The 144179-nt window shown below is 38.0% G+C and overlaps 1 protein-coding gene across 1 annotated transcript; it reads left to right on the top strand.

Moving 5' to 3' along the window:
• Positions 1 to 53923: 53923 nt before the first annotated feature.
• Positions 53924 to 116269, top strand: PRR32 (proline rich 32; the record flags this gene model as incomplete). The annotated part of the gene is made up of 4 exons (XM_084870834.1): positions 53924 to 54172; positions 56126 to 56159; positions 105034 to 105163; positions 115390 to 116269. The coding sequence occupies 4 exons, from the start codon at positions 53924 to 53926 to the stop codon at positions 116267 to 116269; spliced, it is 1293 nt and encodes a 430-aa protein (XP_084726960.1).
• Between the last annotated feature and the right edge of the window lie 27910 nt (positions 116270 to 144179).

Raw genomic sequence — 144179 nt, 5'->3', positions numbered from 1 at the left:
GAAGAAATCAGTGGACTGACGATAAGACAATAAAGATTATCCAATATGAAGAATAGAAAAAGAGATAAAAAGATAAACAGAGCCTCAGAGACTTGGGAAACACAAATCATACCATCATATGAATAACTAGGGGCCCAGTGCACAAATTTGTGCACTTGAAAGGATATGTGGCTGTGATGCTGCAGTGGGCATAGGGGCGGATCTTGGTCCATCCTCTATGCCCCTGCCCAAGAAGCCCTGAGAGGTGATCAAGGCCTTATACCCGCACCTACTGATGGTGTTGAACAATCAGAGCTGGAACAAGGTGCTGGCAGCTGGCATAAGTGGCGGCTCTGGCATCGGCAGCAGGTATGAGTGGGGTGGGATGGTGGGACATGGGAACAAAGAATTTTCAGTAACTACCAGAGGCTCGCCTTGATGACAGTGACTGACACCCCAACTTAGTCTGGTGCCCCTGCTTACCAGCTCCATCATTCTGCCACAGCCAACACCTACCATGTTCTACGCTCTGACACCTGCTACTAACACCCACCATGTTCCATGAGCACCCCATATGTCAGTGCATGTCATAGCGAGCAGTTGTTCAGTTGTTCCACCATTTGGTCTAGTTGCATATTAGGGTTTTATATATATATAAATATAGATGGTATTCTTAGGATAAGAAGAATGACATGGAGGGGCAGAAAGAGTATTTGAAGGAATAATGAGCAAAACATTTCCAAATTTGAAGAAAAATACTAATTTATACATCCAAGAAACTCAATTGAATAAAATAGGAGAAATATAAATAGACCCATGCTTAGAGACATGTAGACAAGGAGCTGAAAGAGAAAGATGCCTGGAGATATATAGACAAGGGGTTGAAATAAAAAGACACAGAGAAACAAGCCAGCAAGAGAATATCAACTTATCAAATATGATTGAACCAAAATAAGATTAACAGCTTACTTATAATCAAGAACAATAGAGTTCAGGAGGCAGTAGACTGGCATTCTTGATGTGTGGGAAGAAGAAAAAAGCCTTCTAAATATTCTATATCCAACAAAATTTTCTTTCAAAAATGATGATGCAAAAAACATTTCTATGTATAAAAAGATTGAAACAATTTGTACCTATTAGATCTGCCTCGCAAAAAATACTGAAAGTCCTGTAGGATAAAAAGAAACATCACACACACACACACACACACACACACACACACACACACACACAATACAGAGCATTGGTAAAGGTAAATATGTACATATAATATAGTACAAATGCATTACTTTTCCTTCATAATTATTTTTAAAACCAATGGCATGATGCAATAATTATATAACGGTATTATTACTTTAATAATATATAAAGGTATATAAGAAAGTAATAACACAAAAGAATGGGCTGAGACTAGAACTATATTGTATCAAATTATATATACTTTTTGAAATTACATTAGCAGATTGTAATAAGTAAAAATGAATATGTAAGTTGCTATGTCCTAAATTGTGCACTTCAAAATTCATATGTTGAAGACTTAACCCCCAATTTTACTATATTTGGTGTTTAAGCCTTTAGAAAGTAATTGAGGTTAAATGAGATAATAAGAGTAGTGTCCTAAACTGATAGAATTGGTGATCTTTAAAAAAGTGGAAAGCCTGGGCTGGCATAGCTCAGTGGTTGAGTATTGACCTATAAACCAGGAGGTCATGCTGCTCCCCCTGCCTCAGTGCCAGGCCAGGGGATCTCAGGTCACAACCCCACCAGGCGGGGCTTGACAAGGGACCTCAGACCATGCTCCCCACCCAGTGGGGCTTAAGGGGGGACCTCAAGGTGCACCCCCAGTACTGGGTTGGAGAAACTCAGGCCATGCCCCCTACCCAGTGGGACTTGATGGAGGACCTGAGGCTTCTCCACCCTCCCAGTGCTGGGCTGGGGGACCTGAAGTTGCACCCCCCCCACCTGGTGGGGCTTGACGGGGGACCTCAGGCCATGTCCCCCACCCAGCAGGGCTTAACAGGAGATCTCAGACAGTGTCCCCCACTTGGCGGGGCTTGATGGAGAATTTCAAGGCGTGCCCTCCCCCCATCCCCTCGGTCTGGTCTGAGGACCTCAGGCCAAGCCCCTAGTCCTTGTGCTGGGCAAGGGACCTGAGGCTATGCCCCTGCCCAGCAGGGCTTGACAAGGGTGGGACTGACCAGATCTGGGTCTCACCGAATTTGAGGTGCATGTGGGTGGGTGGGGACTTCACTCTGGATCCCATGGTGTGCCCCAGACTCTGACAGGAGGGAGGTTTTCATATAAATTTTACTATTTTTCTTTCATCTCTGACACTTCTATTATAGAGAAAGGGAAAATAGCAATACTAAATTATTTCCTCTAATTAATCCCCTTTTAATGTGCACGAATGTTAAAAGAGGAAAGGAAAGATCTCTCTATCTCCATGGTGTACACAGTGAATAAAGGCCATGGATATACACTGAGAAAGTGGCTCTGCAAGCCAGGAAGAGAGCTCTCACCAGAACCCAAGCACACAGGCATTCTGATTTCAGACTTTCAGCCTCCAGAACTATGAGAAAATAAAGTTTTGTTGTTTAAGCCCACCAGTGTATGATATTTTATTATAACAACCTAAGCCAACTAAGACCTACACCCTATAGTAATCATTAAGAAAATAACTGAAAAACCAGGAAAAGCAAAATGTAACAAATTAAATTGAATTTAAAGTGGCACAGCAAAAATATCTATGCAACAAAAAATAAGTTGGTGATAAAAGTATATAGGATTGAAAATTTTGAGATATATAGAAAAAAAGGAAGATACAAACACAAGTTCTCAATAAAGTTCTATCAAGCTGAATCCACAGAACTTTAAAAATGTATTAGATAGAATAAGCAGTTATCCCCAAAATGTGAGGTTATTTTAACCTAAAAAAATCAGTTAATATAATACAAAGTGACATAATTATTTCAGGAAAGTGAAAAAAATCATTTTACTAAATCTTACACTAATTTGTAATAAAAACCTTCAAATAACCACTAAAAAGGAAAATTCGATCATCCCAATAAATGGCATCTATCAAAAACTTACAACCAACATCATGCTTAATGGTGAAAGACATTGTACACTATCTAAGATTGGAAAGAAAACAAAGATGTCTGCTTTTGCAACTTCTATTCAGCATTATAATTGTGATATCTGGCCGTGCAGTAAGGAAAAGAGAGAAAGGAAGTAATAAAAGGCACACAAATTGGAAATAAAAAGCAAAAAAGTGTTGGATGTAATTTGGGAAACTGGACCCCTTGCTTATTGCTGGTGGGAATGTAAAATACAACTGTTCTATAATATACTTTGGCAGTTTATTTAAAAGAGAAACAAAATTTTGGTATGACTCAGAAATTCTACTATGAGAAATCTACGGAAGAGATATTAAATATATTCCCACACAAAGACTTATATGTATAATAATGTTTATGAAAGCATATTTTATCAGAGCCAAACAGTGGAAACCATCCACATGTCCTATATTTATTTATCACCAACTTATTTTTTGTTGTTGTTGTATAGATATTTCTGCTATTCCACTTTAATTTCAATTTCATTTGCTAATTTTTGCCTTTACCATTTTTCTCAGTTATCTTCTTAATGTTTAGTATAGAGTGTAGGTCTTAGTTGGCTCAGGCTGATGACAAGATAAATAAAATGTAGTTGTAGTGGGTTAAATTGTGTCCTACAGAAACTATTTTTAAGTCTTAATCTCTGGTATCTGTAAATGTGAACTTATTTGAAAAATAAAATCCTTGCAAAGGTAATAAAGTTGAAATGAATCATACTAGATTAGGGAGAGTCCTAAATCTAATCAGAAAAGGAAAGAACACAGACACAAAGAAGGCTATGTGAAGACAGAGGTAAAGATTGGAGTTATGCTGCCATGAGCCACGGATTGCCTGAAGCCACCAGAAGCTGGAAGAGGTGGGGGAAGTGTCTTCGCTGGAGCCTCAGAGGGAGCATTATCCATCACCTTAATTTTGAACTTCTACTAGTCTCCATAACTGTGAAAGAACAAATTTCTGTCATTTTAAGCAAAGTCTGTAGTAATTTGTTATGGTGGCCTTCGAAAACTAATCCAATTATACTATTTATCCATATAATTTCCTGAACACTTTTCAAGAATGAACTGCTTTCTATAACATGGATGAACCTTAAAAACAGTAAACTATGTTTAAGAAGCCAGATCTAAAGACTAGATATGCAGAATCTATTTAAATGTAATATCTGAAAAAAATAAAATCTATAGAGATGAAAAATTGATTAATGATTGTCTAGGAATGGGCACCAGGATTGGCAGCAATGGGTTTGACTGATCTTGTGTGTGCTGATGAAAATGTTCTAAACTAGATTGTTTTCACATTTTTGTAAAGTTACTAAAATTCATTGAATTGTACACTTAAAATGGGTGAATTTTTAGTATATAAATTATGCCTCAACAATTATGTTTAAAAAATATTATTCCTAGCCACTGCCAGTTTATTTGTATTCCTCTGATGAACCTTTCTGATCTATATAACAGGCATACTTTTAACTATCTCATACCGACACACAGTTTTTGTAAGGACACATAAACATGTCAAAACTGTAATAGCATCAAGTGCTATGCATCAATATTATTATTGATTTTTAAAAAAGATTTAAAAAAAATTCATCCCAGAAACATGTGACATGTTAATGTGATCTCCCCATAGGGATTAATACTGTAAATAATTTCTAAAAGGAGATATAAGTGGGAAGATGAAATCAAACCCAAACAACAAACATGTGACTATTTGTTAACCCAGGAAAAGATATAAGCAAAAACTCAATATAATGGAGTAATTCAGATGAGGGGATGTCTGTTAAAGCAAAAAGTCTGTTATATAATAAAGTAAGTTTTCTGAATGCATATGTTAAAAAAATTGACAAATTAGTTAGCATGTTTTTAGTTATGTAGTCATAATTGTGTAATTAAAATTATGTATGTATGAAAAGTTTAATTTTACAGAAAAGTTTTCTAGATATATCACTGTAATTTTAGTTATACTGAATAGGTCTAGGAGATACATGCATTTACCAGTCACTGTGAGTAAACAAATGCACAGGGCTTGGGGGTGGCTTAGCACAGTCAAAACATTAGGGCTTATGTTAAAACTGCTGCAGAAAGTCATGTGCCAACAGAACCAATTACCACCTTTGATTCAGTGTGATCATGTGCTAATCATTCACTGAACATTGTATACAAGCAATGACTCTTGGATTTAAATATATAGACAATGGTTGTAAATATGTAATATTTATTTATTTTCTGCAAAATTATTATAGTGCTTTCCCCAACATAAGCCTATTCGCTAAATTAAAAAGAAAGTGAATTAATAACAAAAATAACTGTTAATTTAATTATAAGCAAATTTTGGTTAAAAGCATTTAAAAATTAACAGGGTATTAATATTCACATGTGACATACAGACAGGAAGTTTTGTCCATTATATCTGAAGTCCATTAAATTGAAGACCGAAAAGTCTAGGGTTTACTGTACTGTGCTACCAATTCAGAGAACTCACTATATGATCATAATTATACTCAAGGCATGAGGGAATTGATAGTTCTCATTAAAATAGAAGTTCAGGCAGTGGTATTACAGAGACTAATGAATAGTAAAACCACAATGGCAACATCAGTAGCTAATGAATGTTAAAACACTACAATATCTCTTGGATATATATAGTAATAGATTGAAATACTCAAAAACTCTGTGGCCGGAAAAAAATCAAAAAAGGAAAGAAGCAAAAAAGTAGCATTTATTGAGCACTTATTATGTACCAGACTCTTTCATAGACATTTACTCCTTGCATTTCCCTTGCAAGCTTGGTATTATTACCCCTATTTGAGAGCTGAAGAAACTAGGTTTGCAGATGGAGGAACTTGCCAAGATAAAATAGATACTAGGATTTGAACTCAGTTTACTTTTAATGTGTAACATGTTTTTCTCTATTGATTAAGGTATTTACATATGTGTCCTTCCCAGTGCCCCCTACCCACCCAATCATGCCCTCACCCTCACCCCCTGTTGTCTGTGAACCCAGAACCCAGTTTTGTCTGAATCCACCCACTATACTCTTGACATGTTTGTTTGAAAAACTAAATTTATTGAGGCAGGAGAATGAGATAAAAATTCCGATGCCCAATTTGCATCAGGATTTTCTGATTCCAACACGCAACAGGGTTGAAAATTAGACTACCAGAAGAGAGATGGAATTATCCAGGGGGAATATTGTAAGCCTGGGAATCAGGACACTATGCTTCAGTTTGCTTTCACTGCACCTAATTTTCCCTGTGTCATCTGGCAAGTCACCCAGTCATGTTGCCATGGAGATTACTAATTAAGGGGTGAGGCAGGAAATAAAAATTAAATATGTAACTGTTAGAGTATGCTAGAAGGCTTTAAGTGCATGGGGGAAATAGAGCAGGGTTAAGGGATTCAAAGTGCCGAATTACAATATGGCAGGATGAGAGGAATACAGCTCACAGAGATCTCATTGAGAAGGTGAATGTGTATAAAAGTGTTGGGAAAGTATAAAGCATAACATATGAATGTAGGATGGTGTTATAGGATGGTTCTAGATTCTTGATTCAAAAGGGACAATGAAAGCTATGTGCTTATGTCTGTATAAGTGAATAAGTATTTTCACTGACACCTACAGGGTGGGCAAAAAAAATTTTACATTTGTGAATACACAAAACACAGAGTTTAATCTTGTATTATATTTATTTACTATTTATTATTTTCCATATGAATAACTGTAAACCTACTTTTGCCCAACTCTGTATCAGCTTTTATGGAAGATGTTATTTAAATTATAACTTCACAATGTCAAACAATCAATTTTACTTTTTTTTTCTGGTATCATGTCTTTTTAAAAAAAATATTTTATTGATTTTTTACAAAGAGGAAGAGAGAGGGATAGACAGTTAGAAACATCGATGAGAGAGAAACATCGATGAGCTGCCTCTTGCACACCCCCTACTGAGGATGTGCCCACAACCAAGGTACATGCCCCTGACCGGAATCGAACCCAGGACCTTTCAGTCCGCAGGCCGATGCTCTATCCATTGAGCCAAACCAGTTTCGGCCAATTTTACTTTTTAAAAGCACTCTGTTGACCAATTTTTGCCAGTTGTTTGAACCAGACATGATTAATGCTATTATAATGCCATACAATGCCTCCATAGTCCAAACTATTAATCAATTTGGTCTATCAGTCTCAAGTTAAGTGAAGGCAAAAATTGGATAAAGCAGTAATCTGATTATATTTTAAAATGGGCAAATTCAGTATCTCTATATAGCTATGACCATATATATTCTGCTAAAACTTATAATACACTCAGCACTATTTTCTGGCCTTAAAGACTCTGAACATGTCCATAAGCCATTGCACTCAAATAACACTGTGCTATAATACCAATGTGCCAGCTAGCAATGTTGTCGATGGATTTTTTCTATTCAATAGTCTCCTTTGTGTGCTACTCCAACTTTCTGTATTTTAATAGAATCCATCCATTTCTGTATACCTTCTGTATAATTATGATCATATTGTGAGTTTTCTGAATGGATATCACACAGCATTTGTTGTCATGTGCTTAAAAGCAAAAAAGTGCCTTTTTTTTTTTTTTTTTTAAATTGCCTTGTTCAGTTTTCAGAATGCTAGCTTTTATCCATTTGTCTCCTTCATGTAAACCTTATGTTACTTACATTAGCCATCTGGGTTCCCTGGTGTTCCCAGTCTACTCAGTGACCTTCAGAGAGATCAAAAAGCCATGTTTATACAGTTGAAACTGGACACAGGTTTAGCTACATATGGATATTCAGAGTGGCATTTAAGGATGGCTGTCTGACTTCACAAAGGAAGTAATCCTGACGCTGGAGAGCCATCTGTTACTCCTAAGCTCTAAGCTTTTTTTTTTTTTTTCCATATTGTTTTTCTTATCTGAAATTTCTTGCCACTTGCTAAGCTCTAGCCACTTGCTCTTCCTCAAACACATCAAATGTGCACCAGGCTCAAATTTTTACATTTACTGTTCCCCATGCCTAGGACACTTTCTCCCAAGCTCCCCACATGGCAGACTCTCTCCCTTCAGTTAATTTTAACCTCGTCAAAGAGACACTCATGCACATCTTATGGAAAATATTTCTATCCCCACGCTTTATCTCTATTCCTTATTCTACCTGGCCATATTCTACCAAAGCTGAAATACTGAGAATTATATGCTAAATTATCTAATAGGCAGCTATACTAAGGGCATCAGCAAAGCAGACTCACCAAAACATCTTTTTAAAAAGAATTTGATATCATCAATTTAGTTATCATGGGACTTATTTTAAATTCCATATTGGGAGTGGGAATAGGGGACAATTTTATCTTTAGTGTGTTGAAAATCTAAAGGTCTTACTCCTACCCTAGAACTATGTTACCATTTTTGACAAACTATATTCTATGCTACATCTTATTTAGTCATTTCAAAAATGAGCATATGCTGAGTTCTTTACCTTATAAAAGGAGGGTCATCGAAGTAAAAAAGAAAATATACTCCCTCACACTTCCTTATTTTATTTTTTAATAAATGGCACCCTATTTTTATTGATTTCAGAGAAGAAAGAAGAGGGAGAGATAGAAATATCAATGATGAGGAAGAATCATCTATCAGCTGCCTCCTGCATGCCCCCCACTAGGGAAAGAGCCCACAACCCAGGGCAAGTGCCCTGACCAGGAATTGAACCATGACCTCCTGGTTTACAGGTTGATGCTTAACCAGTGAGCTACACCGGCTGGACTCACTTCCTGATGTTAAAGGCAACATATTCAGGATCTTATTTTATATTTTAAAATTATGGTGGTAACCACAGATGGTTATTATGTTTTAGCTAGCCTTATTCTAGATTAGTTTTGAAGGTGACTCCCCTAATAGAGCATAAGATGGAAGTTTAGTTAAAAAACCTTTATCACTGTCTCTGTTAAAGGCACTTGTGTGCCCTATGATTCCAGAGGTGGCTCTTTTTTTTTTTTTTTTTTAGTTTTATTTATTTATTTATTTATTTATTTATTAATATATTTTATTGATTTTTTTTGCCCCCCTCTCTCCCTCCCACACATCCCCTCCCTCCCCAGAGTTTTGTGTCCATTGGTTGTACTTATATGCATGTATAAAAGTCCTTCCGTTGATCTATTATCTCCCCCAGATCTTCCTCCCCTCCCCGCTGAAATTTGACAGTCTACTTGTTGATATACTGTCTCTATATCTATCTTTTGGTTCAGCAGTTTATAATGTTCTTTATTATCCACAAATGAGTGAGGTCATGTGGTGTTTCTCTTTCATTGATTGGCTTATTTCACTCAGCATGATGTTCTCCAATTCCATCCAGGTTGCTGCAAATGATGCGAATTCCTTCTTTTTTATGGCAGCATAGTATTCCATTGTGTAGATGTACCATAGTTTTTGGATCCTATCATCTGCTGACGGGCACCTGGGCTGTTTCCAAATTCTGGCTATTGTAGATTGTGCTGCTATGAACATAAGGGTGCATATATCCTTTCTGATTGGTGTTTCTAGTTTCTTGGGATATATTCCTAGAAGTGGGATTACTGGGTCAAATGGGAGTTCCATTTTCAGTTTTTTGAGGAAACTCCACACTGTTCTCCACAGTGGTTGCACCAGTCTGCACTCCCACCAGCAGTGCACGAGGGTTCCTTTTTCTCCGCAACCTCGCCAACACTTGTTGTTTGTTGATTTGTTGATGTTGGCCATTCTGACAGGTGTGAGATGTTGTTTTGATTTGCATCTCTCGGATAATTAGTGACTTTGAGCATGTTTTCATGTGCCCTTTGGCCTTCCTTCTGTCTTCTTTTGAAAATGTTCTATTTAGGTCCATTGCCCATTTTTTAATTGGATTATTCATCTTCCTTTTATTTAGTTGTATAAGCTGTTTGTAGATGATGGAGATTAAACCTTTATCAGTGGTATCATTTGCAAATACGTTCTCCCACACAGTGGGCTTTCTTGCTGTTTTGTTGATGGTTTTTTTTTTTTTTGCTGTAAAAAAGCTTTTTATTTTGATATAGTCCCATTTGTTTATTTTCTCTTTAGCTTCCATTGCCCTAGGAGTAGTATCAGCGAAGAAGTTCTTTTGGCATACTTCTGAGATTTTGCTGCCTGTGGATGCTTCTAGTATTTTTATGGTTTCCCGTCTGATGTTTAAGTCCTGTATCCATTTTGAGTTTATTTTTGTGAATGGTGTAAGTTGGTGATCTAGTTTCATTCTTTTGCATGTGTCTGTCCAATTTTCCCAACACCATTTATTGAAGAGACTGTCTTGACTCCATTTTATATTTGTGCCTCCTTTGTCAAATATTAATTGAGCATAGTGATTTGGGTTGATATCTGGGTTCTCAATTCAATTCCATTGATCTATATGTCTGTTTTTGTGCCAGTACCAGGCTGTTTTGAGAACAGTGGCTTTGTAATATAGTTTGAAGTCTGGTATTGAGATCCCTCCTACTTTACTCTTCTTTCTCAGGATTGCTGTGGCTATTCGGGGTCTTTTATTGTTCCAAATGAACTTTTGGGGAATTCTTTCTAGGTCGGTGAAATATGTCGTTGGTATTTTAATGGGGAGTGCATTGAACCTATAGATTGCTTTAGGAAGTATGGACATTTTGATGATGTTGATTCTACCAATCCATGAACATGGTATGTTCTTCCATCTCCTTACATCTTCCTCTATCTCTTTTTTCAGTGTAGTGTAGTTTTCCGCATATAGGTCCTTTACTTCCTTAGTTAAATTTATTCCTAGGTATCTTAATTTTTTTGGTGCGGTGGTAAATGGAATTGCTTTTTTAGTCTCTGTTTCTGCAGTTTCACTGTTGGTGTATAGAAATGCCATGGATTTCTTGGCATTAATTTTGTATCCTGCTACATTGCCAAATTCATTTATTAAGTCAATTAGTTTTTTAATGGAGTCTTTTGGGTTTTTTATGTACAATATCATGTCATCTGCAAATAAGGATAACTTTACTTCTTCTTTTCCAATTTGGATGCCTTTTATTTCCTCCTCTTGTCTAATTGCAATGGCTAGTACTTCCAGTACTATGTCAAACAGGAGTGGTGAGAGTGGGCATCCCTGTCTTGTTCCTGTTCTTAGAGGGAATGGTTTTAGTTTTTGCCCATTGAGTATAATGTTGGCTGTGGGTTTATCATATATCGCTTTCATTATGTTGAGGTATGATCCTTGTACTCCCACCTTGTTAAGAGTTTTTATCAGAAAAGGGTGTTGGATTTTATCGAATGCTTTTTCTGCATCAATTGATATGACTATATGATTTTTATCTTTCAATTTGTTTATGTGATGTATCACGTTTATTGATTTGCGGATATTGTACCAACCTTGCATTCCTGGAATAAATCCTACTTGGTCATGGTGTATGATCTTTGTGATGATCTTCTGGAGTCGATTTGCTAGAATTTTGTTGAGGATTTTGGCATCTATGTTCATGAGGGATATTGGCCTGTAATTCTCTTTCATTGAGTTGTCTTTATCTGGTTTTGGTATTAGGGTGATGCTGGCTTCATAGAAGGAGTTTGGAAGTGTTCCTTCCTCTTGGATTTTTTGGAATAGTCTGAGGAGGATAGTTTTTAGTTCTTCCTTGAATGTTTGGTAAAACTCTCCTGTGAAGCCATCTGGCCCTGGGCTTTTGTTTGCTGGAAGCTTTTTGATGACTGTTTCAATTTCTTCCCGAGTCACTGGTTTATTGAGATTTTTAGATTCTTCCTGATTGAGTTTTGGAAGTTTGTATTTTTCTAGGAATATGTCCATTTCCTCTAGGTTGTTCAGTTTGTTGGAGTAGAGTTGTTCATAGTATTTTGTAACAATCCGTTGTATTTCGGTGGGGTCTGTTGTTATTTCACCTATTTCATTTCTGATTTTGTTTATTTGGGTCCTCTCTCTTTGTTTCTTGGTTAGTCTGGCTAGAGGTCCATCTATCTTGTTTATCCTTTCAAAGAACCAGCTCTTGGTTTTGTTTATCTTATGTATTGTTTCTTTGGTCTCTATGTCGTTTATCTGTGCTCTGATTTTTGTTATTTCCTTCCTTCTGCTTACACTGGGCTTTCCTTGTTGCTCTTTTTCTAACTCTTTGAGTTGTAGAATTAGATCATTTGTTACCCTTTTTTCTAGTTTTTTGCAATAAGCTTGTAAAGATATGAACTTCCCTCTCAAAACTACTTTTGCTGTGTCCCATAGATTTTGGATTGTTGTGTTTTCATTGTCATTTGTTTCCAGGATGTTTTTAATTTCTTCCTTGATTTCTCTGGTAACCCAGTCCTTGTTTAATAGCATGCTGTTTAGTCTCCATGTGTTTGATTTCTTTGGATTATTTTTATTGTAGTTAATTTCCAGTTTTATGCCATTATGGTCTGAGAAGATACTTGATATGATTTCTATCTTCTTGAATTTGAAGAGACTTTGCCTATGTCCCAAAATGTGGTCTATCTTTGAGAATGTCCCATGTGCATTTGAGAAGAATGTATATTCTGTGGCTTTGGGGTGGAATGTTCTAAAGATGTCAATTAATTCCATCTGGTCTAGTGAGTCATTTAGGATTGATATTTCTTTGCTGAGTTTTTGTTTAGATGATTTGTCAAAGGGTGACAGTGGGGTATTAAAATCTCCTACTATGATTGTATTGCTATTAATCTCTCCCTTAATGTCCTCCAGCAGTTTTTTTTTTTTTTTTATGTATTTGGGTGCTCCCGTATTGGGTGCATATATTAGGTCTAGTAATAATTAATGTCGTTTTCTAATATTTTTTTTTAAAAAAAATCGAATTTATTTAAACAATACAACAAAATTTAATCAACAATATAGTTGCCGTTGTTTTCTACTACTTGTGCCCAACGCTCAGGAAGCATTTTAATCCCTCTGTTGTAAAATTCTTGTGATTTTGATGCAAAAAATTCGGTCAATGCATTTTTGAGGCATTCTTCATTATTAAATTTTTTTCCAAGAAGAAACTTTTGCAAAGAACGAAACAAATGGTAATCGGAAGGGGCAATATCAGGAGAATATGCAGGTTGAACTTCCCATTCCAACTGGCATAGTTTTTCAGCAGTGATTCTTGCAGTATGCGGTCGGGCATTATCGTGGTGAAGAATTACGCCCTTCCGATTAATCAGCGCGGGTTCTTTTTCTCTTAAAGCTTGGGCTAACCTTTCCAATTGGGCACTATACACTGCACTTGTAATGGTTTGGTTAGATGGTAAAAGTTCATAATGAAGAATTCCTTTAAAATTCCACCAAACACACAACATCACTTTTTTCGCATGCAAGTCAGGTTTTGGCTTGGGCTGCGGAGCCTCATTTTTATCCAACCATTGAGGCCGCCTTTTCAAATTAACATACAGCACCCATTGTTCATCTCCGGTAACAATTTGCTCTAAAAACGGCAAACGGTTTTGATGAGAGAGGAGCGAACTGCAAATTGTGACTCTTTGATTACGGTTGTTGTCGGTCAACTCATGAGGAACCCATTTTCCAAACTTTTGGACTTTGCCAAGTGCACGCAATTGATTGGAAATTGTTTTTTGTGAACAATTTAAAGTAGTCGCAAGCTCTTGTTGGGTAATTTGAGGATTTTGCACCAAAAGAGCTTGAAGAGCTTCTTGATCAAAATTGGACACACAGCCTCGACCACTCTTGTCATCTAACGAAAAATTTCCCTCGCGAAATTTCTCAAACCAACGCTGGCATTTTCTGGCGCTAACTGCATCTTGACAAAGAGCACTACAGATGTTTTTTTGCAGACTCACTTGCTTTTCTTCCTAATTGGAACTCGTAAAGCATGCAGTGCCGAATATGCTCTTCATCTGCCATCTTCTTAGCCCTAGTTCTGCAACAAAAACCAAACCAAACACAAACTTTTTCAAGCAAAACTTGTTAATTGCACTTCACACGTTCTGTAGATACCACGCTTTTGAAGGTATGTCAATATAAGTCAACGCCAGGCAAGATTTGAAACGAATGTTTAAAAACGACATTAATTATTACTAGACCCGATATATTTACCAGGGTTATTTCTTCTTGTTTGATTGCTCCCTTTAGTATTATGAAGTGGCCTTCATTATCTCTTGTTATGTCCTTCACTCTGAGATCTAATTTGTCAGATATAAGTATTGCTACCCCAGCTTTCTTTTCATTTCCATTTGCCTGGAAAACCTTTTTCCATCCCTTCACCCTCAGTCTGTGTGCATCTTTTTTTCTGAGGTGGGTTTCTTGTAGACAACAGATGTATGGGTCTTGTTTTCTTATCCAATCTGTCACCCTATGTCTTTTGATTGGAGCATTTAAACCATTTACATTTAATGTTATTAATGATAGGTACGCATTTGATGCCATTTTTATTCTATACCCCTGTGTTCCTTCTTTGCTTCCTATTTCTTTATTTTTACAGTAGACCCTTTAGCATTTCTTGCATTGCTGGTTTGGTGGTGATAAATTCCTTTAGTCTTTTTTTGTCTGTGAAGCTCCTGATTTCCCCTACAATTTTGATTGATAGTCTTGCTGGGTACAGTATTCTTGGATTCAGACCATTTCTTTGCATGACTTTGTATATTTCATCCCATTCCCTACTGGCCTGATAAGTTTCTGTTGAGAAATCAGTTGTTCGTCTGATGGGTGTTCCCTTATATGTAACTTTCTGTCTCTCTGTGGCTGCTTTTAAGATTCTTACTTTGTCATTGGTGTTTGCCAATTTAATTATAATATGTCTTGGCGTCGGTCTTCTGGGATCCATTTTGCTTGGGACTCTGTGAGCATCTTGGTTTTGTGTGTTTTTTCTTCTCTATCTCAGGAAAGTTTTCTGTCATTATTTCTTGAAATACGTTTTCTATGTCTACCTCGGTTTTCTTTCCTTCCGGAACCCCTATTATTCGAATATTGTTTTGTTTTGCATTGTCCCAAAGCTCCTGTAGGCTCTCCTCTTGCTTTTTAATTTTTTTTTCTAGAAGCTGCTCTAATTGGGTATTTTTTTCCATCTTGTCTTCTAGCTCACTGATGCGATCCTCTGCTTCTTCTAGTCTGCTCTTGATGCTTTCTATTGAGTTCTTCATAGTAGCGATGTCATTTTTCATTTCATCTTGAGTCATCTTCATTTCCTCTTGTTTTTTTTCATTTCCTCTTGGGTCTTACTCATATTGTCAAATTTGTCTTCCATTCTGTTTAGCCATCTTAAGATCGTTACCCTGAATTCTTGCTCTGGTAGATTGCTTGCCTCTAATTCGTTTACTTCCTTTTCTGGTGATGCCTGCTTTTCTTTCATTTGTTTGCTGTTTCTTTGTCTCCCCATGGTCTCTCTTCAGGATGTCTCTCTCCTGTGTTGATTTATCTCTCCTGTATGAAACCCACTCTGGAGGAGATCCAGCTCACATTGGGACAGTGCTGCCTATTTGACTGCTTGGTCCTGTAGTAACTTGAAACCTGCCTTCAAAAACTCATGCCCAGTTTTGCTCTTTGCTCATTCTCCCACTTATATCATTCAAATATTTAAAGAAGGTTCTGTTCACTCCTTCATTCCTCCCAGGCAAATTCCCCCAGTTCTCTCCAGAGGTGGCTCTTTAATGGAGAAAAGAAGAGGAACTGTGCAATTTACTGCTGAATGGCCAATATGCTCAGAGCAGACACATACTTGTAGACGTTGTGAGATGCCTGATGCTTCTGTTATTTTTTTCCCAATTCTAAGCCACTGGTGCCCCCAATAATTCAGTCTCCTTTCATCATGAGCATACTAATGCTCTTCATCACCATTCTTGGGAAGTGTGTCACATATCACATTCTCCATACTTTGAAACATATGGTCTGGAACTATTCAATAGCTGCAATATGATGATTCTGGGCTGCTGAGCACAACTGATTGGCACATTAAACTGCTAGGAGACTCTTATCTGGAGTAGACAGAATTCTTTCCAATGTAGTCCTAAGGGATCCTCCAGTAATGAAAAATAGTAATTTGAAGTCCTTCCTACCTGACTATTGCCAGGCCACTCTAAATAGAATCCCAATAGTTTTTCTTTTCCCATAACCCATATTAAAGCAAATCAAGTTTAAGCCAGTAGAAGCTGGAGAGTTTGACTAGAGACCCTGCTGTTATTGATTTAAGTTGTATTTCGAAGACTATGCATCTTCAGGTATAACACTATAAAGCAATTTGATGTATGCAAGAAAGTTACTGCTCTCAGTAGCCTAGTTCATCACACTAATCCATACACATTCACATATACACTGAGTGGTCAAATTATTATGATATCTAATATATATATATTAGAGGCCCAGTGCATGAATTAGTGCATGGGTGGGGTCTGGTCAGCCTGGCCAGGGGCAGGGGACATGGGTGGTTGGCTGGCCTGCCTGCTAGTCGAACTCCTGGTAGAGGGGACAATTTGCATATTAGCCTTTTATTATATAGGATATACACTGAGTGGTCAAGATTATTATGCGTTCAGAGATCATAATAATCTGGCCACTCAGTGTATGTATAGTGATTTTTAAAGCAACTTGAAGAAAATGTAAGCTTTTGTAAACCTGAAATATGTTCTTAAAGAAACCTTTCATGTTTCCTCACCCACCCTATATACAGTTTAATGTAAATACATTTTAGAGATGAGGAAGCTCTAGTTAGTTAAAATAAAATGGCACTTGATTCAAGATTCTGAATATGGAGACATATTTCTTGAAATAAATTTTGAAAAAATTAAATTTGAAAACTTAAATATTGTCCTTCAACCATTTTAAATGATGTGATCTTTAAAACTGATGAGGTTTTAGAATTAATAAATGTGCAGTTGAGTGTCATTTCAAAGATAAAATTCCCAAGATGAAAATGATGCAGGATTGGCTTGTGTGCAACAATTTTATCTTAGTGTGCTCTAATTGCCTGTGATGTGCTTTTATTGCTTCTGACTTATTGTGATATAGAGTTGCTTTTTACTTGTAAAATACTCTTAAATTTATCACTACTCTAACTAGTGCTTAATGTATTTGTTGTAAAACACCCCAAAATTATAAGGCATTATTATCTGGAAATACCTATAAGATATAGTACAGTTAATTAAAAAAATGTGTAATTATTTCACTAACTCAGATTTATTTTCCTCAATTTCTACTGCACCATTATAGTTTAACCAATAATAATTTCCTGCATTAAAACAAAGTAGCTCTTCAGAGATGATTGTGCTGTTTTCAAAGTTCTTTAATGGAGGACAAAAACCGAGATTGTTTTTTTTTTTAATCAGTATTCCTTTACTTTACATATGCCCTATGCCCTTATCCACTATTATTATGACAAATAATTGTTTTGTTAAAATTTAAAGTAACTTCTTTAGTTTTGCAAAAAATGCAATAAAGATATAATTATGACTCAGTATACCACTACTTTCCTTTTTGCAAGCTCACCACAAGAATTACAAATCAATGGGTTGTCTTTAAACTTTGCACAGACTCACATCCATAAGTCTGAAATTGATTAAGCAGCAACCTCTAATCTTTTTATTAGCAGTATAGGAGCAACCATCCAAAATGGACAATCTGAACAGCAAGATAACAAAAGTATAAATAGAATAATAAAATAAGTTGTTACATTTCAAAATAAAATTCAATGTTAATTTTGTTTTCTGTTATCAGCTTTTCATTTAAATGCAACATTCAATACTGAGGGCAATAAAAATCTTTAAAAATGTATAGCAGATTGCATTTTCTGGGATTTGGCAATTAACTTTGTTTCCAAACTGCATCTGGGAAAAAGGCAATCATTTTAAATCTTCCAACAGTTGCATCTAGTTCATAAATATTAGGTTTATTTCACAACTAACAGCATTATGGCAATGGCAATAATATATTTAATAAAATTATTTAACTCATTACTTTAAAATGGCATACTATTCATAGGCCAACATTACTGGCACATACTGAGCACTGTAGTGTAAGTTCCTTTATATTCTTAACTGGGTTCTAATAAGTATACTTAGATTTTAATTTGTGCATGACAAAAATGACTGGGATTTTAAAGTATTCTCATGTTTCATTTAGAAGCCTAATAAAACTATTTCAAACTTGAAGGAATCAATGGTAATGGATAAGTAATAAAAGTAGAGTGTGATATATTTTAATATTTCTTTGTTTATTTATCTATTCTTTCTCTCTCTCTCTCTCTCTCTCTCTCTCTCTCTCTCTCTCTCTGTCTGTCTGAAGGGGGTAGCTGAGGACAGAATGCAAGTGATGTTATAATCATATCAATAAGAAAAAATTGTTTAAGACCACACAGCCATTAAGTGATAGAACTGAGACTGAAGACCATGCTGGTTTACTTCCAAAGCCCATACTCTTTTTACTGCATAACCTTGGATAACCTTGGTTTGCCTTAAGCTATGTACTAACAGTCTAGATACAATGTGCTTAAATACAGCTCCATAAAAAGAATGTTTAAGCCTACATAACAAGTGTTAGTTTCATCCTCCAACAGTAGCATTAGTATTTGACATCTGTATAGTTAGTTAAAACTATGGTAAAGTCTTAAACATATCTCCCAGGTATTTATAATTTTCCCTTAGAAGGCTTGGAGCCAAGCAAAATCCCATTGAATATTAGGTCAATAAAAGCTGAATCAATAAAATGAATTGGAAGAGCGTTCATAAGAGAAAGACAGATCCAATTCAATCCTTGCACTGTTCAGAAGATCCTTAGAAAAGCTCTAAGTATAGCTATTAGTATAGAGTGATGAACTTGAGAGAACTATGGACAATGTCACATTAAAGGTAAAAGTTGAAATTCTTGTCCTGGAAAGAAACATTTGTTGATTAGACCACAACTGCAATCTATAGAGATATCCTTGTTCTCTGCTATGATAGGGAAAGTGCTCTAGTTTGGCACAGTCAAGGTAAAACATTTTATATTCTCAGTCTCGGCTTCCTTAATTCTTGCAGTATATTTAAGTACCAGGGCTATTGCCAAAACAATCCAACTATATAACAATCAGTATTTACAAAGAATGGAAAGAACTTCAAACTGAAGATGGTGAATTAGAAGACATTACCTGGAATCCCAAATATAACTCTAATATCCTTGAAAAGAAAATTATAGCAAATAAATTACAGCACCTAAATATACAACATAGTTAAAATGATTTATTTGGTTCACTTGGACTGATCTTCTCAGTAATCCATATGAACCTTAATTACCATATATTATTCTGTACTAATTGTTAAAGCCACAGAGGCAAATTAGTATGGACAGAAGTGTGGGAAGCTTACTTTTTATGAGCAACTTAGACTATTTTGAGGGGTACATGTAGACAGAAAGCTAAAGTTCATTGTAAATAAAGCCACACTAAAGTTCAAGTCTGCTCTTCCGACTGGATCAATCTTCTTAGCTCCGTCTCCATTGATTTTCTCATCACATATCAACACAGTTCAAAAGATAGCACAGATTCTATTAAAAGTGTGCCCACAATCCGTTGCAAGTCAAATACTGTGCCAGTTCAAGACCTTCTAAAATATTAGACATAGCCATGTGCTTTTGAAAAATTTTCTCTAGACTCTAGATGCCATGTGAGAAGGTCTGGTGAATCTGCTATTGTGATCCTTTTTTCCACAGCATATTTACATTAGTCACAACTTGATTATCTTAATATCTAGTGACCATTAAACAGTGTTTTATGTAACCCAAACTCTCTATTGAGGAGACTTATAGCTGCATTGAATATAAGAGGTGGTAAAGAGAGGGATCTGAGTTCCATATTCCTCCATTATTTCCTCTTCAACCAAGAACTTAGATTTTTTTGTTGTGCTAAATACTGGAGTTAGAGTAATCATTTGTGATTTTCTATTTCTTTTCTTTTTTTTCAGTTCTTTGATTAACCTCTTCCCACCCTCCCTAAAACTCTCCCTTCCTTAGAGATTAACCAAAGAATTTATATGCATATATGTATAGCCCATGGACACAGACAATAGTGAGGTGAAGACCTGGGGTGGGGTGGGAGCCTGGTGTAGGGGCTAGGAGGGGAAAAAAGATGGGGCAGCCATAATACTCTCAAAAATAAAGATAACATTTAAAAAACAAACCAACAATGAAGGGGTTGAAACTTAAAAAAAAAAAAAAAGTTCTGCTGCAAAAAAGTATTTGATAACAGCTACTTTAGATTATGTGGACCACACCCATTGTTAGTATCCATCACAACCCCTGCTTCCTGGTCTTAAATTTGTGGGTCAGAGAGACTTAAGCAGGTAATTTCCATAATTTACTAGATGTTAAGAAATTATGTAACTATGCACAGGCTCATATCTAACCAATTATGTAACAGCTTTTTCTAACCAACAAATGTGTTATCATAGTAGATTTTCACACTATTCTCAGTGAATAAACTTATCTGGATTTCACAGAACCACTAGTTCATTTTAATATATTAGAATTACAAAATTGTTTTAAGAAAGATCCAAGATTTGACTGAGCTAATAAGCAGATAAGTACATCATCAATAAAAAAATCACCATTTGTAGTATATATATATATATATATATATATATATATATATATATATATATATATATATTTGATTTTTTACAGAGAGGAAGGGAGAGGGATAGAGAGTTAGAAACATCGATTAGAGAGAAACATCGATCAGCTGCCTCATGCCCTTGACCGGAATCAAACCTGGGACCTTTGAATCCACAGGCTGATGCTCTATCCACTGAGCCAAACCGGTTAGGGCTCCATTTGTAATATTTCAAAAGCTCCTTGTTGGGAATAGCAGCAACGTTTAATTTTATTCAACTTGACTGAGCTCAGATATTTGATCAAGTCTTATTCTGAGTGTAATGAAATTTTTGGATGAGATTAATATTTGAGTTGGTAGACAGATGGGAAAAGACTTTCTGTCCTTACATTCTGAGTAAGAGGGAATTACTGCCTGACTGACAGCTGGACCATGAATTTTTCTTGTTTTTGGATCAGAACTGAAACATCAGCTCTTCAGGTCTCAAGCTTGTTGGCTTTCAGACTGGAACTTACACGTATCAGCTCCTGGGTTCTCAGGCTTTCTGAACCATTGGAACTAAACCATCAGCTGTCCTTGTTTTCAAACCTTGACTCAGACTGGAGCTATACCATTGGCTTTCCTTAGACTCCAGTGGCCAACTGCTCTGGACAATCTTGCTTAATACAGTTCCATTTTCATAATTAAATTCTAGCTAAACATCATCTAAGTAAGTAGGTGAATACAATAAGCTTGAAGCTCCCAAAGAAAATCACTGTCACTTCATTATCCACCTCACTTTTTCCTATAGGGGTTTATTTATTTCCACAGGTCATGAATATAAATCAAATAGAATTTTTAAAGATCAGAAATTTAGCAGAATCTTTAGAGTTGAGGAAAAGATATTCAGTAAATCATGTTTACTTACAGAAAAACTGCTTCAAATGTTATTATACTATGTGTGTTTTCCCTACTTTTAAGTTAAATTTTGGTTATCCACTTGGAAATTTTATGACAAAGCTAAATCATCCCATTTGTTCATTGATCCAATATGTATTTATTGAGCACTTTCTATATTCCCAACATTGTACTATATTTTTATTAACATGGTTAATAAAAAAAGACACAATCTCTGCTTTCATGGACTAACTTACAAGGTGGTGGTGAAAGGCAATAAGCAAGTAAACAAAGAATCTTTACTAACTGTGAAGTGAAGAGAGTAAATCCATATTTAAGAATTCTGGAGAGATATTCTGCTTATACTCATCCTTATTCTTCATATAAAAACACACTTAGCTCAAAGGCATGAACATAAAGAAGAAAACAAAATATTTTCTAATCATCTTATTTCCAAAATTAATGCTGGTCCCTGAAAAAATAAATTATTGGCTTTAGTGACTTTTCTTTTCTGTCACACACAATTTACCCAAAACTTTCTCTGGCAACATTTATTTTTATTCACCTTAATTATGCATGGAAATATATTTTTGCCACCATGCTATTTTATCTGATGTCAACTCTACCTATCTTCTTTGACAACTATGCCAGCAGAAGTCAGATTACTCAGATTATATAGTGAATAAACTGTAAAGAGAAAGGCAGACCTAAGGAAATCTACTCTAAAGGATAGCACAAATATTTGTGAAGTATTCTGCTGTTTATACCATAGGGATTAACAAGATAAACCAGAAAGGGGCATTGCTCTCAAATGACCCCTATAATATAGCAGGGATGATTTTTTTAAAAAGCTATATGAACATATTGTGCATAATATAAGAGGTACATTCCAGATGAGAATTTTCTATCTGCTGTTTTAGATGTAGAAATCAGGTAAAAGTGAACACATTGTTGCCCTCCCAACACCTTTCCTTTTAATACACACACACACACACACACACACACACACACACACACACATTATATATATATATATATATATATATATATATATATATATATATATATATATATATATATATATATATATATATATACTAGAGGCCTAGTGCACTGGTGGGGTCCCTGGCCTGCTCCCTCTCACAATCCAGGATCCCTTGGAGGATGTCAGACTGACAGTTTCAGCCCACTCCCCCTTGTCTTTGCCTTCTTCCTAGCAATGAATCTTGTGGCCAACTTTTTTGGCTTCATTTAATTACTTTCCTACTACTGCACTTATTTTGGCCACTGCTTCCATTGTGCTATTTTAAATGTTCATAAAAATTAACAATGATTTTTAGGTCCTTAAATTCAATTGAAACTTTCTATTCTTATTTTACTCTAACTCCAGCATTATTGAGGATAATAAATCACTCTCTCATTCTGGGATCATTGATTGATTGATCATTCATTCATTCATTCATTCATCATAACAATGTGCTCTTTCAGTTTCCTTTCTATCGCCTCTCCAGGTATGACAACCCTGTCTGCTTTATAGGCTCATCTAATTTCTTTTCTTCTATTAACAGCTGTGTTTTCAATTCTGAACCATCTTTTCTTGTATTCTATATGTTTTACTTGGTGAATCTCATTTAGGCTTCCATTATCCACCGCATACAGATGAGTTACAGATTTGTATTTCTAGCACTGAGGACCTGATTTCTATATCCAACTGCCAACTTGGTGTCTTCACTTTGACATATCAAAAGCACTTCACTGTTAACATGTGTAAAACTACACTCAGAATCTTCCACTCTCACCTTAAGCTGATTTCCATATGGTATCTCCTAGAAATCTCCAATTGGCTAAACCAGAAAAACTGGAATCAATTTTCATACTTATTTTCCCCAGTGCCTGATATCTAAATTACACTTCCCAAATACAGCTTGAATTCATGCATTTCATTTCAGTCTCTACCAACACCATAATAGATGTCTAAAAGCTCTTTGTTAACTGGCTGAAGAAATGAATATTGAATAAGTTAATAATAAGAACAATAAGATATGAAAGTGCAGAGTGACTTTGGGGGAGATTAAGGAGTAGTATCCCAAATTGTCTAGTTTGTTTCACTGAGATACTGTGGAAAAAGGAAAACTGGGGAAAAAAGATGGTATCAAATCATGTTGAAATTGGAGTGCTGTATTTCAGAATTTGGGTTTTATTTTATAGGTATTAAGAGGACTTGAGTGCTTTTATAAATTATGCTTTTTTTCAAAGGTTGTATTGTACTTTAGAAAAATTACTAGAGAAACCTAGAGAAACAGTTGTGTAACATGGATGGAAAGGAGAGAGAATATTAGATTGAAGATTAGATACTATTGAAAAATTATAAGCAAAAGCTAGTGAGGGCCAGAACTAAGGGCTGCAATGCAAATGGAAATGGAAAATAGATACAAGAGATACTACAGTGGTAGTTTTTTTTTCTTGTCTATTAAATTTACCTTTATTATTGCAAGTATTACAGATATCCTCTTTGTTTGTTTGTTTTCCCATTGACCCCTTTACCCAACACCCATCTCTTCTAGGCCTTCACCACTCTATTGTATGTGTCCATGGGCTATGCCCAGGTTAATCACTATCCATCCCCCACCCCCATTTTCCTTCTGAAAGTAGTCAGTCTGTTCCATGTTTCTATGTCTCTAGATCTATTTTGTTCATCAGTTTATTTTGTTCATTAGATTTCACATATGAGTGAGATCATATGATACTTATATTTCTCTGACTGACTTATTTTGCTTAGCATAATATTCTCTAGGTAACTCCATGCTTTTTAGTATTCCATGGTATAAATGCACCACAGCTTTTTATATACTCATCTACTGATGGGCACTTGGGTTGTTTCCAGATCTTAGCTATTGTAAATTGCACTGCTATGAACACAAGGGTGCACACACTCTTTCTGATTGGTGTTTTGGATTTTGTAGAATATATTCCTAGAAGTTGGTTACTCAGGTTGATTGTTCTATATTTTAGTTGTAATTCTATTTTAGTCCTGAGAAGAGATGAGTGTAACTTCCATCTATTTCATCACCATCTTGGATGCCAACGAACTCGTGATTGGAACTGACCTGACACTCAACTAAAGTCTCCTGATTCACCAAACTAGAACAAATTATAAAATTTCTAAGGAGCCACAAAATGCCCAAAATAGCCAAAGCAATCTTGAGGGGAAAAAACAACCTGGAAGTATCACACTTTCTGGTCTCAAACTGTATGATATGTACATTATTAATCAAAGAAAGCAGGATATGCATTTGGGAAAATACAGTCTCTTCAATACATGTTGAGAAACTCCTAGAAGAAAACAGGCCATAAATTCTTTGACATCAGTCTTAACAACATGTTGGTTTTTTAAAAATATTTTTCCTTAGGCAAAGGCAACAAATTTCCAAAGAAGCAAATGGGACTATATCAAACTAAAAATATTTTGCACAGTAAGGGAAATGGTCAACAACAAAAGAATTCATACAATTTAATATCAATAAAAAATTCTACTTAAAAATGTCAGAAGACTTGAATAGACATTTTTCTAAACAAGACATGCAGATGACCAACGGACACATGAAAAAATGTTGAACATTACTAATCATCAGATAAATGCAAATCAAAACCACTATGCGATATTGCCTCACATCTCTGTCAGAATGGCTATTATCAAAAAGATAACAAGTGTCGGTGAGAGTGTGAAGAAAAGGGAATCCTCATTCACTGCTGATGGGATTGTAACTTGGTGCAGCCACTATAAGAAAGAGTATGGAGGTGCCTTAAAAAATAAAAATTGCATTATAATCCAACAATTCTACTTCTTAGTGTTTATCTGAAGAAATTATTGAAAACACTAATTTGAAAAGATATGTGCACCCCTATGTTCATTGCAGCATTTATAATAATCAAGATATGGAAACAACTTAAATTTCCATAGAAGATGAATGGTTGAAGCATGATACACACACACACATCTTCTTTATGTAAAATGGAATGTTACTCAGCCATAAAAAATAATGAAATCTTGCCATCTGTGACAACACGATGGGTTTAGAAGTTATTTTGTCAGGTGAAATAAGTCAGACAAAAACAAATGTTGAATTATTTTACTTATAGATGAAATCTAAAAAAAACCCCACACAAAATAAATAAATAAACAAAACAAAATAAAAACAGACTCATAGACACAGAAAAAAGATTATTAGTTGCTGGAGGGGAGGGGGTTGGGAGATGGGTAAAGGGAATTAATAGCTACAATTTCCAGTTAGAAAATAATTAAGTCATGAGATGTAATGTATAGCTTTGGGAATATAGTTGATAATATTGTAACAACTTTGTATGGTGACAGATAATAAATGTATGTAAATGCCAAATAATTATGTTGTAAAACTAAAATAAATATAATTGTATTGCAACTGTACTTTAAAAAATAAAGCCTCATGAGATCTCTTGAACAAGGATTATTTCCCAACCCTAAACTAATAACCTGTAATACTAAACCCTAAGGGAAACCTTTCAAAGTTCTTCAGAGGCTTCCATTTCACAGACTCATAATATATATAAAGTAAAATGAAGTTTCCTTGTTAAAAACTTTTATAGATTTATCATTAGGTACATACATTTAAATCAGTTATTTATTGATAACACTTTCCTTCTTCAACCTTATTCAGACTTGATAGACACAATCTGTGAAATCTTCTTTTATTATGAGTAAACACTAAAGTTCTTCTGGTGGTTCTGTGTGATTTATGTATAGCTATAATAATAAGTCATGTAAGACAATAAAGTCTATACTACTTAAAGAATGATTCATAAGCTGTCATACTGTATGTGACATTTATCAAGAGAATACCACTATTTTGTCACCATGTTTCTAAATCCATAAATGAACTTCAGATAACACTTATCAGAAATGAAAACTAATAGGCTAATGGTAGTTGAGGCTACCACTTTATAGTTGAGCACAAGGAATGAGAAAACCTCAACAAAAAGTGTATCATAACAGTGGGGGCATTTTTATCAAAGCAGATAATTAGATTAGGATAAAAAAAGATAAATTTACTACTGTCTTGATTTCTGGAGTAAAAAACCAAAAATATAACCCACACATTTTCCATACATATAAAGAGCCAGGGTCATAATATCCAAAACGAATTAAGGCTCAACCGAACACCAGGCTGTGCACTCAGCAGGTGAGCAGGCTAAACTGCTGACTTCTCAGAGAGAGAAAGAGAGGTGGGGATGATTAGCAGTGGCAGTGACTGCTGATGAAGCCAGGAGAGAGAAGCAGGTTGATCAGACCCTGCTTTTCTCTCCAGGCCTCACCAGGAGTGAAGCCTCTCTCTCTCTCTCTCTCTCTCTCTCTCTCTCTCTCTCTCTCTCTCTCTCTCTCTCTCTCTCTCTCTCTCTCTCTCTCTCTCTCTCCCAGAAGTCAGCAGTTCAGCCCACTCCCCAGCAGCCTGGGGCAGCTACTGATCAGCCCCACCTCTCTGATCAGGCTCAGAGATAGGCCCAGAGATGCTGACTGGCATAGAAACCGACCATCAGAAACAAATATGGGTGAATTGCAAGGGGCCAATAGGTGCCTAAGAGGTGGAGCTTTTGACACTGGCATAGAAACTGACCAATCAGAACTAAATTGGGGAGATCAATTGGGGAGGAGATCAGGCCAGCAGGGGAGGGTAGTTGGGGGCAAGATCAGGCTGGCATGGGAGGGCAGTTAGGGCTAATCAGGCAGGCAGGCAGGCATGCAGAGGCAGTTGGTGGAAACCAGGTAGGCAGGCAGAGAGGTTAGGGGCAATCAGGTAGGAAAGCAGATGCAGTTTGGGATGATCAGGCAGGAAGGCAGGTGAGCAGTTAGGAGCCAGCTGTCCCAGATTGTGAAAGGGATGTCCTATTGGAGAGGATGCAGGCTGGGCTGAGGCAAGCCCCCACGGTGCATGAATTTTGTGCACTGGACCACTAGTCTATATATATAAAAAGCCAGTGTCCATGATGACCAAAATGACCAGAGACCAGAAAATCATGGCCCCTCGCCCAGGCCGCCCCACCCTCCAGGGAGTAGCTAGTAGTGCCCATAGGCAACATGATAGGGTGCGAGTTTGATGGGGGAAAGTCAAAGAAATAGTGGGGAGGTCTTAAGGGTCTGCATGGTTGAGGTGGTTGGCCCAGGGTAGGTTTGAAGTATTCTGGGGAAGGAAGAGGAAGATCTGATTGGAAAATGGCTTAGCACAGTACCTTTCTCATTGTGAACCAGGACGTCACCAGCAGTGGACTGAATGGGCTGTTGTTTCATGAGTGTACTTGGGACCGACATGTTCATGGTCGTGGCAGTACTCACAAAACTTCACTGATTCCAATAATCCCAACTTCAAAGAACAGAAAAATCCTCTCCAACTAGAGGCCCTGGATGTTGCAATGTGATTGAAGGAAACACCACTTAAGGAGGAGCTAGAAAAACCAGAAGTAGGTGACCAAAGGATTGTGGGATTTTGGAGGATGCCTTTGTGCCTAGGGCTAGAACACGAGCCTGTTACTGTACATGTATATAGCCCTATAGTCCTCAGTCTCGCAGTATTTAGACATGACTTCTGGCAGGAAATGGTTTGTTACCCTGGTTTGAAGCGGAGAACAAGAGCCGCGAGTGCAACCAACTGTACCAGGAGTACACACACACCTCCCAGGAACTGCAGATGAAGCGCACTGCTATTGAAGCCTTCAATGAAACCATCAAGATCTTCAAAGAGCAGGGCCATACTCAAGAGAAGTGCAGCAAGGAGTATCTGAAGTGTTTGTGGCATGAGGGCAATGAAAGAGATGCAGAGGATCCTGCTGAACTCAGAACGGGTCAAGTCTTGCATCACTGAGATCCACTAGAGCTGCACAAAGGTGGAGCAGGAGCTGCAGGCACAGGCCTTGGACAACTGAAATAAGTGCATGAATAGCCTGAAGACAGACCTCATATACCTGCACAAAATCCGAGATCAGCCGAAACCGGTTTGGTTCAGTGGATAGAGCGTCGAACTGCGGACTGAAAGGTCCCAGGTTTGATTCTGGTCAAGGGCATGTACCTTGGTTGCGGGCACATCCCCAGCCTGTGCCCTGATTTTTAAGCCATAGACCTGGAGTCAGGACAGGAAAAAACTTCGCTGGGCCACTTCTAAGAACCTCAGCTGTGATATTTGGGGCCAGGCGGGTCCCGCCTCACAGATCCAACCCCACAGACCAACTTTCCCTCCAAACCCTGAAGTGAAAACCACACTGGTTACCCCCACATGGAGCTGCTGCCTAGAAGCCCTCCTCCCCCAAAAGCAAAATTATTGAAAATAACCTCAAGAGCTGGACCTTATCTGACTCCAGGCTTCCCAGGAAACCGAGGCTGCTGCAGGTACTGCTGGGTCAGCAGAGATGCATTACTGCCCACAACCCTCCACCCCTTGATGCAGTTTCAAGGCTTCTCCCTGATCATGTTGGGTTCTGATTTTGTTTCCTTGACTGTAAACCAATTTTTTCCTCTTTTCGAACAAGAACACTGGTTTTCTATGCTGCCATGGACCCCCCTCCTGCCTGCCCAGCTAGGCTGGCAGGAGGGTTTTGTATGATACGTTCATACTGACGTGAATATTAAACATTGAACTCAAAAAATAAAAATAAAAAAGGAAAATGGGATAGTGATGAATAGGAAACTTAAGGGACAGTGAAGGGCAGTTTGTCCAGACTGTTGAGAGCTCAGAATTAGTGTTTAATTGGGATAGAAATATTGCTAATAGCACCTGATTCCTGAAATCTGAGCACTCTACTTTTAGGTTTTCCAGTTCAAGTTTTTGGAGACTGCCTATTAAAACATTCCTGGTTGGAAAGTGTTTGCATAGAAACCCATAAGTATTAAGTATTTGCTGTGTTTACCATGCTTAGCTCTCTGTAAGGAATATGGAATAATGTTAAATGCCTCATGTTCTCAAGAAGCTTGACTTTTAAAATAAAAAAAAGAAGAAATATAAACATTAAAAATAAAAAAGAAGTTTGAGTTTTAGGGGCGATCAGGCAGGCAAGCAGTTAGGAGCCAGCGGTCTCAGATTTTGAGAGGGACATCCCCTGGATTGCAAGGGTGCAGGCCAGTCAGATGGAGCCTCCCCTCCCCATACACAAATTTCGTACACTAGGCCTCTAGTTATTAAATATTGTAATATGATCAAGTGTTAGTGTCTGGCTGGATTTGGAGGTGGGAAATATATTAAAAACTTAAATGCCTTCTCTAAGAACACATATTCTTTCTGTAATATAATGATATACTGTCTCATTTTTGTCCCTAAAATGTAAAATCCTCTATGCTAGATGGAGATAGGCTTAAAACTAAATTTAATATCACGAAAACAAGAAATCTAAGATCTGACAATATTTAGGGCTTTGTGTGGGGAAAGTGGCTGAGAAAAATAAACAGATAATTCTATCTTTACTTAAGTTTGGTGAACCAAAATCTTCCTTTTGAGTTTCCAATTATTATTTGATTCTGTGAAAAGTCCTCTTTATTTACTCTTAAAATGAATTCTGACTTGAGAATATTTTAAGATCTTCATAACACACCTTGACCCTGTAGACATTTTTATACATTGCAAAAAACAGTTTTAGGAATCCCTACATTATTCACTGACCCCCTCAGCAGGAATATCTTTGAACTTTTAGACATAGTAGCTAGCATTTCTCCAAATATGGGGACAAGGGAATTATACAGTTAATTTTCCTGAGAATGTTCATTCTCTAGGGCTAGTGTGTAGGACCTTCCAGAACCCCATTTGTCATACTGGCAGCAAACATATTTCTTTTGAGCTGATAGGGGCACCTATAATAGATTTCACTAGCCACTCCCTTTCCATTTCCTTATAACTATATCAGAATTGAGCATTAACCAGTCAGAAGTTTGCCATCAAGAGAAATGAGATGCAACATGGGGTTTTCATACTTGTTCTCAGTGAGGCAATTGTCAGTGTCAGATATGGGGTACAGAGAGGTAAGGGCCTACAGTCACCGAAAAATCACTATGAGAGATCAGGGAAGAAGAAAGACATATATATATATATATATATATATATATATATATATATATATATATATATATAATTGATTTTTTACAGAGAGGAAGAGAGAGGGAGAGAGAGTTAGAAACATCGATACATCGATGAGAGAGAATCATCCATCAGCTGCCTCTTGCACACCCCCTACTGGGGATGTGCCCGCAACTAAGATAAATGCCCTTGACCTGAATTGAACCTGGGACCTTTCAGTCTGCAGGCTGACACTCTATCCACTGAGCCAAACCAGTTCAGCAAGAAAGACATTTTCTATCAGGGTTCAGGCTTTGGGAAAGATGAGGCAGTGAACACTGCAGAGAACAGCCCTGTGAGCCTACAATGAGGAGGAAAACATTTCCTATTATCTCTTCTAAGAAGAGGAATTTAATTACAGACACATTTTGTAATGAAATCACACTTATTTGGGAGAAGAAAAAAAGAAATAGAAGATAATCTATTTCTCATGTCCTAGCTGAATTCTCTGACTGGGAAAAATCACATTAAATATAAAATATATTTTGAAACAATATTAGGGATGTCAAACTGCCATAAGCAAAAACTACATAGTTAAAATAAAAACTGTAGGCACTTTTAAACATATAATAAGCTGAACTTTCTTCTTGTGATACAATGTCATTAAGAGAATTATGAATTCAGCCGAAACTGGTTTGGCTCAGTGTATAGAGCACATGTGTCAAACACAAGGCCCGCGGGCCAAATCCAGCCCTCCAGGCCTTGCAATGTGGCCCGCACCGCGCTGTCATCACTGCACTCCGCTGTCAGTTTATGACATTGTCAGTTTATGCCTGTTCAGTAAACCATTCGGCCCGCGATTTAGGCTGGATTTTAGATTTTGGCCCCTTCTCTGATTGAGTTCGACACCCCTAGTATAGAGTGTCAGCCTGCAGACTGAAGGGTCCGGGGTTCGATTCCGGTCAAGGGCATGTACCTTGGTTGCGGGCATATCCCCAGTAGCGGGTGTGCAAGAGGCAGCTGATCAATGAATCTCTCTCATCGATGTTTCTAACTCTCTATCTCTCTCCCTTCCTCTCTGTAAGAAATCAATAAAATATATTTTTAAAAAAATTAAAAAAAGAGAATTATGAATTCAAATCTCTCTCTCTCTCTCTCTCTCTCTCTCTCTCTCTCTCTCTCTCTCTCGTTCTCTCTCTTTCTCTGGATCCCCAATCTTCACCTCTTGAGGAATTATATATTATATTGTAAAATAAAACTTCAGCAGCAGCCATACAGGTGAAAGGCTAGACAATTCACACTGACATTTCAAATTAAAAATAAATACAAATATCCCATCCCAGAGATAATTGGACATCTCATTTTTGGAGGTTTTATAGGGTGAGAGGGAGTGAATAGCTGCACATTCACTTTCAATTCATTCTAAATACAACCTCAATAGTTCTAATATCAGAAAAAAATTAAAAATTGACATATTGATGAATTTTCACTAGAGGCAATCAGGAAGGTGGCAACATTTACAATGATGATGTCAATGCCTAAGACACAATATTCAAAATAAAGAAGCACCCTGGGCTCTTGATTGTGTAGGTAGACTCTGGGCTGACCCCTCTCACAGGAATACATTAAATATACATCTATATTTGGAGCAAATCCTCTTGAGAGACAGCTGTGAGTCAGTCGAACAGCCTCTGCACAAACAAGCAAGTGCTGCATAGAGGAAGTTGGGGAGTCATGACAGCTCTCCTGAAGCTGAGGGAACAACTCAGGACCAGAGAAATGGGTAAGTACCATGGATTACTTTTCTCTGAGCCTGGATAGTGGCTTGAGCTCCATTCATGTTCTCTGGCTAACCTGCAGCACCTTCCCAGCCACTCCTACTGCAGAAAGACCCAGCAGGAACAGTCTCCTTCACCCAGAGATTGCATTAAAAATAAAATAAAATACCTGGGAATAACCTTAACCAAGGAGGTGAAAGACTTCTGCTCATGGGTAGCAACCAGTCTATGTGTCTCTCTCACATCTATGTTTATCTCTTTCTCTCTCGCTTTCTCTCTCTCTCTCCCCCTCTTTTACTCCCTTCCACTCTACCTGAATAGGAATGGAAAAAATATATCATCTGGTGAGGATTAAAAATTAAAAAAAATAATGGGATAGTCACATTATATGGTAAAAAGGGTCGAATCACTTTATTGTACATCTGAAACTAATAAAATCAATATAAAATTGTAGACCAACTACACTTTGGTAAATTAAAAACAAATCAATTGCCTGGCCAGCATGGCTCAGTGGTTGAGCATAAACTTATGAACCAGGGGGTCACAGTTAGGTTTCTGGTCAGGGTACATGCCCCGGTTGCAGGGTTACAGGCTTGATCCGGGGGTAAGGAGGATGGGGGGTCAGGGCGCATTTACAAGAGGTAGCCTATCCATGATTCTTTCTTATCATTGATGTTTCTATCTCTATATCCTTCTCCTTTCTTATCTGAAATGAATAAAAATGTATTTTAAAAAATAAAAATAAATCAACAACATAACAGAACCATACGATCTTGGTGATTCCCTGACAACAGCTTCACTTTTGGAACAAATCAAGGCAGAAATATGAAACTTTAATAGAAACAGGTAGCATTTTAAAAAGGCCCTAAATTTGCCGAAACAGGCTTTGCTCAGTGGATAGTACATCGGCCTGCGGACTGAAGAGTCCCAGGTTCGATTCCAGTCAAGGGCATGTACCTTGGTTACGGGCACATCCCCAGTAGGGGGTGTGCAAGAGGCAGCTTATCGATGTTTCTCTCTCATCGATGTTTCTAGCTTTCTATCCCTCTCTCTTCCCCTCTGTAAAAACTCAATAAAATATATTTAAAAAATAAAATAAATAAAAGGCCCTAAATTTGACATAAAGCTAGGAACAAATAACCGTATAGTCTTCTGTGTGACTGGCCCTTTAAACATCAGTGGAATAGCACAGATAGCTGGATTAAGGGCGTACCAAACCCCACCACTACAATCTTGCTCACCTGAGCTATAAATGTAAGGCCCATCTATCTGTGTGAGGATGGGCTGGGAAATCTCACCATTGGAGACTATAATTAATCATCAACCTTAGTATGAATATGTTTTATGCTATTCACTGCCAGTCAATTGCAAAACGGGAATAAATTTATAATCTCTAAACGTTCTTCCTAGATTACCATCTTCAATTCCAAAATTGCCAATGATTTTTCAAATGTTTGACTCAAGCTCTAACATTGCTCCCAAGATCCCAGTTTATATGTAAAATTGTTTTTTTATTTTTTTAATGACAACTCTATTTGGATCTTAAATGTAACATGTCCATCATCTACCCAGTTACTCAGGCTAAATAATTTAAGAAACATCCTCGATTCCTCTATACTTCTAATCTTCATTCCTTCTAGTTCATCATAAAATGCTGTTGGCTCTACTTCAAAATATATCTCAAATCTACCTACCGTGTTTTTCCATGTATAAGATGCCCCCACTTTTCCAACCCAAAATTAAGAAATCAATATTTTAAACATTTTGCTGGTTTTCCTCTTAAGACTTTCTTCTTTTTTGGCATCTTAAGGAGTTGTTCTTCCAGGTTTCTCCACTGTCTGATCATACACTCAGTTGGAGGAGGTCCAAATTATCTCTCTGCAGCTCTATTTCCATGCTCTTTTGTAGAGCTGATTACATTCAGTTTAAATTTTACAGAGTAAGACAATCACTTACTGGTATTTATCTTTTTATTTTTTGACCTCTTTATGGGCTCGGATGCTTCGGTCCCTGTTGCATCTGTGCGCTCTCCAACTCCACCTCCACCTCCAATTATGGCATCAGCTGACATCAGTAACAATAAGGCTTGTGATTGGAGGAAGCCTGTTTGACAAGGTATTGGTAGCTATGCACCATGTTGCTCCTTCCTCAGCTGACTTCCATGTATAAGATGCCCCTCAATTTTCAGTCTAATGATTTTAGAAAAAAAAAAAATAGCCACTGTCGTATTTAACCTCTATCATTGCAATAGGTTCCTAATATATATCCATGCTCCCACTGTTGCCCTTCTACAGTACATTTTTACTCAACAGCAAGAATTATTTTTTTAAGTAAAATAGATTATTTCACTACTATGATTAAAAATCTTCAAATGCCAGCCCATTATGCCAAGAATAAACTCCAAACTCAAAACGATGGCCAGCAGTAACCTTGTTTGACCAACCCATACTTTCCTTATTTTTATTCTTTAAATATGCAAATATCATTTCCAGCTCAAGACCTATACACCTGGTATTATCTCTACCTGTAGCATCTAGATTTTTGCAAGGATAGTTCCTGTTCTGCAAGGTTGCAAGTGACTCATAATCAGAGAGTCCTTTCTTGGCCACTAAATTAAATAGTCTCCTAGTCACTCTTTATCATATTCCCACTCTTGATAGCATGTATTACTAACTTATTTTTTATTTATTCATTGTTTTTTATTTTTTAAATATATTTTATTGATTTTTTACAGAGAGGAAGGGAGAGAGCTAGAAACATCGATGAGAGAGAAACACCGACCAGCTGCCTCCTGCACACCCCCCACTGGGGATGTGCCCACAACCAATGTACATGCCCTTGACCAGAATCGAACCTGAGACCTTTCAGTTCGTAGGCTGATGCTCTATCCACTGAGCCAAACCGGTTTTGGCTATTCATTGTTTTATTTGTTTTAATTCATGCCCCAAGATGAAAAGATAAGTTTCATGAAAGCAAAGATCTTATTTGCCTCATTCACTACTGTAATCTCCAGAACCTAGAACAGTGCCTTTCAAAATGTAGACACCTAATCATTGAGTGAAATATGATAATATATACCCTCTTTTACCTCCTAATTTAATATTATGGCCTTCAGATCATTCACTATCCTGCTAACACCTTACTTCATAGTATTTATCATTGGCTGGAAATATCACAATGATTTCTTTTTTGTTGAATTGTTTATCTCCCACAACTAAAATGTACAGACCATGAAAACATGATTTTATTTATCATTGAAAATTCAGTACCTATACTTAGATCAGTGAGTGACATATGCTAAGAATGCAGAAAATAACTCATGGTTAAATAAATGAATTTTGCTAGAAAAGTTGCAGAAACAAATGGTGTCCACTTTGGTTCACACTCTCCAAAAGCTGTATCCTTGCAATTAAGCTCTGGTAAGGTGTTTGGATAGTATAGCAATAATAACAATTATAATTATGGAGAGCATAATTATAGCAAACATCGTTATAAGTAGTTTACATGAATTAACTCAATGTCACAATAACCTTATCAGGGAGGTATTACTAATAAACTCCATTCTAAAGTTTAGGAAAGGATAACCCTGGCTGGTATGGCTCAGTTGGTTGAGCATCTTCCCATGCACCAAGAGGTCACTGGTTCAATTCCCAGTCAGGGCACATGTCCGAGATGCAGGCTCAATCTCCAGTAGGCGATGTGAAGGAGGCAGCAGGTTGATGTTTCTCTCATTGATGTTTCTCTCTCACCAAAGTTTCTCTCTAAAAACCAATAAAACATATATATTTTTTAAAAGATAGAATAAAATGTTCAAGGTGGTTTTGTTTTTGTTATTATTATTGGAGTTATTACAATTAAGCTCTTTCCTCCATCTTATAAGTCTAGGATTTGAACCTAGACTGTTTTGAGAGCTCACTGTCTTAAGTAACATACTGCAATGTTTTTAAGATGGGATTTTAAAGATGTAAGTGTTGGTTTTTTTTTAATAATTAATTTTTAATGTTTTCATTACATTTTATTTTCAATATTATTATGTATTGGTTTCAGGTGTACAGAATAGTGATTATAAAATTATATACTTCACAAAGTATCCCCTCTGATATTTCCAGTACCCACTCAGCACCATACATAGTTATACCACTATTATTGACTATATTCCCTATGCCGTATTTTATATCCCTACTAGAGGCCCGGTCCATGAAATTCATGAATGGGGGGAAGGTGTCCCTCAGCCCAGCCTACACCCTCTCCAATCTGGAACCCCTCCGGGGATGCCCACCTGCTGGCAGTTGGACATCCCTCTTGCAATCCAGGACCACTGGTTCCTAACTGCTCGCCTGCCTGCCTGCCTGATTAGCCCTAACCACCTCTGCCTGCTGGCCTGATGCCCCTATCTTCTCCCCTGATTGCCCCCTAACTGTTCCCCTGCTGGCCTGATGGTCACCTAACGGCTCCCCTGCTGGCCTGATTGCCCCTAACTGCCCTCCCCTGCTGGCCTGATCTCCCCTAACTGCCCTCCCCTGCCAGCCTGATTGCCCCAAACCACCTCTGCCTTGGCCCCCACCATCGTGGCTTTGTCCGGAAAGATGTCTGGAAGATGTCCAGTCTAATTAGCATATTACCCCTTTATTAGTATAGATGAGTACTCTGCAATTACTAATTTTTAATTTAAAAAATATATACTTGAGATTATTATCAATACATATGTCTCCTTTTTCCTCCATTGAGCTCTTCCAGCCCATTCCCACCACCCAGCATAAGCCCTCATTCCCCTTCTGTCTGTGTCTATTGGTTGTGCTTATATGCATACATACAAGTTCTTTGGTTGATCTCTTACCCCAAACCACCCCCCACCACCATTCCCTGCCCTCCCTCTGAGGTTTAACAGTCTGTTTGATGCTTCTATGTCTCTGGATATATTTTAATCCCTTTGCTTCTTTCACCGAGTCCCCCAACCTCCCTCCCCTTTGGCAATTAACAGTCAAGTTTTTGTGTCTATGAATCTGTTTCAGATTTGTTTGTTCATTTTGTTCTTTAGATTCCACATATAAGTAAATTCATATGGTATTTGTCTTTTTTTGACTGACTTACTACACTGAGCATAATACCCTCTAGGCCCACAGGAAAGTTTTTGATAAAGGTTTTTGAACAATGCATGGATTCATTCCTATGAGCTGCCTTGGTATAGCTTAGCTCCAGACCCTTGATGGAGGAAGATGATCTCCATCATCTCTAGGTCACTTTTAGACTTAAGGGCTCCAAAATTATTTTTTTCTGAATATATTTATTTCAGCCTAGACCCTTAGGATGCCTTTGATTCTGACCACCAATGAAAATAAATTTGAGATACTATCAGTGAAAACGGATGTCATTGTTTCTCCATATTCTGATAAATTGTCAATGTGTTCTCTATCATATATATATATATATATATATATATATATATATATATGTATATATATATATATCCTCTTTCTCCTAGCACCACCAATTTCAACTTCATTTCTGTATGAATTTAGAAGAAATTCTTTCTGGAGGCAAGCAATCTCTGTATCATTAGTATAAAGTAATCCTTAGTATAATGGGCTTTAATTGCCTTTAATTATTTTATATCTGAAATACTGTACATTATAAGACATCTAGAACCATAATAATAAAATAATCTTATTATAGTGGTTTATTGAAGTACTACACTCAGCTTTAATTTCTGAGAATCACTCTGAGAGCTAATAGTCCTTGTAATCATTCTAATCTTATGGCAGAGGTTGAAGGTGCAATGGGCCTCTGAATAGGAAACCAAATATATAAACTTTTAAAATTAATTCCTATTAAGGTCTGGGGTTTTCTCTCTACTCTCATATGCTTGAGTTATAAAATTTAAATAGTCAATTAATTCAATAGTCACATGGTAAACTACCTTTAAAATTAATATTTTTATATTTCCACATTAAAATAATTATATATTCTATGCTAAGGTATCTCAGAAGCTAGTGAAAGCGAAGAAATATTAGCTCCATTATTATTAATCCTCCAGTGTAGGTGGACTATTGATTTGAATGCTACAGATTTTAGACAGATTTTAGAGGAGGATTGATTTTTTTTTTAATCCAAGGCTAAAATCTATCTCCCTATAGCCTATTAGTCTATGTCTCAGCAAAATGTTCATTAAGCAATGAGGATTGTCAAGTACAGTGAGGGTGGTGAGAAAAGAATGTGGGATATATTACTTAGGCAGGAGGGATAGGTTTTAGTCACATTCCAGTATTTCCAACAATTTGACTGTATTGAATGCCATAATGTTTTGTTTATGCAGACCCATTCAGTACATACAATAACCTCATTGAAAGGGGAAGCAGCAGTCCATGCAGATAAACAAACTGGCTTCAGCAGATGGGAAATTCAGAATACCAACTTCCTTTGGAGCTTGGTTCCTCAGTGTGTTACAGTTGGTTATAATCTTTCAGAAAGCTGCTCTTGGGCTCTCACTGCCCTGATGGCTAAAATATCCCTTGAAGGAAGTAGTATCTACGTCAATCCAAGTTTGATCCAACACCACAGGAAAGCTGCTATAGTCTGATATCTCCTTTTAAAATATCTTAAACAGAGAAGCATTGAGACTGAACCTAAAAAACCTCATGTCAGGCAACTAATGTTTTTAAATAGAAAGGAGCTGTAAAAGAGGCAATGAATAAAATGTGAACTGAATTTTGCAACACTACCTCACAAGTGTTAGACTCTGATTTCATTTTATTTCTCTCTCAGTGTGGTATTTTTAAGGACCCTGAGCCTCTGTCTTGAACCAATTTATCACTAGGCCACACTTTTGTTACACCTTACCTTTGGTCCATCCAATCCATGTAATTCATGTCTTTAAGGTCAGTGCAATGTCAGCTCAATAACGAGCTAATGCACTTTACAGATAATAGCAAGGATACAACATTCAGACACTTGAGATTTCCAATGCTTTACACTCTCTTTGACACCTCCCCAAAGCTAACTCGATCTTTACTATATTCGCTTAAAAACCAATTGCAGATTTACTGTTTTATCCCTTTCTATTTTGTTATTATTAGAGTTAAAGTATATTAATTATGCCACACTTAGCAAGTAAAACTGACCTTAAAGCTCTCAGATAATGACTTGAGGATCCTCAGTTGGAGTAAGCTCAGAGAAATGAACATGGAGTGATGGAAAGTAGTGATTATATTGTGAGTACCCATTATACATCGATCACTCTATTACAAATATTTTATATATTTTCCCATTTAATGAACATAAAATGGTTATCATTTGGCTATTATAACCCTTCTTGTTTAAAAAAAGAGGAAACATGCTCAGAAATAGAATAATTGTCCCAAATCACATAGCTAAGAAATATATCAGCCAAAATTTGAGCAAAAATCTGAGTGAAAACACATAATGCTTTCCCTTTTATCACCTAGCTTCTCTCACCACATGCCTCAAACTAGCTTCTCTAATACCTCTAGCAATCACTAACCACTAACAGATCAAAATCCCACAAACCCCCCCCCACACACAAATTTATATCAGATGTGAAAAATAGTTTTTAATCATGTATTTCTGGTAACCATCTGTCCAAATAAAAATAATTTTCATTTTAAACAGTAGTACTATTGTATTTGTCACAAAATTGTAATATTTCAACAAACTATTTACCTTCCATATCATCTGTTAACCTAGTAATATTATAGAAAGCTAAAATCATGTCTGATGAGTTTTATTAACTCAGAAAGTAATGTAAGTCCTCCTGTACTCCTTATTCCACCTTAAAAACAAACAAACAAAAGGACAATAGGGGGTGGGGGCATGATTGGGGGGATTGGAATGGGGAGTTGAGGACAAATATGTGATACCTTAATCAATAAAGAAATTAATTAAAAAGTAAAAAAAGAATTCTTATAGTTCTATAACTGATATCCCTTTTCACATGTACGTATACTAATGGCTATCCAATAGAAATGGTGCATAATTTACAAATTTTAAATATATAAAAGTATGTGATCACACACAAAAAATCATAGGATTCATTTATAAAAGTGAGGAAAACAGTGTGCATCAGGAAACATCTTGTTAGGATTAAAATTTTATTCTGTATGATGTTTGCTTTTTTAAAATTAAATAGCATTTTTGTTGTAGTTGGACTAGGGCATAGCTAAAGAGAAAATATCAGTAAGTAGTATTTGAGGCACTTATATTTTTTGTTCTGTTAGAACTATTGCGATAGAATTTAATTTGGGATAATACTGAGTTAGTATCCATTAGAACATTTGTTAAATTGTTAAATAAGGTTACTGTTCTAAACTCGCTTTTACATTTTCATTTTGAAGTCACAAATCCTTAGCACACAATACTGCGCCCCCCCACCCCCACCCCGCCCCATGAGAAATTATTTCTCTTGCCAGTAAGGATATTCATTCATCCAACTTGTCTCTTAGGGATTTTTGCTTATTGAGTGGTATAATGTTCCACATTTGATAATGAGGCCTAAGATTCTGTGACTGGGGAGTAATTTTACTGGAGAATCCTTGTTTTAATGCAATATTCTTGGGATAATTAATACATGAACCCATTTCTTATATGAATACACTTTACACAATTTATAGGAATAATTTCTAATAGACTAATTCCTAGATCTTATGCCTTATTGTAGGTGGGAAAAGAAGAGGAAGGTTCACAGGATTATAAGATTTTGGTCGGAGATTACAACAGGCGAAGATTTTCAACCTGGGGAAAATGTTTAATTGAGAAGTTCAGGATTGAGGGTAGGGGTAGGTGAGAGGATGGATACTGAAAAATAAAGTTGGATGTCAAAAATAGCCCATCTATGTGTCAATTGTCAAAGTATGACCTTGGGAATAGTCATCACAAAATCCAACTGTGCCTGAGAAGGAAGAAGAACTAACTGCATTTGCAGCTGGAAATGACTCCATCTAAGTTGCTTCTGTAACTCCAGGAAATGAAAATACATAATAGTAAGTCTGAGTAAAACTGTATGCCTAAAAATGAAGATGGAAAACAGCTGTGCTCTCTTTCACAACAATCATTAGACTTCACAGACAGATGGGAATAGAGATGGAATGATGGACAATCAAATGTGCTATTAGCTCTGGCAGATTCCAAATATTGGCTGACTTTCGAAGCTTGCATGAAAATCAACCTCATAGAAATACTACACACATTTTATGAATGTTAACACATATTTGGCAAAAGTATTTAACTTTATTCTTTTCAAACTTTTCCTTATTTTTCTTAGATGTCTTCCAGTAAGTCTGTCTTCTTTATGCCATGAAAAATGAATCGTTTAAAAGGGGAAAGACATAAAAATATAGTTTTTGAGTAAAAAAATCTTTTTTCTTTAACCAGCTACCAGTGGGAAAGTTCAAATTTAATGCTGATAGAAAATTAATCTGTTACTTCATTTTAATGATTAGCTGGACTGCATTTTATTCATTTGCTTTGAAAAAGATAAATATCAGTGGTATCCAAGAAGAATGCAAGTGTTCTACCTATGTTGTGTAATTAGTTTAAGTGGCTTTCTTTTGTAAACTTGTCTGAAAAAGGGTCATTCAGACTGCATCCCAACACCACCATCTCCAATCTACCACCTATTACTGCAACACGTGTTTTCCTGTCACGTTGTGATAGCTTTGAAATGCTTGAAAATACCTTCTGTGTCTAGCTGCTAATAAGTGTGAACCAGATTCGGGAAAGCACTGTGTTACTGAAGATTAGGATCACCAAATGTAAGGCTCAGCCAGTCAAAACTTGAAATGCATGAATAAAGCAGTTGCACCATAATGATATATTTTAAGTCAGAGAGAATTATTTGTCTTCAATCATGCTTATGAATAATTTTGATTTGTTGTTTATGCATTATAGAAAAGGGGACCTTCTTAGTTCATGTCCTGTGGCATGGTGACATATAACACTGAAGGTACATTTTCTAGAAGCTGTTTTATTAAGTACAGAGGCGTAAGAAGGAAAAGGGATTACTCTGTGTCATAAATTAAATATGCACTATTTGAATGTACAGGATGGTGCTTTTGAAACATGGTGATACCTTTTCACTCTACTTGCCATGTGAATCTAAATTCAGAAATGTACAGCAATTTGTAAGCAATGTGCTTCCTTTGGCCAATCAAGTACCCCTTATTTGTGTAGGCTTGTTAAAACCAGGTTCCTGCCAATGAAATGTTCCAAATCCATCTCAGTCACCTCTTTTGCTGTGCTGAATCAGCACTCTCTGGGCACAGAGTTTTCTTTAAAGTTTCCTCAAAATATTACACACTGGAGGGAATACTTTCACAAAGGCTGATTCAGCAAGTGAGCAAGAGAGGAAGTGAGAGATTTATAGGGTTCTTTTAACGCTGGAAGGAGAGCCCTACTGATGAATAAGAGGATGATTATGCAATTTAGCCTATGTGGGCTGAGATTTCAGAGAATGAATCTCAGCCTGTTCATTTTTTTTAATATTAACGAATACTCTGCTACTCAAAACACACTTCATTCTTCAAAATCATTTTACATTTGTTTCATTTTTTCCTCCTTTATATAATGGTTAGGTATGCAAGTCAGGTATAATTAACCAAATTTGACAAAGTAAATAAGACAGAAGAAAATTAAATAACTTGTCTATGACAACATAGTAAATTATTGGCAGAGTTGAGACTAAAAGACTATAAGCTAGGTTGCTTTACTTCCATTCTATGAACTTTTCAAAGTAAATACTGGCTACATATTTGGATATATATAAACTCCACATAGAGATAGAGGTAGACATTGAGATAGAGAAATGGATGGATAGATAGGCAGCTTGATCAATAGATGGATAGCGGACATTTATTATAAAGCAAAGATTGTGCAAGGTACTTTAGTTACTTTGATGAATAAATCAGTCTCTGCCCTGGAGGCAGAGTAAAAAAAGACAGTTTAAACTCAAACAACAGTTTTTAAGTCTCATGCCTTCTGTTGACTAACATATGAGGAAAACACTGACTCTGATTTGAATATTTGAATGTAGGCATTAATTGCAACTATGATGCCAATTTATTTCTAGAGCTACTGAAAATGTTTCATTATCCATTCTAATTCCCAGGAGTGCTTTTTTTGGTTTGCTTGTTTTTTCAAAACACTGACAGAAAATTACTAAAAGTAGAGAGCTATGTTTCTAGAGCTACTGAGCAATTGGCTTTATGATATCGGACACTTATTTGACACTTCTCTCTTATAGTACAGACTGCAGTGGTAAGTTACATGGGAATCTGATGAACTCTTCTTTGCTATCAACAAGTAAACAATTCTCCATTCCACACTTTTCCTTAATTTCACAAGTGAAATTTTTCAATCTGTCTAAATTGAGTTTTCTTGAAACATATCATAGCCTGCAGCTTACTAAGAAAGCTAGTGTGTTAGTAACACAATATAATTAGGAAAAACTGAAATCCATTCATTCATTCACCAAATGATTTTTGAGTACCAGCTATGAGTCAGGAACTATGTTATGTGCTCAGGTCCCTGTCCTCATGGAATTAATAAGTTTATGTTTCACAAACATTGTAACTGTCCCTAATGCTGTGAAAAAAGTTATATGTGTTATTTGAGTTTATAATAGGTGTATTTTACATAGTTGTGGTAGTCAGGAAAGATTTCGCTGAGACTATATCTATTAGGCCAAGAGCTGAGGATTAAAGAGTTAAATAGGCAAAGAGTTTAGGATAGACACACCAGGTACAAAGAAAAGCATGTATAATGATAACACAGAAGGGCCCTTAGACTGGGTTGAGAAACTGACGGAATAGCAAATTCAGTAAGTAAAAACTAGACTTTTGTTTGAGTAAAGATCTGAGGATTTTATGTAGATGCTCCCAATCTTCTTTTGAACAGGTTCACCCTATAACAACCTCCTTTCCTGGAGGGATATACTTGTGATTACCCATTTTAATCATTTATCCTATTGGCCCAAGAATCATCTTTAATTCAACTTCATACATGGAAATAGAAAATGGGGGTTGCCCTGGGCCGGTTTTGCTCAGTGGATAGAGCATCGGTTTGCGAACCTAAAGGTCCCAGGTTCGATTCCAGTCAAGGGCACATGCCTGGGTGGTGGGCCCCAATCACCAGTGGGGGAATTGAAGGAAGAAGCCGATCCATAATTCTCTCTCATCATGGATGTTTCTATCTCTCTCCCTTTTCCTTCCACTCTGAAATCAATAAGAAAATACTTTTTTAAAAAAAGAAAGAAAATGTGGGTTTTTATCTATGTTAACTTAATCTATTCAGCCACTGGGCATTGTCTTTGTCTGCTGGTGGGCTGGTGGGTGAGATTTTTTTTTGTTGTTGTTGTTGTTTTTTTGTTTTGTTTTGTTTTTCTTCTAATCAAAACAGAAGTCAAAAGGGGGAGTTAGATTCTTTGAAACTGGTGAAATGTTTCATTGTGTTCTAGAAAAACTGTGCAGTCCATTCTAGGCAACAAGAGGTAGTCGTCATACAACAAAACTAGATCTACACTAAACACAGGCTTATAAGTCATCATGTCAATTTAAAAATGAGTTTGATGTTTGACAGAGTCACTATATATCGCTATGTTTTGTGATGACAGGCTGAGGTAGCAGTTTATTCAGCTTTAAGCCTATGTAGCTGTCTTAGAAGATGAGTAAAATCAAATGGAAAAATGATAATAGACTGACAATGAAAGCTTCACTGAAGATCTGAAAATAAGTGTGTAACAGTCTCTATTGAATGCATAAAGATGTAGTGAAAAGACCAATGAGATAAAACCTTGTTTGTCCCTATCAGTCCAACTAGTCTTTCCAGATGGCCTTGACTGCTTCCTTTAATTCAAATGCTACAGCCTTCACAGATCATTTACACTTCACTTATTAAGCATTACTTATTATTTATTACTCCAGTTTCTTCTTTCCCCAAGGAGACTGTAAAGTCCTTGAAGACAGAAGCTATGCATTCCTTCTACTCTCTTTGTTGTCTCGGGTATTTTTCCTAATTCTATTTGTACACAATAAAGGTAGCAAATACTGTGTGTGCTAGTTGAAGAAATGTATATTGTATTGGAGCCCACCCGACTGAATTGGCCAAGGTTAAATGGCTAGTAAATGGTGAAGCCTATATTTGTATCATGGTCTGCCTGACTTGTTAGTGCTGAAGTCAGACAAACACATATTAGAATCCCTGGCTCCATTATATATTTAGTTGTATAAATGTGGGCAAAACATAAACTCATTAATTCAATACACACTGTAAGCAAAGCACTATGCTAAATACCTATTCTCATTCTTATTCTCATTCATGTTGGTCTTTTCACTACATCTTTATGGCATTCAGTAGAAATGTTACCCATTTATTTTCAAATCCTCAGTGTGGCTTTCATTGTTAGTCTTTTATTTATTCATTCAATTTTACTTATATAACTTCTTTTTACTATTCTATCATAGCTGTGAACTCTTTTGCTTGCAATGTTTCCTGTGGATCTAAGGTAACTTAGAAAAGTGATAATATAATTCCCTATTACAAAAGAGCATATCAAGACACAGAAAAGTGAAGTAATCTGTCCCAGGTCATGCTGTTAATAAACAGCAGAACTGAGATATAAAGACAGTGGGTTTAATTCTAAGCTGAGTGTAGCCGAGTGTAATTGATTACAACATTAAATAAACACATATCATATCAGATACTCCTGTCCCCTAAAATTGAATAGAAAGTTTTACTCTCTGCATATGCCCATTTCCCCCTGAAGTTTTCTTTCATCAGATTTTAAAAGTTGTTCATGACTCCAAAACAAAATAAAAGAACACTTATTAGACTGGTGTGGAGGAGGATGGGGATATTTAGTCCTACCACATGCTTTCCTTCATTCCAAAAGCTCATGATTCACTTGAAAAGCTAAAATAGGCAGCGAGGTAAATATGCATAAGATATTAGGCAAAATATGTTCACTCCTAAACAAGTGGCTTAGAGGAAGGAGAGATAATTCTGGCTGAGGCAATAAGTATAGACATCACAGCCCTGGCTGGTTTGACTCAGTGGATAGAGCGTCAGCCTGTGGACTGAAGGGTCCCAGGTTCAAGTCTCATCAAGGTCACATGCCCTGGTTGCAGGCTTGATCTTCAGTGTGTGTGTGTGTGTGTGTGTGGGGGGGGGGGTGGGGATGGCTGGCAGGAGGCAGTCGATGATTCTCCCTCATCAGTGATGTTTCTATCTTTCTCTCCCTCTCCCTTCCTCTCTGAAATCAATAAAAATATATGAAAAGAAAAGACATCACAGAAAAAAAGTGGATTTGAGTCGTGTCTTAAAATGTGGGAAAGATTTTGAGAGGTAAAAAAGTAAAACATGCCTTGCCGGCTCCAGAGGTGGAGGAAGCTGTATGAGCAAAGAAAATGTCACCCTTCGATGTTGATACAGTATGTGAAACATCCATAATTTCTCCTTGCTATTCTGGCATAGCTGTGAATTCTCTTGCTTACACTGCTTTCCTATTGATGTCCTGGTGACTTAGGAAGGCTTGGCAGAAAGTTTTGCAGAGCATCTGTTTTAAGCTAGTGGTTTTCACAACCTTGCATTCAAGCATCCCAAAGCCAAAGTGAAATTAAATTAATTTGACCCTTAAAAATTACATTTGTAATAAGGAGAACTAAAGACCATAACATGAAGATGGCACAACAAAACAGAAATCAAATTAAGAGGCTGTCCCGAAGACCCCTAAGGTGAGGAGGACCTTTCATGCATTGAATGCTGTTAAATCATTCAGTTCATTTCAGTGACTTGCTTTTGACACAGTGTTGGATAAAATGTACTTCATTGTTCCTGTGCATAATTAATACCATTCTGTAGTCTTCATCAGATAGGTCATCTCTGAGTATAAAACAATCGTATTTTTTTTCTGAATTCTCTCTTGAAATTGTTCCTCAAATCATACATGAGGAGCCATAGAAGAGTGTCTGAAGAATTACTGTAAAGGCTGTTCTTTAATGAACTTAATGTTCTGCGTATCATTCATTCATTTATGTATACATGCATTCATTTCTTCTTCCATCTATTATAACAATAACTCTTTTTATCTGTGTGTTTTTTTTTTTCAGTTGCCTGAATGCTTATTACCATTAGGCACTGTGTTAGGCTCTGGCTATATGAAGATGAATAAGACGTTTTATTTTTTTCATTTTTTAAAATATATTTTTATTAAATTCAGAGAGGAAGGGAGAGGGAGAGAGAGATAGAAACATCAATGATGAGAATCATCAATATGCTGCCTCCCTCCCCCCACTGGGGATGAAACTCACAACCTTAGCATGTGCCCTGACAGAGAATCAAACAATGACCTCCTGTCCTGGTTCATAGGTTGATGCTCATCCTCTGAGCCACACAGGCTGGGCAATAAGACGGGTTTTATCCTTAAATTGCTCACAGTCAAGTGGGAAAAGCTGGCATATAAGTAGATAAACTAGAGTGCAATAGATAGGCTTAAAAAGTAGGGTTTCATTTTTAAAGGGTACATTTTAAAAAGCTTTGTATTAAAAAACAACAACACTGCATTAAAATCCAGGCATGACAAAAGGAAATAAAACTTAAAAATGATACTACCACTCCAAACATTCATTTCCCCTACACAAAGCCAAACACTATTCAGTTTCTTATATTTCTTTCTTGGATTTTTTTACATATATGCATATGCAGACACATTATGTCTATTCATCTGCACCCTGCTTTTTTCACTTATAATATCTTTGAGACTTTTCCATATCAGTCCCACTCCTCACTCATTTTAATAACTAAGTGGCTTTCATTGTGTGAATATAAACCACATTTACTCAACAAGTCTCTTCCCAAGCACATTTTGTTGGTTTTCATGTGGTCGCTATTATAAAAGAAACCAACAAACAAAGAGCAGTCTAATAAAGAGCTTTGTGTTTATAATTGTATTGAGAAGGCTAACCCCTATTTTGTAAAACTACTGTTTGGAATTATCTGCTATTTTTTTAGACAGCCTCTTATTCTGAAAAAATAACTTTGCTTTCCAGCCTGCCTTAGCCTGCTTAAATAATAAGGAAGATAAACTTAGCTGTCTAACCTTGTAGGCCAGAGACTAGATATGCCCATACTCTCAATGCCATACCAGGTGTATTTTTTAATTGGCTAGAACTGTGTTGTTTTCAAGGTCAACAGCGAGATAACCATTAAGCACACATAGGGCTGGCTCTTTAATAAAAAGGGAATTTCTGCTTGTAGCCTTGCTTAGAATTTGAATTCATTTTCTCTAAGCCCACAGGTGAATAAAAACAAAACAAAACAAAACAAAACACAAACAAAAAAACAAACAAAAACAATGCTTAAAGCTTAAGCATTGTTTGATTTTTTTCCCCAGTTTTCTGCAACAGTATGATACATTCCTAGTGGTGGAAGTGTTGTATCACAGACTATGTGCCTATTTAGAAACATATTTCCCAATTGCCTTTCAAAAATATGGTTTGAACAAAATTAAATAGAAACAGAGAGATGGATACATGGAACAGGCTGACAGCTGTCAGAGTAGGGGGGCTTTGGGGGACTGGATGAAAGAAGGTGAAGAAAATAAGCAATATATATATATATATGTGTGTGTGTGTGTGTGTGTGTGTGTAGCAATCATGCTTTTTAATATATTTTTATTGACTTCAGAGAGGAAGGGAAAAGGGTACAGAGATAGAAACATCAATGATTAGAGAGAATCATTGATCAGCTGCCTCCTGCATAATCAGGGATCAAGCTCGAAACTTGGGCAAGTGCCCTGACCAGAAATTGAACCATGACCTCCTGGTTCATAGGTCGATAGTCAATCACAGAGCCAAAAGGGCCAGGCAATCATGCTTTATGTAAAGTACATAAAGACAACAATGTGGTGATAGCCAGAGGGAAAGGAGATGAGGGCTGGATGGAAGTGGGCAAAAGGAGGGAAATAGGAATGGACAGTGGACAGAGACTTTGCTTGGAGCAATGGGCATACGATGCAGTGTATGGATGATGTTTTATTGAGTTATACATTTAAAACCTGTTCCCCCCAAAATTCAATAAATAAAAAAGATATATATGGTTTGTTTCCATTTTACTGTAGTACTAGGAAAGCCTAGAAGTGGGAGCAACTAATTCTGCCTTGAAGACTAAGGCAGGTTTTTCAGAAGGGAATTTGAGTAGGGTATTATGAAATGAGTTCACCAGGTGGAGAATATGCACATGAGTACTCTATGTACAGGGAATAAAATTGACATTTGAAAGGACATAATATATATGCTATGTTCCCTGTAGAGTTTCACTTTCCTAAAATTCCCTGAACTCCATATATTATTCCTTCCTTCTCTTCCCCTAAAGCCCTGATAACCACTGCTCTTTTTACTATTTCTACAATTTTGCCTTGTCTAGAAGATCATATAGTAAGTCCTTGGAATCATATGATACATAGCCTTTTCAAATCAGCTTCTTTCACTTAGCAATTGGCATTTAAGTTTCCTCTATGTCTTTTTTTGGCTTGGTAGCTCATTTCTTATTAGTGTTGAATAGTATTCCATTGTACAGATATACTGCAGATTATTTATTCATTCACCTACTAAAAGAAATCTTGGTTGTTTCTAAGTTTTGGCTGGTATGAATAAAATTGCCTGGATTTAGTGTTGTTGTTGTTTTTTTTTTGTGTGTGTGTGTATTAAGACCTTACATATTGATTCCATTAACAATTGTATAAGACAAATAAGATGTTTCATTTTTTGCATCAATTTCAGTAATTTTATTTCTTGTACTTACACACCATGTTTTTAAAATTATTAGCATAATGTTGTTCATGATATTTTCTATTTATCTTTCAATATCTGCTGCATTCATATTTACACCTTTTCTAATTTTCTAATGATATAAACCTACTCCAGCAATTCTGGTTTCCAGCATGTGTCCAGGCAAAACTATATCCTGGACTACAGGTACGTTTAAAATTGAGGAAGAAATGTGTCACAGGGAGGTCTAATACGACCTCACTCTATTCTAATTTTAAAAGTAAATCATGAATGTGTAAAAATAAGTGATATGGAGATATATGATTTGAAAAGTTACAGTCTCATATTTTCTTTCCCCCAGGTGTAATCACTATTAAAACTTTGAAATACATTCTTCCCATATATTACTTTATTTCTATAGAAATTAGAGCATAATAAATTTATCCTTTCAAAACATTGACTTTTTTAATTTAATACTAGTGGCCCAGTGCACAAAATTCATGCACAGGAGGGGGGGATGTTCCTCAGCCCAGCCTGTACCCTGTCCTGTCTGGGACACCTTTGGGGATGTCCGACTGCCAGTTTAGGGGAACAGTGGTTAGGGGTGATCAGGCAGGCAGGCAGTTGAGCAGTTAGGGATCAGGCCTAAACTGGCAGTCAGACATCCCTCTCGAAATCCAGGACCACTGACTCCTAACTGCTCAACTGCCTGCCTACCTGATTGCCCCTAACCACTATTCCTGCTGGCCTGATTGCCCCCAACTGTCCCCAACTACTAGCCTGATCACCTCTAACTGTGCCCCTGTCAGCCTTCTTGTCCCCAACTACCTCCCACCTTGCTGGCCTAACCCTCAGCCAGCCTGATCACCCCCACATGACCCCCTGCTTGCCCCCAATTGTCACCCCTGCCAGGCAGCTTGCTCCCAACTGCCCCCTGGTCTCCCTGCTGACCAGCTCGCCCCCAACTCCCCTCCCGCCAGCCTGATTGCCCTTAACCACCTCTGCCTCAGCCCCACCACTATGGCTTTGTCAGGAAGGACATCTGGAAGGTCTCCAGGTCTAATTAGAATATTACCTTTTTATTAGTATAGATTAGTATAGATCACATCCCGCATGGTTCAGGGTTCCTGTTCAGGGTTTGGGTTCTGAAGAAAGCCTCACTCAAATGAAAAGAGACTAGAAAAGAATTAATTTGGGAAATAGGGAGCCAGGCAGGAGTCCACCTTTAGGGGGAGAACTACCCCAGCTCTGGCTTTGCTATCCCTTTTATTAAGGTTATGAGATACACCCATTTCCTTTAGGCAGGGAATTCCAATAATAGACAATCAGCAAGAATTTACATATGATTAATAGGTGGAGGTTGCTTTAACTACCAATGTTTTAACTAAACGATGAGTGATTAGCTTGACCATTCAGAGCAATTAAGGCTTTCCAGACTTCCAGATTCCCTTTACACATTTCTCTATTAGTGACGATGATTGGTTTCTGGCAGATTAGAGGCCCAGTGAGTAGCTCACTTTCACTTGCCTCTGCAGGCCACCCCACCTTCCACCACTTGTAGCTCACTGCTGCTACCCTGTTTTTCCCAAAATAAGACAGTGTCTTATATTAATTTTTTCTCCCAAAGTTGCGCTAGGTCTTATTTTCAGGGGATGTCTTATCTTTCCATGCGCTAGGTCTTATTTTCGGAGGATGTCTTATTTTCGGGGAAGCACGGGTAGTAGCTCTCTGTTGTGAGCAGCTTGTGCCCCTCCCTGCCCCACCCACAGCAAGTGAGCCATTGCTCATTGGTAGTGATTCAGTCACAACCACAAGCCTTTTATTATATAGATATCTTGGAAATATTATCATGTTCTATATCCTGAAAATTAACAGTACTTGTGACAGGTTATTTATTAGAAGGTCAATCTATTTTTATTTTCACCATGACTCTTCTGTCTTAAGTATTCCAGATTGCAGTAACCTCTTTATCCGTAGATTTCCTTTAATATTTGTGTTATAATTTAATCCTCCCAAAATTTAGCACTCGATTGTATAATATATCATCTTTTATTTTTTAGTTAAAACATTGCTCTCTTATTGTTTCATATTAACCAGTCTCATTTATTTAATAAGACTAAGTTGTTGCTGTTTTTTTCTTGTATCCCACCATCATAATAAGAACACAGTAGATACTCACCTGCTTGTTATCTGTTAAATCTGGGATTCTTGAATTCAGCAAGCAAAGGCATACAAATGAAGAAAGAAACCATGTTGTGCTCGCATTCTGCACATCTGCCAGCACATTGCCCAATCTCAATAAATGTTAAACAAGCAAAGCTGAGATATATTAAACAGTACCCTGCAGTTCATTACATCTGCAGATGTCGATATTTATTTCAACCAAAGCTTTCCCTGGCCTACAGATGATTTTTATAAAGGCATACATCTGTTCATCTGTCCCCTAATTTTAGGCCAAATGTGTTCACAGGCCAGGGTGGAGCCAGGGGCAGAAATAGTTCAATATTCCAAATCACTTTATTTGTTCAAACAGAAGTGTTCATTAACAAATAGAAGTATTCTTACACCAAATTTTTACAAAAGTTGGTGAAATTTCACCATATATTCTCATTCATTTGTGCTACTCAACTTTAAGATTATATAGTATATTGCTAGTGGCCTCGTGCACAAAATTCATGCACAGGGCAGGGGTTCCTTCAGCCCAGCCTGCACCCTTTCCAATCGAGGTCCCCTATGGCATCAAGCCTAAACCAACAGTCAGACAACCTGCTGCAATCTGGGACTACTGGCTCCTAACCACTCAACTGAATGCCTGCCTGATCACCCCTAACTGCCTCTGTCTGCCTGCCTGATTGCTCCTAATCTCTCTGCCTACCCGCTTGATTGACCCTAACTGCCTCTGTCTGCCTGATCACTTCTAACTGCCCTCCCCTGCCGGCCTGATCTCTCCTCCAATTGTCCTCCCCTGCCATTCTGGTCGCTCCCAACTGCCCTCTCATGCCAGCCTGATCTCACTACTAACTGCTTTACCCTGCTGGCCTGATTGCCCCTCACCACCTCTGTCTCAGCCCCCATCACCGTGGATTTGTCTGGAAGGATGTCCAGAAGGATGTTCAAAAGATGTCTAGTCTAATTAGCCTATTCCCTTTTATTAATATAAATGCCACAGAGTACTCTACAGGCTTGTAATCCTGTGGGAATGAACACCGAGAGATTCCTTTAGCTGGGGCTGAGGAAGACCCAGGTTAATGGTCCTCAATAGTCATGGGGAGTGCGTTTTGGCCTGTTTTCTTCAGAAGAGCCTACTCTTCCTCCACCCCTCCTACATTCACTACCCCTTCACTCCCCTCTCAACCTCCCTCATCCAGCCCCTCACTCCCATGCTGGTGCAGCCACACCCAGATTGTCTCAGCCTCTAAATCACTCTCTGCTGTCAGAAGCTTTGAGAGCACGGTTCCAACCTAGTTCCTCCCATACACAGTGCCATGTATTCAGTAGGTGCTCAATAAATGCTCACTGAGGAGAATTAGGGGGAAAGGCTACCAAATCACCTCCCAAACTTTAGAAAGGTCTCAAAGCCTGTGAACACAGGGGAAGTAGTCCTCACCTGGCCTGCTGCCCCTACCACCCCAGCCCTCACCCCACCTGCTGTACCCCCCATCCCCGGTGCTTTATCCAGTTTTGAGGAATTTGCAGGCTCCAGGACCATAAACTTGCAGATGTGCAGCTGCTCACAGAACAATGTGCAGGTGGGTTTGAGGTGCTGGTGGCCATGACACAGGCTTAGAGCAGAGACAGCCAGCGCCACCTGCTCAGGGACTACCCACTAGGGGATGGCGGCCGTGAAGCCCGTGTTCACCCATGTCACCACCATGAAGCTGAGGGACTCCTGCCGCAGCCACTCCAGCGCATTCATACCCATGCCATTCCGGAAGCAGTGCCACAGCTCCTCCAGCTCCAAGGTGCCCGAGGATGCTCACAGCCCCTGGGTCACCTGGGCAAGCGTGGCAGCCTGGGCCATGGCTGAGGCAATGGGGGCGCAGTGCCCTTCGGGCCTCTGGCTGGCAGAGCGGAAATCAGAAGTGAAAGCTGCCCTAGCTTGCGGAGTGGGGGGTGGGGAGGGAGGGAGAGAAGCAGAACCACTGTGGCTTCACCACACCCCCGGGCCCGCAGCTGAGTGGGGCTCCACACCTTCCCTCCGTGCCCCCAGTGGAGGCAGCTGGCCAGCCCGACCAGGCCCGGCGCTCTAGCAGGGCCCAGACAGCTCAGGGCCCCTGAGGGCAGCTCTAGGAGTGCAGGAATGAAAGCGTCTCTCCGGGCCCTTCACCTGCAGGATGGAGGGCTATGCTGCATGTGCGCTTTCCTCCCGGGGCCCAGGGTGTGAGAAAGGATCCACTGGGCAGATATTTTTTTGCCCCGCACTTCCATCAGGTGGGATGCAAAGGTCCCTGAGAGGGTGTGGCAGCCTTGGGAGACTGCGCCATCCTGGTTCACAATAAAAAAAGTACTGTGCTGAGCTGTTTCCCAATCGGACCTTCCTCTCCCTTCCCCAGCACACTTCAAACCTACTCCGGGCAACCACCCAACCTCACAGACCCTTAACACCTTCCCCCCTATTTTGTTGACTTTCCCCCATTAAATGCACACCCTATTGTGTCCCTACATGCGGGGAGCCAATGCTGCGCTGCTACAGAGGAGGAACTGGAGGGGGGAATGCCATCATGAGGCATCACTGTCAAGGTGTCTCTTGCTCAGAGCCCATACCACCCATATCCCAGACTGATTGGCAGCGAGGTGCGTTCGTTTGCCCAGAGCCTGGGACTGAGCACTGAGGTGGGACTCGAAGCCTTTGCAGGCAGTTTGCAGGAGCCCGGCCGTGGGTCCTGCTTGAGCTTGGCTCAGTGTTGCATGTTGTCACTGTGTGTGCATTGGGTGGGGGAGTATTCAGCAGAGCTCAGCCCACCCAGCTGCAAGGGAACCCTAGGTGTCTGGGCAAGTGAAGGGGGTGGGGACTTGCTTGGGTAATTCCGATGTTACCCCACTTGGTTTTAAACACAACCTCCCCCCCCCACCCCAACAGTGGTGCAGAGAGGCACTGAAGGTCTTTTTTCCTTCTGTATGCTCACATTCAAGTGCCTAGAGCTATGTAAGTGAACATAGTGCGTCTAGTGTTTCTTCATCCCTTTGGTTGCTTGGTCATTGGTTTTTATTTTTTTACTACCTTCCTTCCGTGCGCAGTGATCACACTTCATCTGAAGCAGGGCCCGCTGGAGTGACCTGGAGGAAGCACAGGGAGAGCAGTCAGGCATGGATGGTTACCCCTGGCACTGCTGGAGGTTATCTTTTCTTCCTTGAGGAACGTCTAGGGAGGGGAAGTGGCCACAGTGCCCTATCCGTGTCCCAAGAGGCCAGCAACACTGTTGGGATTGTGCTGGCAGTGCTGGTCCATTGGTGCCTGGCCTGTCCTCTTCAGATTCAACCTGCAGGACTACTAAGGGAGCCAGTCCAAGGGAGGGGAAGTGGCCTCAGTGCCCAAGGCCAAGTTCCAGGAGGCTGACAGCGCTGTCGGGATCCTGTCCACAGCACTGGTCAGTTGGTGCCTGGCTGCCTCTTGAGATTGGCCCTGCAGGACTACTAAGGAAGGTCCCCAGTTCCTCCCCACCTCCACCATGTATTGATTGGAGCCTGAAGGCCAGGAGGAGGGACCAAGGGGTCTGCCTTCCAGCTGCTCACCAGTCATTGCTGCCACTGATTGATCATCTCCTGCTCCTTTGGATACCTAGCCTGGCAGCGGGTTAAGCCTATGGTTGTTTTGAATGTTACAGACCCTAGGTTTTTACATATTAGGATTGGTAACTATCACTTGCATCTTTTGACATCTTCTGGAAGCATTTTCCATTCTATACCTAAGAGAATGGCCTCAGGCATAAAGTATCCTGTTCTGAAAAATCCCTCTTCATTGCTTCCTTGCTTATGCTACACTAAATTCTATGTGTTTTATTAATACCCTTGTGCTTTCCTTATCTTTTAAATAGCTGCATAATATAAGCTCTCTGCTACTGGTGAAAGGTAAGTATTTTTTGCCTCAAGAATTAGATGCATATCCTGTTCTACATGACACCTGCTTCTTACAGGTTCTAGAACCACATAAGACAAGCCAGTAACACCTTCTGTGGTAGTCTTATTGTTGAAAAACATGAAGAGAAATTGCACCCATTGCTGACATCAGAAGGATATAGATCCTCTTAGTTTAGACAAATCATAAAGAACAGTAAAAGTCTGGCATATGAAAAGATGTTCAACATCACTAATCATCAGGGAAATGCAAATTAAAGCCACAATGAAATATCTTCTCACACCTGTAAGAATCACTATTATCAATAAATCAACAAACAACAAGTGGAGAAGGATGTGGAGGAAAGGGAACCCTAGTGCACTATTGATGGGACTTCAGATTGGTGCAGCCTTTGTGGAAAACAGTATGGAGTTACCTTTAAAAAAATGTAACTGCCTTATGATTCAGCAATTCCATTTCTGGGAATTTATTCAAAGAAATCTAAACACTAATTTGAAGAGACATATGCAGCCTTATTTTCATTGCAGTGTTATTTACAATATCCAATCTATGGAAGTACTCAAGTGTCCATTAATAGGCAAGTGAATATAAAAGTGGTAACATATATATTATATATTGGATGGACCTAGAGGGTATTATGTTAAGTAAAACAAGTCAGAAAGAGTAAGATAAATACCATATGATTTCACTTACATGTGGAATCTAAAGAATAAAATAAACAAACAAAAAAGAAACAGACTCATAGATACATAGAACAGACTGATGCTTGACAAAAGGGAGAGGGTTGGGTGAAAAAGGTGAAGGAATTGAGAAGTATAGATTGATATTTATAAAATAGTCATGGGTTTGCAAATCACAGCTTAGGGAATATAGTTAATAATATTGTAATAACTATGTACAATACCAATTGGTTATCGAAACTTAGGTGAACAGTCTGTAAGTATATGATTGTCTAACCACTATGCAGTATACCTGAAACTAATATAAACTAATAATGTCAACTGTAATTGAGAAATTGAAAAAATAAGAATAAAAAATGTGTAATCTATACTGTAAAAAAAATCTTGAAGTAATTAATTCATTCCAATATTTTTTAAGTTTTCTAAGATTTACATTTATTTTAAAAAAGAATGTAAAGTAAGGGACAATATTTGCTCTTCCAAATGGGATAATAAAGTTAATGTTGACTTTTGGTTAAGCATGACAGATTAACTCTATTAAAGGGATGAAAAGGAAATAAAAGTAAGAAAATTGAAGAAAATGGAAGAGGAAAAAATAGAGGAGAGATGAAAATACCATGGGAGAGTAGTAAAAGATAGAACTTAGGACACTGAAAGGAATGTCTGAGAGGAGTGAAGGAACAGGATGGAGGAAAGCAATGAAATGAGTACATTTTTGTCTTCAGAACCTAGGAAGGGTCAGAAATTTCAACTATCTTGAAGCTCTAAAAATCTGGATCTGGGCAGGGTTAAAAAACAAAACACCAAAATAATACACAAAAAGAAAAAACAAGAGCAGTGTTTAATATTTTGTGTAAAGAGTACTTAGTCTCCAGATCCACTCCATCTTCTGACATAAATTGGTAGAGATGTTGGACCTGTAGATCACTATAACAGCTAATAATGAGAATACCACAACTGAAACCGGGATATTATCTGGGGATCTACATCCTTAGTTTTGGGATGAACTCAGCCCTTTCTTGCTCTCAACTTCTTGAGTACTGACAGTCAATATTACAATTCCAGGAAAGAGATTAGTGGATGGATTTCTGCCTGGGCTGGTTGGCTGACTCAGGGAAGATAATGCAAATGCAGAGATAGCAACCAGCTTTCCAGGAACTCACTTGTAAATATGGAAAACTCTTAAAGTGAAAATTTATAAAATGAAAAACAGATCAAAGTAAACAATCAGAGAAACAGAGACAGTAGAGGGGGAAAAACAGGATGTCATTATCATCACCATCATGATGCACAAAACAAAAAAATAATAGAATCATTAGAAGAAAAAGTTGATGAAACTGCATAGAAGGTAGATAAAATATCAGACTTTGAAAACAACAGAAAGGATAACATTTAAACCTGTAGATAATTTTTTTGTGAGTTTTTTTTTACCCAAACTGATGACAACTGCTGGGAAGCAAAATCTCAAAGAATTGAGAAAATGTCCCAAAGAACAATAGTTTTGCACCTTATTTTATACATTATTAGTGGCCCAGTGCACAAAATTCGTGCATGGGGGTGTGTGTTCCGCAGCCTGGCTTGCACCCTCTCCAATCTGGGACCCCTGGAAGGATGTCCTGCTGCTGGTTTACAGGGATCGGGCCTAAACCGGCAGTCGAATATCCCTCCCATAATCCGGGACTGCTGGCTCCTACCTGCTCACCTGCCTGCCCGCCTGATTGCCCCTAACCACTCTGCCTGCCAACCTGCTTGTGCCCACCTGACCCAGACGGCTGGCCTGTTTGCACCCAAATGCCCCCCTGGCAGCCTGATCATCCCCAACTACCCCCCATGCCAGCATGCTTGCTCCCAACTGCACCCCTGTGGCCTGATCACTCCCAATGCCTCCCCCCACCGGCCTGATCACCCACAACTGCCATCCCTTCTTGGCCTCTAACTGCCTCTACCTTGGCCCTGCCATCATGGCTTTGTCCAGAAGAATCTTCAGAAGGTCTCCTGGATGGCCTCCCAGTCTAATTAGCACATTACCCTTTTATGAGTATAGATAGAGGCCTGGTACATAGGTGGGAGCTGGCTGGTTTTCCCTGAAAAGTGTCCTGGATCAGACTGTGGCTTCCCTTGGGGCGTGGGGCAGCCTGGATGAGGGGTCTGTGGTGGTTTGCAGGCTGGCAATGACCCTATTGGGTGAGGGTCCCTGCTGGGGGGCGTGGCCAGCCTGGATGAGGGGATGAGGGCTGTTTTCAAGCTGGCCACACCCTCTTCAGGGTGGGGGAACCCACTGGGGTGCCTGGCCAGCCTGGTTGAGGGGCTGATGGCTGTTTGCAGGCTGGCCATGTCCCCCATTGGGGATCCTCACTCCATGGGGGTGTTGCCAGCCTGGGTGAAGGGTTGAGGGCCATTTTCAGGCTAGCCACGGTCCCCAGCAACCCAGGTTCCCAGCCCCTCCTTCAGCAGAGGCCAGGGTGAGCTGTAAGCCTGGGTCCCAGCCTCTCCTTCAGCAGTGGCCAGAGAAGGTTGGAAGCTTGGCTTTCACCATCTCTGGGGGAAACCCAAGCCAACTGCTCACTCCAGCTCCATGGCTGCCACCATCTTTGTTGGGTTAATTTGCATACTCACTCCTGATTGGCTGGTGGGCGTAGCAGAGTGATGGTCAATTTGCATGTTTCTCTTTTATTATTGTAGATAATTAAAAGAGGAAGCATGCATTGCATTAAATCTACTGATGATAGATTAGGGAGGCAGGAGAAAGCAGAGGTAAGGGAGACCTCTGAGACTGGATAAAAAAATAAAACAATAGACACTTCTTTTAGGTAGGTATGTATAGGATAGTTAACAATGAACAATTAACCTGACAATTTGTGTTTTGGCTCTGGCAGGTGGTTGTGCTTTGAGGGGTTCAGAATAAAGGAAATTACTTTGATATGCCAAAGATATGTTATCAGCACTATTTTCTTAGATAAAAAAAGAGAACAGAGCCTGGACAGTGTGGCTCAGTGATTGTCAACCCATGCACCAACAGGTCACTGGTTTGATTCCTGGTCAGGGTATATGCCCTGGTTTTGGGCTCACTCCCCATTATGGGGCATGCAGGAGGCAGCTGATCCATGAGTCTCTCTCATTATTAAAGTTTCTCTCTCTCTCTCCCTCTCCCTTTCTCTCTGAAACCAATAAAAATATATTAAAACACACACACACACTCACACACACACACACACACACACACACACACAATAGACAGGCTCAGTTAAGGTAAAGATTGACATTTATTAGGGAAAAATATGGACCTATGGAATGACTATCTGCCAAGAACTACTTTTAGTTAAAAAGTGTTAATTTGAGACCATTCTATGTAGTAACTCTAGGTCTCTGAGTTTGCAAAGCTGACATATAGGCTTCCCCTGAGTTTGTCAGATTTAGTTTGTAGTACTTTTTTGTCCACAATAGGAAAACACATCAGCTTAGGAGGTCCTACTCCATCACAATAGAATTTCCATAAATGCCTGAAAAATTATCACAAGAGTGGCAATTATCAATCCTATCCAATAAAAGAGTAATATGCAAAGTAACCATCACTCCACCTTACAAGCCACACCCATAAGCCACGCCCACCAGCCAATCAGAGTGTGTATGCAAATTAACCCCAACCAAGATGGCTACAGCCACAGAGGCTTGGATTTCTCTAGCAATTGAAGAAGCCAAGCTTTCCATCTGCCCTAGCAGGCCTAAGCCTCCACTCCAGGCTACAAATTTCAATTGTAGAAAGTAAATATGTCCCAGATACCAGGGCCTCCACTTGGGTCTCTGGGGGTGTGGCTGGCCTGCAAACCACCACAGGCCCCTCACTCAGGCCACCCCATGCCTCAAGGAAACCCCCACCCTGATCCCGGACACCCTTTAAGGCAAACCAGCTGGCCCCCACCCATGCACCAGGCTTCTATCCTATCAAAAATAATAATATGCAGATTGACCATTACTCCAACATACAATATGGCTGCCCCCATGTGGTCAAAGATCCTGCTCCATGTGGACACAAGATGACCACCACAAAATGGCCAGCAGGGGAGGGAAATTTGGAAAGACCAGGCCTGGAAGGGAGGGTAGTTGTGGGTGATGAGGCAAGTAGGGGAGGGCAGTTGGGAGGCACCAGGCCTGCAAGGGAGGGCAGTTGAGATGGACCAGGCCTGCAAGAGAGGGCAGTTGGAGGCGATTAATCCTGAAGGGGAGGGAAGTTAGGGGTGACCAGGCTGCCAGAGGAGGGAAGTTGAGGGCACACGTGATGGCAGGGGAGCAGTTAGACATCAATCAGGCTGGCATGGAGTGGTTAGGGGGTGATCAGGCTGGCAGGCAGAAGCAGTTAGGGGCAATCAGGAAGGCATGCAGGTGAACAGTTGGGAGCCAGAAGTCCTAGATTATGAAAGGGATGTCCGATTGACTAAACAGGCAGTTGGACATCCCTTGAGGAGTCCAAGATTGGAGAGGGTGCAGGCTGGGCTGAGGGACAACCCCCCTTCCCCCCGTGCATGAATTTTGTGCACCAGGCCTCTAGTAAAATAATAAAATACAGTTTCCCACCAGTGAAGGACATGAATTTTCTTAATGAACGTGCCAACCAAATATAATGAATGGAGGAAACTTATACCAAGGCACATTATTGTGAAATTTCAGAAATTTCAGTGAGTAAATCCTAAAAGCTTCCCTGAGGAAACAAAACAAGCAAACAGAAAAACTAATAAAATAAAAAAAGAGACAAAGGATTTGAAACAAGAATACATTTTCTCAACAGGAACACTGGATGGTAGATAAAATTGGAGAAATATTTTCAAAATTCAAAAGGAAAATCATTTCCAACCTAAAAATTATATCCAGTTAAAGCATCACACAAGTGGAAAAGTGATGTTTAAAATGATGATTAATAGTATTACTCATATGCCAAACTAAAAAGTCAGGAGATAATATCTAAAAATGAAGAAATGCATGTTATAAGCATGCTATTTAGAAATAGTAAGATAAATATCAAAAACAACATCTACAAGAGTTGAAAGCTCTTAGCCTGGGGAATGGTACTTGAGGTTAGAGATGATTTGGGAAGGTGGGCTGCTGTTTTTCTTTCTTTGACTTTTAAAGACATGGTCATGTATTATTTATAAAAAATAAAAACTGCATAAAAATAAATATGATGACTACTAAGCGGATTTATTTTTGATCCTTAACATCAATACATCCTAGTCTTAAGGTAACTATATGATTGATATTAATAACTTAGCCACCTTTTATTTATATAATTCTTTACAGAATAATACAGCAGGTTTTTTAATACCTTACTTACCAAAGTGAGATTTTTATGCTAGTTGAATACCAGTAATATAGAAAGCTCCTAAATAATTCTGAGTTGAAAAAGTAAGCACTGCACTTTTAGCTTCAGAAATGTCCCTTTGAGGAATCTTCTTATTGTGCTTCCCATAAAATACTCTGCTTTTAGTTGGTCCAAGTAGATGGGTGACACCTCTATCACCCAAAATTTCTTATTATTGTTCCTAAGAAAGACTATTTAAACACACACACACACACACACACAAAAAAAAAAAAAAAAAAAAAAAAATTATAAACTGGCTTTGATTAAAACCTTACACATACAGAGGAGTTGGGATCTTTTATGTGTGATAATTTGGGTACTCTTCCTGTATGGCCCATGGGAATAAATGGTATAATAAAATAGCCTGGTGCTAGAAAACTCTGCCATCCTTCTGAGGCAAATGTAGCACTCCCATATCCATTGTAATAATACTGCTTTTGTAGAGTTTCAGCAGCAAATGTAGTGGGACAAGACAGGCTTTGGCATCATACTGGACCCTGGTTTGAATCCCAGTTTAGTCCCTAAAAAAACAAACAAACAAAAACAAAACTATGTTCTTGGATAATTTAACACAAGCTTCAGTTTCATCTGTTTAATGGAGGGTGGAATAGTGTCTACATTACAGACTTACTGTAAGGATTAAATGAGATAATATAGGTAAGGTACTCAATATATTACATGACATATTAGAGTTCACTCAATGTTGTTTCTTAGTTCCTTCTTAAAATCACTCCAACTTGAAACTTATTCCTATCTACTATGATTTATTAAGCATCTAATCAGGACAAGGATGCTATTTCCTAAATCCTTAGTTCTCCCATTTAAAAGTTTAGGAAAATGCTGCTGATACCATTTTACATTTAAATATCCCTTTATCAATACAGTGATTAAAATTATCAAGTTTTTAACATTACCAAAGACATTATAGAATACTTATCCTATCTAATAAAGAGGGAATATGCTAATTGACTGTTCCACCCACAAAGATGGCAGCACCCAGAGCCAATAAAGAGGTAATATGCTAATTGACTACCCCACCCTCAAAATGGCAGCACCTACAGCTAATAAGTGGGAATATGCTAATTGACTGTTCCACCTTCAAAGATGGAGGCACCCAAAGCCACAAGATGGCAGTGCCCAGTCCCCTCAGCCCTGCTGGGGGCAGCAGGCATGTGGCAAGGCTGGGCTTACCCCTAGGTGGGCCCGGCCTTGCCCTGTGCCTGCCTTCAGAGTCCCCCAAGTCCCTCAGCTCCCCAGCCACCCAGGACCAGCCGGAGGCACAAGCAAGGCTCTGGTGGCAGCTGCCTAGCTGCCCAGGGCTGCCTAAGGCCCAGGTAACCCGTGCCAGCCGAGGCTTGCACGTTGGCAGTGGCTCCAGCAGAGGTGTGATGGGGCGTCACCTTCCCCTGATCACCAGGTTGCCTCCTACACCTGAGGGTTCCAGACTGTAAGAGGAGGCAGGCTGGGCTGAAGGACCCCCTCATCCAGTGCATGAATTTTCATGCACCGGGCCTCTAGTAAAAATATATAGCAACAGATGTTCAGCACATCTTGACATATCTATTATTGATAGGAACCCAACATATAATTTTTAGGAAATATTTCCTTGGGCTGCAGCTCTTAGATCTAAGTTTGGTTTAGATTGTAAAGTGGGTCTTAGTATCTGAAATCCTCTAAGTGTTAGTTCCTTCATCAAGTCCCTCCAATCTCACTCTTCAACTAAAAAGTATTTTAAAACCATTGTGTCTAGAGTTGCTATGCCTTTAAATATTTTTGAAGAAAAGTGTAGATGTAATGTAATGCCCAGGAATTTGTAAAATATTCCCTTTGTTACTGTAAAGGGGACCTGGCCCTTGGCCAGTCTGCCTAGGGCCAGCTGGTAGTGTGTGGGTTCTTGACTACATGCAGGAAAAATTAAGAGTCCAGATGATCATGAGGAAACATTTATTAAAGCTGGGGATGTAAAACAAGAAAGAGCGTAGCATAGAAGAAACAAAAGGAGAACCTAGGCTGGGCTTCCCTAATTCTCTGGGACGTCAGAACAAAGGGTTCCTTGGGAACTAGTTCAGGGGATCAGCCTGTAATGAGCTGCCATTGGCCATTGCTCCCAAGGTTGCAGTAATGTGGAGTCCCATAAAGAAGAGGAGATACACACCTGTGGGGAAGAAATGTGGGAAGAGGGTAAAGGGAATGGTGGGGGCTGCTGCCCAGAGGGAGAACATGGGCTGGGTCTTTTGTCTTGAGACTTTTATTTCTCTCTTCCAGACAGGAAACTTAGGAGAGGCTTCAGTGGAGAGTTGTAGCAGAATATTCATCAGTTTTCTAGGTGTACTCCTTCAGGACCATGGTCTTCAATGATTTCTCAGTGTCAGGGCAGGGGATCATCAATTATCAAAGCTGGTCCTGGTGTCACCTACCTGGTTTTGTTGTTTCTCTGGGTCTGGAGCTGAAATACAACTGAGGTGTAGATGTCATTTCTAGGGAGGTGATCTTCTGTATCTGTTGTAAATTGCTCTGTTAGTTTGATCAGCTATCCGTTCTGTTTCAGTTTCCTTATTCCACTTGTCCTGGCTTACTGACTTGTCTCAGTTTCATCCACCTATGATATTATATAAATACTAGAGGCATGGTGCATGAAATTCATGCACTCTGGGTGTCCCTCAGCCCAGCTTGTGCCCTCTTTCAGTCCAGGAGCCCTTAGGGGATGTCCAACTGCTACGGAGACAGGAGAGGCTCCCGCCACCACCACTGTGCTCTCCAGCTGTGAGTCCTGTGGGAGTTTACTGAACACTAAGGGGCAGATATGCATTGAGCATCTGCCACCTGGTGGTCAGTGCACATCATAGCAACTGGTTGTTCTGCCATTTGGTCATTTGCATATTAGCCTTTTATAATACAGGATGCTTTCTTACTTCTACTTCATGATCTTCTCTGATGCTTTTAATCTTTTCCCTTCTCTTGTGAGAATTTCCGTTGGCAAGGTTTCTGATAATCCAATTCATTATATATTTATTGGTTATGTACTTGGTCTGGACCTGTTGACACTGCAATGGCACTAGATGTTATACTAGAGGAGTCAGACCAGACCTTGCTTCAGCAACCTTGGTATTTGAGTTCTGGATCAGAAAGCATTCAAAGGCAAGACTCAAACAATAAGATAAATTTTATTTGAAAAATCACAAAGTTAGAAAAAATGGGCTCAAAAGACAAAACAACTTACAGAGGCAAAAGAAGAGTCCTTAGAGCTTGGGAGAAGGAAAGAGGCAAGGAAAGTGCTTTTTGGGGAAGAGGATTGGAGAAGGGGATGGGGAAAGACATAGGCATATTCCATAAAGAGTTGCACTGGGTCCTTCATCTTGAGGGTATTTATCTGGAGGTCTCAGGGGAAGATTTTATAGAATATTCATCAGGTTTCTAGGTGTGTCTTTTCAGGGTTGTGGTCTCTACTGATTAGACAGCACCAGAGCAAGTTGTTCTTATTCAATGCAGCTGATCTTGAAGTCAGCTATGGGATTGTTTGTCTGATTTTGCTGCTTTTCTGGGCCTTGAGCTGAAACACAACTGAGGCCTTGGTGTATTTGATGCAGGTCAGAACCTCATTGCTCTAGGAACTTAATGCTTAATGGGTTATTATCCAGCTCCCTTGTTTGTTCCACCTCTAAGAGGGTCTACTGCATGACTATCAAAATGCCAGGGGAGGAAAGGTCAAGGGAAGGTCCAAACCTCATGACCAGTAATATGAATGGTGAGAAGGTCTAAACTGCATTACCAGCAATATGCTAGGGGAGAAAAGTTTATCCTGGGGACAAGATACTTGTTTTCCCAGTTTTGCTCATTGTTAGGCACCTAGGGCCTTCCACCCTGATGACCTTCTATGCCTGGCCCATCATCCTTGCTCTAATCATGGTTGTCTAACTGCCTACCACAGACCCATATTAGATGACAAAGAAAAGAGTTGTCCTTAAAGGACCTACACAAACACAGATGGCTTAGATACACTATTAATTGAATCCTAGAAAAAGTTTGTTCATAAATATGTATATCCTATATAATAAAAGCCTAATATGCTAAGTGTCCAGTTGGCCAGTCAACCGTTTAACTAATCAAAGCATAATATGCTAATGATATGCTTAGGCCACTCAACCTCTCGTTTTGACATGCACTGACCACCAGGGGGCAGACGCTCAGACCAGTAGGTTAGCTTGAAGCTGGATTTTGGCCGATCTGGACTGAGCAAGATGGGCCAGACATGCCCTGAACCCCTCCTATGGTCCCTCTCTGGCTGGCCAACCTCCTGCATCTCGCCCAGGCCATGATCATGCACCGATGAGGACCCTCAGCTTGACCTTTACCCTCTTGCAATATGGGACCCCTTGAGTGATACTGGAGAGCAGGTTTCAGCCTGATCCTACAAGGGGAGCATTGCTCAGCCAGAAGCTGGGCTCACAGCTGGCAAGCACAGAGGTGGTGGTGGGAGCCTCTCTCGCCTCCATGGCAGCACTAAGGATGTTAGATTGCTGGCTTAGGTCTACTCCCCCCAGGGAACAAGCCTAAGCTATCATTCAGACATTCCCCAAGGGCTCCCAGACTGTGAGAGGGCACAGGCCAGGCTGAGGGACCCCTCTCAGTGCACGAATTTCTTACACTAGGCCTCTAGTAAATATATAAGAAATACTGGGGAGAAAAAAATTATAGCTCAGTTCCTAGCTTATAGTATGTTCTCAATAAATTTCAACTGTTATTCCCTTCTGGTATTACTTGCATATTATCCACTCTAATATTGTTATCTATTGTTTAGGTATTTTCCCTTCTCATTTGGATTACCTTTTTTTTTCATCACCTTTTAAGTTTGTTAAGATCACAAACCTCCAAAAGAATTCATTTCAGTGAAACTCTGCAGATTTACATATAGTAAATTTCCCATGTTAAGTTTTCATGCAATGATGCTGTGTTATTGTGAAGGAATTCTTAAATCTCTCTCTCTGCCTATGGTATATTTATATCTGGTTCTCTTCCTTTGTTATTTTTTTCCATCGGAATGTTGCCAGAGATAGAAAAGTAAGTGACCATGTATGTGGAACACCTGAGGGTTTCAGAAAGGTGTTTGTCTCTCATATATTACTAGAGGCGCAGTGCACCCTCTCCAATCTGGGACCCCTTGAGGGATGTCCGACTGCCCATTTAGGCCTGATGTCAGTGGGATCTGGCCTAAACGGGCAGTCAGACATCCCTCTCACAATCCAGGATTGCTAGCTCCCAACTGCTTGCCTGCCTGTCTTCCTGATGGTCCCCAACAGCTTCTGCCTGCCAGCCTGATCATCCCCTAACCACTCCCCTGCCAGCCTGACTGATGCCTAACTGCTCCCCTGCCAGCCTATTTGCCCCTAATTACTCTCCCTTTCAGTCCTGGGTCCCCCCTAACTTCCCTTTCCTACAGGCCCAGTTGTCCCCAACTTCTCTCCTCTGCTGGCCTGGTCACCTCTAACTGCCCTCCGCTGCTGGCCTGATTGCCTACAACTGCCCTCCCTTGCAGGCCTGGTCCCTTCCAACTGCCCTCTCCAGCTGGCCATCTTGTGGTAGCCATCTTCTGTCCACATGGGGGCAGGATCTTTGACCACATGGGGGCAGCCATCTTTTGTGTTGGAGTGATGGTCAATCTGCATATTACTCTTTTATTAGATAGGATAGAGGCCTGGTGCATGGGTGGGAGCTGGCTGATTTTCCCTGAATGGTGTCCCAGATCAGGGTAGGGGTTCCTTTGGGGTGTTGGGCAGCCTGGGTGAGGGGCCTGTGGTGGGTTGCAGGCTGGGCACCCCCCCCCGCCCCCTCCCCAGGTGACCCAAGTACAGGCCTTGGTATCTGGGATTTATTTATCTTCTATAATTGAAACTTTGTAGCCTGGAGTGGAGCCAAGTCTTCTGCTTGCTCTGTGGCAGCAGCCATTTCAGTTGGAATTTATCTTCTATAATTGAAACTTTGTAGCCTTAAGCAGAGGCCTGAGCCCTCTAGGGTGTGCAGAAAGCTTGGCTTCCTCCATCGCAGGGGAAACCCAAGTCTCCCTCCTGCTCTTTCAGTGGCCACAGCCATCTTGGTTGGGGTTAATTTGCACACTCGCTCCTGATTGACTATGACTTGTGGGCGTGGCTTCTAGGTATGATGGTTTGGTGGTTAATTTGCATACTACTCTTTTATTAGATAGGATTCCTCATATTTTTCCTAGCATTTTTTAGTTCATATAGCAACATGACTCCCATTATTTAAATTGATGACCACAAAACAGATTATCCTTTGACAATAAGCAAACTGACATTCAGAAACAGAAATGGGTTATTCAAGACTTTTCAATAAGTAAATGTTGAAGCTGGGCTTAAATCTCCAAACCCCACCCATATTTCTTGATCTGAGTATATTGTAATTTTAAATATATATATATACTACTTAGTATACTGTAATTTTAAATATGTATATATACTTCTTAAAAGAAGAGATGGTCTATTTCCTCCATTTCCTTCTGAAATGAAAAAAAAAATTAGTTATGGTAACTGCATATAAGGCCTATATAGCAGGTCATCAAATAAAGTTTTGTTCAACATTGTTTTGCTATAACATTGATGAGATGCCATAGGAACTTAACTCTTGTTTATATCAAGTAGCCTATGGTAAAATAAGTTTCACTTAAAGTTGCAGAACCTAATGACAACATTAAAAAGGGACTTACTCTACACCAAAACAGCTATGTTTCTGTGTTGTTGTTTTTTGTAAAATTTCCAGCCATCTTAGGATGCTGCATCCTTCATTCATGTTACCGATATTAAATATGAGCCAGGAGCTTGAGCATAAATGTGTTATGAGTTCATACATTAAGGTATAGCACCCTTGTCTTACTGCACTTTTTCTGATATTAATGTCAATGTTAAGACTAGGACAGTGAGATTGCTATTACATTGAGCCCTCCTCCTTGGTGGCTGAGATGAGCTTTTCCTTTGCTGTAATTTAATTCTGGATATGATGTCATTTTCTACCACTCCTTCCCAATTCCTTTCTTTCTTTCATTTCCCAGGCTAACTTTGTTTTGTCTAGTGCAATAAATTTCTAATTTTTTCCTCCAAAGGTAAAAAAAAAGTCAAAAAGGGGTACAGAAAGGAGGGAAATGACTATGACTAGATCTCAAGGATTGAAATTTTTATACTCCATTTTCTCTTTCAAACCCAGAAAGAGCAAATAGAAAAACCTTAGCTTGGTTTTTCTATTAAGAATGCAACACAACAAAAAGACAGCCCCCCAAAATATCTAATTTAGGTCAAATTCACACCAAGCTAATTTGAGTCTAGGGAAAGTCAGAAGATTTCATTTCTTCTGCAGGCCTCTAGTTTTCTTTTAGACACAAGAGTATTTCATATTAATGATTACAGTTTAATTCTTTAAACATGCACAACAGGAAGAAATATTGTCCAGCCACATATTCTATAGAAATGTGTGAAAATTGATCAGCAGTCTTCTTGCTTGGCCCTACACAGCCACTGAGGCATTTTCCCCTTTTATAGAGTTTAAAAGCAACTAGGGCTTTGAAAATTACCAAATCAAACACTTCATAGTAGCTTTTCCCTGAGAGCAGGATATGAGTAAAGACAGCAAGGTGACAGTCTCTTGTACAATGCGTATTAGTACATACCAAAGTATTTAAAGAAGAGATTATATGTGGAATGAAGTTCTTTTAGCAGGTAATATACAATTTGAAAGTGCTAGGAGTGAGGAGAGATGGGTAAAATAGATGGTAATGGGAGAAAATAATTTGTACTGTTCTGATGCTTAAGTGGTGGGCTTTATTTTATCACAGCATATCTAAGAATGCCTTTATGATGATAATAGGACCTAAAAATATCTCATTTAAAAAGTGTACCTTTGCTTTGAAGCACCTATTTTAATTAAAGTGATTCAAAGATTAGCCATAACTTATTAGGACTTCTGTTGGTAGGGGAGACAAGTCCTGAACTTGCATTTGAAAATAGTTCATTGAACAGATTTCTAAGAATCCCACTGCACACCTAGAGCTGTATAATATTAGTAGCAGTTTATAGGAAAATGAAAGACACAGTGGAAATTAGAATTTGTAACATCTAGGGTAGCAATTAGCTGAAAAGGTAAAATTGTTCTTTGCACCACAGAATTATAGATCTAAGTACATCCCAATTTCTATGGTATGCAACTAAAAGGGACAAAAAGAAAAAGAAAATCTACATGCCATGTAACTTATAGTTATATTCTTATTAAGATCTTGACTTATGTTTTCTAGTACCTTGCCAAAATGCTGTCCGATCCATTCTCCCACCATTTTGTCTACTCATAGAGGTTCTGTAACTCAGATTTGAGTGTCTTTATTTACTGTGTTCAAGAAGCTAAGATTTGTTTATCCTATATAATAAAAGTCTAATATGCTAAGTGTCTGGTTGGCCATTCAACCAATTAAAGCATAATATGCTAATGATATGATAAGGCCACTCAACCAGTTGCTATGACGTGCACTGCCCACCAGGGAGCAGATGCTCCAACCAACAGGTTAGCTTGCTGCTGGGGTCCAGCTGATCAGGACTGAGCAAGACAGGCCAATCACACCCTGGAGGCCTCCTTCAGTCCCTCCCCAGCTGGTCAAGCTCCTGCATCACTCCCTGGCCTCGATAGTGCACAAGTGGGGTCCCTTGGCCTGGCCTGCACCCTCTCACAATCTGGGACCCCTCCCTAGGAAGATGTTGGAAAGCCAGTTTCAACCCAAGAACAGAACTATTAGTCGCTCTGATAGTTGTACTGACCACCAAGGGCCAGACACTCAATGCAGGAGCTGCCCTCTGGTGGTCAGTGTGCATCCATAGGGGGAGCACTGCTCAGCCAGGAGCCAGGCTCACAGCTGGCAAGTGTAGCAGTGGTAGCGGGAGCCTCTCCTGCCTCTGTGGAAGCATTAAGCTGTCAGTTGGACACCCTCTAAAGGCTCCCAGAATGCAAGAGGGCACAGGCCAGGTTGAGGGATCACTGCCCTCTGAGTGCACAAATTTGGTGCATCAGACCTCTAGTCATTAATAAATCTCATTCATGATAGAAGCCATCATGTGAAGGGTCATATCTATACTAATAAAAGCCTTGGGGGTGATTAAGCCAGTAGGGGAGGGTAGTTGGGGGCAATCAGGTCTGCAGAGGAGCAGTTAGGGGGCAATCAGGAAGGCAAGTGAGCAGTTAGAAGCCAGCTGTCCTGGATTGTGAGAAGGATCGGGCCTAAATCTGCAGTTGGACATCCCCCAAGGGGTCCCAGATTGGAGAGGGTGCAGGTTGGGCTGAGGGACACCCTCCCCAGTGCATGAATTTCATGCACCAGGCCTCTAGTTAAAAAATAAATAGCAAAGGTCAGGCTACTGTACAAGCAACAGCCAGAAAAAGTAACAAATCTTCAAAGTCAAACAAACAACAAAACATGTGCATTGTTAAGGAATAAAATGAATAAAAAGAAATAGAATATATAATCCTGAACTATTGCTGTTACATGCACTAAGAGGAACTTCATATTGCTATATTGTGGTCAGTTGATAACTGGTAATCATAATTAATGGGAAGAGATTCATCAGTTCAATGAAGCAAGATGAGGATTCGAAGGTCATACACACAAACAGAATAAGATGTACTTAAATAGAAGAAACAGTTGGCTATGTAAGGGTTTCTGCCATACTAAATCTCTGTGTTTGCTGAGCTTGGCACTATGGTCCTGAACAAAAAAGACTTTTATGGTGACCATTTAAAAAAATGTATACTCATTGCATGCACTGATGGGCTGACCAGGCAGGTATCTTATTGAATCAAGTAGAGCTTAAACAGAGAAATATAGAAAAAAACCAAGGCCTTTTCCTTTGTTTTTACATCATTGTACATATTACTTAGTTTTAGTGTTTAGCTGTAAAACAACTGAGTCATATAGCATCTGAAACCAGAAGGGGATTGCATATGAATTCTGTGATGAAAAAAGCCTGGTCTGCATATTGATTGCTATTAAGTTGGGCAGTTTTTCTTTCCTGGGTTCTTGTCCAGATGGATTCCAAGAATGAATCCATGGACAAAAGATGGTAGATGAAAAGGGTAGACATTTATTGGAAGCAAATATAGACTCCTATGTTGAGAGGGGGTAACCCACTAAGCCCTTTTTTCTAAGGTTTATAAAGGCAGCAGTTCTTTATTTTTTCATACTCTCTTCCTATTAATTGCTCCTTTGCAACATATCAGCTTCAAGGTTCAAACCCTACATGGTGTCCTTCTTTTTCTCTCCCCTTTCAGTGGTAGATTTCTCTATCTCCTATGAAAATCTGTTTTCTTCTTTCTCCCATTTGTTGGCATTTCTCTGTCCTCTGTAAAAGTTTGTTTCCTCTTTCTTGCCATACCCTGTGGCTTTTCCTTATCTTCTGTGAGAGGATGTCTTCTTCTCCCCTTATCCTATGGCACCCCTTCCCCATTTTTTATATCTGTCAATTTATGTCTTTTGGCAGCTCTAAGCCTTCACCCATGCCTTCTCCCCAACTCCCATGGACCATCTTTATTCCTAAATCTCCTTAAACCTGCCTATTTTATTCCTAAAATTCCTTTCATCATGATCTAAGTTTTAGACCACAAGTTCTTTTGAGTCTAGAGGCCATATCTTATTTGTCTTTGTATCACTCCACAATATCTTGCAGAGTATCTAACATAGTCCATTAAACTATAGACACTAAAGCTGTCATGTTAATCAAGAATTGCTTGTATTTTCAGGACACAGAACAACTAAAATTTTGGCTATTACATATTATGCTGAGTTTTAGTGAATATATTAGAACTGTTTGTAATTAATGTTAGGTGTTCAAAAGCACATTTGAACCTTTGGAAAGTTTCTTGGCTGTTTTAAATATACTTAAATAGATCCAGCTTATAGAGTTAATTTACTTAGAAAATATTTGTTCTACACAGGTATTTAAAAAGTTAATCTATATAACTTATGTGTGAGTTATTAATAACTTATATCAGAGGTGTTTGAATTTGTGAAATTCTATAAATATCTGATACAAATCTTCTATGTTGAGGGAAGGTTTATCATGGTTCATAAAGGCAATCTCATGTGTATAGTCTTTCAACCCTCATTTTGCCACATAAGAATGGGCCTTGGACCTGGAACATGTCGTCAGAGATAAAGAGAGCCCACGCAGAATCTGCTGGACTTATCACTTTGAATGAGAATACCCTTCTCTGATTAAAACAATGATTATTCTTCTATCTTGCTTAAGCAAGTGCTTCAAAGGCTTTCAGGCACATTTCTACCTTTCAGTGTTTCAGGCTCCATGGGTAGAGAGAGGGGTCTTTCACCTGAGGCTTGAGAGTGGTCATAGGCCAATTGCTTTGCTTTGGCTTCCCTGGGCCATGGGCTAGCCATGAGAAACTGATAACCACCATTGGTGCTAATCTTGCTCTGTCCCTTCTCTATATGAGTAAAAAAGCTCTTTCCTTCCTGCCCCGTTGGTGTCACTCAGTGGTTGAGTGTTGACCTGTGAACCAGGAGGTCACAGTACAATTCCTGTTCCAGGCACATGCCTGGATTGTGGGCTTGATCTCCAGTGTGGGATATGCAAGAGGCAGCTGATCAATGATTCTCTCTCATTATCGATGTTTCTCCCTCTCCCTGCCTCTCTGAAATCAATAAATATCCTATATAATAAAAGCCTAGGTGGCACCGTGAGACATTATCACAAGATCGCTGTTGTGACACCATCACAAGATGGCTATAGCAACATCATCATAAGATGGCCACTGTGACGGCATCACAAGATGGCTGCCCCCATGTTGTCATCATAAGATGGCTGCCATAAGATGGCTGCCCCCATGTTGTCATCATAAGATGGCTGCCATAAGATGGCTGCCCCCATGTTGTCACAAGATGGTTACCAAAGATGGCCTACAGGGGAGGGCAGTTGAGGGCTACTAAGCCTGCAGGGTAGGGCAGCTGGGGGCAACCAGGCCAGCAGGGGAGGGCAGTTGGGTGTGACCAGGACAGCAGGGCAGGGCAGTTGGGGGCCATCAGGCTGGCAGCGGAGGGCAGTTGGGGGTGACCAGACCAGTAGGGGAGGGAAGATGGGGGCCTTCAGGCCTGCAGGGCAGGGCAGTTGGGAGTAATTGGGCCAGCAGGGGAGCAGTTAGGTGTCAATCAGGCTGGCAGGAAAGTGGCTAGGGGTGGGGAATCAGGCAGATAGGCAGGCAAGCAGTTAGGAGCCAGCAGTCCTGGATTGTGAAAGGGATGTTCGACTGCTGGTTTAGGGCCGATCCTACAGGGGTCCCAGATTGGAGAGGGTGCAGGCCAGGCTGAGGGACACCTTCCCCTGCCCTCCCCCATGTATGAATTTTGTACACTGGGCCTCTAGTATAATATAAATTTTAAAGCTTTTTTCTTCTAGTGCTTGACTGTATTGTGTTTCCTTTGTCAACTGCTGTACCAAGATGCAGTGGGAAGAAGTGTTTAGACTTCTATACCTGGTGGCTGGTATTGTGATGATATTTGCTAAACCTTCAAGTAGTTGAAGTCCTTCCCTACAATTGGTTATCAGTGCATAGGTTCTTATAGACAATTATAGATAGTAATGATGAGATAACACTGATGCAAAGTATAATAGTAATCATATGAATTTGAAGTCAAACACCACTGTCTGCATATAAAATTACTCTCAAAGAAATATCAATTTCTTAAGGATACATGCAAATGTGATCTTAAAAAAACGTTTAGTTAAAAGTTTTAGTTAAAATGTATAATAATTGATTTTAAAAACTGAGAATAACAAGTTGAAAATATCCATACTTTCACGTTATTCACAGCACAGAAAGGAACTATAAAATTAATTGTCTTACTTAATGCTTGAAAATTTAAACTTAGGGAGCCAGCCATAAGACATAATTTTTATTTCCCTTCCTGTATGTTGGAAAATTCCTCTCTATATTAAATTGGATGTCTTGCATATCTCCTTAAGGTTCAATATTAATGCTCTCAGAAGCCCCACAGTTTGGAAGAACCCAAGCAGCCGCTAGATTAGATCCAATCTGCCCTTGCCAAACCCAAGCACCTAATTACAATTTATGAACTTGAATTAAATATTTTAATCTCTAAAAATTACCATGAGAACTTGTTATTTTAAGATACAATTATATAGCATGTTCATAATCTATCTCTCATTTCTCATTTTACAGGTACATTAAAAAGGTATTGGTTAAGCCTATTTAGACTTCTATGCAATGTTCTCCTTATCCCATTATTTTCCCATTGAAATATGCATCCTTTTGAATCCTAAATCAATAAAACTCTCAATAATGAATGTAATAAATTTAACTTTTGGTGAAAACTGACATGAGAATGCTTATTTGTGGCATTAAATGAATAAAAATTAAGTGTTTGCAATAATAGCTTAGTTACTTAGGACTTGGTGTAAGATGAAAAAGAATGGATTTTTTTAGCGAGCTTTAATATCATTTAAGCAACTCCAGAAATACTTTTCAAATATCTTCCATGGCCATTCACACATTTGAATAAATGACATTTAATTTCATTCTTCTCTATACTAAGTATTGATGGGAGTTGGTAAGACCAGAAGAGAATCTAGAGACCATTAGCTTTATAGGCAGAAGGCATTCTATCTTGTTTATAGTAAATATATTGGTATGATACACATTTTAAAAATCACACATTTTGCCAAGAATCTCATAGACAACCTGCATTTGGAAAAGCTGATGTCTAAACCACTACTGCACATTTAGGGTGACTATACTGAAGCTAGGCATGCATGCAGCCAGGTAAACAATCTCAACATGAGTTAATGAGGGGACAATAAAATATCTCCTAGGCAAATACTCATTTCAAACTACCTGCCAGCACACTTTGTCTCACAGATATGAAGCCATATTTCCAATGAACACAATAAACGAAGTTCTGAAATGCATTAGAAAGTGCTTGTGAAACATTCAGGCCTTGAGGGTTTGCCTTTGTGTGTGTGTGTGTGTGTGTGTGTGTGTGTGTGTGTGTTTATTTTTAAATCTTTATTGTTGAAAGTATTACATATGTTTCTCCCCTGACCCCCATTGATCCTTTCTAGTCTGCTCCTCCACCCACCACCTGCCCCAGGCCTTCACCACCCTCTTGTCTATGTCCATGGGTTATGCATATATGAATACAAGTTCTTTGGTTGCTCTTTTCCCACTTCTGTCTTCCCTCTGAGATTCAACAGTCTGTTCCATGCTTCTATGGATCTGCATCTATTTTGTTCGTCTGTTTATTTTATTCATTAGATTCCACATATAAGTGAGATCATATGATACTTGTCTTTCTCTGACTGGCTTACTTCGCTTAGCATAATATTCTCCTAGATATCTCAAAGGGTAAAAGACCCTTTTATTTTTTACTGTTGCACAGTATTCTGTGATGTACATGTACCACAACTTTTTATCCACTCACCTGCTGAGAGCTTGGTTTAGATTATTTGAAAGGCAAAGGAAGAATGTAAAACAATTTTCACCTGAATAGGGTGTTTGTTTTCTCTGCTCATTTGAAATCAAATCCAACGGTAATACATGGTTGATTCTAGAATGCTTTCTATCTAGACGAGACAAGTCTTTGAACAAATATATTTTTTGCTTGAGACATATAATTTTAATAATAAATTCCATATTTTTTTACTTTTCTATGATTCATACAATCATCTTATCTATAGTTTTCATCATTAACTTTGTAAAATATACAAATAGGTTATTCTATAGAAGGGCTATGATGCATGGACTTTTTATTGCCAGGTTGAAAACCCTTTATATTTTAGTCTCAAACTTCTCCTTAGGCTAGAGCTAACAAGAAGCCACACCAAACCGTGGCAGTTAAGGCACTAACTTAAAACAAAAATTTGAATAAAACTGAGTTTAACTGTAATTCAAACATATAGAAGAATAAGTGAAACTCTCCAATCATTTAACCACTCCTATATATTTTAGTTTACCTTGGAAAATAAAATCTCATATTTCTGCTAAAAAATTAATTTTCATGTTTCTATTTAAAAGTCACATCTTATCTTAGCATATGATAGACTCGGTTGCTAACTGGTTGCAATATGAAAATAAATTTGGATGCCAGACACAAAGGGTACTCATAGAAGCTTAGCTGACCGTACCTCAAATATATATTCCCAAAGTGTATTATCAATGTAGTTATGAATAGGGTTTCTACAATGAGACATTCATGTTTACATGATGTTTACTGACTGAAAATCGATATCCTGTCCAAAATCCATCCATACACACTTGTCATAGAGATGGTTCTAGTTGTGCTACCAGGTCATTAAATATATAAATTCTCCTCTTCTAGATAGAAGGATTTTTGGTAGGGAAAAAACAAAAGACAAAACAAAAAAACACTTGAGAAGATCTGTATCAGCAGTGGATACACTCAAAATGCAAGGTGTGGGAAAGTAGGAAGTATTTTTATTAATTGTCACTTTTTTGTTTGTTTTTTCTAATGTATTTTTATTGATTTCAGAGAGGAAGGGAGAGGGAGAAAGAGAGAGAAACAACAATGATGAGAGAGTATCATGGATCAGCTGCCTCCTGCACACCCCCCACTGGGAATCAAGCCCACAACCCAAGCATAGGTCCTTGATAGGAGTCAAACCCAGGACCTTCCAGTTCACAGTCCAATGCTCTATCCACTGTGCCAAACCAGCTAGGGCTAAATATCACTTTTTAAGCTGTCTCTATATTGGAGTACTAAATTGGTAATTTTTTACTAAATTATAAATTTAAGTGACACTTATTCTCCCAACTATTTTTACAAATGTTTTAATTAAAAATTGGGAGAAGGGAGAGGTAAGAAACTGAACTGGTCATTTCAATACATTCAAATAATCTGTGTAGATGTTTTGAATGTTAAGATAATATAGCATTAATAATCTGTGTAGATGTTTTGAATGTTAAGATAATATAGCATTAAACAATTATTGACATAAAACTACACTGAGTGGCCAGATTATTATGATCTCTGAACGCATAATAATCTGGCCACTCAGTGCATGAATTTGTGCATGGATGGAGTCTGGCCAACCTGGCCAGGTGAAGGGGACATGAGCAGTTGGCCTGCCTGCCTGCTGGTCAAACTCCTGGTTGAGGGTACAATTTGCATATGAGTCTTCTATTATATAGGATATACACCGAGTGGCCATATTATTATGCATTCAGAGATAATAATATGGCCACTCAGTATAATTAAAATTCTTGGATGCTATAATTAGCTCTATTTTTGGCAATGTCATGCAATTCCTAATACATAGAACTAGAGGCACTGGTAGGCTAAGAGATTCACAACGTTTCACTTCTATTACCTTTTTAATCTAGATGATAACAGAATAAGTCATGCCAACTCAGAGTTAAAAATCAGACCTATTCTAAGACTACAGTATTTTGTTTTACTAGCAAAATGATTTTGCCTGATTTGCCTAATCCTATTTTAAATATTCTAACTTAAATAGCTCACAGGGTACCCCTTGTAGCTCTTACTTTGATATAACTAATTTCATTCTTAATTAAATTTTATGACAGATCAGATCTGAAAGGCAATCTATTGTTTCTGTGTCAGAAAAGACTGATATGTCCAAGTGTATACTTCTTGGTCCATACAAAATTGATGGCTGTGTCTACAGGAAACCAATACACTGGATGACTTATCCTAATCCATAAATTCAGAAACATTTAAAGAAAATGATCAGATTTAAGAAGTTAGGGCCAGAATAGTCAAAAATTAGTTTTTTTGAAATGAGTTTCATAAGATGTTTTGTAGATGTATCATTCACTAAAGCAGAATATTATTACCTTTATTACACATTTTTTTCAATCAGCATAACATTCACCTTTTTGTAAAGATACATTTTTAGAGCAGTTTTAGGTTTACAACAAAGTTGAGTGGAAGGTAAAGAAATTTCATATATATTCCCTATCACCATTCATGCATAGTTTCCTTTATTATCAACATTACTAACTGAAATAATATGTTTTACTAAGGATGACAGATCCTAATCATTCAAAATCCATAGTTTACCTTAGAGTTCACTCCTGGCAGTTTATATTCTATATACTGAGTTTGGACAAAAGTATAATGGCATGTATCCATCATTATATTATTACTAGAGGCCCAGTGTACCAATTCGTGCACCTTGAAAGGAACTGTGGATTGCAAGGCTGAGGTGGCATAGGGGCAGGTCTCAGCCTATCCTCTGCTCTGCCACCCAGTCCCTCCAACCACAGTCCCCAGTCCCCAGTCTGCTGGCAGGCCTTCTCCCACAGCCGCCGTTCCCACACAGTCACAGTGCAGAGAGATTGGGGCCAGTGCCAGCAGCATGTGAGAATGGGGTCAGCACCATCAGGAGCAGGGGGAGGTGGAGAAGCACTGAGGGGTGATTGGGGCTGGCAGCCATGGCTCACACCTGCTGATGGTGCTGAGCAATTGGGGCTGACTCCAGCCACGACTCCAGCACTAGCAGCAGATGCAAGTGAGGCCGGCACTGGTACCAGCAGCAGGTGCGAGCACCCAGCAGGACTGCGGTGCATAGGAGCAAATAATTTTCAGTAACCACCAGAGGCTCCCCCTGATGTCAGCAATTGGCACCCTGCCTTGGTCTGGCGCCCCCACTCACCTGCTCCACCATCCCGCCATGGCCAATAACTGCCATGTTCTGCACTCTGCCACCTGCTGCCAACACCCGCCATGTTCTGTGCACTGGTGGTCAGTGCACATCATAGTGACTGGTTGTTCAATTGTTTGGTTGTTTTGCCATTTGGTCTATTTGCATATTAGGATTTTTTATATATAGATACAGAGTATTTCACTGCCCTAAAACTCCTCTATGCTCTGCCTATCCTTCCCATACCTCCAACTCTTGGCAACCATTGATCTTTTTATTATCTCCATTGTTTTTTCTTTTAAATATGTCTTTTAAATAAGAATATCATATTGTTGAAATCATAAAGTTTATAGCCTTTTCATATTGGCTTCTTTTATCATTTAGTAATAATTCAATTTAAGGTTTCTCCATGTCTTTTTATAACTCATTTCTTTTTAATGCTGAATAATATTCCATTGTTTAGATGTACCACAGTTTATTTATCCATTCACTTACTGAAGGACATCCTGATTGTTTCCAAACTTTGGAAAGTATAAATAAATCTACTATAAACATTTGTGTGCAGGTTTTTGTATGAACATAAGTTTTCAACTCCTTTGGGTAAATACTAAGGAGCATAATTGCTGGATCATATAGTAAAAGTGTGTTTAGTTTTATAAGAAACCACCAAACTGCTCCATCTCACTCACCCACAGTCCCTCCTGGTTTTCACAGTCAGAAGGTATGGGGACGTCTCTTCTTGGCACTGGAACCCTGGGATAGGGGACCTGGTGCAGGGCTGGGTCCCTCACTCTCAGGGGGACCTCTGCAGCCAAGATATCTCTCTCTATCTCAGTTTGCATTTCAACCCCTCCTACATATCTCAATGTGGCTTTTCTTTTATATTCTTAGTTATAGGAGTTATTTTCAGCTAGATTTCAGGCTGATATGAATGATGGTTGTTCTGTAGTTTAGCTGTCATTTTTTTTTATTGTTTAAAGTATTACAGTTAGTATTACATATGTCTCCTTTTCCCCAAAATTGTCATTTTGATGTAATTGTGGGAGGATGAAGGTACCACATTTACCTACACTGCCATCTTGACTGGAAGCTTGATAGACTTTCTTTCCAGTGGGTGCTTTATTTAATTTCTAGTTGCTTTATCTCATTTAATCAAAGAAATAACCCTAGAAGTCAGGTATTGGTGTGTTAAAATGAGCAATCTGAACTATGTTGTATACCTGAAACTAATATTGTATGCTAATTATACTTAAACAGAATCTATACTAATAAAAGGATAATATGCTATTTAGACAAGGAGACATTCTGGATGTCCTTCCGGACAAAGCCATGGTGGCAGGGCCAAGGCAGAGGCGGTTAGGGGCAATCAGGCCAGAAGGAGAGGGCAGTTGGGGGTGATCAGGCCAGCGGGGGGAGGGCAGTTTGGGGCAAGCAGGCAGGCAGTGGGGACCAGTTGGAGGCAAGAAGGCTAGCGGGGGGGGGGGGGGCGGGGGGGAGGGAGCAGTTGGGGGCACGCAGGTTGGCCAGGTGGCAGTTGGGGGCAATTAGGCTGGTGGGAGGGCAAATGGGGGTGAGCAGGCTGGTGGGGAAGCAGTGGGGGTGATCAGGCCAGCAGGAGTGGGGGCAGTTGGGGCAAGCAGCTTGGCAGGCAGAGTGGTTAGGGGCAATTAGGCAGGCAGGCATGTGTGCAGTTAGGAGCCAGCATTCCCTATTGTGAGAGGGATGTCTGATCCCTGTGGGATCTGGCCTAAATCGGCAGTCAGACATCCCTTGAGGGGTCCCAGATTGGAGAGGGTGCAGGTCAGGCTGAGGGACATCCCCACCCCATGCAAATTTTGTGCACCAGGCCACTAATAAATAAATAAATAAATAAATAAATAATGAAATAAAATGAAAAACCTAAGGATTAAGACTTTATCTAAAATCATGCAGCCAGTAAATAGAAAATCCAGTATGCAAATTAAGATGTACTTGGCTTTCATATTATCTCTTAAAGTAGTTGTAGAATGAGATTTGCCATCTGTATATCCTTTTAGTGAGGTGTCAAAGTTTTTGGACCATTTTTTAATCAAGTGTTTGTTTTCTTATTGTTAAGTTTTAAGATTTTTAAAAATATATTTTGGAAAACAGTCCTTTATCAGATGTGTCTTTCAAATATTTTCTCCCAGTCTTTGACTTGTCTTCTAAGTCTTTTGTCTTTCACAGAACAGAAATTTTTAATTGTAATGAAGTTAAGCTTACCAATTATTTCTTTGATGGATTGTTTCTTTGACATTATATTAAAAAGCCATCACCATAAGAAAGGTCATCTACTAGGTTTTCTCCTATGTAATCTTCACAATTTGTGTTTTACATTCAGGTCTATGATCCATTTTAAGTTAATTTTTGTGAAAGTTATAAGTTCTGTATCTGGATTCTTTTATTTATTTTTTCTTTCTTTTTTTGCATGTGGATATCCAGTTGTTTAAGCACTGTTTGTTGGAGACTATTTTTGCTCCATGGTAATATTTGCCTTTTTTGGTAATTTAGATTTTGGTTCATTGATGGCAACATAAATTGGTACTCTATTTTATAATAGTAGATAATAACTGCATTCCTGTCTTCTATTTATTAAAAATAAGTAATGCAATTAACATAACAAGACCCCTAGAACTATTTACAAAGTTATTGCTTTTATAAGAAAAGAATTGCCACATAAGACATAAAACAGTTTGAAACAAAATCATAAAACAATTTCCAGACAACCACTCTTCGGGAAAACAAAATAATATACCTTTAATTCAACCTGTTTTCTTTAATAGTTTGTAACAACAAAAGATGGACTAGCGCCAACCAAATCAAGGAACTTTCTCTTTTTACTGAAGGAACCAATACAAGCCAGTTTGGGTTCCCAAAAGAAAATGTACTTTTAGTTATGTTGATACTGTTTTAGACTTTTATTTTATTTTATTTTATTAATTCATTTATTTTGTTAGTTTATGGAAAAACAACTTCAGTACATAAATAAGAATCTAAAAAGTCTGACAATGCATATATACTTCTTATTATTTTAGTCAATTAACACTTATAATCAACTTATTATCATATATATTTAATGGAATTCATTGATTCCTGGTGGTAGGCATAAATTGCAAATAGCATATATAATGCTAATTGATTGGCATTGTCTATACATAGATACAAACTACTATCTTACTTATCTCATCTTGCCCTGTTCTCTCATCCTCTTTTCTCTTTTCCCTAACTCTCCTCTCCTCCCTCTCCTTCTCTTTGTCTCTCATTCACACACAAACACAAAAACACATACATTTCTTGTCACACTTTTAGAACTCCCATCTCCCATTTTTCAAGCAATTGTATCAGCATTGTAAAGGCAGTGAGGGGCAGGGATTCACATGAAGACAAATCACATAGTTAAGTAACTGTAAGAGATGCAAGCTTTAAGGATCAGAATGAGGTATATTAAGGTGGATAGTTAATATTGAAAAGACTTGACACATAGGTAGACAATGAAATATGACAGCCAGAGAGGGGTTCCAAATCTGAGTTTATAACCAAGTCCATAATTAATGCCTGGTATTAACTAGAGGGAGATAGGGCAACAGGGGTAGTCTCAAGTCTGGAGAGGGTCTATGTTTTTAGGTCAGAAAGGGACTCTGATTGCAAAGATTAAGGGGCTTCATCTCCAGATAATATTGGGATCACTACTTCAGAAGTAATAGTTGAAGACTCAACAGAACTTATGCCTCATACTGAAAAAGAAGACAGAGTAACTCTTCTAAATGTAAATCAGGGCATTTCTTGCTCCACACTTCCAGTGGTTTGAAAGCTAAACTTTCTTCCATGGCTTTCAAGGTTTTCCAACCTTATCTTGACTTATTTTACCCCTACCTTATATTTTAAAAAAAAATTCTTTTTTTTTCCTTTTTTCTTCATTGATTATGGTGTTACATATATGTCCTTATTCCCCTATTGCCTCCCAACCCCCACTCATGCCCTCACCCCCCTGTTGTCTGTGTCCGTTGATTAGGCTTATATGCATGCATTCAAGTCCTTTGGTTGATCTGTCCCCTTATCCCCACCCTCCCCTACCTTCCCTCTGAAGTTTGATGGTTTGATCAATGCTTCTGTCTCTGGATCTATATTTGTTCATCAGTTTATGTCGTTCATTATATTCCATAAGTGAGCGAGATCATGTGATATTTATCTTTCTCTGACTGGCTTATTTCATTTAGCATAATGCTCTCCATTCCCCATTTTTTTTATAATCCTTGTACATGTCAAACTCACTCTCACCTCTGGATTTTTGTACTTTCTGTACTCTTGGTCTACACCCATGGCTTATTTCCTTAGTTTATTAAAGCCTCTGCTCAAATGTCACCTTCTCAAAGCTTTTCTCTCTGAGAACCCTATCTCAAACAGGAATCCATCACTCTCAAATCCTTTAACATTTTTTAAAAATTTTTTCTTTGTATAAAACATTGTTAAATATATTTATTTTTTGTTTTATACCTCCCCCATTGTAATATTAGTTGCATAAAAGCAGAAATTTCTGTCTATTGCATTACTGTTATATCACTAGCACCAGAATTGGAATTACTGCTACAAAGCTAGTGAAACTTAAACTTTAGGGTCTCTCATTTGCATAAGTCCAATTCAAAGCCTTGCATTTAATTTTGTAATTATAACTTTGTAGTCTTCTTTGCAAAGTGGGCCTATCAACATTGAATAAGCTTTGTTTCCCTGACTAAACCCCTGTTTAGCCTCTAGCACTTCATAAGCTCTCAATAAAAAATATTTGAAAGACAAATGTTACAAATAAATGAATACCTGAAATACCTTAAAATAAAAAGATTTATCAGTACTTTCTTTATAACACATTTTAATAAGAGTTGAGCTTTGTTCAAGGGTATAAAGAAGTTGGGTGCTCATTGAGAATATGGTAGCAGAGCTGTTCTGAAGGATAAAAAAGAGATATTAGAAGAGGACAGTATAAGCCCCAAAGATACACTTTGCTGACTTCATAATTTTTCCTAGTGTTAGGATACAAAGTTAGGTGAAATATATATATATATATATATTTTTTTTTTACCACCTTACTAAATGGTATTTCAATTATAATTCTCTTGTGACACAGTTTTATTTCTCTTATATTTTCTAAGATATGAGCTACCCTTTCTATTATAGTATATCTAGAGAGTATCCACACTTGAAGGAAATCACTGAGGTATGATGTCCTCTCATTACTACACTGAATTATTTCTTCCTTTTCCTTATACTATTGCACAGTCCTCAAGGCCTTTAAGAAAGTTTATGAATTCAATGAGGATTGTGCCATAAAGTGGCACTTGTCCAGTGGAAAAATAGATGTACACTGTATGCACACTTGATAAATACCATTAAATATATATGGGTATATATGCACAAATATAAAACATATTATGTATAACACGTGTGTGAGAGAAAGATTTAGCAAGCAAACCTTAAGGTTTATTTTTACTTGGTAATAGTAGGTTTTCCATAGAATAATCAAGCTCCTCCTAAGTCATTAATAACAAGTTCATAAAAATGAGCCATTAGTAAAAAAAAAAAAAAGCTTAGTTAAATAATATATTGCACTTTAAATAATGGTCAAAATTAGTTACAATGGAAACTATCTATGAATCGATCACTCTCAATTTATAGAAGCCCATCTGCCTTGGCTTTTAATCTACTCAAATTGTTTTTTGGCCAGTAGCACTGCCTGAGGCAAATTTATATCAACCTGACAAAAAAGCAATAGAAAGTCTTGTTTCAGAGGTTCTCATTGCTTAAAGCTACAATACTTCTTTAAAAGCTCCAAGGTGTTAGAATTAAAATATATATCAATTATTTAACTTGTCAACTAAAGGCAGTTAGTGTAAAACATTATTTCCACTCAAATAGCTATACTCCCATTGCTCATGTGTGATTACATTTATAGAAAAAATATAATTAAAGTATAAATTTACCTTCTGGGAAGAAAAGCTCATCAAAGCATCTCCAAATTAGAGAGAGTGGAAGGGAAGGAGGGGAGAGAGAGAAAGAGAAAGAGAGAGGGAGGGAGGGAGGGAGGGAGAGAGAGAGAGAGAGAGAGAGAGAGAGAGAGAGAGAGAGAGAGAGAGAGAGAGAGAGAGAAACATCAATGTGAGAGTGACACATTGGTTACCTCTCACATACTAGTATGCCCTTGGGGCTGGGGAATGAATCTGCATCCCAGGTTCATGCCCTTGACCAGAATCAAACCTGAGACCCTTCATTGCATGGGCCAATGCTCTAACCACTTAATGACACTGGAAAGGGCAGATTTTTTATGGTGACTTGAGAGAAGGGGTGAAAAGACTCTCCAGAACTGTTAATTTGGCTTTAGTAACAGAATGGCAATTGAAATTGTATTTAAAGATATATTTTAGTGAATTCTTCCTTATTTTATGCTTCCCTTACCCCTTCTTTTTCCTCTAGAATGCAACTAGTAGCATAAAGATTAAAGAAATAATTAGGCAATGTAAGGTCATATTATAATAATTTAGGACAATTTCAAGCTTCTACTCCATGTCAAATTAAGAAATTCTCTGTTTACAAAAAGTTTGTGAAGCAAAATTATGCTATCTTTCCCCGATTTCAACACACACACACGCACGCGCGCGCGCACACACACAAACACACACACACACACCGCGTCTATAGCAAAGGGAATGTTCTTTTATCTTGTATAAAAAATGAATAAAACAATCACTTCTCCATAATCTAAAATTCAAAAATCAGTTCTACTCTGTTGTATTTGTGCAAAGAAGTAGGTTTTCATAGAAAGGTTTTATTTTAATGAAATAACAGATGAACCCACTGCAAATAATTGTGTTGTTAATCTCACTATATTACTTTGAACTGGAAGTGAGGAAAAACTGGTCAATGTTAATCAATTGCCTTGGAGAAACAAAAGAGCTCTTTTGACAGAGTTGCATAATGGATGAAGCACAAAATGAGATAATTGGGAGATGTTTGTCCTGGAGGGTGCTAAGTTTGTAATTACAATTAAAAAGTTCTCTTACATCCTAATATTATCCTTTGTGAAGACACATACACTGTCTTTACCTGACTGCATCAATATATGTTTTTACAAACTGATAATGTTCTGTTCGTCTATGACTGGCCTGAAGTTAGAAAACTAACTAGAGGATGTAAATAATGTCATGCCAGCAACTCATAATTTTTCTTAATGTGAGTGGTATTGTATGGCCATTCAAAGATAACTCCATAAGTAGAGAAGGGAAGTCTTTCTTGAATGCATGACCCCAGAGTGGCTCTGGAAAAAATAATTGGAATATTTTATTCCAAAATTTAAATCTGCCTTGTTTTAGAATTATGTTTCAATTTTTAAAAATACATTTTTATTGATTTCACAGAGGAAGAGAAAGAGGGAGAAAAACATCAATGATGAGAATCATTGATTGGCTGCATCCTGCAAGCACCACACTGGGGTTCAAGGCCACAACTGGGCATGTGCCCTGACCTGGAATTGAACCATGACTTCCTGGTTCATAGGTCAGTGCTCAATCACTGAACTACGCCAGCCAGGCTGGGATTATGTTTGATAAAATCCAAAATCTCCAAGTAAATGCCTGTATATTAGAATGTTAGAAAATTCAAGGGCAGATAAAGAATTTTTCACAGATGCTTTATATGAAGTGGTGATGAGACTTCCACAATGTTTTTCCCTCAAGAAAATCAAGGCATTTTGTTGGTACTCTTTGTGCCCTGTCATATAATCAAGGTATAATGTCACATAACAATAAGGGAGCTACTAATATATTGTATTATGATATTTATTTATAGTTTATAAAAATACTTTTATTTTTTCTTTACAACAATATTGGGAAGTAGGTAAGGCTGATTTTTTTCACTGCCACTGCCAAAGTATAGTTGAGAAAATTGGCACTTAATCAGAAGGTAACAGAAAGAGAATTTGAATTCATGTGATCTGACTCTAGGAATAATGTTTTTGTTTTTTTTTATACAATAGGAAATAATAATATAAATAATTAAAGAAGAAGGTAAAGAGGGATTAAAATCACAATATTGGTGGTCATTCTGTTTTGCAGGTCAGTCATGGGTGTACTTAATTAGCGTTATTTCTTTCACAAGTTTTGCGGTACTAATGATGCATGTCATAATGTCCAGCTGAGTGACTGGTCTGTTCAAAAGTCCATTTTAACCCTAACTGGTTTGGCTCAATGGTTAGAGCATAGGCCTGCAGACTGAAGGATCTCAGGTTCAATTCCAGTCAAGGTATGGGCACATCCCCAGTAGGGGGTTTGCAGGAGGCAGCTGATCAATGTTTCAATGTTTCTCTCTCATCAATGTTTCTAACACTCTATCCCTCTCCATTCCTCTCTGTAAACAAATAAACAAACAAACAAATAAAAAATACCAATAAGATATATATATATAATTTTAAGTCCATTTTAATGTAAATATTCATAATTTGCATCTAGCTTCTAAGACATATCCTCTTATTTGTCAATAAGACTTTAACAATACTTTTTTTAAAATTAAATTGAAGAATATGTCATTTGACGTTTTTAAAATATATTTTTTATTGATTTCAGAGAGGAAGGGAGAGGGAGAGATAGAAACATCAATGATGAGAGAGCATTATTGATCAGCTGCCTCCTGTATACCACCTAACCCAGCATGCCTGTGCCCTGACCAGGAATTGAACTGTGCCCTCCTGGTTCATAGGTCAATGCTCAACCACTGAGCCATGACAGTCCATCAAGGATATTAATTTTAAAGGATGTTTTGAGAGAGAGAGAGAGAGAGAGAGAGAGAGAGAGAGAGAGAGAGAGAGAAAAGGAGATGGAGAGAAAGAGAGAAGAGAGAGATATCAATGTGAGGGAGAGACATGGATCAGTGCCCCCCATACTTGCCCCAACTGGGGTTGGAACTAACAAACCAAGTATGTGTCCTTATCAGGAATCAAACCTGAACCCTTTTGGTATATGGGATGATACTTTAACCAACTGAGCCACCTGGCCAGGATGCCCTTAATTTTTTTCCGGATGGTTTTTATGATGGCCAAACATGTAGTTGTGGAAAAAAGTATAATATTCTAAGAATCAATGTTCAAACAAGAATAGCAACCCTCAGAAATTTCATAAGATATCAACACTGAAAGCATCATTTGTTTCAAAGCCTAAATGCCATTTAAACCTTAGTATTTTTAAGGCAAGTATGTGGAATTAATTTAAAAAAATTAATGGATCCAGGCAGAGTTTCAAGATTGCTTATTTACAGATAAAGAAGATGTCAAGAGGAGCTGTGACTTGCCCACGTTCTCAGAGATAGCAGTACAGTTGGTAATAAAATTCTACTTTCTTGTGTGCCAGTTAAATCTCTTTCCATTAGACATCGTAAAATTTTCCTTACTTCACTGAAAAATGTAGGTTTAAGTTGGTCTAACTGTTGTGGGCTGTTGTTAAGCTGAAAAATGTAGGTTTAAATAAAATATACATTAATTTTTAATATTGGAGTAACAATAGTTGCATAAGAATCAATACCCAAATAAAATGATTTTTTAAATCTTATGTTTAATAATACGAAATCTCAATGTTTTTCTCCAATGAAAATAACATTATTGCTATCACCAATTACATTATTATGTTTTCTAATTCTCTGGTTAATGTTTTTAATATCAAAGCCTCGGGTTTTCATTTAATGTTTTTGTGATTATCAGAACACATTCAGTATAAGCTGTTTCTCAATAATTATATGAAAAAAAAACATGTGTGTGTATGACCTATAAGCTTAATATTTAAGACTATTACTGTTGCCCTAGCCAATTTGGATAGAGCATCAGCCTGTGGACCGAAAGGTTTCCGGTTCTGTTCTGATCAAGAGCGCATACCTCACTTGCAGGCTCATCCCTGGCCCAGGGCTGTGGTAGGAGCACATTCAGGAAGCAACCAATCCATGTGTTTTTCTCACGTTGATAATTTCTCTCTGTTTTTCCCTCTCTTTTCCATTCTCTCTAAAAATCAATGGTAAAACATCCTCGGGTGAGGATTAAAAAAAAGAAAAAGAAAAAAGACGATTATTGTTTTCTAGATGAGATGTTCAGCTCTAAATGAGGACCCCCACCTTCTGATTGTGTAGAACACTTTTATGTTTTCTTAGAGCAGTCCAACTGTATGCTATGAATCAAACATAATTTAACTTACTATACATCTCATAAAAGCATTTTACGTGGTAGAACACAACATAATGGAAATAACAAAATAAAATGATGCTTTTACTTTGCATTTGTTCATAAGCTACAAAACACAGACATTGGGGCTTCAGATGCTTACCATGAGATATGATGTCTAGATAATATCACAAATGTTCTCCAACTTCTTGTTCCTATCCCCATTTTATGTATTTTTCTCATTTTAATTGCAAGATATTTTGTGACCAGTCTCACTGCCTCTCATTTCTATCCTAATTCTAAATTCAGCTGTCAAATTCATCTATCTAAAGCCCAGTTTTCAAGATATTACTTTTAATTGCTTTTCTTTACCTGAAATCAAATGTCTCCACAATCTGCCCCCACATATCCTGCCCCAGCTTTTCTCCTGCTTGAGCATCAGAAAGCGTAGTGCATTTCCAGAACTGTCCAGGGGAGGGTGCCCTTATCCACAATTAAGGAACATTGGCTTCTGGCTATCCCTGAGGCAGGGATGGGACCTAAGGCCATCTCAGGTGGCTTATAGGAATCATTAAAGGTATTGGAAGGATAAGGTTGAGAATGTATTCACAGTATAGCAACAAAGAGGCATTCCACTGAGCTTCAACTACATAGGATTGTAAGGGCAGAAACTTTTTCTCCTTCAGCGTGTGTATAGAGCTAAGCAACTTTAATTGTTGTAATGATGCCTTCTCTTTAGAATATCTCCCAAATTCTAAGATAATGTTATTCATGTAATAAATGCATATTGAATGCCTGCTCTCTCCCAGACAGTATATAAAAGAGGACCTCAAAATTTATTGCTTATACAATGAATGAGTATATTTAGATGGGGTCATAATAAGAAGTTGATGCTGAACATAAAAACAAAAACAAACAAACAATCCCCTCCCCCCCCAAAAAAAAAAAACCACAAAACACACACACACACACAACAAAATCAAACAAAAATAAAACCACCAAAAACTGTTTTCCCCCAAATTCTTCTAGCTGGGCTAATAATCATCAAATTAACAGAGACAGACTAGCAGGAGAAAATAAAATTCTAATACATGCCGAAAGGAAATTCACATAAGCATGAAAATTCTAAAGACAGAGGTAAAATTACATATATGTCATTTTGAACAAAGGATAAAAGGTAGGGGTAGGGATCAGTGATGGGATTACAAAGGAAGTAGGCAATTTACAGGTAGTTGAGGAAGAGCAGCACACACTTGGCAGCTACATTTCTGCTAGGCAGCAAAGAATCAATGAGACCTAGGAGGTAATCTAATTAACACTCTCCTTCCTGATGCCTTCCTATCTACCATGCTTAATTCCAATCAGACTAAGGGTTAACATCCTAAATTTTCTTCTTCTTCTTTTTTTTCCCCTAAATTTTCTTTAAGGAAGTAAACCTTTCCATTTTAATCTCTTAGGCCCATGGTCGGCAAACTGTGGCTCTTGAGCCACATGTAGCTCTTTGGCCTCTTGAGTGTGACTCTTCCACAAAATACCACGGCCTGGGCGAGTGTATTTTGAAGAAGTGGAGTTAAAAGTTTAAGTTTAAAAAATTTGGCTTTCAAAAGAAATTTCAATTGTTATACTGTTGATATTTGGCTCTGTTGATAATGAGTTTGCCTACCACTGTCTTAGGCAATAAAGGGGTCAAGAGTTCTTTCTGAGTCTTTTGTTTCTTAATAACCAGCTTAAAATCAATATGAGTACCACTGGTGTTGCTCAGTGGTTGAGCATTCAATTCCTGGTCAGGGCTTGATCCCTAGTAGGGGGCGAGCAGTAGGCAGCAGATCAACAATCCTCTCTCATCATTGATTTTTCTATCTCTCCTTTCCTCTCTGAAATGAAGAAGAATATATTTTTTTAAAAATCAATATAAAAAAAGGCAGCTTTAGAATTTTGGTCCCCTTCACTGTGATGCACCTTCTGGAAGCTACTTTTCAACTGACTTGGATTATATAAAACTGCCTCTCAACATGTAGTTTTTTAGGCTTCAGTGAATCTGTGTTTTTCACCTAATTCTCCTTGTTTCCTAACTTCTGCTAAAATGGAAAGCACCATAAACAGTTTACTCTTCCTTCATTTTTTTCTCATTACAAGTGTTACATAGATATTTGTGCTTTCTTTGTGTTTAATGAGGGTGTTTTCAAAATCATCAGGTTATATGTTCTCTCTTACAGATTATATACCTATTATTAAAATATTTCAATTATTTTCTAAAGGAAATCTCAGGATGCCATGATTTCTGTTACACACCTCATGTAGTTGGCAGTAACAGCAATGGGGTTGGGATTTGGGAACAAAGTTTTTATCCCTATGACTCATTAAATTTCAGAGCTGGAGAAAAAAAAGTACTTAGAAGGTCTGTACTGTCAAATCACTGGTAATAACTGAAGTGCACCTTACTTAGAAAGAAAATATCTCCTGCCCTTTTAGGGAAGGAAAGTGTTTTTTACCTAGTTTTAATTTAACAACTTATCTGTTACAGCTATTGAATTTTCAATAAGAAATTTTGCCCTTCAGTTTTCACATTGGATAAAGGGATTTGGCACTTAGGATACTTGTAACTCAACCAAATTTTAGTGATACATATTTGTTATTTCAGACAACATACTTAGGGAGCTCATGGGTGTTTCAAATAAACCGTGCAATTTTTCATTCGTGTATGCATTTTATGACCGATTGCAAACTGAAACTTCTCTTTTTCCTTTTCTTTCCTGTCCTTTCCCCTCATTCTGGCAGCCTTTTAGTGAAGGTGCACATCTGCTGCCATAAACACACAAATTAGCACATCAATGTTTCTGATGGAAAAAAAAAAGTCAGTGCAATAAGAGAATGTTTTGAAAGCAAGCCAGTTTGTCAGTAAATTATAAGCTTCATTACCATAAAACTCTAACAAATAGAACCCACATCTCATTAACTGAAAGCACAATATGACTGCAGCAATATTCATCTCCCCAAAGAGTGCTTATCCATAGGAAAAAAAGATAAAAGTTTTGCTTAGAGCTGCCACTAATGACAGCATTAACTTTATTTATTGAAGAATGTCTAAGCATTTTGCAAAATGTACACTTCACCCTCTGCCCCCTCTTTTTTTTCTGATTAAGCACAGTGGCAGGTTATACAGTGTAAGAGTTATATGATGGCTAACTTCATTCCACTTTAGCATCATTCTAATTATGCTCTACTAAAGATGGAGAACATATTTCAAGGCACTCCTTCTAACTGTTTATGGCTGGTAAAATTCTTCCATATTACATTTAAGGCCAAAATTCTATATATCATTTAGTTCCCTAATGAGTTCATTTCTATAAAGGTAAAAGGAAAGGAATTCACCTCACCATTTTTTGCAAAACAGAAACTTACTTTCAGACCTAGAGAGTTCAATAGGTTTTTGCAAGTGCTTGGGTAGCACCCCAAGCCAACTTCTATTTAACTCACCTTGTCATCATTTGGGGAAAAAAAATATTTAATAACTGTGCTATTCTATGTGTTTTTATATGTTTAAGAATATTTTTTTAAATCCTAAGAAAACAAAACTATTTGTAGTAAGTTTTTGCTAAAGAGAGAACCAGTTTCAGAAAGGACACCTAATCCCAAATTATTAACTAATTAGGCTGACAGAACACAGAGTAATTATGATACCATTGTAATTGAACCTAGTTATAAAAAAAAGGAAAGGAGCTAAGTGAAGGACAAATTGCATGGGCATGCCATTTGTGCAGCTTTGCCAGGAAGTTGCAGTTTAGATGCATGCCCAAGTAAAGTCTGAGTGAAATAGAGAAGTTATGTGATTGTCAATCACATCTGGGAACAGGTCATTGGCCAGAGTAGGTATAGACACTGCAAGCCGCAGGAAGATTTGAGATATTTAATTTCCTAAACAAAGAAATTCACATTCTTTTGGTTCATGCTCTTGCCTACTGTGCTCTTGGCTCCTGGCTTTCAGGGTTCTCATGCTACTGTATTGGTCCATAGACTCCATAACACTGGACTAATGAATTGCAACTAGCCTAATGCTAAACTGGACACAATTTCATCATGGAATGGAGACCATGGACACTGGTTTTGCTTCTAACTCTACTAAATTCCCAGCTGCACATCTTCCCAAGACTGGATTAAAGGAAATGAGACTTTGCAAATCCACGAATATAATTTCATGCAAATAAAGCTTTCTATCACATCTCATCCTCCAGTGGGGACTTATAGAAATCATTATTCCAGCAGTACCTCATGAACCCCTTTCCCACTAGCAATGGAAAAAGACCATCCACACATTTCTCCAATAACAATTAGTTGTAAAGATATTGTTAGTATAAGATGAGTAAGAATGATTGTTTAGTAGTCAACTATGTAACTGTAGATCAAGTTTGTGAAAATAATAGGATGATAACTTAAGTGGCATGATATCTTGGACTTTATTGAATATACTATAGGAAAAAATGTAGGGGGATAAATAGATGAAACAAGATAGAGAAAATGTTGCTAATTCTTGATGATGGGTAATGAGTACATGGGAGTTCTCTATACTATTCTCTTTACCTCCTGAAATTTTTCATAATTTACATTTTAAACAAGAAAAATGTAATTTTTTTGTTAATCCTCACCTGAGGATGTTTTTTCTATTGATTTTTAGAAAGAGTGGAAGGGAGGGAGGGAGGGGGAGAGAGAGAGAGAGATCCATGTGAGAGAAATACATTGATTGGTTACTTCCTGCACACACACCCAGGGCAGGGGAATCAACCTGCAACCCAGATACATGCCCTTGCCTGGGAATCAAACCTTCTACTCTTCAGTGTATAGTCTGGTGCTCTAACCACTAAGCAATGTCAGCCAGGGTGAGAGGAAAGTATTTTAAAACATACTGAGTAAGGAGAATGAAATTTCCTTTATCTGTTTTCTATTATGTAAGGAAAACAGGAAAGGCCGAAGGAGAAACAGCATTGTGGAGGGAAAGGCCTATTGGGCTTCATGTCACAGAAGGACTTGAATCCTGAATGTGCCAGACATTAGCTTTATGGCCTTGTGCAAAATTTCTGAACTTATTTATTCATTTATAAAATGGAAATGATTATTCATACATCGCAAACTTGTTATGAGGATTAAGTAAAATAAAATTTGTGGAAGTGGAACAAGTATATAAGGGCTACATAAATGATGTCTTCCCTTACCTATAAGTAAGATTGCTAGAGCTATCAAAAATAAAAATTAACATCCAATGTAATTAGAATTTTAGGCAAAAGAATCATTTTAATATAAGCATGTCCTCTGAAATATTAGGGGCAGAATGCAGCCAGTTTACTTGAAAATCACACATAACTGGGTGTTCTGAATTTGAACTTGCAACCATACCTAAAAGAGATACTTTAGTAAGTAACATATATTACAGAACTTTGCCATAACAAGCATAATATACTTCCATATAAGAGAAGCTGTACTATTAGGGTTAGCACCTAATTAAAGATTTGACATTGAAAGAACAAGAGGAGTGCAATGAAAGAGATTTTCAGCACAGTGATAACAAATCCAGAAGTATGAACAATTCCACACCCCCAAGGACTAAGTATTGCTTGGGGTTATCCATGAATAAAGGGAAGAAGAAAAAGGAAGACACATTTAAAAACCTGGGTTCCTGAGAAGTTACAACACAAGAGGTTTTTGACATCAGGAGAAAGGAGACCAATTTACATTAAATTTATTTACATTAAATTTATTCTCTCTGTCTATGTTACTGTCTCTCAGAAACACACACATTTTTTAAAAATTTATCTTTTTTTTGAAAGTATTACATATATGTGTCCCTCTTCCCCTCATTGATGAAAAAAATAAACTTATGAACAGAATATACCCCCACACCTGGTTTTAACTTCTCTGCTCCTTCTATTGTTCAAGTTTACATCATTTCTTTAATATTATATTGGATTTTCTAAATCCATTCTATTAGAAGTATGTCTACTACTATTCTTTTTTAAAAATACGTATTTCATTGATTTTCAGAGAGAGGAAGGGAGAGGGAGAGAGAGAAACATCAATGATGACAGAGAATCATTGATTGATTGCCTCTGCACTGCCCCTATTGGGGATCAAGCCTGAAATCCAGCCATGTGCCATGACCAGAATCAAACCATGACCTGGTAGATGGGTCAATGTTCAACCTCTGAGCCACACCAGCCAAGCTGTTACTATTTTTAAAAAAATTTCTTTATTGATTATGGTATGACATAATTGTCCTCATCTGCCCATTCCCATCCCAAACCCCTCCCCAAGTACTCCCCCAACCCCCTGTTGTCCATGACTACAGGTTAGGCATATATGCATGCATACAAGTCTTTTGGTTGATCTCTCCTCCTTTCCTCCACCCTCCCCTACCTTCCCTCTGAGGTTTGACAGTCTGATCAATGCTTCCCTGTCTAAGGGTCTGTTTTTGTTCATCATTTTATGTTGTTCATTATTTCCCCTAGATGAGTGAGATCATGTGATACAAGAAATACACTTATAAGAACTGAAAATGAGACAAGCCATAATGGTTATTCTGAGAGGCAAATGAATCAATCTGTAGTGAGTTTCTTTCAGGGTCAATAGTTCTTTTGAGTGCTAATTTCAATGTCAAACAGTTCCTTATGTGTACATGTCAGCAATGATATTTCAGTTCTGGATGGTGGACAAATGGTGGTGATGCAGCTCTGACCATCTCTGGTTTGGTCCTGGCATCTTTCAGCAATGCACAGCTGCTGACTGCTAGTATGGCAAGGCATTGTCAGCGTCTTCCATCTCTGGACTGTTTCTCTTCTGTTTTCATGGCTGGAGCAGTCCTATCAATTCCTCTCTGTTGCAGGAACCCACATGGTCTTGGAGTTGTTTTCTGAAAATATACAAACATATTCTCGACCAAAAGTTAATAAAGGAATATTTTCTATAAAATTGGGATCCTTTTTCATTTTTTGCCCAAATGATTTTCCTCTGGCTTGTTTTGACACCTTGTGTGTTTTTCATGAGTGTCTTGCTGTTAGCATTACAAATGAAAGTTAATTTTCTAAAGTAAACATTTTCTAGATGTAATTTACTTACAGAATATTTTTCCTTACATGATATTCTTCTACTACCCATCCCCCTTTTTAATTTAATTATTAGGAGGCTTTTGGAAATTTAATGTAGTCTTGGTAGCTTTTAATTTTTTTTTGCGCTAAAATATCTCTGCTTTAGGTACATTACATGTTATGCAATTTAACCATGAGATTTTGAAATTTTAACAATGATTTTAATTTTTTTCATTATGTTTTTAATTACAGCTGACATTTAATATTATTTTAGTTTCAGTTGTATACTATAGTGGTTAGAGATTCACATAACTTTGGGAAAGTAATTCCCTGATAAGTCTAGTATCCACCTGACACCATAGATAGTTTTTATAATATTATTGACTATATTCCATATGGTATACTTAATATCCCTATGACTATTTCATAAATGTCAATTTTTACTTATTTTCTCCTCCACATTTTTCACCCAGACCTCCAAAATGCTTGACCTTAGAGCTAAATATAAAATTGAGAGACTGAAATCCTTGTTAAGCAATGTCCAAATAAGACACAGATTCAAGTTTTTGCCTACCAAATAAAGAATTATCATCTCAAGTAACATTAATACAAGTGTTTCTTCATTATGTAATACTACTGTTTCTCATGGGGGCATAGTTAAACGATTCATTCCTTATATACAGCAAATCAAATCTATATATGTACTCATTTTAAGTTGGAATTTTAAAAAGAGCAAATAAACCCACAGCTGTCTTAAATCAAGAAATTCACTTGAAGTTCTACATACATTCATGAGCTGATGGAGAAATAAAATACACAATTATAAGCTGATAAATTTAAAATGCCCATTTACTCAGTGAATATCTATAATTAAGTACTGCTGTGTATAATTTTAGCTTGCCCTATCCAGACATAAATTTGCTATTGTTCTCTTTTTGTTTCATGCTATAATAGATGTTTCTTCTTACATGGTATCTTTGTGTTTGAGTGGGGGGGGGGGCGAAAAACATATATATGAATTGTATGTTCCTTCTTTTATTAAACTTCAGAAGTACCTTGTGGATTTTTCAATAAAAAATGCACAAAGAGTGACCAAAAACTGACCTAGAAATATCAAATAATGTTATATTTCTTCTCTTAAGCAGTCAGATAACATGTAGCACATAAAGTCCCATTCTTTAAACCCAGACTCAGACTAGAGTGAGGAAAATGAGGTGTGTAGGGTGCACATTCAAGGAGACACTCCTTTTTTTATATTTTATTGATTTTTTACAGAGAAGGAGAGGGACAGAGAGCTAGAAACATCGATGAGAGAGAAACTTCGACCAGCTGCCTCCTGCACACCCCCCACTGGGGATGTACCCGCAACCAATGTACATGCCCTTAACTGGAATCGAACCTGGGAACTCTCAGTCCACAGGCCGACGCTCCATCCACTGAGCCAAACCGGTTTTGGCGAGACACTCATTCTTAATGAAGACTTGGCATTTTTGTGACCCTGAGAGCAAACACCTCCTTACATTTTGCATGCAGGTTGCCTAACATCACCCTCATCTAGGCTTTATCTTTGAAAGTGCCAGCGTGTCTATAATAGAACTTATATGCTTAAAACTACAATTTTGAAAACGAGAAAACTTGATTTCTTATGAAAACTTTAAGTAGAGTGCCTCAAAGAACGTTGATTGTATAAGGCAGAGTTTTTCTTCAGTAGGTATCTGTGCTGTGCCAGCATGACCAAGGGTGAACCTGAGTGGGGGCGGTTGAAAGGCTTAGAAAAGACAGACAAGAGAATGAAAGCTGGTCTCAGTGGGACGCTGCTCCTTCATGGAGAGACGGCGCCATGGACTACAAGCCATGTCTATTTTATAGCCAGATGCCAGAAGGCAAAGTAAGGGCGTGGTCAAGATGTTTACAACAACATTTTCTTGTGTTTTGATCCCACTCAATTACATGCATCTGATCAAGCTTTGTTTATTTGCAGCCTATATCACTTAGGCACATAGGGCCACATGTTCAGACCATAGGTTCAAGCTTACAATTATAGATGTTGGCTATAATTGTGAGGGGAGGGCTCTCCCCTCCAACCTGGGACTTGCATGTGGCCGTGAGGGGACTGTGCCCTCTTGTCTGTCCAAGGTTTGAACCTATCCAAACACTATAGCTGCGCCCCACAGGTAACACAGTCATTCCTAAACATTTGATCACCTTTGCCATATGCTTTCAGCTTCTTGACATAGAACTATTTCTTGATGCCACTTGCTTGTTCAGCTCATGCTTTAAGCCTTGTCATCTTTGACCTATTCTTCCCGGTTCTTTGGGAACAAGAATAAGATGGAAGAGATTCTTTGTATTCTTAAGGCATTACATTTGAATATATTTTTAGCATTTTCCTTTTCTGGCTTCCTCCCCTTGTTTAACTGTAAATCCCCACTCCAATAACAACAAGTCTGGCTCCCACCATTTGCCATCTGTTTACTTAATTGTTCAATTCTTGTATATGTGTATAAAAATATCAAATAATTAACCCATATCACCAATGAAAAGCACTTTACCAACTAGAGCTTAGTGTTTGTATGCAGCTCTTTTTGTCTGTAGTTTTAGACTCCACTAATTTCCAAAATAACTTAGGTCTGCAACTTATTTTCCCACCTCCTTCAGTGAGGTTATTTTATATATTTGTGAGATAGTTAGCTAGTCTTGTCACATTCTGTATTCCATTCTGGGATTCTTCTAACCTCATTAAGAATATTTTAAAATTTTTATACCTTAAGATTAATTTCATATGCTTTGAAGTTCAATGGGTTTGGATAGAAGAATAATGTCATGAATTGACACTTGCAGTATCATGTCCAATAATTTCTCTATCTTCAACAATTTCGTGTGCTTCACCTATTCAAACTTCCCTACCATGCTGCAATCCTCTGGTAACCACTGATTTTTACTATCTCTAGTTGCGCTTCTTATAGAAGGTTATATAATTGAAATCATACAGTATGTAGTCTTCTAAGACAGTTTTTTTTAAATATTAGAAATATGTATTTAAATTTTATTCATTTCTTTTTATGGCTTAATAGTTCATTTCTTCTTATTGCTAAACAATATGCCAATATCTGAATTCACCACAGTTTATCCATTCATTTATTGAAGGACATCTTGGTTACTTCCAGATTTGGTGATTCTAAAGAAAGCTTTGTAAATATTTAATTGCAGGTTTTTGTGTGGACATAAGTTTTCCAGTAAGTTGGGTAAATAACTATGAATATGATTGTTGTATCATAATCTTAGTCTATGTTCAGCTTTGTAAAAATCTGTAAACTGTCTCCCAAGTGTCTGTACCATTTGTATTCCCACCAGCAATGTTGTTTTACATCTTTGATGACATTTGTAAACTTTGTATCTTGTCAAACATCATTTTTGGTAGATAATTTTCTCTGCTTTTTTTAAATTCATATTTTCTATCCCACAGAATTCATTTGTTTAGTATTGGGGACCTGTAGATGTGGCACATGTGTTATTACTTCATGTACCTCAATGTTGTAAGGTGTTTTCACAATATCCATAGATGTTAATAGCAGTCACTCCAAAATTTTCAATAATGAAGACAACTTTTTAATTTCTAAATTTGTACAGATACCATATAATGGTTACATTTTAGTAGTTGTTGGTTGATAAGGTAGATTAGCTCCAAAATTATTCACTAACACTTCTTAATCATATCATTTATATATGTTTAGAAAAGTTGTAGAAGCATGTTTGTAAAACATGGTTTTTATTCAGTGTCTACACAGTGAATTGGGAGCATATAGTTTCTCAGACTCTAAGATATTGTCCCAACACCAACAATAAACCTGAGTTTGAAGCTCACAGGTTGAGAACTCTCACTGTGGAAGCCTTATGTTTGCAACAACCTGGCTTCCTCTCAGCACAGCTTAGTTAATGGGAGGGAGCCTACACTGGTCCTGCTTCTTATTCATAATCATATCTATATTCATATAATCTCAGTTTCATAAGAACAGGGACTTTATCAGACTTGTTCAACATCCCAGTGTTAGGAGAAATGCCTTTCTCTTAGGTTGTCTTCAATATGTATTTGGTGAATATAAATAAATCTGTAAAAAGACAATGTTTAATCATCTATCTAACCAAGGAATTTTCTTTACCCCAGCTCTTCAAGTCTGGCAACTATGGATACAATCATGAGTTATCATAACATACCCAACCTCTGGCAACATAAGCATTTCTGTGCCAACTAGGGAACATATATTACCCAAAGTAATAAATGCAACACATGCGTGTCTAATTATCCAATTATTTGTTTACTGGGTTTGAAAAGGATGGGAGTAGATAACTAGAGATAAACTACAGAGAGATGCCTGTATTTGGAAGCACAGTGCAATGATGACAAGAATAATTATTTAATTATTTGTACAGTCAAACTTAAGAAAGAAAATAGAAAAAATAAGACTGTTTTTTCTTTTCTTCTTCTTCTTCTTCTTCTTCTTCTTCTTCTTTTTTTTTTTTTTTAATTCTCACCCGAGGATATTTTTCCATTGATTTTAGAGAGAGTAGAAGAGAGAGGGAAAGACAAAGAGAAACATCGATGTGAGAGAAACACATCCATTGGTTGTCTCTTGAATGAACCTCGACCAGGACCCAGGCCAGGGAGGAGCCTGCAAACAAGGTATGTGCCCTTGACCAGAATCAAACCCATGACTCTTTGGTCTGTAGGCGGCTGCTCTATCCATTGAGCAAAACTGGCTAGGGTTCTTTGTGTTTTTTCTTACCATCTTCTCTCATTATCTGCTAAGTTCTGCTTGAGCTTACACATACCAAAGAGCATGCATTGGTATGTGTATTTTTGGGTGCATATTTTGAATAGAAGGGCTTTAAAAAGGGAAAAAAATATTTACACTGAATGTCACCTTCAATTTCAGTAGTTCATTTCCTTGTCTTGCACTTATACTTAAATATGAGCTATTTAAGAGGTCAGTAGCACAATTTTCAAAAGATGTATGTGTATTTGGGGTGGGTGAGCAATTTCAGAGACTTTGGTATAAAGTAAGTTTTCAGCAAAAAATGGCAATACATTTTTGTTCCTTGACTTGCAAGCATAAAAGGTCTTTATCAGCAGAATTTGCAACTCTCAAGGATTTCATTATAATCCTAGTAATGGTGTAAACCTTACATAATTTCACATGCCAAAGAGTTTTTAGGGTGCTTAGTGTTCAGTTCAATAGTAATCTTGGCATAATCTCTTTTAGAAAGTTTAATTTTCTAGATACTAGATGTTTATAAGGGGTTTTCCCCCCTCCACATCACTGCTTCTGGGTTCTAAAATTTGAATTAAACACGTGTTTAAAATGTTTTTGTATACCTAACAACAAATCAATCAATGGTGAGATACTTAACCTAAGATCTGTACTTGTTAAATATTTGACAGATATATGGAATATGTTTTACTTACATTAATGCACATATTAAGTTCATAGATATGACATATAAGGACACATTTACTTAAGTTCCTTTTGCATCTTTAAATTTTTTAAAAAATATATAGCATCAGTTTTTATTTTATTGCAGTTTCCTGATTATTTTGTTGGTATATTTCATTATGTTGTCAGGTGATTGCCAAGAAATGAATTTATATTGAAACCTCAGTATAGTCCCCAAAATCTTTGTTAATTTTGTACTTTAATTTTTTTAATAAAAGAAAGTTGAGTAACATTAGCTGTGAACTCACCTAAGTCATAGGAAAAAAGAACTTTGCAAACGTAGCACATCTTAGTTTAGGTTTAAAAAATAGTGGAATATAAAGAGTAGTTTCTGTTGGCAATTAATAGGTGATATAATGAATACTGAGAACTTTATATTGGCGATTCCAAATCTCTTTCCTGTGAGTGATCCAAAGCACAAGACTCAACAAATATAATTAGGTTTTGCTATGTAAAGTTATTATTTGTTTAAATGTTGTAATCCTCTTACTAAATATAATCTGAAATTTAATTTGGTGACAAGCAGTAAATATTGAAAAGCAGTCTGAGCTTTCATCAAATCTATCTGGTATGCACCCCCTATTGATAATTTTCATATTTGCATAATTAAAACTCCTTTCCCCTGCTGCTTCCTCAAGTCTAGTAAACCCATGCTGAAGACTTCTTGGAAATACAGGGTGACAAGGGCAGAAAACCAAAATTGTTGCTGTTATATTAATGTTATGGAAACCAAACAATTTTGAAATGTGATAATACAGTAAACACATACAAGCAGTATTATTTCAACTGGCCAGAGGCCTTTGGGAAAGTCTTTTAGGGGCCTTCACAACACAGCAAAAAGGAGCCCAATATAGTAACGAAGGTAAGTTTTTCTACAGTATAAAAATAAAGTCCCATGCATTTAGCAAAAACAGTAATTACTGCTTTCATTTAATGCTGATATAATATGAAAGGTCATCAAGAGGAGAATTGAAAGGGAATTGCCAGCCATTGCCAGCACTGAATAGAGAAAAGACATTGGTTCCTTCTCTGCAGCAGTTGGAAAGCTCCCAACAGCCTTACAGAGCTCTGGGCACAAGCAATCTAGCAACTGGACATTCCATATGTAATGTTAGCTGAAGCTCCCTAGAGAGTACTTGAGTCTCAGCACATGACCTTCAGTCCAAAATAATCTGCCAGTTAAAAATACATAAAACAAAACCAAAAAAAGGGGGGGGGGAGAAAACAACCAAACAAAAAGACCCAGAGGAGTATGAAAATGAGGTGGCTGCACAGAGTAAAAACAAAGGGAAAAGCTGAGTTTGAAGCCAGGTTTTCGTAATAATGTAATAATTTTCTATATGGCTGCAGCCAAAGAAAAAGGTAAAAATTTTTTTAAATGTCTATGACAATTTTCTGAGTTAATTCTGCTGGAAAACAATGCAGTCTTAATTTCTAAGACCCTGTGGCAAGTGTTTCATCTTGTTTTAAGTTGGAATAGTCTGCATATTACTTAAAATCTCTGAGATAATATTTTTTTTGTATTAAGGTAATGTTATTGTTTAGTAAAATGATGTTTCTTTTTTTAAAAAAATTGAACAACATAGACAGATACAAGGATAAAAATAAAAATCCTCTGAGATTCCCATCTGTAATCAGTTTTAGGAATAGACTTATTTTTTTTCCTATTAAAATTTTGTTCATCCTTCAAAGTAGAGACAGTTCTTTCTATTCTAGAAATCCTCTGTCATTATATTGCTGACCATCTTTACTTCTAATTAAATTTTAAGAAAAGCAATTTTAAACATTCCACAATTAGACATTGATTTGAAAATGTCTTTTTATTTTTCCTAAATAATTGTAAGCTCCTTAAGACATTAAGGTATTTTTATCTCATTGACAATAACACACAGAATGCTGATAATACAGGAGACATTAAAAAAGTCAATAATTGTTGACTTGTCTTGTACTACTCATTTCCATCATAAGGATTTGTAAGAGAAGGCAAAAAAAAGAACCTAAATATTTCAACCAGGTTTGAGGTTTCATTAAAATTTGGGAACAATTTCATCAATTTAGATTGACTGATACATATTTAAAATTATGGTTAAATGAAACTGAAGTTCTAAAACTTTTTGGTCTAGGACCACTTTACTTTCAAAAACTATCAGGATTCCAAAGAGGTTTTGTTTGAGTGGTTTATACCTATCAATATTTAACGTATTAGAAATTAATATTGAGAAAAATTTATAACAGCAATATTACAAGCACACATTCCACTAATCATAAAAGTGATGATATCACATATCATGTAGTCTCTGAACACTCATGAGAGATGAGAGTGAAAAAAGTAAGTAATATCTTCATCTAATAGTGAAAATATTTTGACGTTGTAGTCTCTCCAAAAGGCCTCAGCCCTACCAACTTTCAGAATTGTCTCTTAGATGAACTAAAATCAAAACCACTATCCAAAAGAAGTCATAATATTTGGAGGTTTATGAAATTCAGAAGAACTGGAGGCATCAGGTAAGATCAAATGGTTTTATGTTTCAGTGCTCCTGTGTATAGTCAAAGCATTAGATCTAGAAAATAAGAGTTCCCACTAGAAGGATGAGCTCATCTCCAGAAACTTAAGCTTCAAGACTATAAGATCATCTAGTCAGTATTTCTCTCTTGTGATCCAAAAACTACCCATTCAGAATCAAGTAGTGTTTAAACTGTTAATAACTGGGTCCCACTATAGATAAACTAAGTCAGAATCTTGGAGGTGGAGCCCATGAATATGCTAGTTTTAAAAAAAAGAAATCTGTATGGATTTCAGACAGGAAGGGGGAGAGAGAAACAGAAACCTCAATGATGAGAGAGAATCATTGATCGACTGCCTCCAGCACACCCCACACTGGGGATCAAGCCCACAATCAGGGCATATGTCCTAACCAGGAATTGAAACATGACCTCCTGGTTCATAGGTCAACGCTCAACCACTGAGCCAGGCCAACTGGACGGGAATCTGCTAATAAGATTCTCAGGTAAATCAGTAAAATTTGGGAATCACAGACATAAAGAAGTGCATAAATTACTGGAAATAATACAATAGCACATACCACTACTTGCTCTGGTTTGCTATATACAGAATGGCCCAGTGCTTCTGGAAGGGCTCATCACTTTGGTTCAGTTATTACTACAAGGCTGTTGAGATTTTGATACCTGACTGAGATTTCTCCACTATCTATATATATAAGTCTAAATGACTGGCTGACCATCCAGTAGCTATGATGTGCACTGACCACCAGCATGAAGATGCTCAATGCAGAAGTTGCAGAGCAACAGCACAGCAACTTTGCAGAGTGCCCTAGGGAGATGTTGGACTGCTGGTTTTGGCCTGATCTCCACATACCAGGCTGAGGGACCCCACCAGTGAACCAGGGCCTTTAGTCTTTTAATAATCTTCTAAGAGTCACTTTCCCATTTCCTGTCCCTCCACAGTCTGCACTTTTCTTCTGATGAACTCTTTCCTAAATAAACACACATATCAATGTAATACTCTAAAAACTAGAAGTGAAAGATCTGAAATACTTCAAAATTAAAGGCAAATAAAGAGCTGACTCCACACATGATAATCCAGGACCTTTGAACAAACACTTATGTCAGCAACATAATCATACGGCATAATTTACACAAGAATTAAGAATGGTTTCTCTGCATGAGATTTATTATTATTTTAATTTTGAGCATCATCAGCAAATTTTCCTGTACACTGAGTTATGGTCAGTCTATAAAAGTGTTATACTTTCTGCAGCACACTATTTAGTAGATCACTTGAGAGAGTTGTGTGTGGAGGGTGGGGTGGGATGACTAGAATCAGAAAAATATGTGTGTTTTTTTCTCTCTCTAAAGCTACAAACTGTTCAGAGAATCCATCAAATCTTCACTATCTGGAAACTAAGCCACCTTCTTTTATTTCAGGCTTTCAATTCTAATCATCACAAGGGTTTTCAGTGGTTCCTGCTGTGAGAACACAAGATTCTGAAGCCCAATTAAATATATAGCTGAATACAAAAACGCAGAGTCTTTATTCTAACACGGCTATGGCATTAAATACAACAAAAGGTGAGATTTATGTAGCCCCAATTGAAAAGTTTAAAGTATTTTGCACCACGGGGTTTTTAAAATACTATGCTTAATCCTCCTCATTTTAATGATTAATGAAAGGAAAATGGCCTTACATGTAGCGAATATAGGTGGCCACCTAAAAGTGTTATTTAAATGTGCCCCAAAGTCTTCTTGACCTTGAAATATCACCCAGAGTTAAATTAGCCTAACATATGTAAAGTGATTTACAGGTTGCAAAGAATATATTAACATATTAAATTTCCTTAACAACCCTGAAATAGTAGTTAATAGACATATCATAACCTCTATTCTATATAATAAAAGCCCAGCAACAGAATGGCAGAACAACCAGAATGACCAATTGACCAGTTGCTATGATGAGCACCACGGGGCAGACATTCAACACAGGAGCTGCCCTCTGGTGGTCAGTGTATTACCACAGTAGGAGCACTGCTCAGCTGACTGGGATGAGTGGCTGCTCCTACTGCAAACCTCTCTGGTGGTCAGTGTACTACCACACTAGAAGCACTGCTCAGCTGACTGGGATGAGTGGCTGCTCCTACTGCAAACCCAGGGCCAATGGTTAGGAACTTAGTCTGTGATAATCGTCTCCTTGCCCCAGGCTCATCCTCCTTGCTCCCTGTCACCTCCTCTGGACTCCCACAGGCCACACAGCATCACAGCCCAGAGGCTGGGAGGTAGGTTTGTGGCCACTGTGAGATTGAGGCCTACTCCACTGCCTCTCAGTGCTATTGTCCCTGGGCCCAGCCCCATCTGCATCCCCTAGAGAGGCGAGTGCTCTGGTTCCACGGAAAATGCCAGACCAGGGAGCAGCAGCTCAGAGGGTGAGTCCACAGCTGCTTGGCAGACCAGGATGAGTAGTGCTCCCACAGTGGGTCGATCCCTGCAGGCCACGCTTCCCAATAGTGCACAAATCCTGTGCACTGGGCCTCTAGTTTACATATAAGAAAGCTGAGTCTAATATGCACAAGGAATGAGATTAAATTTTAATCACCTAGTATTAACATTCACCTTTTATACGTGATTTAACATAGCTCTTTCTGTAATCTCACATTACAAATGAGAAGAATGAGGTTCAGAGATGTTAAGAAACCTGCCCAAAGTCACAAAGTCAGTAAATAATAAAGCTGGATCTGAGCCCAGATTTGTGTTCCTCTGATTCCAGAACCAAAGCTCTTAGCTTGGCAGATATGATCCATTTTTATTAGTGTTTGATAAAGTGTTTGCAACATGAATGTACAGTGTCTTAATTATAAGCAAGAAGAAAGAAATCCATAATAGTTTTTGTTTTTCAAATCAAGTGTTTAAGAAATTAAGTATGTCTTTAATTCCTTCTGACATTATAAATGACATCATTATAAACTTAGGATCTAATGAGCTACTGTAAACTAACTTTTTCATTAATTCTCCTCATTTTACTTATTATTAAATGTTTATATCTTAATTTATAATATATATCAATATGAACAAAAATACATTCATTTTATTTTATTTTTTCAATTAATACATTTCCCTAATTAAGAAATGCATTCTACAGAGATATATTTAATAGCTCACTTGGACAACTCAACTCTCCTCATTTCACCAAACATGTGTGCACACATGTACACACACACACAAATAAATAAATAAATAAATAAATAAATAAATAAATAAACTCTATGTTCTCTCAGTTGTACTAATACTGGAAGCTGGATGACCTAACCATGATTATAAGCTACGTCCCATCTTAGTGTCACAGAAATGTGAGGAACCCTGTATCTGCAACTCAAGAGCTCACCATCAATTTAATCTTGATATTGGTCATACTGAGCACATATTAAAATTAGTTAATTAGTAATGGTACCTCAGTGCTGTTCTATGGTTATGTTATTTTCTCCATCACCAAACCCATGACAAGAATTTTCATCCTCACCCCGTACTGCTGGAATAGTATCAACTGTCTAATCTCCAATCACTTACTCTATCCCCTCACGGGCAAGCTTTCTTTGATGCATTGCAACTTAGATGATTTCTTCATTGCAGAACTATCTTAAGGTGACTGTCAATGAGTCTATGAATCTGGTACACATATTTTGATCTGAGCTACATGTGATTCACCTAGAACTGCAGTAATGAAGCCACATGGTTAAATGGAAGAAATATTGGCTTTCATGTCAGATTGGCTGTGTCTGAATATTATTTGCCATTTACTCGCTGTGGGATCTTGGAAAAAACACACAACTTAACTTCAACTCTTTTATCATCATGTATAAAATAGGTATACCAATAGTAACTGTTTTAAAGGTTTGCTGTAAATATTACCTGACAAAAAGTATGCTAGATGTCTGGTACAGAGTAGGTGGCAAAAAAACCCAAAACACAATACCTTTTGTTTCCTTTTCCTTTTTTTTTTTTTCTCATCTGACTTGTCCTACTGCTACTTAATTTCCAGATCTGACTCTCAGGAGATCAATAAAAATTAGAGTGATATTTGTGGAACAAACTTCTGATTTATACCAGGATAATTTAACTTGTTTTGGAGTAATTGCCATAAATTACTTTATTTAAAACAAATAAATGTTTAAAAACTCTGGAACAAAGAACTTGAAAAAAGCAATAATAGTCTCTTGAACTTCATACAAATAGGTCTAATAGTGAGGGATATATTGTCAGTTGCTTTTGCCAGTACTGATGATGAAATAGCCACACTCTCACCTGTTCATCTTTATCACTTACCACATAGAGTTTGCAGGACAGCTGGTGGCAGAGAGGACAGGAGTACTGCCTATAGTTGTGCAACTGAATAACGTCTCTGACCCCTTCTGAGATAATATCATGCTTTTATTACACACATAGTTTTTAATACACTGAATTAAATAGCAACAGACTCCTAAAAATATTTGGCCTATCTTATAGAAGTTCTTTATAGGCACCTTTAACTTTCAGAGCTTTCCATAGGCATAGCTACATTGCATTTAGAAAGTGAGTTAATGGATGAAATCTTTTGACAACTGTCTTCCCAGAGATCAGCTTGACAATCTCATCACTTACTTATTAATTTGATGGAACAGAGAAACTCATCCATATGTCTCTAACTCCTATATTCTTTTTCTACACTAACTAGAAAAGATGTATTATTCTTATCATCTATATGTATTTATTTCAGTGTGTATCTTTTTATAAAATTAAATTTATTGGTGATAATGGTCAATAAGATTATATAAGTTTCAAGTTTATAATTTTACTAGTGGCTGGTGCATAAAATTTGTACGTGGGTGGGGGGGTTCCCTCAGCCCAGCCTGCACCCTCTCCAATCAGGGACATCCCTCTTGCAATCTGGGACTGCTGGCTTTTAACTGCTCACCTGCTTGCCTGCCTGATCACTCCTGACTGCCTCTGCCTGCCAGCCTGATTGCCTCTAATCCCTCTGTCAGCCTGCCGGATTGCACCTAACCTCTCTGCCTGCCTGCCTGATTGCCCTTAACTGCTTCTGCCTGCCTGCATGATCTCTCCCAACTGCCCTCTCCTGCAGGCTTGATCTTGCCCCCAACAGCCTTAAAACCCCTCCTCAGCTCCCACCTTAGGTTCTGCCTTCACAGTTCACCCATATTTGTTCTGATTGGTCAGTTTCTATGCCAGTCAGCAACTCTGGGCCTATCTCAAGGCCTGATCAGAGAGGCAGGGCTGATCAGCAGCTGCCATGGAGGCTACAGATCAGACCCTGCTTCTCTCTCCAGGCCTCTCTCTGGCCCTGATCTGCAGCCCCCTCAACAATGGCAACCCAGCATTGACTGCAGGACTGGCTTCCAGATGGTTGAGCCTTCAGTTGTTACGGTCACTACCTTTTTATATATCTACATGATACATCACCAGTATATTGCATTGTGTGCCCACCACCCAAAGTAAAACTTCTTGAAAGGATGTATATTAAGTGATACTTGGCATGCACTTACATATATGCAAAATTTCTTTGAAAATATGTTATTTTAGCTGTACCACCACATTTTTCATGACCTCATAATTGTTATGGAAAAGTAAACATGTCCTTTTATGGTCATCAGTTAGCATTTTAATAAATTTCTCAAAAACCTATTGAGATATATGTGAGTAATATCTGTAGCTGTTTCATGAAATAAGAGGTTATGTATGGGTAATGAAAGGCATTTATAGCTAAGCTACTTTTACAACTAAGCTATCTTTTAGCAAATCCTCAACTTCTATTACCCATTTATCTGTCCTAAAAACAGTCACTCAAGCAAACAGGCATGCAATTTATTAATTCATTTTTCAGAGCTCAATGAACAATTGAGGTAGCTTACCAGCTTTTTGTGGAAGGTAGATTTTGAGATGATTCTAGTTTTACCTTTAACTATAAAATCTGAAAGTCTTCAAGTGTTCCCCAATATGTACAACTTTACTAATTTTCTGGCTGAGCTTGCTATCTCTAGAAGGTCGTCAAATTAGGACTTTATATTTGTATTTCTGTCAAACATGAGCTCTAATTTGGATTAAAAGTATGAACTACAAAATTCTAAAAATTTAACTTTTTTCCTATCTCCAGACATTCTTCTGGATGTCATTCCCCCTCTCCCTTTGTATATTGTATTCATCCTTCAACATACAACTCAAGCTCCATCTTCACATGAAATATTTCACAACTACTTTAATCTAAAATTATATCTCATTTCTTCTGAAATTCCATTGTGGTCTTTATTTATGATATGCAGCTAATGGTTTGTGTCTATTCTTTTTTATGCCATTATTTGATTCTTTAATGGATATTATTTTCTCTCCCTAGAAACTTTTGGTACAATCCACACTAAGACAAATAATGATTTTATGCAGTAGGCATTTAATAGACATTCATTGCATGATAGCAGACAAGTTACAAGGCAAAGTCTGAGCTAGTATCCATAACTTTATGATGCCTATTATGGTTTTGGAAAGTTCTCAGGTGCCACTGGCTTTGCTACTGTTTTCAGCTATTTGGTGCCTATATTACACTCCACTCTCATCTAATTCAATTAAAATGATATTTAACTTGTCAATTGGTGGTCACTGGTACCAACTCAATCCCAACAGATATCTCCAGTTTGGGGTGTGGTGAAAAAGGAAACTTTATTACGTGTAAAACAGCTTAATTATGATACAGCATGGCCGTGAAAACAGCACAGCTGTGGAACAACTCAATAATGATCTTAATGACTTTGAGGTTGCCCTGGGGCCAGGTGGCCATGGGGTCAGGCCCTCTCTGGCTAGACAGCTCTGGTCTTCTATGCCAGTCGGATCTGGCCTGCACTGGTCTGCTCTGTTCTGTTCTAGTGAGACATTTTTAGTGTTTCAGCTCCAGCCAAGAAAAAGCAGTCTTCTATGGAAGAGAAAATGCACTCCCAGAGCCAGAAGGGAGCTGACTTATACAGACAGAAATCCCTACCTCTGGTCCCTAATTGGTCTATCCTCAAGCAAATGAGGTTTCCAAATCCTCACAGTTTAATTAGCCCAAAAGTCACTATCCTGATTGGTCAGTGAAGAAGCTAGTGGAGATAACTTGCGCATCTCTGATTGGACAGGGAAAGTCTTATTGCTTGAAGTAGATTCCGGAAACTATTTTATAAAGGCTGGCTTAGATGGCAGGAACACAGTGCAGGAAGGCAGTTCAGTGCAGAGACAGGTAACAGGCTTTTCCCTGAAGTACAGTTGGAATGTGTATAAATGGCTGCTGGACTCTGCTCTTTGTTGGTTTTGTTGTTGTTGATAATTTGTTTCTTTGTTTGCTTCAGCCCAATTAACCACCAGGAGCCCTTTTTAGTAGATATCTTCTTTCTCAGGGTCCACATTTTAAACAGACATTTCTAGGTAAAAACAGCCAATAATTCCAACAGTTTGATAGACATAAAAGAGTGTCTTGGGGTTTTTCTTGCCACTATTCAGAAAAAGAAATTCAAGCTTTCATGCATAAACAATGTAAATATGACTTACTGATTATTAGCAGGCATTAACCCAAGTTGCATTTTCTCTCTGATATGGCAAATGTTAAAAGTGTCTTAACATTCCACCACAAATGTACTGCTAATAGTAAGTTTTCCTTTACATAGGACAAGGCTAATACATTGAAAAAAAAAAAAGAAAGAAAGAAACTGAAGCTGCGGAATCATGAGATTTCTTGATAGTGAATGCTTCCTCTGGAAACATGTCACTTTCATCTTTCAATGAGATTAAAAGAACAACAGCTCAATAGTGTATAGACAGGGACTAGACACCCTGACAGAAAGATTTGGACTTAGAGAATCAAAAGGGTTTTTTCTATCATGAGTTGTGTTGTGTTGCTTTGCGGCAGTGACCATTCTTTTGCATTAGTATTTTCTATGTATTTATTGCACACATACATGAGTACACACACACACACACACACACACACACACACACATTCCACACATCTATAAATTGAAACACTTGGTGTGTGGGTTTTTTATCTTTCTTTAAGCAAAAATAAATTATATATAACCTGTTAAAATATAGAAACATATTCTGATATTGGGAATAAAGATATTTTAAGTTCTTTAAGGTCTATTCTATAGACCTTAAGATCTACACAGAACATATCTTAGGTAAATTCAAAGAAATGGACTAAGTTTGTGACTTTATCCTAGAGCAAGGTTAGCAATCTTAGATGAGGAGGTGGCCTTTGTAATTTTAGAGTGAGTAATCTGTAAATAGATCGATGGCAGAAAATAAAAACTCCAGAAGTATTCTTGCTTAAAGTGGGAGGGGGGTGGAATTTAGGCAGGAAAACAGAAAGGCAAAATATGAGCTAATATCTGTACATTTTGATATCTGTTATGCCTTGTATTCCCTCCTCCCACTTGCAGAGAAATATCCAGAGCTCCATTGCAGGAAATATTTATATATAGTTTAGCCCCTTGATTTGCAGTTATTTTCTTCATCAGCTGATAAACTAGAAGGTAGGATGAGCAAAATAACTGCAAATCAAGGGGCTAAAAACTAAAAGCCAATATTATTCTTAGATGGATTTTTATAGTGCTATTTTGTTTCATCTTCACATGAGAGACTCATATTAAAAAGTAATTTAAGCCCCCAAATCTCTGTTCCCCTTTAAGTTAATAATATGAATTCCCAAAATGGAAGTTTAAATGAGAAGATTAGACATGTATTTACAAACTCAAAGAAGAAACATGACAACTGCATTTGCTAAGTAAAACTGCAGAACTAACTTTTTATAAAAGATCATGAGTCCATGATTCTTCTAAAACACTGAAATGATTTGTCTTTCCAACTGAACTGCAGCCGGGCTAAGGGACTGAATGTCTTTCACATCCATCTACTACTGTGTAAAAAAAGGAATCATACATTTAGCTTTAAAATGTCACAGATTTATACCTTCCCCCTTCCCGCTCATTTTTCTGCCCCTGTTACCTAGCAACAGGTAACCTCAGCAAGAGAACACCAAGCCTAGAACAAAGCAGTTGGTCGCTGGCTTCATTCGAGTGGCTGAACTGCTGTAAGGCAGACGCAGAAGATATCGCTCCAGACCGAGTTGGCCTGCGTGGGCGTTCAGCCGATTTTCTTCACTCTCTCCGGCCTTTCTGATCAAATTTCTTCATGGCTTGTATGAAGAATGTGTAAGTACAAAACTGAGAACAACTGAATTGTTCTCCTGTGTAAGTGGGACACGAACCAACGGGTCAGAGGTGATATGGGAGGGGATCCCAGATACTTGTAGGTTATAAACTCAGCTAGTAAGAATACGGACTTTAAGGGTGGCGGTTTTTAAAAGTAATTTCAAAACAGAAGTTATAAATCCTTCGTCTAAATAGTGGGGTTTAAACACGAGGAAATTCGTACTCTAGGGTGCGGTATGGGTGGAATGAAATAAAATTTTAATAAAATTCCGTGTGACCCTTGAATGATGCTCCATAAAGAGGAACAAACTGCAGTGTTTTAACATAACCTTTCTTCGGCTACTGTGGAAAGAAAACATGTTTCCCTCGCAAGTGTCCTAAGCATGCCTGCCAGAATCTGAATGCTAGGTTTAGTGGATCATAGATCCTACTGGGACTGTAAGAGCTGGTGTTTTCTATGGCATACCTACACTCTGTGGCCCTTAAAGAAGCTATCTGGGTCTTCTAATCTTCCTTGCTGCCATGAGGAGGTGGGGGAGGGGAAAATGGGTGGAGCCACAGGGTAATCATAGAACCCTGTGCCAAAGAGGTCGAATTGTAAAAGTGTTTTCTGACTACACAGGGGAAGAGATAGAGCTCTCTCCTTTTCCCTGGTGTATTCAGCGAGTTCCATCAACCACGTATTTCAAGATATTTCCTGGTTGAAGCCGGGACCGGTTTGGTTCAGTGGATGGAGCATTGGCCTACGGACTGAAAGGTCCTGGGTTTGATTCTGGGCAGGGGCATGTACCTTGGTTGTGGGCACATCCCCAGTGGGGGGTGTGCAAGAGGCAGCTGATAGATGATTCTCTCGCATCAATGTTTCTAACTCTCTATCCTTCTCTCTTCCTCTCTGTGAAAATCAATAAAATATATTTTTAAAAAATCTTTAAAAAAGATATTTCCTGGTTGCTGCATTTTCATTTTTATTAACTTATTTATTTCTATTTTTGCAAGCCTTGAAGAGCATGCTTCTTCACCCATAGCAATGGCTGTAGATGGAAATGTGAAACCGAGACCAAACCCCAAGATACTTCGCCTGAGTTCGAGTGCCATGCTGAAGAACGAGGTGGAATCCTGGGGCAAACCTCGTATGCCTTTGAGACCTCCCCTCTACGTGCCACCAAATCTGGCAAGAGGGCAATTGGAGGGCCCCAGCGAGAGAAAAGGATCTTGCATTCCTGCCAACATTTCGAGAGCTCTCAAACACCCATATGGGTCACGACCTGCTGCTGAGAAAGGGTCCCTAGCAACAGCAAAAATAAATGGTCCTGTGGGGTTGGCAGGCTGCAGCCAGATGGGACAAGATTCTATTACTGTGTCCCAAAAATCCCCTGGCTGCTCTCCCTCACTGATGATAGAGGGGACCAGAGTCAGCAATGAGGGCACTGAGAATGGTGTCAATAAGGCAAAGCTCCAGTTGCCTTTGCAACAAGGTCAAGGGTTCTTTCCACCCAGGGCCCCATTAATAAGAGATCCCCAACCTAACCACGCTATTAGAACAGGGATAGTGATGGAGGTACCTCCAGGAAATATGAAAATGACTGGCAATGAAAGGGTGGCTCAAGTTGCTTTCCCAATGGGAGGTCCATGGAACCCCATGGATAATTGGCCAAGGCCCATCACAGCGCCTCCTAATGTTTCACATTTAGGTTGGTTCCCTAATGGTCCTTGCTTCATAGGACCTATACCTCCGAATTTCCACCCATTTCTCAATTTACCTATGCCTTTTCCTCCTCACGCAATGTGCCGTCCCCCAATGTTTTCCTATTTTGGCCATTTCCCTCCTACTGGAATGCAACCTCATCCATACTTAAACAGAGAGAACAGATCATAAAAAAGAAAGGGGAAAGTAAAAAAGTGTAGGGGAAAGAGGTGAAAGCTATTAATTTATGTTTTTGCATTTGAAACCATCTACCTTCTTACTCTCTGTTAAGCAATAATGTACCTTACATATGTGGATATTCAATAAAGATCCTAAAAGTGGAAGAAGTGTTGTGAATTATTTTTATAAACACCACTCTGGGAGCCTAAACCTTTGATTGTGTTTTCTATTTTAAGGAAATTAAATCAGTAATGTCCCAAAGTTTTCTAAGTAGCTTAGTTGGCTCCCTATCACTGGCTTACAGCTGTGTGACTGTATAGAGGGCCCCGTGGAATCTTTTTAGACTTGGCTGAGTCTACGGTGGGGAATTCCTACCTACTTAAGATTATGGGGGTTGTTCAGAGCAGGATAGGTGTATTAAGGTAAATAAGGTTCATAAAGGTAGACCAAAGTACATATAATAGAGAAGAATGTACCAACAGAAAAGTAGCTAGATGAGACTGAGGTGAGAGTAACAGAGCTTAACACTTCATAGTTAGAGGCAGAACCAGGCTGACAGGTCAAAAAGGAAAATGGGCAGGAGAAATGGAGAGCGTTGTTTGAAACATGAGCTAGTGTTTGACTCTCAAAACTGACCATTATTAAGTACACTTGAGGCTGGTGCACTAAATTCATTCATGAAGGGCCAGGACAGGCATCCCTCAGCATGGCCTGCACCTTCATGCAATCTGGGACTGCTGGCTCCTAACCACTTGCCTGCCTGACTGACCGATCATCCCTAAGCACTCTGCCTGCCTGCCTGACCCTCTAACTCTCTCCTGCCTTCTTGATAGCCCTTAACAACTCTGGCTGCCTCCCTAATTGTTGCTAACCCCTCTGCTGCCCTGCTTGATCACACTGGAAGGAGGGGTCTCAGTCCGGCCTGCCCCCTCTCACAGTCCAGGAACCCTCAGGAGCAGGAGGCACCACCTCAGTAGGTGTAAGACCAGATGATAAGGGGAAGGTGATGCCCCATAACACCTCTGCTGCCACTGCTGGCAGCTCAAGCCTCAGCCAGCCCTAGTTACCTGATCCTCGGGCAGCCCTAAGTGGCTGGGCAGCTGCCATCCAAGGCTTGCCTGCGCCTCAGGCAGGCCCTGGGCTGCTGGGAAGCAGCCATTTAAGGCTTGCCTGTGCCTTGGGCTGGCTCTGGATGGCTGGGGGTCTGAGGGGACTGGGTGCCAACATCTTGTGGCTGTGGGCAATGCCATCTTTAAGGGCAGGTCAGTCAATTAGCATATTCCCTCCTATTGGCTGTGGGTGGCACCATCTTTCTGAAGGCATGAGAGCCAATTAGCATATTCCCTCTTTATATAGGATGGTATATGTAAGATTGGCTTAAAAAGTCCAGGAACAAGGTAGAACAGAGGTGATCCCTTTACCCATTCTCTGAAAAAAAGGGCTAGTATATACTCAGATTTATAAATGCAAGTGAAAATATATTACTCATGTGAAATTATTTTCTCTAATGCTGTTACTTGCACTCTTCATAATGTGCTACAGCACCCCATTAAAATGATGGTTCTGGGAGATTATCAAAATGCCCAGATGGGAGCTTTTTCAAGTTCAAGAAACAGAAATATTGGTATAGCAAGCAGGGTGGAAAGATGGCCATTCTGATCACTGCACAACTTAATTCAAAAAGGTGCCCTAAAACACAGTGCCATTGTATATGAACAACCACTAGATTAGAAATGTCTTTAGAGGACAATTCTTCAAATGAGCATTTTTTTCATGCCAAGAGCTAATGACGTATGTGGTGTAAGATCTCGGTTAAAGCCTGACAAAACCCACAGATCAAAATGACACCTATTCTACAAGCAAGACCATTAATGCTCTTTTAGCACCAATCACTGTTTCTTTGCCCCCTGGGTAAAAAGGACATGCAGATCCAGTAAGTTTCTTTGTCTCCTAATAGGTTGTTCTATATTTATAGGTTGTAGTGCAAAGCTCAGAAGAAGCTTGCTAAAATTTCCCCCAGTCTGTGTATGTCCTGAAGCTGGCACAGTTCCATCAATTCACTGTGGTGGGTTGAGCAGAAGTATTCAGCAAATCATTTGACAGCTGTTCACTATGAGGTAGCTTAGTCCCAGCATACCAAGCACTTATTGAATTTTCAGCCTTAATGAACAGAGGAGTTGAGTATGCTTATTGTCATCAAAAATCTCTTCTGAGCCAGATGTTAAATATTTTGACAAGGATTCAAATTGTTGTATCAATGCAGTGTTGCATCTCTGGAGAGTAGCCAAAAGGTGTGGTAAGTGGCAGCAGAACAAGGATACTTTTTCCTTCTTGAAGGAAGTGCCCTGATAAATGCTCATAAAGACTTTACTCACAATTACAGCAACCATGACAAATTCATTGTAACAAAAAGTGCCACCAATACAATCTGCTCTTTTTACAACCCTTTGTTCTCTTTCCAAACACCTTCTGTTTATTTTCTATGTCATTCCTAAACACCTAAAGTAAGGAACAAAGAATAACTATGAGCAAATAGAGGCATTGAAGTTTTATTTATACCTCTGTGGTGTATGATATATATATATATAGAGAGAGAGAGAGAGGCCGGTGCACAAAATTCCCTCAGCCCAGCCTGCACCCTCTCCAACACTGGAACCCCTCCACTCAAGGGATGTCCGAGTGCTGATTTAGGCCAGATCCTATCCCTAACCCATAAGGATCTTGCCTAAACCAGCATTCAGAGACCCCTCTCACAATCTGGGACTGCTGGCTTCCAACTGCTCACTTGCCTGCCAGCCTAATCACCCCCTAACCACTCCCCTGACAGCCTTATCAATGCCTAACTGCTCCCTTGATGGCCCAGTCACCCCCAACTGCCCTCCCCTGCTGGCCCAGTTGCCCCCAACTGCCCTCCCTTGCTGGCCTGTTTGCCCACAACTACCCTCCCCTGCCAGCCATCCTGTGGTGGCCATCTTTGACCACATGGGGGAAGCCATCTTGTGCCATGGTGTGAAGGTCAATTTGCATATTACCTCTTTATTATGTAAGATATATACTGAATATATAGCTTATGTAGAGCTGTGTACCTATATAATACTATCAGTAAATGTGCTATCAGTAAATGCAAGGATCTAATAAGCTTGAAATCTTATTGCTAAATGCAAATGAAATGCAAGTATTTATATATTTTTTATTGATTTCAGAGTTGAAGGGAGAGAGAGAGAGAGAGAGAGAAAGAGAGAGAGCAAGAAAGAAAGAGAAGAGAACATCAATGTTAAGGAAGAAATGATGATTGACTATTTCTTGCAGGTCCCACATCTGGGACAGAGCCCACAATCCAGGGAATGTGCCCTGACTGGGAATCCAATCAAGAGCTCCTCATTCATAGGTCAATGCTCAACCATTGAGCTAAGCCAGTTGGGCTGCAACTATTTTTTTATTCGTGGCTTCTGTATAGAAACACTATATAATTTTGTTATCACAGGTCCACCAAGACAGCAAAACATCCAGTTTTAAACAGATGATTACCTTAAAGTTATATTTTTAATTATTCTGATCCAATATGGCTTGATATTAATCCTATACCACAACATCCTATTCCTTTTGAAAAGTGCTTATAACAAAATATATTCAACACTCCTGAAACATGTATGCTTTCCTTTTTTTCCTGTGGCTTAAATAGCTCCTAAACATGAAAGGGAAAGATTAACAATGACCAAGTATTCCTTCCTTTTGAAGGGAATGGGTTAAATATTTCCTATTTTAAGTTTTAATCATTGTTACAAGAAGATTCATGTTGTACTGTTTATTATTTATAGTTCTCAATATATTCCTTGTCATAAGATTACAGCATAGGAATTTTAATGGCTTCATATTCTCTACAAGATAATAATTAACTGTACAACTTTGACCTTTTTCATGTCCCAAAGAATGATTCACTAGCCATTTTTTTTTTTCTGGTTTTATAACTTCTGTAGCCTGGTGGAAGAGGCAACATGCAACCAATCAAACTACAGAAGGCTGAAAAGGTTAAAGTTCAAAGCAATGAAATTTTTTAAATTTATAACCTTTCATAAACCAGAAATGACATTAAAATTTTATCTCATTCAGCCCAGCTGGTGTTGCTCAGTGGATTTAGTGTTGTCCTATACACCACGAAGTCACCTGTTTGATTCCATATCAGGGTTGCTGACTCAATTCAGGGTAGCGGGAATGTAGGAGGCAGCAAATTGGTCTTTCTCTTTCTCCCTCTTCCTTAAGAAATCAATAAGAATATATCTTTAAAATTATACTTTATTCTTCTGAGAATTATTATAACAAAAACACTAAATAGGACCAATAATTTATTTCCACTGGAGTGTTAAGTTTGAGATCATAGTGCTGTCTTCATCTACCATGGTACAAGAGGTTTATATGTAACTATCACTAAACAAGTAGGTAGCATAATAAGTGAGAAAGATATCATTCTTTGACTATTACATTGCACTGTAACAATGGGTTTTGGTTATCAAATATTACTAAGCAATGTTTATTTTTGAAGGACTTAAATATAAAAGAATATAAAATGATTCTATTTCAAAATCAATGAGCCAAAGCCAGAGAAAAAAGAAATTTTAGGCTGACAAAAAACACTCTGTCATGTCATAGGTTAATTCCATAGCTACCACAAATCCTTGTATATATTCTTTGTAATAAGATAGATTGAATGATATTCCCACAGAAAGAGCAAGTGATGAAACTAAATAAAGTCAAAGAACCCATCTATTTCTCTATTATGACATTCATTTTTTTCTTTATATAATGAAAATGCATAGCATTAATCAAATCAACTCTAAATTTGAAAAGTCAGAGAAACTGTGCTTTATCATGCAATCTTTTTCTTAAGTGCTTGAGTAGGTACTACTCTTGCTAAAGACTGATTAAATATATATACTTCGTAACCCAACTTGGGGACTTTACTGTCACTCAGAAAGTCTTTCTCAATAGCTCAATTTCTCAAAGAAACTGTAATAGTTATTTTCAGAAAGTGATGCCAGCATTGTTTTTTGTGGATGGACCAGCATCCTACTTCACTTTATGGTGGTAAAAATAACTATTTTTTTCAACTCTGAAAACCTCTGCCCAATATGAATCACACAGATCCATCAATTTACCATAAAGGATTTGATATCTAATAGTGTTTAATCAGATAATTTTTTAAAATATATACATGTATAACTGACTTCAAACAACACCCTCATTATAAAAGTTTTGACTTAGAGACAGAACAACCCAGGGAGTTCGAGGGTTGATGGACCCTGTTTGTGCAGGTGAGAAAGAGAAAACCAGATGGAGAAAGTCAGAGTAGTAAAAATAGAGGGGCAGGGCCACTGTCAGTTTAGGAGAGAGAAGTGCTTTATAGCAGGAAGCAGCTGCAAATTGGGAGTACTGTGGGAAAAGTAACAAATTTGGATATGGAGAACATAATCCAGAGAAGAAAGAAGAGGCAGTTTGAAGAGAAGAGTTGTGGATTGAGTGCTTCATGACAGAAAAGGCTTCCTGTGGTAGCTGGACATTTGAAAGGGTGGGGATAAGGTGATTAGAGAAATACTATCCAGTCTTCCTAGAAACAAATCTATCTCTGCTGCTTCATTCCTTCCTATAAATATCATTTGTCCTTAGATAGCAGCCAATCTCATATTCCCTTGGTGAAACTGGAATCCCTCTCTGATTTATGTTTCATCATTCCCTCAAACTGGCTTTGGCAAGCAGACACACCATCACCAAAGTTAACTTTATTAGTGAAGTGGGTATGCAATGAATTAAGCTCACAGAAGAACATTTTCAGGTTTTCAAATATACCAGATCCTGAACTTTTTAAAATTTAAACTTCAATCATTTTTCCCTATTGAGGCACACTAATCATTTTTTAAAATTTTTCCTTTTCACTCCTCTCACTAAATCATAAATTTCTGAGGTGGAGCTGCTGGCTTTATTAATCACACTTCATCTAGAAACCAAGTAATCTATTATTTTCCCCAGAGGACATATTTATCCCTCTTTTAGGTGTAAAATTCTTTTTTTATTTTTTAAATATATATTTTATTGATTTTTTACAGAGAGGAAAGGAGAGGGAGAGTTAGAAACATCGATGAGAGAGAAACATCAATCAACTGCCTCCTGCACACCTCCTACTGGGGATACATGGCCTTGACCAGAATTGAACCTGGGTCCCTTGAGTCCACAGGCCAACCCTCTATCCACTGAGCCAAACCGGTTAGGGCTAGTTGTAAAATTCTTATACATTGTGTTAATCCTCATTGGTACACAATTCTGTTGGTAATACACTGTACAATAAATGTATCAAAGACAGTATTTAATGCCCTAACTACAAAGTTGATTATTCATAAATAGAACAATTTTTGTTATAGGTTTTCTTTTTAATATATTTTTATTGATTTCAAAGAGTAAGGGAGAGGGAGAGAGAGATAGAAACATCAATGATGAGAGAAAATCATTGATCAGCTGCCTCCTGCATGCCCCTACTGGGGATGGACCACACAACCTGGGCTTGTGCCCTTGACCAGAATCAAACCTGGGACCCTTTAGTCCACAGGTCTACACTTTATCCACTGAGCCAAACCATCAAGGGCAATAGAACAATTAAAACATTTTTGTATTAATAATAAGTCACATCTGGTAAAAAGTAAATAATGATTTATAGTTTTAAAACTTATTAGAGAGTCTTATAAAATTATGAGTAAAATTATGCATAATCCAAAATTTAACAGAATGACATGACTTTTAAAAAGCATTTCTTCACAGTTTATATAACTTTATTGCTTCAGTGCTAGGTGTTTACACAAACCAATTACAATCTATATGCATCCCACATTGTTGAAATTTATGATTAATTAACACTTTTAACTTTGCCAGTCAAATGAATCCACGTACATACCACTTCAAAACAGAACAAACACTTGCTTATCCTATAGGAACTTGCTATGAATTTAACTTATATAAGGAAAATGTCAATTCTAATGCCTAAATGTGACCCTCTCTAATCAACTTAATGTTGTTATCAGGCACAATCAACATGATTGGAAAACTGGTAAGATGTCCTCCAATTTTGGATTTTAGGCTCATCTAACCAAAACAAAACACATGTATAACCAAATATAAGATATGAAATCCATAGCTATGAAGGTTGAATTTATTCAAGGTCCAATTATTGAATATATGTTCTAAGAATAGTTAGACATTGGATACTAGTGAAAATAAAAACCAAGCAAACATCTGTAGAAATGACAGATTTTTATGAGAGCATTGGTTTTCCTTCAGTAATAGAAGATATATATACCCTTTATAGTAAAATGGATTTTCATATGTTCCTGAGTCAGTATTTAGAAATTCTACCACTTCTATTGGTCTGATAGGTCTTCAATTTATAGATGGAGAAACTGAGACTTGAGAGATTTAGTGATTTGACCAAGAACAAAATGTGACAGAATCCTCTTGTGACACTATATTTCAAAATGTATTTCAAATGTATTAAAGATATAAAAAGAAAAAAGAAAAAAAGAAAAATCTATATGAATACTAGAGGAAAATATAAGTGAAATAGGTGATTGTTTACACAATCTTTATCTTTCTTATCATGACAATAAATTCATAAACCATAAGAGAACACATTAAAATTCTACCTAATAAAAGAAAAATATGCAAATTAACTATAACTCCATTACACCTACGAGCCAGGCCCAACAACCACACCCAACAACCAATCAGAGTGAGTATGCAAATAAACCCAACCAAGATGGCTACCAGGAGGGAGGCTTAGGTTTCTGGAATCAGAGGAAGCCAAGCTTTCCACACACCCTGAGGGGCCCAGGCCTCCACTCAAGGCCACAGAGTTTCAATTATAGAAGGTAAGCAAATCCAAACAGAAATGGCAGCAGCCAGGAAGTGAGCAGGAGGCTTGGCTCCACTCTAAGCTACAAAGTTTCAATTGTAGAAAGTAAATAAATTCCGGATACCAGGGCCTCCACTTGGGTTGCCAGGAAGTGTGGCTGATTTGTAAACCACCACAGGCCCCTCTCTCAGGCTGCCCCACTCCCAAAGAGAACCCCACACTGATACGGGACACCCTTCAGGGCAAACCAGCTGGCCCCCACCTATGCACCAGGACTCTATTCTATCTAATAAAAGAATAAAAGAGTAATATGCAGATTGTCCATCACTCCAACACACAATATGCCTGCCCCCATGTGGACAAAGAACCTGCCCCCATTTGGACAAAGATGGCCAGCAGGGAAGGGCAGTTGGGAGGCACCAGGCATGCAAGGGAGGACAGTTGAGAGGGACCAGGCCTACAAGGGAGGGCAGTTGGAGGCGATCAACCCTGCATGGAAGGGCAGTTTGGTGTGACCAGGCTGGCAGAGGAGGGAAGTTGGGGGCAAACAGGCTGTCAGGGGAGCAGTTAGACATCAATCAGGATAGCATGGGACTGGTTAGGGTGATCAGGCTGGCAGGCAGAAGCAGTTAAGGGAAATCAGGAAGGCAGGCAGTTGGGAGCCCACAGTCTTGGATTGTGAGAGGGATGTCTGACTGCCCATTTAGGCCTGATCCCGCCTGGCTGTAGGACATCCTTTGAGGGATCCCAGATTGGAGAGGGCGAAAGCTGGGCTGCGGGACATCCCCCCATGCACGAATTTTGTGCCTGGGCCTCTAGTGTTAAAATAATATGTGAGTCAACTTGGGAAATTTTGGGACATATCTTGAAAAAAGTTTACTTGATATTATCCAAGAGCCATTAACAAATGCATATCCTTATTAAAAAAAAGTGTAAATGACATTAACAGGTATTTACAAAAGAAAAAATGAAATGGACAATAAACATAAAAATAGTTAATAAGTGTTAGTTAAAATAAGAAATATAATTTCTTATCTGTCAAATTGGCAATGCTTCTCTTACATAATTATATCCACTGTTGGAGAAAGTTTGGGCATATGGGTGTTCTCATACACTGCTTGTGGGAGTATAAATGGCAAAATATTACTTGGGACTATGTTGCAATATTTTTAAAATTCCTTAAATTTTTAATGTTATTTGATCCAAGAATCCCACTGGGATCCCAGAGAAATAATCATGGATATGGGTAAATATTTAGCTATAATTAGTCTCATCTTAGCATTATAACTGCCAAAAATAAGAAGTAAAATAAATGTTGCAAAATGCCACCATCAGAACAATAATTGACAGTTGAAATTTAAAAAAATAAGCTAAGCAAAATAAGACAATCAGAGAAATATAAATATCACATGATCTCACTCATTTATGGAATATAATGAACAACATAAACTGATGAACAAAACCAGATCTAGAGACAGAGAAGCATTGATCATACTGTCAAACCTTAGAGGGAAGGTAGGGGAGGGTGGGGGTAAGGGGGAAAGATCAAATAAAGGTCTTGCATGCATGCATATAAGCCTAACTCAATGGATACAGACACCAGGGAAGTCAGTGTATGAGTGAGGGGGTGGGGGACAATGGGGGGGATAAAGACACACATGCAATACCTTAATCAATAAAGAAAAAAAACTTCAACATGCATTTTAAGTAAAGAGAAAATTCACAAGTATATGACCTTGATCAAGTATGTGACATTGATCTATATGTCTGTTTTTATGTTAGTACCATGCTGTTTTGATTACCATGACTTTGTAGTATAGTCTGATATCAGGTAATATGAATACTTCAACTTTATTCTTCTTTCTCAAGACTGCTGTAGATATTTGGAGTCTTGTGATTCCATATAAATTTTTGGAACATTTGTTTTAGTTCTGTGAAATACGCCATTAGTATCTTGATCAGAATTGTGTTGAATCTATAGATTGCTATCAGTAGTATGGACTTTTTTTTTTTCTTTCGAGAATGCTATCATCTCCTTTATTTTTATTTTTTAACTAATTCTGGTATCACATAATTGTCCTCATCCCCCATTCCCACCCCAATCCCCTCCCCCATATGTCCTCACTCCCCTGTTGTCCATGACCACTGGTTAGGCTTATATGCATGTACACAGTCCTTTGGTTGATCACCCCACTTCCCCCCACCCTCCCCTACCTTCCCTCTGATGTTTGAGAATCTGATTGATGCTTCCCTGTCTCCGGGTCTATTTTTGATCATCAGTTTATGTTGTTCATTATTTTCCCTAGATGCGTGAGATCATGTGATAAAGAAATACATTTGTAGGAACCGAAAATGAGACCAGCCATAATGGTTATGCTGAGAGGCAAATGAATCAGTCTGTAGTGAGTGTGGACATTTTAAATATATATATATATATTTAAATATATATATATATATATATATATATATATATATATATATATATATATATATATATTATTGTTAACAGAGAGGGAGAGAGAGAAACATCAATGAGAGAGAATCATTGATCAGTTGCTTCTTGTATGCCCCTACTGGTGATTGAGCCTGCAACCCAGGCATGTGCCTTGACTGGGAATCAAACCGTGACCTCCTGGTTCATAGGTTGATGCTCAACCACTGAGTCACACTGGATGGGCAGTGTGGACATTGAAATTATGTCAATTCTTCCTATCCTTAGCATAATATATGTTTCCACTTGTTTGTATCTTCTTCAAAGTTTTTTCTTCAGTGCTTTATAATTTTCTGAATACAAGTCTTTTACATCCCTGGTTACATTTATTCTTATGTATTCTATTTTATTTTTGATGCAATTAGAGGTAAGTGGATTAAAATAGCTGTGATACATTTACACAATGGAATACTACTCAGGTGTAAAAAAGAAGGAAATCTTACCTTTTGTGGCAGCATCGATGGTCCTGGAGAGTATTATGGTAAGTGAAATAAGCCAGTCAGAGAAAGGCAAATGCCACATGATTTCCCTTGTACATGGAATGTAATAAACAAAATAAACAAACAAAAACTAAAAAGGGCTCATAGATACAGAGAACAAACTGACAGCTGTCAGAAGGGATGAGAGTTTGGGGGGTGGCTGAAAAATTTGAAGGGATTAATAAAAGCAACAACAACAACAACAACTCATAGACAGACAACAGTATTCTAATTACCAGAGAGAATGGGGGGTGGGGAATTTAAGAGATGGTACCAGTGGATACAAAAGGGAGAATAAATGGTGACAGAAAAAGACTTTATTTGCGTGCTGAACACACAATACAATACACAAAGAATATATTGTAGAAGTGCACAGTTGATAACTATAAAATTTTATTAACCAATATCACCCCAATAAATTCAATAAAAAGTATAAAATATATGTAACATTATGATTCAAATTTCTTTTTAAGTACCTAAATTTTTGAATTTTTATAGTAAACATTCTAACTTTTATAACAAAAATTAAGAGTTGTAGCTGAGGCCGGTTTGGCTCAATGGTAGAGCGTCGGTCTGCGGACTGAAGGCTCCCAGGTTCGATTACGGTCAGGGGCATGTACCTTGGTTGCGGGCACATCCCACGTAGGGGGTGTGCAAGAGGCAGCTGGTCAATGCTCCTCTCTCATGGACGTTTCTAGCTCTCTATCTCTCTCCCTTTCTCTCTGTTAAAAATCAATAAAATATATTTTTTAAAAATTAAGAGTTGTGATAAAATGGGGTTTGTATTGATTTGTAAGGTCTCTTTCAGCCTAAACTTCAATAAAACAATTATATAATAAATAGAAAACAGATGCTGCAGATATTTCATAACTATAATTTTTAAAAAATGAGTATTCAGAAAATTAAAGTGAAAAAATCAAGTGTAATAGGAATAGTTATAGAAGTTTATGTCAAGAAGTTAAAGTAACAGACACTCAGAAGCACTAGGCATTTGCAAAATTTTGTTTTGTAATCCTTCATGAAATGAGAGTCTACATTAGTGGTGTTAGCCAAGACTTAATATTTGATTAATCATTTAATGTCAAAGGCTAGGGCTCACCAAGAGAGGCCAGCAATCATGAGACTGAGCAAAAAATGGGATCTGGCCTATGGCATAAGTTTAGGCAGTCCAGGGAGTCAAATCCAGATAGGTCAACTAGAACAGTATGGTGCAGATATAAATTCAGTTTATCCATCTTTTTATATATCCATGCTTTTTAGCTTCAGTGCTCTTGATTTCCCATTGAACTACAATTATCCTAGTTTTAATTCTAGTGCACTTGTCCAGAAAAATGTCAGAGGCATAAAGATGAATCATGTTTCTAATCTAGGCAGGAACAAAGGTGCTAGGATTATAATAATGTTTGGCTCCCTACCATCCCCTTTTACAGTGTTTCCTATTGAATGTGAGCAATTTTAAAATAAGAACTTATGACAAGCATGGATAACTTAAGCATTTTAAAAAACTGTATGTAAGCCAACCAAGACTTTAGAGTATTGAGCATAAATTGTTTCCTATAACTTACACTTAAAAATGACTGTTAAGAACAGACCCATCAAGAATATGGTTGTACAGTGTGTACCCTGCACAATGGGTACTAGCCAAAGTGGCACAAGTGGGGATTGAAATTCAATCTGTGGAGCAGGTCCTTGAATATCATAATTTCATTCAATGTCATACTAATATATAAAAACCCAGGGTCCGTAACGACCAACTGAAGGCTCGACCGAACACTGGCAGTCAGGGGTGATATTGGTTAATAAAATTTATAGCCACAGCAACCCAGCACTGATTGCCAAGGGGGCTGTGGATCAGGCCCAGAGAGAGGCCTGAAGAGAGAGACAGTATCTGATCTGCAGCCTCCGTGGCAGCTGTTGATCAGCCCTTGCCTCTCTCTTTCTCTCCGGGCTTCACTGGCAGCCACACTTCTGTTTCTCTCTGGGACTCTGCTGATCAGCCCAGCTTCTCTGATCAGGCCTGAAGATAGGCCTAGAGACATTGACTCACATAGAAACCAACCATACAGAACCAAATCTGGGTGAAATATGAGGAGTGGCTGCCTAGGAGGTGGAGCTTTTGATGCTGACTGGCATAGAAACCGACCAATCAGAACCAAATTGGTTGGCAGGGGAGGGCAGTTGAGGGCGAGATCAGGCCAAAAGGGGAGGACAGTTGGGGGGTGTAATCAGGCAGGCAAGGAAGGGCCATTGGGGGTGAGGTCAGGACAGCAGGGTAGGGCAATTAGCGGCAATCAGGTAGGCAGGCATGTGAGTGGTTAGGAGCCAGTGGTCCCAGATTGTGGGAGGGATGTCTGACTTCTGATTTAGGCCTGATTGGAGAGTGTGCAGGCTGGTCTGAGGGACACCCCCCCAACGCCCCCCCCGCCCCCAACTCCGTGCCCGAATTTCATGCACTGGGTCACTAGTTTTGTTATAATATGGACAAGATGTCAGAGGATTTTAAATCTTGTCATATTAATTAGCCTATGCTAATATTGATTTCTTTATACATCCTTTCTCTCAATGGTAGAACCTATCAATGGTGCTAAGTGAGGACCTACTATATATACTCTGCTTGTTAAACATTGTACATGAGGAGAGGCAACTTTTAAAAATGTGTCTACCCTGAATGGGTGCCTTTTTAAAATTTGTTTATAGAAACACTAGATACTAGTTGTGGCTCAGGTTAATAATCAATTAATCCAGCCGAAGCCGGTTTGGCTCAGTAGTAGAGCGTCGGTCTGCGGACTGAAAGGTCCCAGGTTTGATTCCGGTCAAGGACATGTACCTTGGTTGCGGGCACATCCAGGTGGGGGGTGTGCAAGAGGCAGCTGGTTGATGTTTCTCTCTCATCGACGTTTCTAGCTCTCTATCTCTCTCCCTTTCTCTCTGTTAAAAATCAATAAAATACAATATATATATATATATATATTTAAATCAATAATCAAAACTCTGTCATATATTTTTTTTCTTAATTTATTTTTTGATGTTAACAGTATTACAGCTGTCCCCCATTCCCACCCTTTGTTCCCTTTCACCCAGCCTCTGCCCCACTGTAGGTGTTTACCACACTATTCTCTGTATCCATGAGGTATGCATATACGCATATATGTTCTTTGCTTAATCTCTTCCTATCCCCATCCACACCTCTACCCTCTGAGATCTGTCATTCTGTTCCATGCATCTGTGCTTCTGGACCTATTTTGTTTGGCAATTTTTCTTATTCATTAGATTCCACATATAAGTGAAATCATGTGATATTTGTCTTTCTCTGACTGGCTTATTTTGCTAAGCAAAATAATCTCCAGATATATCCATGTTGTTGCAAAGGTTAAGATATCTTTTGTTTTCACAGCTGCATAGTGTGTCATTGTGTAAATGTATGAGAGTTTTTTATCCACTCATCTACTGATGGCCACTTGGACTGTTTTCAGATCTTAACTGTTGTAAATATTGATACTATGAACATAGGGGTACACATATTCTTTCTGATTGATGTTTCAGGATTCTTACGATACATTCTCAGAAGTGAGATGGCTGGGTCAAATGGCAGTTCCATTTTTAATTTTTTGAGGAAAGTTCATACTGTTTTCCAAAGTGGCTATACCAGTCATCATTCTCAACATCAGTGAACTAGCATGCCCTTTCATATTTGATGAGAATGGAACATTGTACAATGCATGATTCTATTTTAAATAAACCACTATTTCAATATTGATAGGATTTTAAAAATAATCATCATTCAAAATGCCCAGCAAACGACAAAAGACCGACAGGCTCTGAACTACAAATTATCTACTAAAAAGTTACCATTAGATATGGAAAATGGATTCATATGAAAAAGTAAATTAAAAAGAAAATTTACAAAGAGCAGTTGCTTAAATGGTATTTCTACAAAGGAAAAATTTAATGAAGCATCTCTCCTACACCTGTATAAAATATATTTTAAATGGGAATAATGTAGAAATATAGCTATAAATCTAAAACCTAAACGTAAGGCAAGCATTACAAATATATTTTGGAAAATTACTGCTATGACAGATATAATTAAAATAGTAAAAGTATTAACACTGAAATTTGAAACTATTCAATAGAGTAAGCCCCCAAATGTAGATTCAATATAGTTAATTATGAAACCTGTTCTTTAAAGCATATGTGAACTATCAGGTGTAAATATATTAACATGTCACTTTTTATGAGCAAAATAATTTTGCCTACTGACTACATTTAACATGTTACATTTTTCTGTATTTATTTTCTCTGTTTTTGTTTGTTAGTTTGTTTTTTAAGGGTAAGATAGCACTGAGGTCCTTGAATGAAAATTCACCATACCACTCAGCTGTATTCACATTTCTAGTGAAGAAGCTTATTTAACAATTTCTTAGATGTCTCTTGAGCTTAGTTGTAGTCAGAAAATGATGTATAATTAGCACTTCTATGTGGCATTAACAAACAATCTTGTTAGTTCATTACTTTTTAATATTTGCATTCATCTTCTGAAAGTAGATTAAGAGCAACTGTAATTTCCATACGCAAAATTCATTAACTACAAAGCTCAGAAAATGTTCACTTTAATCAAAACTGTACCACAATTCTGTAAATTCAATTTCTTTTCTTTCAAATTCCTCTTCAGTCTATTTAGATGTGGAACACTAGGGATTTTGGAAAATTTTATTTTAAATGAAAATAGGCATTTTAGTTTTGTCTATCATGCTCACTAATTAAAAAAAATACCCCAAATTAATACTTTTTCTTGTAACTGAGCCACATAAAAATATTATCTGTGATTTCCTCTTTTTATTGCTTTTCAAAAAATATTTTAAATATTTATTGTTGAGAGTATTACAGATGTTCCTCCCTTTCATTCCCCCCTCCCCATTACCCTCAGGTGACTGAGGAAGCTGAACCAGATCTATCTACTCTCCTCTATCCAGATACCATCCCATCCAGGTATTCACCACCCTATTGTCTGTGTCCATGGGTAGTGCATATATGCATACAAGTTCTTTGGTTAATCTCTTCCCTTCCCTCTGAGAATCATCAGTCTCTTCAATGTTTTCAAGCCTCTGGTTCTATTTTATTCAGCAATTTATTTTGACCATTAGATATCTTGTTTGTTTATTTTTAGATTCAATTGTTGATAGATGCATAATTTTGTCATTTTATTGTTTATATATATTTTTTATTTTTTTATTATTAAAGAAGACCCTTTAACATTTCAGGTAATACTGGTTTGGTAGTTAAGAACTCCTTTAGCTTTTTCTTGTCTGTAAAGATCTTGATCTGGCCTTCAATTCTAAAAGATAACTGCTGCGTAGAGAAATCTTGGTTCTCAGTCCTTGCCATTCATCACTTTGGATATTTCTTGCCACACCTTTCTGGTCTTCAAACTTTCTATTGAGGAATCACCTGATAGTCATGTGGAAAGACCCTTGTAGGTAACTAACTGGTTTCTCTTGCTGCTTTTAAGATTCTCTCCTTCTCTTTAACCATAGACATTTTAATTATGATGTGTCTTGGTGTAAGCCTCTTTGGGTTCCTCTTGTTTAGGACACTCTTTTCTTTTTGGACTTGTAAGTCTATTTCTTTCAGCTTTTTGGAGGAATTTTCTGTCATTATTTCTTCAAATAGGTTTTCAATATCTTGCTCTCTCTCTCTTCTCCTTCTGGCACCCCCATGATTGGAAAGTTGATATGCTTCAAGTTGTCACAGAAGCTCCTTATACTATTTTTATATTTTTGAAATCTTTTCCCTTTTTGCTGTTCTGATTGGGTGTTTTTTGCTTCCCCATATGCCAAATCACTGATTTGATTCTCAGCATCCTCTACTGTACTGTTAATTCCCTGTAAATTATTCTTCATTTCAGTTAGTATAGCCTTCATTTCTGACTGGTCCTTTTTCTTGTCTTTAATGTCCTAACTAATTTCCTTGAAATTCTCACAAAGTGCCTTGAAGCTCTCATTCGGTCCCTAAGCATCCTTATAATCATTGTTTTGAACTCTGTATTTAGTAGTTTATTTGTTTCCATTTAATTCAGTTATTTTTCTGAAGATTTTTTCTGATTTTTCACCTGTGAGATGTTTCTTTGTCTTCACATTTTGGTTGTTTCAATGTCTTAGGTACAGGTGCTCTGTCTCCTAGAATTGGTAGAGTGGTCTTGTGCAGTAGATATCCTGTGGAACCCAGTGGTTCAGCTTCCTCAGTCACCTGAGCTGGGAGTTCTAGGTGTGCCCCTCTGTAGGCTGTGTGTACTGTCTTGTTGTGGTTGAGTCTTGATTGCTATTTACATGATGAGAAGATTTTACCCTAAGTCAATTGGTTGAGAGGACCAATTACAACTACAGTGGAAGAGCTGCTATGTAAAAGACACCCCTATGGAGTAGGACTTGCTTCAGTGGGGCTTTAGTGCTCACTGAGTCTGCTCCTTGAGTGTGTTGCTTGTGGATGTGTAGAGCTGTAATCTTGCATGGTCTGAATCTGTCCATGGGTGCACAGCTCTGGTACCTCCAGGGAGGTGCAAAGTCAGCTACTGTCTGTGCCCTGCCTGTGGCCACCCAGCATGAGCCACAGAGCAGTCAGATGGCTCCTATTTGTGTTGATCTTGAAAGTGGCCAGGAAAGGCCAAGCTGTGACCAAAGGCAGGCTATTGCTAGTGCAAGGCCTGGAGTCACTCATCATGGAGCATGCTGAGGCCAGCTGCTGCTTATCTGAGAGATTTTAGAAAAGTCTAAAGCCTGAGCAAGGGCAGGCTAGTCACATGCAAATAGCTTGGGTGGAGCTGAAAATTGGTTATGGAAGGATATTAAGGAATCACCAGATCAGGGGCAACAGTGAGCCAGGCTGATGAAAACTCAGATATGGCCCCCACCAGTCAGTGCTGCAATGGAAGTGGTCTCGGTTTAGGAACATTGACTTTTGACAGGACTTTTGTCGGGAGAAGGCCACCCTTGAGTTCTTTCCTGGGTGCCACACAATCCAATTCCTCCTGATATGTCCCTGGATCCCCCAAGTCACTGTCCTGTGCTGGAGCTCAGAAGGAGCTGGTCTAAGAAGGTCCATGTGCCAACCCTTTAAGTGGAACTGCCTGGGACCCAGCAGCTTCCACATCACTCAGCCACAATCTCTGTTGGTTTTTACAGCCTGAAGTTACAGGGCCTTCTCTTCCCAGCATTGGAATCCTGTGCTGAGGGGTCTAGTGTGGGACTGGGATGCCTTGCTCTTCACAGGAGGCCTCTGCAACCCAGACATCCTTCTATATTAAAGAAATGCCACACATGGGTGTCAGACCAGCCCATTCCATGCTTCTGCCCCTCCTGCCAGTCTCAATGTGCTTTCTTTTTTACTTTTCTAGTTATAGGACTTCCATTCAGCCAGATTTCAAGTGCTTCTCAATAATGGTTATTCTTTATTTTAGTTGTAATTGTGGGAGGTGGCAAGTACCAGCATTTACTATGCAGCCATCTTGGTTCTCCAGTACTTGCTTCTATCACATATCCAGAGTTGAGAATTGGTGTTGTGGAAAAAAAATATTATCTTAACCACAGTGCCTGATACACACACACACACACACACACACACACACACACACACACACACACACATACTAGAGGCCTGGTACATGAAAATAGTGCATGGGGTGTCCCTCAGCCCAGCCTGTGCCCTCTCCAATCTGGAACTCCCTCAAGGGATGTTCAATCCTGGTGGGATCGGGTCTAAACGGGCAGTTGGACATCCCACTCACAATCCAGGATTGCTGGCTCCCAACTGCTCGCCTGCCTGCCTGCCTTCCTGTTTGCCCCTAACTGTTTCTGCTTGCCAGCCTGATCACCCCTAACCACTCCCATGCCAGCCTGATTTATGTCTAACTGCTCCCCTGCCAGCCTGTTTGGCCCCAACTTCCCTCCTCTGCTGGCCTGGTCACCCCTAACTGCCCTCCCTTACAGGCCTGGTGCATCTCCACTGCCCTCTCCTGCTGGCCATCTTGTGGTGGACATCTTGTGTCCACATGGGGGCAGGATCTTTAACCATATGGGGGCAGCCATCTTGTGTGTTGGAGTGATGGTCAATCTGCATATTACTCTTTTATTAGATAGGATAGAGGCCTGGTGCATGGGTAGGGGCCAGCTGGTTTTCCCTGAAGGGTGTCCCCTTGGGGCATGGGGTGGCCTGGACAAGGGGCCTGTGGTGGTTTGAAGGCCAGCCACACCCCTGAAAACCCAAGCAGATGTCCTGATATCTGGAATTTATTTACTTTCTACAATTGAAACTTTGTAGCTTGGAGCGAAGCTAAGCCCCCTGCTCGCTCTGTGGCTGCTGCCATTTCTGTTTGAATTTGTTTACCTTCTAGAATTGAAACTTTGTAGCCTTGATTGGAAGCCTAGGCCAGCCAGGGCAGGTGGAAAACTTGGCTTCCTCTGTTGCTGCGGCAACCCTAGCCTATTCTCTCCAGATTTGTGGCTGCCACCATTTTTCTTGGGATTTATCTTCTATAATTTAAACTTTGTATCCTTGATTGGAGGCCTAGGCTGGCCAGGGTGTGTGGAAAGCTTGGATTCCTCTATTGCCAGGGAAACCCAAGCCTCTCAACTGCTCTCTGTGGCTGCAGCCATCTTGGTTGGGGTTAATTTGCATACTTGCTCTGATTGGCTGGTGAGTGTGGCTGATGGGTGTAGTGGAGTGATGGTTAATTTGCATATTACTCTTTTATTAGGTAGGATATATATATATATTAATATATGTCCTCTCCTGAAAATGATTTAGAATTCTTCTTGTCCATCTGTGAGCATGTTTGTTCTTAAGCAAATTACCAAAAATGATTGTTATAATAAGTTTATATCTGTACTTAAATTTAATAGAGAATTGGAAAGATTTATTTAAATATGTTGTAGATGAGATAGAGTTTTGGGAAATGAAAATTATTTTGATGGTGTATGATATATAAAGGCTGATACCAAAAATAAAATAAATGCATTCTAAAACCTTTCAAATGGGGACTTTATTGTATGAATTGACACTTTATCATTATTAAAAATCATGATTACTAAAGCAAATTAATTATGTAATTTAATATTTACAATACAGGCTGACATATTACTAAACTTTTAAAATGTATGGAAGTTTATTGACATAATGAAAAACAAGTATGATGGAATAATTGTTAACGGTGTTCTATAAATAACATGTAATTATTTTCCTTAGACATTTTTATTTTTAATTTTTATTGTTTTAATAAAATAGAAAAAATGATCAAAACAAAAGCCACAGAGAGATTATTAGAGCTATGAGGGCTTTCACCCTTTCTGTTTGATTACAAGAATTGCTTAAATATGGAAAGGTATGCCCAACTGTGGCAAAGTTGTTTTTTTGTGAAGAAAAAAAAAAATTCCAGAGAGCCTCATGAAGAAAAACAAGTAAATAAATGATGGAAGATGTTGATTCAGCAACATAGAACTTTTCTCAGACAAAAAGACTTTTATTCAATGAGGCCAGTCTTTTCCAACAAATGGGGTTGATGAAACAGGTGTGAAAGGTTTAGGCCAAGAGAGAGAAGGGCCAGCAATGATGAGGATCAGTGGTGTTGTTTCTGCAACCAGTACAGGAGTTAGATCATGCAGTGAATATTATAGTGTAAATTGTTCCCCAGAGAGAAAAATGGCTATTGGAAATTATAACCCTGTTGCAGCTATTCTAGAGACTGACACCTTGGTAGCACATGCTTTATTCAAAAGTTGTTTGTATGAAGACAAAAGAAAACAAAAAGAAAGCCATGGATAAGAGGTAACTATGCAATTTATGGGAGGCTCACTATAGGGAAATTTTAGGACATTTTTATCACAAATACTCATTGATTGTATATAATCATCTCAATTATTTTCAAAATAAAAGATATCCATCAAATGCTTTTATATTATTAAACAATACTTATCTTATGTAATTATAATAAGCTGTTTTTTCTATCTTCATTTATAGCTGAAAATTATTTATTAAAACATAATTATATCTGAAAAATCCGGCTGTGCTTTTGAAAAAATCTATAAATATTAACTTATCAAATGTATAATATAAGTACAAGAAATGTCCATTAGATTTGCTATACTACACATTTTAAATAATTAAATAATACTTTAATACTTAAAGACTTAGAAAGAAGTTATTTGATGTCCAAGTACTCATACACAAAAATTCACATTGCAGTATTTTTATTGAAGCAAAAACTACTAAAACTACAAATGAGTAAATAAATTTATAGCTGTATTGTAGAATCCTATGAACAAGTGAAAGTTTAATTTGTGAACAGGATTCAGCTGATAAAAACAAAATACTGAGTGAGAAAAGCACATACGAGAAAAACTCATAGATTATAATTTTCTAGTTCTTATTAATCATCAACTATATATCTGGAACTATGATAAAGACTTTTAAATACAATATCTTACCCAATTATCATCTTTATTTACCCCCATTTTCAAATAATTAAATTGAGGTTCAGCAACTTGCCCAGGGTCACACAGCTATTAATTTTTGAGTCAGGGCTTACCCCCAGATCAGTATGAGTCCAAAATCTGAACACTTAACCACTCTCAAGCCAAAGCAATTACTGAAACCTATTGTTCCCAGCATTTATGACAGACTTTCCTGTTTGGGTCCCCTGCTCTCTCAGACCACAAGCCATAGTAACTATATTCATAATTTGATGAGACATATACAAATTAGACTTATAAAAGATAGCAGCAGACAACTTCTAAACTAGCTATTTTAGGTTCAGGAATAAATATTTGTGGCACAAGCAGTCCACACATACCTATGAAAACAGGCAAATGCGATGTACTACTCAGGATGAACTGTTTTCACAGAACACATTGTTAATGATGCCCTGCGGTGGGACAGTGCCAAGGCCCTTCCTGCACACAGTCTCTAGTATTGAATCAAGTACACCAACATCAGGATACATAGTCTATAAAATACCACATATAATATCTTCCTTGTATAAAATATGTATTTTTTGGAATGTACTTTGGTATATTGCCATTGGCTTACATTGAGGTAGTTTCTAAGAAATATTTATATGAAATTGATAATATGACTTCTTAAGTAATCATGACTTCACTACATTACAAATGTTAAGTGAACTGACTCTGGAACTAAACTGACTGTAAGAATCCAACTGTAACACTCATTAGTTTAATGCCATTGGTTAAGTTGTTTAACCTCTTCTTGATTTAGTTTTCTCATTTTTAAAATAGACTCATTCTCATAAAGGTTTTGTAAGAATTAAGTGAGTTAACACATACAAAGTGCCTAGACCAGCACGGAGCAGAAGGGAAGTACTACCTAATTGACAGCCGTTGTTTGTTGTGTCTATTAATATTGTGGTATTTGTTTTTGTTATTTTATACTAAGTGCCTTCTTTATGTAGGTATATTAACTGTCCTTAGGACAGAGAATAGCATTACATGTCACGAACAATTGGTCAATATCAGAAGTGACAGTTGAAATATTTACTAACAGTTGTGATATGGGCACTCAATCAATAAAATAGGAGATCAGCTATAAATATCCCCTATGGCAATCCTTGTGCCCACTAGTTGAATATCAGCCCTGGCTTACAGTCTGTGGGTACTGCATAATAGATGACTGTGTTGGTTGGAAAACTCATAAATATTTGTGCTCAACTATAGCAGGTATCTAGTTCTCAAGGGTAGGCATTTTTCTCATTTGTTTCTAGAATTATTATCCCTCCCCCCTTCTTTTTTTATTCTGTGTCTTTGCAAGTTTTTGTAACCATTCTGGGAAAAGGTGTCAGAATGGTTTAGTTATCCTACAGTATTTCAGATATATACAAAATTAAGGTGAAATAGACATGTAATAACCCAAACTTTTATGTATTTAGAGAGTAAAGATGAGATAGTTAAGCTGCATATTTAAAACTCATACCAAATTATTCAGTTCAAACAAAAATTGCTTATACAAAAAGTGTGTGTGTGTGTGTGTGTGTGTGTGTGTGTGTGCATAGTTTAAAAACAAAGTAAAGTAAAAGTGAGACAAAAATTCATAGAAAGAGAAAAAGAAAAAAAACTACAGAGGGAACTCCTACCATTGAGATTCTCTCAAACAAACAAACAAAAAAGAAACAAAACAAAACAAAAACAAAACAAGGAATATAATAAAATTGCTTTCCTTTAGTTAAAAGTTAGAAAATTGTATACAATGTAAAATAGAGAAATGGTGCTTGTGACCCTTTAAAATGAACTGGCTTTACCCAGCCAGTGTGGCTCAGTGATTGAGAGTCAAGCCATGAAGCAGGAAGTCCGGATTCTATTCCCAGTCAGGGCACATGTCTGGGTTGTAGAATCAATTCCCAGTAGGGGGCATGTGGGAGGCAGTCAATCAATTATTCTTCTCATCACTGATATTTACATCTCTCTCTCCCTCTCCCTTAGTCTCTCTGAAATCAGTAAAAAAACAACAACAAACAAACAAATAAATAAATAAATAAAAATAAATAATATTAACTGGATTTAAACTGGATTCAGGGGGCATTTCTGTGAATATGCTTTTTATGGAATTAGTTGTACTAAAGAATTACGTAATAGAGGTCGGGAAGCAGCCCAGTTTTCCAGCTTCTAGAGAAAAGAAATGCGGAGAAGAGAAAGGAATCTATTCACAAGTATTCAATAAAAGGCTCAATAGTGATTGAGAACACTCTCTATCACAAACATAGCCCAATATCCAAGTAGATAAATAAATAGCTCCATCATGATGACATACAAATATGAATTTGAATACATTAAAGCAAAATCCAATAATATAGAGCATATTTTTATACTATTCTCTTTGTAGAGTGACCAAATATTTATCTTTTCCAAAAAAAAGAGAGAAGAAAAAATAATAAATAATAAATTAAGAATGTGTTATTTTATTGAATAAACCATATGTATGGGTGGTTGTGTTTTGTTTTTTTCTTACATATTTCACAAGACACTTTAAAACTTACAATGTCAATTCTGAGTGTATGAGAAAGACATATAAGCAAAGAATCAGTCTGAGTTTCCATATCAGCTCTACCACTAACTGTAAGATCTTGGGTTACTCACTTCCTCTCTCCAAATGCCAGTCTTACTCTTTGATTTAGATCAGTGATATTCCAAATTGTTTTAGTTGAGACCCATAGTATGAATATGTTTAACAATATGTACTACTATATGTAATACTTTAAACAATAAAATAAAATTTAAAAAAAACACAAAAAACAATATGTATTGTATGAGACTCAGCATAATTTGAACATACCATAAGAGATGATCATCTGGATGATCTGCTCAGAGCTGATGCTCTCTGATTCAGATTAATTACACTGGTTTTGACACTGCAGGCATCTTTCATTATCTGAATCTGATCTCTTCTGATGCAGTAGAGAGTAAATTTTTAAAAAGCAGAAATGCTCTATTTCGGTTTTTCTTTTTTTTCTTTTTTTTTTTTTTGAGAAAAATAAAAATGTGCTCCCAGCTCATCTAGTAATACTATCCATTTCCTGGAAATATTCCTAAATTTCTATAAAATACCTATATAATAATCCTTCAAGGACCTGGGTATAAGATAAAATATTTAAAAGACCAGTTTTCCAATTAACTGACAATGATACTATTAGTGATTTTGTGCACTATTATTAGCATTATGCTGGAACAGCTCACAATGGCTTTGTTCAAAATAGCTGATTTTCTTAAATTCCAAGAAATACATGAGCTAGTTTTAAAACAATAGGTTGAAATAAGATATGGTGGGGGTATTTACACCACAGGAATAACTAAATGCTATACATAAAGGCTTTCTCTATCTCTCCTACCCCAGACCCACTTGTTAAATATTTACCAGACTATAACCTAAGAGCTAGAGAGAGGAAGCCTTGACTCAGTGGGTTAGATGGTGTTGCTTTTATCTGATTTTTATATATATAACAGTTTGGGTCATGTCTTTCTTCCAATAAAATAAATATCAACAGTTGCTGTTAGCTACCATTATAGGTGAAGCACTTCTTGTTATCTACCATTATAGGTACAATTATCTGTGATGAGTATCAGACTAAGAACTTTATGCAAACTTTCTATAATCTTTACAACAACTTTTGAATGTAGTCATACCCCCTTTACAAAACAGTACTTCTAGGCTTTGAAAGATTAAATACATTTGTAAAAAAGTGACATAGTTAGTAAATGTTGGAATTGGAATTTGACTCAGAATTGTATGATAGTACATATCATGTACTTTCAACTTTATCAAATCCTTATCTCCATCTGGTGAAATTCTATCAATATTTCAATGTCCTATTTTAGCAGGTCATTTTATATATATATATATATATATATATATATATATATATATATATATATATATGCCTAAGCAACCATTATGACAGGTCGGCTGAACCACCAATCACCTGGTCACAGTCACTATGATGTGCACTGACCACCAAAGGTCAGACACTAACCCAGGAGCTGCCCCCTGGTGGTCAGTGTGCTCCTATAGCCAACCTCCTGAGGTTCCTTCCCCGGGCCAGCTGGCCTCAGTTAGTCCTGATCACGACTGGGGAAGACTTCCCTCATTGGCCCCTATCACCAGTCAGGCTGAGGGACCCCACCCATGCATGAATTCATGCATCGGTCCTCTAGTATAATAATTAATAAATAATAATACAAAAATAAACTCTGTTTTCAGTACTCACAACTGTAAACTTACTTTTGCAATTGGCGTGCCATCCTTTTAACTCTCAGCACTATGTCTGATTTTCTCACATAATTTGGCAAATGGTTCCATGTATCCTACTTGTTTATGCTTCTTATGCCCTCTTCTGTGCTTAAGAACTTTTCATAAATAAATTGTAGAATGAATGAATATGCAAGGTAACTGCTAATGGACATGAGGTTTCTTTTTGGGGGCAATGCAAATGTTCTGGAATTAGTGGTGATAGTTGCACAATCTTGTGAATTAAAAATAACTGAATGAAACAGGTAAAAGAGGTTAACTTTATGGTATATAAATTATACCTCAATTTAGAATGTAAGATATAAAACAAAAAATACTATCAATATTTGGTTCATGCTGGAAACCAATCATTGTCATTAATAGAGAGATATGAACAAGGAATCTGGAAGGCTGGTCAACCTTAATTGCTCTGAAAGGTTGGAGCTAATCACTCATTGTTTAGTTGAAATATCAGTAGCCAAAGTAGCCTCCACCTGTTACTCTTATATAAATTCTTGCTGATTGGCTATTATTGGAATTTCCTGCCTAAAGGATATGGCTGTATCTCATAACCTTAATAAAAGGGGCTCCCGCCTAGCCCCCCGATATTCCCAAATTAATGCTTTTCTAGTCTCTTTCATTTGTGTGAGGCCTTCTCCAGAACCTGAACACTGAACAGGAACCGTGAACCACGTGGGACATTAAAGGGGCTCCCACAGGTTCAGCCTTATAAAATTGCCATTTTTGCCTATCAAAATGAGTGAATCAGCAATTTCATAGTTTACCGTAATTTAATATAAGTCCTTCCATAGTAATATGACACCAACAGGTATTTTTGTAAATAAAAATTCTAACTGCTATGATTTTTCAATTCTAAAATCCTATTGAAGAGAATAAAAGGAAATAATCTCATTTTCATTCTCCACCTACCTTTTTAAATCCTCCTTTTCTTAAGCTAGTGGATCTTTGCTGATTAATGTTGTGGGGTCGAACACTGGGTTCAAAATAAGACCACCAGAGGCTGATTAATTAATTTTTAAAAAGCAGGCAAGGATTTATTGAACTGGCCAGGACAGCCGCGAGAGCACCATACGCAGGTGGTCTCCACACGACTGCACCGTTTCAAGGGTAGGCAATTCCTTTTAAAGGTTTAAACCGCAAGAATTTTCCTTTTGTTCATAAATCCTAAAGACTAAATTCTAAAGACTGGGGACAGCCCGCAGGGTTGGTTCCCAGTCACGTCCTGCTGGACATTGGAATGTGGCCCTATCTTGCGATAGCGATAACACAGAAGCAGAGCTCAGCGGTTAGACTCTAAAGGTTCTCTACAGTTTCTGTCCCTGAAGCTACTGAGTCAGTGGGAATCAATCTCCTGTGGTCCTGGTCCCAGGCAAGGGAAAATTGCCTTAGCCTCCAGGTCTCCACCTGGAAGCTGAGGTAAGTATTCCGTGTTTAATCAGGCAGGAGCCAGACTTACCAGGGTTAAAATTCAAACAGCAGTTTTTACCAAAGTATGGTTGCCACTATATTTCAATTAATTCATGATTGATTATTGGAAAACTGAATTCTGGTCATCTCGAGACTCAGGTGGATGAAGGCTCTAATCTGTCAAACATTTAAGTTTCTCAGAAATTCTGTGGTGAGATTTTACTATTTTTACTGATAAAAATAGTAAATCAGCAATTACTATTTTTACTGATAAAAATAGTAAAATCACAATTTCTGGGTAGCAGTGGTCAAGTACTCTGATGCAGCCCTGAGAACAAAGTGGAGGCTGTTACGGTAGCATGTCTAGAAAATTTCAACAAAACTTCTATACCTTCAAGAAAGCAGCTGTCCTGGTTTAATCATAAGTAATGAACATGTTACTCAAAGAAAGATAAGAAAAATTTAAACAGCAAGAAATGGGAAAACAAAGACAGAGGAAAGAAAATTCCATAAGCTGATTTGGGACAGTGGACAGTCATTCACTGAAGGCACATTTACCTTGGAATCTTTCCATAGAGGAAATTACTTGAGACTTGACTTGGAATGGTGAACACATAATATAGTGCACAGATAATGTAATATAGAATTTTGTACCTGAAACCTGTATAATTTTGTTAACCAGTGTCACCCCAATAAAAATAAGAAATATTTGTTTTATTTCTTATCAGCTATGTGTTCCAGTTCATGTCTCAGGAACAGGGTGGTCATATTATCATTTACCTTCATTCATTGACAGAGTGTCAAGTATGAATGTTTAAGGGACCATTGACAGAAGAATCATTGACTGATATCATT

The sequence above is a fragment of the Pipistrellus hanaki genome (assembly GCF_964339955.1).
Source record: "Pipistrellus hanaki genome assembly, chromosome: X".
Classification (NCBI taxonomy): Eukaryota; Metazoa; Chordata; class Mammalia; order Chiroptera; family Vespertilionidae; genus Pipistrellus; species Pipistrellus hanaki.
Note: the sequence above shows the minus strand (reverse complement) of the source record. Positions and strands in the feature narration are given on the sequence as shown.